The sequence below is a fragment of the Marmota monax genome, unplaced genomic scaffold (genome assembly GCF_021218885.2).
Source record: "Marmota monax isolate L192 unplaced genomic scaffold, Marmota_monax_Labrador192_F-V1.1 WCK01_AAM20220418_F8-fsc00024, whole genome shotgun sequence".
In the NCBI taxonomy this organism is placed as follows: Eukaryota; Metazoa; Chordata; class Mammalia; order Rodentia; family Sciuridae; genus Marmota; species Marmota monax.
Genome location: NW_026695224.1, coordinates 4,747,480 through 4,880,512, shown reverse-complemented (window position 1 = coordinate 4,880,512; position 133,033 = coordinate 4,747,480). Strand labels below are relative to the sequence as shown.

Sequence of the window (133,033 nt, the reverse complement as noted above, 5' to 3'; positions counted from 1 at the left end):
CCGGCCAGCTGCACCGCTCCCTCGGGCTCGGGCTGTGCCGGCTCCGAGCTTTCGCTCACTCCGTGCCCCAGTGGGTGGCAACAGGTGGAAGCTGCAGGGACGTTGGGCTCGAGCAGAACTGGCTTGAACCCCGCTCTGCCTCTGGACAGCTGCCTGTTCTTGGCCAGCTGCTGAGCCCCTCTTGACCCCAGTCTCCCTGAAAGCTCTGTGGAGAGGACCATCCACTTAGGTCCTGCCATGAGCTGGGGGCGTGGCGTGTGGTAAGCACTAAGCCGTCTGTAACGGGCACAGGGTACCCCAGGCTCCGCACTCCCGGGGTCATCCTCACCCCTCCCTCATGGACGAGGTTCGGTTCTTTGTCCCTACCGTCAAGATGAAGAAACCGAGGTTCCAAGATGAGCCAGCTACTAAACGGTGGATCAACGAGTCCAGTCCATGTCCTTGTCTACCCACTTTCCCTGGAATCCTACCTACCCCTCAATACCACCTCCCCAAGGAGGATGCTGGGACCCTGCCGTCCCTACAGGACCCTGCCTTGCCCGCTGTGATCAGCCCAGGGGACCTTCCATTCAGCTCGTATCCCCTGTGTTTGTCCTGTTTTCCCACCAGAGTGTCAGTCCTGGGGGCTCAGAGCTCCCATTTATCATGGCTGGACCTCAGCCTCTGGCCCAAGTGGTAGGCCCAAGTTTGTTTGTTGAGTGACTTACTGAAGGAGGGACAGGCGTGAGGGAAGGACACACCAGGGCAGCAGCTTTCCACTGAGCTGTCTCCAGCCCAGGGAACCCAGTGCGTCTGGGCCTCCTGGGCAGTTCTCTCCAGGGATTCTCTCCGGAATCCTGGCCCAACTCTAGCTCACCAGTGACCGGGCAGGCTGTGCTTAAGATCAGAGCTACTGTCTGAACACGAGTGTCCCCCTAAACATAGCCCTTGGAATCCTAACGCCCAGGGGGTCAGCAGCTGGGGCCCGTGGGCTGTGATTAGGCCTTGAGGATGGAGCCCCATGAGTGGGATTTCTGGCCTTGTACAAGAGCGAGCCTCACCGCCTCCCCACGTGACTTAAGATGAAGCAGGCCCCCGGCAGATACTGCATCTGGGGGTGCCTCGGTGGTGGATTTCCTGAGCCTTCAGAAGTATGAGGAAGAAATCTCTGCCTAATGTATAAGCCAGAGTCCCCAGGAGTCTGTCATAGCAGCCTGAGCAGCCAAGGCCACCAGACCCCCAGCAAAGTAACCCAGCTGCCCTGTCCCCCTCGCTGACACCTTGCTCTTCTTTCTCTCCCCCACTGCGGTTAGAATCACCTCTGTTTTCTGAACCCTTTGTTCTCACCCCAAGCTTACAAATCCCACTTCCCCAAAATGAAATGTTCCATCCACGGAATACAGTGACTTTGAAGAACCAGTTCCTCACCCTCCACCCTCCGTCATGAAGGAACTCGTGGCCAGGCCACATTGCACTGCTTTTCTAAGGAGAAGAAGGCCCCTCTTCATCGTCAGGGGAGGGGGCCCGACTTCCATCCCTCCCTGCTCTTCTCAGGGCCCTGTGCAAGGAACAGACCTTTAAAACAATACAGGGTGGCCCCAGCGTCCAGCAGGGTACTGTCAAAGTCTCCACCTGAACAAACAGGTTGCCCAAGAATGGGAGGGATTTTTCTCCTGAGAAGAAAAATTAGATTTTCTCTGCAACGTCCTCGTGAATCTCACACACATCAGACCTGGCCATTCAGAGGGGGAGCGAGGGCCAGGAGGCTCCATTGTAGTGACCGGCACTCCCCACACCTACGGAGCAGCCTGACTTACCCCACCGGGCCTCAACACCACCACAGTGGTGTCCCCCAGGTCATTCTGCCTGTGGCTGCAATGTCAAAGTCCTGCAACTTTCAGAACCTTTGAAATCTTGTTAATCACCTCTGCTCACACACCAGCTGTGGGGAACAAGACTGATGGGACCCCACGTCCTGCGTCATCTGCAAAACACTCCCCAGTTTGGATCTGCTTCACCCCACCTGAGGGGAGACGCACCTGGGGGTGATCAATTCCTGTTGAACTTTTCAAAGAAAATGTTTTGATATCATGGTCCCCCGTGTGCCCGACATCGGGAATGGCAGTGAGAGGAATTTCTAGGACTCAATTATCTGTTCAAACAGAATGCATTCCGCAGGAGGACTTGATCCGATCTCATGTTGCAGTTAGGAAAACCAAAATTCAGAGAGGGAAGCGGACGCCCAGCATCGCGCTGTGACTCTGGGCTCATCTGGAGTTCCAGCCCAGACAGCCCCTCCTCACGTTCACCCCCATGCACCCCCACCCCAACTCCTTCCAGTGCCCACAGGTGGCAGGCACTGTGCTGGGTGTTGGGTCAGAAATACGGACCCCGGTGAAGTCCCTGCCCTGATGACATTTGAGCCAGACAATCAATCAGGAAGCAAAGAAGCAAAACAATGACACGTCTTGACAGAGGCCTGCAGAGAGTGACAATAAAGCCGTCACCTAAGGATGTGAGAGTCCATCATGGAAAGAACCCCGGAAAGGGTATTTCCAGTTAGAGGAACAGGAGGAGGGTCCAGGGCGGCTCTGGGCGTGGGAGAGTGGTGGCAGGGGAGGACCCAGAGGTCAGGACCAGAACAGCTAGCGGCTCACAGAGGCCTGGGTGGGGAGCTGGCTTCATTCTGCATGTGGCGGAAGCCACCGGAGGGTCCCAGCAGGGGAGGTCCGCTCTGATCTTGAATTGCACAGAGGACATGGGACTCTGAGGGGACAGCACTTCCCCTTACTCCTCGTGCCCCTTGGTGCCCCCTCCTCACTTTCTGGCTTCAGTACTGCAATGAGGGGTGACCACTGTTGTGTCCCAACCCCAGCAGTGACAGTGGACCCTTCTCTGCTTGTCATGGACTGAGTGGGTCCCCCCAAATCCAGTTGATATCCTAACACCCCCCTGTGATGGTATTGGGAGGCAGGGCCTAGGGGAGGCCTGAGTGGAGTCCCCGAGAAGGAGACTAGTGTCCTTATGAAAAGACCCCTGTGTCAATGACAAATCTTGACAGAGATGTGCCCTCTCTCTTCCATGGAAGGGTACAATGAGAAGATGGCCAACTGTGGACAGACACGGACTCTGTGAGCACCCTGATCGTGAACCTCGCAGCCTCCAGAACGGTGAGACCCGGTAGTCATGCAAGGCCGGGGCTGCGGGACTTGGCCGGGTGCCGGGTGGCCCAAGGGAGGGCCCTTCCTGCTCCCTACTGCACACAGCGCCGTGCTGCAGAGAAAAGCGACACTAGCGGGTGGCCGGGCACGAAGCCCCAGTCACTGCACCCAGCGAGGCCCTCCTGACCCGGCCAGACACCCCTGCACGTCTGGGGTTTCCAGAGAAGGCTCCCGCCCCGTCCCCTGCAGCTGCTGACTCTGGGCCAGGAGCTGCCGGCCAAGGGAAGGGCTGAGTCGGAGCCGGCATGGCACAGCAGGCTGGGCAGAGCCGGGCCAGGCAACTGGGGAGCTGAAGGACAGAGGAGGGCGGTCCAGCCTCACCTATGACCCTCCATCGCCACAGCACAGGCCTCGGCCAGGCGACCTGAGGCGCGGCCCGGTGAGATGCCGCACCTGCGCCCAAGGGCTCCCCAGCTGGCAGCCGGAGGCCACCTGCAGGGCAGTTCCCTGGAGCGTCTCCCCAGACAGACCTTTCCACAGGCGGAGACTCAGGACACCAGGTACCGCCAGGAGGTGGGGCTGGGCGGTCACTTCAATAAACAAGGCCAGTAGGTAAACCCTGCGACCTAGAGCCCAAAGAGAAGGACACACCGAGGGCTAGAATAAGGGGCTGTGTGGCCCAGAAGAGCACTGTTGTAAGTGCTGCCCACATCTCAACTCACGCCTGGGACCAACCAGGACGATGCTGCAGAAGCCGATGAGGAAGAACTGGCCACGGCTTTGGCTGTGACAGAGAAGGCCAATAGCGCTGAAGGCTTTAAAGTTGGCCACTTCTGGTCATCCTAAAGTCCCACTAGTAAGTACCAGTGCAAACCAGAGGAGGGACAGGATGCTGAGGACACAGGCACCAAAAGAGAATACCCAACGAATACCTCCACGCCATCAAAGACAACTCAACAAAAAATGAGCAATGGGGGCTGGGATATGGCTCAAGCGGTAGCGAGGTCGCCTGGCATGCGTGTGGCCAGGGTTCGATCCTCAGCGCCACATACAAACAAAGATGTTGTGTCCACCGATAACTAAAAAATAAATATTAAGATTCTCTCTCTCTCTCTAAAAAAAAAAAAATGAGTGATGGATCTTGGTGGACACATCACGAGGAGGAGGTAGAGATGGGAAGTTAGCCCAGGAAAAAGGTGTCTGACATGGTTAGTCTTCAGAGAAATGCAGTTGTTGAAACCGTGATGAGATACCACTGAACATCCATCAGTGGGTGACAATAAAAAAAAGTGATATGACACTGTCAAGTGTGAGTGAGAATCTGGAGCCCCTGGAACTCACATCCTGTGCTGGGGTCACTGCAAAAAGGTGCAGCCGTGCTAGAGGACGATCGGGAATAGTCTCTACCGCTGCAGCTGTCCCACTCAAGACCCAGCAGTCTCACCTCCAGTAGTCACTCTGCCAGCCGCATTGATCTGATGGTCCTGTGTTAAGGTTTGGATATGAGACACCCCTGGAAAAGCTCATGTTAGGTCAACAGGAATGTTCAGGGGTAAAATGATTAAGAGAGCTGGAGTCTCATCAGTGGGTTGATACATTGATGGACTCACAATCTGAATGGACGACTGGGTGGTAACTACAGACAGGGGGTCCATAGCTGAAGGACGCAGGTCACTGGTGGAGTTGCCTTGGGGGTTGTATCTGGTCCCTGGTTTATCTCGTCCCTCTTTCTCTCTCCTCCTCCTCCTCTCTTCCCCTCCCCCGTCCCTGCTTCTCAGCTACCTGAGCCCCTGTCCTCCACCACACCCTGCTGATGTTCCTCACTTGGACCCAGAGAAATGGTGTTGGCCAACCAGGGACTGAACCTCTGGAACTGTGGGCTCAGAACTAACTTCCTCTTCTAAGTTGTTCTTGTCAGGTATTTTGGTCACAGTGACAAAAAGATGACTAACACACCATCCTCGAAACTACTCAAATGTGCACCAACAGACCCAAAGGAGGGTAAACAGCGATGCCTTAAAATAATGTAGAAATGCTACAACAGAATTTTTTTAAAAAACTCCAACTACAAACACACAAACGCACACGCACACGCAAATTGTTGAAACTTACACACGTAAATGTTGAATGAAAGAAGCAAAATGCCAAAGAACACACACAGCATAGATGGCTCAATTTATATAGAATTCAAAACTGAGAAGAAAGAAACTGGGATGTGTAAGGATCTATTCATAGGCAGTAAATTCCCAGAGCGAGGAGGTAGCCATCATCAGAATCCAGACTCTGATGGCCCCTGCTGGGACTGGGAAACCTGGTGGACTCCCAGGAGGAGGCAGCACACTTTATTTTTCTTTTTTCCTGCCCAGCCTCTTGCCCTTGAGGCACAAATACCGAGGGCCATGGATCACTTAGCTGCCCGGGATCAGTTCCCTGGTAGCTGTTGGACGTGGCTTTGCACCAGATGAAGATCTGAGGCCGTCACATTCCCATCCACATCAGGCACTGACTCTGCGTCCACCGTCTTTGTGCTCCGACCCTCAGTTTGTCCATCTGTTAATGGGGCATGATGGTTCCCATCCTGCCAAGCTCAGAGGATAGAACAATAAATACTAAAGAGTGTTGGGGTTCGAATGCCTCCCGATCTCATGTTTTGGAGGAATGATGGGGTTGGAAGGTGAGGCCTTGAAAGAGGTGATTGGGTCGAGAGGGTCCTGAGAGAAGATCGGGTCTTGGGTCAGAATGGATCAATGATGTGGGAGTGGCTAACGAGACAGAGCAGGTGCCGTCTTGTGCAAGCACTTGCTTGCCCTTTCACCTTCTGCCATGTTATGACACCAGAAGCAGAAGGCCCTTGGCAGACACGAGGACTGCCACTAAGCTGAGAAGAACTTCTTTTCTTTATAAATTTCTCAGTCTACGGTCTCCCCTCACAGCATCAGAAAAGGGCTAAAATGAAGGGCTCTGGGAGCCACTCTGGGAGTGCCAGGGACTGTGTGGGCCTCCGCGGGGAGCTGGGCTGCTGAGCAGTGAGGACAACCTAGACTCCTGCCCTGCCCCACGCTGCCCCTCCCACGGACTGCCCCCGAGACCACAGGCCGTCTGTCTGCGGGCTTCTCAGTATCACCTTTCACCAGCCAATCAGCGGGGGCGATCAGGACAGGTCACACAGCCTATTTCCTGTTTTCAAACAGGGAACTTAGCAAAGCAAAAGCCACTCAACCACTTACGGGAGCTTGGAACAGAGAAAATATGTGACCCGCTCCTGGACCCTTGGACGTACTCAGGGCCCGAAGACCTCAGGTCAGTGTTTGATCCCAAGATCAGGTGGCTTCTGAGCTCCATCCCTTCCTCCTGTGACCCCTCCATGCTTGTTGGGGAGAGGGTGGGACGGGGAAGGGTTGTGACAGCCTGTAGCACCCTGGGGCCGAGCAGGGAGCAGCCCCCCTTCCCATCACCTCGATTCCTCTTGAAATGCCAGCACTCTTCCAAGCCCTCTTGGTCCTGGGGAACCAAAAAGCAGTGCCTGGGACCCTGCGTCAGCACAGCCCTGGGGAATCGGTACAAAATACAAACCGAGGGCTCACCCCAGAACTAGATGAGACTCTGGGTGTCGAGAGCCAGGAAATCTGCTTTTGAACCAGCTCCCAGACCCCACCCCACCAGGGCATCCTGATGCACACGCATATGCGGGAGTCCCTGCCATTGGGCAGGCTTCTCAGGGAATGTCCAGGTGTCCAGTGGGGCCCACCCTCTCTCCAGTGAGGGCAGCTGTGCATCCAACGTCCCAAATTCTTCTGCCTCCTGGATAGGCCAGGGAGCTTTATTCCACTCCACCAGACTCATCCCAGATGAGAAGCCTCTGCAGCCCCCTCAGGAAGGGAGCGTGGGCTCTGCAGATGGCCCTGTGTGCCCATCAGAAGGACTGGACATGGCAGGACTCTTCAAAGCAGGGAGTGAGGGTCAGGGGACCTGGGAGTCAAGGAGGAGTAGGATGACTGTCACACACACCAAGCCAGAGGGCCAAGGGGCTGGGAGCTGATACATAGACACACAGGCTGGGTGAGTGTCCGGGCACCGTGTACCAGCTCTTGCTCTGTCCTCTGGGCCAAGCTGGCCCCCCACACTTCAGTGTTTTATAGTGAAGTTTAGAAATGTTTTCAGCAGAGGCCATGGGGAAGGGAGGGACGAGTCCTCAGAATCCCTTATGTGGCTGACCCCAAAGACCTTTAGAGTTCTTTGCTGTCCCATTTCACAGATGGAGTGACTGAGGCCTGGGCATGGATGGGAAGCTGCCTAAGACCCCATGGTGGCACCAGTGCGTGACTTTTCCCTTTCTACTCCTTTATAAATGGGTGACACCCAGCAAACCCCACAGAGGAAACCTAAGTGAGCCGGCTTTGGCTCTTCAATTTGATTTTCATTTTAAGCCCAGGTTTCGGCTTTCTCGGGTCTTTACTGCAGTTTCCAGCCAAGGCATCATTTCTGGGATCTTTTAAGTTCTTGAGAAAGCCAGGCCTTGCTTCTGACCTGGTATTAGTTGCCCAATCACGAAAGCAGAACGGGAAGGGCTGGGACCCTTGGGGCCAATCCATTCACAGTCACCCATTTTACAGATAAGCTGGCTGAGGCCCATGCAGAGGCCTGCCCACAAACCTGCGTCCCCGAGGAATCCCCGGTTACCAAGAGTCCATTAGATAGGAAAGCCTGGGACCACCGCCATCTTGCTTGATCACTTGGCATGATATAGGGGACCCATCCCCAGCAGGGCTGGGCTTGAGGCTACACTTTTCAGGTGGGGAAACAGTACCTGCCCAAGAGCCCACAGTTGGTCAGGACAGAAGCCGGGTCTCCTGACTCCTTGAGGACAGAATGAGATGGCTGAGGTGTGTGGGCTGCAGCAGGCTTGAGCTCCCATAGTCCTGGCCAGCCAGGCCCCTGCCCTGTGCCCCAATTTGCTCATCTGTGAAAGGAGAAGTCGGATCAAGGGCCCCTGGGGACAGCCACTAGACAACTGCCCAGCTGGGGACCTGGAGTATGGCCAGGGCTCGGATTCCACAGCCCCCTGAAGCCTGGCTCCAGTCCCAGCCGAGCTCACCCTCCCCAGGTCAGGCCAGATGAGAAAGGCCCTCACCCCTGGAGCAGGGACCCTAGGGAACCACCGGGGACGCTAAGGCAGCAGTGGCCTGCTTCATTCCAGGCCGTGGCCAGCCGGAGGGTCAGACCCAGGGGTTGGAACCCAACAGACCAGAGTTCAAGAACCAGCTCCCCTCACCCCCACTGCCACCATCCCACAGTGATAAAGCCTGGTAGGGGGTCACTTGCATCCTCCCAAGTTTGAATCCTTTGGCCTGAGCGGTGCCCCAGCTACTTGCTCCAAATGCTCCGCCCCTTTTTCTGATGTGCAGGGATATGGAATTCCACTCCAGCTCACACCCTGGAGTCATTGATTCCACAACTACTTCCCAAAGCATCCAGCACCTACCAGATCCTAAAAACAGGATGACTACACCGAGTATGTGTGTGTGCCCTGACTGGCTGTTTCCAGGGTCTGCCTGACAGTCCACCCACCTCGTGCAGATGGGTTGGCTGTGATGCCATGGGACTTGGCTGCACAGAGAAGCCGAGAAACTTTCCGGCTTCCAGGTCATCTCATTCACTCATCTGGGTCACTAGCAGAGTTGCTGCATCCACCGAACTCGGTTACCACCTGCCTGCCCTCCCAACTCACCTGGCTAAGACAGAGTCAGCCAGGCGGGGGTGTGTCCTGACACCAGGTACCAGCTCTTGCTCTTGGGCAATTCTAAATCCAAGTTCTTTTATCACAGAGTGAAGATAAAAGTAGTCCCTATCACCGATGGTGGTCAGATTAAGTGAGAGAGTGAGCGGATTGAATGCAGAGTGCACACCAAACAAGTTCCACTTTGCTCACTGGGCACACTCACCAGCCATGTGACCTTGGGCTAGACCTCCGTTTCCTCATCTGTTATTTACGGGAAATGATAGATTTCTGTGAGCTGTAAATTAGACAAGGAATATGAAGAACTAGGTGACTAAGAAGTGGGCCAAATAAGCTGTCAGTAAAAGTTTCCTTATAAATAGATAGATGACAGGTGATGTATAGATTATAGATAGATGGTACAGAAATAGAAAAAATAGGATAAAGGATACATGATGATGATAGATAGGTGATAGATAGGTAACTTGATAGGTAGATGATAGATGATAGATAGACAGATGATAGATAATGATAGATAACAGATGATAGACAATAGATGAATGGTAGATGATAGGTAATGATAGATGATAGACAGATTGGTAGATAGATAATAGACAGTAGATAGATGATGTTAGATGATACACACAGAGTAATCTAAAATTGAGCATTGGGGCATTTAACTGGACAAGCCATTATCTTGGCTTGAAGTCACCACATTGAAAATCAAGAGCAACTTAATAGTACAAGGATCATAATCCTAACAGAAGGTCTACGTCACCTTGGAACCATCTGTCCAGCAGAAGAGCAGACCCAGGTCTGGATCTTGCAGCTGGGTGGGCAGTGGAGGGTCAGCTGGGGGGAGTATTGTCATTCCCCTCTGTACTGAGCAGACAGTACAATATGTGTCCTAGGGACCCAGGAACCTCTGGGAGCCCCAGCATGAATGGGCACTCACTGTTCTCTCTTCTGCCCTGGCAGCCTTGGAACATGGCATGTCCTGAGCACCCTGGGAGCCCTGGCTGGACAGGACCTGTAACCCAGTGTGCTGCTAAGACCAAGCAGGAAGCACCCACCTCGGACCCAGATCTCCCAAGCCCAGGACCTAGAGAACACTCAGGTGGGCCTGCAGCTTGGGACTCCATGAGGGGGACAGGTTTAAAGACACTTGAAGTACAAACGTGGGCGCCTACAACGAATGGGTGCAGGACAGTCTGGCAGCTCTTTTACCCTGGGTCACCCTTGACCCTGGGATGAGGTTTGGTGCTAGTTGCTTATGTGGTAGGTGACCAGGAGTCAAGGGCAGGGGATCGGGAAATGAGGATGGGGAAAGTGGGGAGCCACCCAGGGTACCAGTGAGCATATGACTTGGGTAGGTGACAGGCTCACTCCCAAAGGAATCTTCTAGGAGGTCGTGTGGTGGAACGTATCTCAGAGTTGTGAGACCACAGTCCCATCCCGCCTCAGCTGAGGGAGGCCCCTGCGCTTGTCGCTATGGCCCCAGAAAGCCCTTACGCTGGGAGTCTAGTGCTTCCCTTAGAAAGTCAGTAGCATGTTCCAGGACAATGAGTGCCCAAGGCCCCAGCCAGGCACTGATATCTCCCATAGCACCACCTCCTGGAACTAATCTCTCCCGACAGTCCTTCAAGATGGACCCATTGAAAACCTGCTGTACCCAAGGCAGAGAACAAACCACTGTACTGGCCTCTGGTTCCTCAGGGAAACACCCATGCAAAACAATTAGAAGTGCCACAAAGAGCTATTGGAACAAGGTGGGAAGGACTGTAATGCCAAGGAGCAGTTGAAGTGACATGTAGGCAGGTGGACACACTAGGCCAGGGCTTCTGGGGACCACATCATTCACACACAAAAAAAAAATGCACAATTACTTGCACAATTTTAGTAGAGAAAGATTCTAAGCTTTCTCAAGATTCTCAGAGGGGCTCAGGTCTCAAGGGAGGTTTCAGAAACACAGTTGGTACCACACGCACATCAGATAGAGCACTAATCTCTAGGATATATAAAGGACTCAAAAATCTTAACATCAAAAAACAAATAACCCAATCAATAAATGGGCCAAGGAACTGAACAGATACTTCTCAGAAGATGAGATACAATCGACCAAGAAAATATGTGAAAAAATGTTCATCATCTCTAGCAATTAGAGAAATGTAAATCCAAACCACTCTAAGATTTCATCTCCCTCCAGTCAGAATGGCAGCTATGAAGAATACAAACAACAATAAGTGTTGGCGAGGATGTGGGAAAAAAGGTACCCTCATACAGTGCTGGTGGGACTATAAAATAGTGCAGCCATTCTGGAAAGCACTATGCAGATTCCTTGGAAAACTGGAAATGGAACCACCATTTGACCCAGCTATCCTACTCCTTGCTTTATACCCAAAGGAACTTAAAATCAGCATACTACAGGGACACAGCCACATCATGTTTATAGCAGCACAATTCACCATAGCTAAACTGTGGATGCCCTTCAGTAGATGAATGGATAATGAAAATGTGGCATTTATACACAAGAAATATTACTCAGCAATATGGCATTTGCAGGTAAATGGACGGAGTTGGAGAAGATAATGCTAAGTCAGTCAATCCCCTCCCCCCCCCAAAAAAAATGCCAAATGTTTTCCCTGATACAAGGAGGCTGATTCATAATGGGGGTTGGGGGCAGCCTGGGAGGAATAGATGAACTTCAGATAGGGTAAAGGGGAGGAAGAGGAAGGGAGGGGGCTTGGGGATAGGAAAGACGGTGGAGTGAGACTTACCCTAAGTGCACTTATAAAAACACGAATGGTGTGACTCTATTTTGTTACAACCAGAGACATGAAAAATTGTGCTCTATTTGTGTAATATGAATTGAATTGCATTCTGCTGTCATATACAACAAATTAGGATAAGTCAATTTTTTAAAAAGATTACTAACACCAAAAAAGGGAAAGAAACAGAGTTGGTTTCCAGATAGGGCAATGGGAGGGTTGGGTTCAAAACAGATAAGTGGCCCATGGTAGAAAAAGCAGGCCGGGTGGGCAGTGAGCGAGGGCGAGGAGGGGCGGGCCAGGCTGAGGCTGGAACCCAGCATCTTGGCAGCTCCCTCCACCGCTCTGGCATGTGCTTAGGGTCCTTGGGGCAGCCACGGACAGTCAGTGCTGCAGGCAGGGCCCAGGTAGACAAGGCAGGGTACTGTCAGCAGTACAGGGCTGCACAGTGCTGATCTGCAGGCCGGAGGGCCTCTGCAACATGCCCTCACTGCATTTCACAATCAGGAAACCAGCTGCGGCGATTGGCTATTTGAAGTCGTCAGCAGTGGGTGGGTTCTGCCAGTTTGGACGCAGGCTCCTGGCTGATGCCCTCCCCCACACTCAGTTTTATAAATGTAAGGGTGAGCAGAGGGGCATAATTACCGCTCCTCCTGAATCCTGATGCCCCCTCCAAGACAGACCCAGCCACCGCCCCAAGCCCTTGCCTCTCAAGTGCACAGCCCTGGTGCAGATCCCTAAGGAGGCTGTCCTTCCAGGTGCCCACCCCAGTCCGAGCTCCAACTCCAGCATGACCACCCGGGAGCTGCAGGAGTACTGGAAGAAGGAGAAGTGCCGCTGGAAGCACGTCAAGCTGCTCTTTGAGATCGCCTCAGCCCGCATTGAGGAGCGAAAGGTCTCCAAGTTTGTGGTAAGTTGAGATGGGGAAGTGATGGAGCCCTTTCAAATGGCCCTGGGCAAGACCTCGACCTCCCCAACCACGAAATGGGTTGATAGACTTTAACTCACAGAGTTCTTCCAGAGCAATGGCCAAAGAGCACTGTGCTAAATTCTGTGAAAATTAGAGAGGTAGGAGGAGTCAAGCTTCCTGACCCTAAGAAATAGCCCTGCTGAAGCCCAGGTGATCAGGTATTAGTCATCTTCATCCCTCTCCACTGGATTTTGTCCTAACCTTGTGTCTTTTACTGCTATTTATTTATTTTTTCTTTAGATTGGATCAATTCTTTTTTTTTTTTTTGCAGGGGGAGGGCTTACTGGGGATTGAACCCAGGGGCATTCAACCACTGAGCCACATCCCCAGCCCTGTTTCGTATTTTATTTAGAGAGGGTCTCACTGAGATGCTTAGTACCACACAGTTGCTGAGGCTGGCTTTGAATTCATGATCCTCCTGCCTCAGCCTCCCAAGCTGCTGGGATTACAGGCATCTGCCACCATAACTTGGATCCCTTCTTTAAAACACTGAATATATTTAAATGGAAAACCACAATCGCATGGCATAAAGAAAAGTACGTACAACTACAAATGTAAATAACAAATAAAACTAAATACTGTAATTCAATTGGCTGGCTACTAGGGCCTTGGACAGCTCTGTGCTTGGGGGCTGCTGTCTTAGCAAGGCTGGAATTCCAGCCTGTGTTAGGAAGATGTCAGAGCCACACTTGACCCCTCTTCTCCACTTAATTGGAACCAGGACAATAACTATAGCTACCACTGCGTGCTGACTGCATGCTAGGCACAGTTCCATGTGGTTTCAGTGCATTAACTCATTTAATCCTCATACAGTGATTGAAGTAGGTACTATTCCTATCATCAATTTATGGATAAGATACGTGAGGCTCAGAGAGGATAAATTACCTAAGACCACACAGCTAGATTGTGATGGGGCTGGAATTATAACCCAGGCCGTCTGGCTCCAGAGTCTGTACCCTTAACCAGTACTCTTCTTTTTTTGTGTATGTGTGTAATTTTTTTTAGTTGTAGATGGACGCAATGCCTTTATTTTATTCATTTATTTTTAATGTGGTGCTGAGGATCAAACCCAATGCCTCACACATGCCATGCGAGGCAAGCGCTCTGCTACTGAGCCCAGCCCCAGCCCGCCAGTACTCTCTTGAAGGAGAATTCAAACAATAATTTCCTGATGGACCATCACTACCAGTGTGTGTGCAGGATGCTCTGACCCACTTCCCAGTTCAGATCGCAGAGGCCCAGCTTTGATGAGGGAAAGCCACGAGGGTCCCCAGGCCCCCGCATGTGTCTTTTTTCCCTCTGAGCTGCCCTATGGTGCTGTAGTCGTTACTGCAGGGTTGGTGTCTGTCCTGAGCCCCTTTACAGCTCAGACGACGGCGAGGGCAATTAGAACAGAATTGCATATAAGGATGACCCATTTGCAGGGTATCCTCGTAGTTACTGTCCTTTGCCGGGGGCTCTGTCATTTTCACCTGCTCGCGCGCGTAGTCAAAGGTGTGCTCGGCCCCACCTGTCCCGCAGATGTACCAGATCGTGGTCATCCAGACGGGGAGCTTCGACAGCAACAAGGCTGTCCTGGATCGGCGCTACTCGGACTTCGAGAGGCTGCACAAGAGCCTGCTGAAGACGTTCCGGGAGGAGATGGAGGACGTGGTGTTCCCCCGGAAGCGCCTGACGGGGAACTTCTCGGAGGAGATGATCTGCGAGCGCAAGCTGGAGCTCAAGGAGTACCTGGGGCTGCTCTACGCGCTGCGCTGCGTGCGCCGCTCGCGCGAGTTCGCCGACTTCCTCACGCGGCCCGAGCTGCGCGAGGCCTTCGGCTGCCTGCGCGCCGGCCAGTACGCGCGCGCGCTCGAGCTGCTGGTGCGCGTGGTGCCGCTGCAGGAGAAGCTCACGGCCCACTGCCCCACGGCCGCCGTCCCCGCGCTCTGCGCCATGCTCGTGTGCCACCGCGACCTGGAGCGCCCCGCCGAGGCCTTCGCCGCCGGGGAGCGGGCCCTGCGGTGCCTACAGGCCCGGGAGGGCCATCGCTACTATGCGCCCCTGCTGGACGCCATGATCCGCCTGGCCTACGTGCTGGGCAAGGACTTCGTGTCCCTGCAGGGCAGGCTGGAGGAGAGCCAGCTCCGGAAGCCCACCCACCGGGGCTTCACCCTCAAGGAGCTCACGGTGCGGGAGTATCTGTCCTGAGCCAGCCGGGCACCTGGCAGGGAGACTAGGGGCCACCGTGGCTCCGGTGGGCGGCGCGGGCAGCGTTTTTCACGGGAGGACCTGTTGGGAGCTGTGAGTTGCTGGGTGACGTTCGGCAAGTCCCTCTGATCTGTATGGAACGAGGTGCTCCTGGGACCCCCTGTGTTTCTAGCTTAGGTCCCCTGATGTCGGGCTCCCTTCATCTCCAAACCACAAAACTAGCTGCAAAAAATGTTGGAGAGTGCTGTGGACCTTGCTGATGTTTTTGTGGGAAGCAGGAGGAGAGGTTTGCATCACGAATCATGGACTAAGCGCAGGTAATTTCCTGGCAGAGGGCTCTCCAGCTGCCCTGGGTCTTTTTGTGCTGCTCTTATGCTTATAAGTAGACCCACCCAGCCGGGTGTGGAGGCCCCCAAAAAAGGGCTGGGGATGTGCCTCAGTTTCCAAGTGCCCCTGGGTTCAATCTGCAAGACCAAAAAAAAAAAAAAAAGACCCACCCATTATCCTAATATTCTTGCTCTTCCCCTTAGCATGCAGACCTCACTCGGCAAATCAAAGGCTCTCCTATTGTCCCTTCAGGACAGCCTCTTCCCCTGCAGAGCCCCCAGGGTGAAGGTTGTACACCGTCTCTTTGAAGGGTGGGAGGAGGATACTGGGCCAGAAAGCTATTATATCATAAGATTCTATGACAGGCAGTTTTAGAAAGGGAAGTTCCAGAGACCTCTCTGACTAGGATGCTAGAACACATTGCCTGGAGTTGTAGTTTCACTCATATGGCCGATGTTTCCTGAATGGCATCCCCAGATATGTAGATGTAGCCCTGGAAGGAGGGGGAATAAGAACATGCAGTGGGGCCTCTGGATAGAAAACAGACTGAATTCTCAACAGCTCTCCATTTGAGGTACAGAGTTCCTGGAACCTCTCTGACAGTGTGGGGCCTACTGTCTACTGTCAGGAAAGGACTACTGAGGCCTACTATCAGGAAAGGACTCACACCATGGACACCAGAGTGGGGTGGAGAGCCAGCACCAATGACCTGAGCTAACGGTACAGGCTGAATTGGGCCAATGTGTATCTGAGCCTGGAAGCCCCTGAAGACCTAAACTAAACTATCTGGCCAAAATTTGGAAACCCTAATGTTGGGCACTACTTTGGCCAGGGTGGGATATGGCCCAGGTCAAGGTAGCAGTGGACAAGCATTCACTAAACTACACCAGAGTCTGTTCAACAGCGACACCTTGTGGCAACCACTGTGTGGCCCAATCCCGGCTCTTTCCTGAGGGTGAGAATAAAACACAGACAGCTTTGGACAAAGAAAACCCTCCTGTCTCTCTGTTTACTCCAGGAGAAGGACCCTGGAAGCAGGAATATGTTGGACTTCTTGAAAGCCAGGGCATATGGGAAACTAGAGTGTTAAATGAAAAAAATAAAAGTAGTGACTCTGCTATTATGAAGATCCTACTGAAACTACAAATTATTTCATCAACTATAAAATATTCTCAATTGTAAAATGCACCAAATATTTACTAAGAAAGAAAAAGTGCCCAAACGCTGAAGAGTTTCATAGGGGATTCCAGCAGACTGGGAGACCAAGAGTTAGGTCCCCAATATGAGAGTCAATGCAAGAGAAACCTACCGTTCTGGGTGGATTAAATTTCATGCTGCAATTTAATCCCCACTGTGAGGTATTAGGAGGGTAGAAACTTAATCTATGGTGTTTGGAGGTGGAATTTTTGGGAGGCAGTCAGGATTAGGGATGCCATTAGGGTGGGAACCCCATGATTGCATTAGTGACTTTAAAAGAGGAAGAGAGATCCAAGCTGACCCACTTGCTCTGTCTTGCCTGGTGATAGCCACCCTGCCGTGGGATTCTGGATCCTCATGAGCAGAAAGGTCCTCACTAGCTGCATCCCCTAGATGTGGGGCCTCCAGAACTCTGAGTTGAGTAAATATTCATTCTTTATAAATGTCCCATTCTGTGCTATTCAGTTATAGCAACAATAAAAGTGGATGAAGACACCTGCTGGGCAGGGAGGGACAAGAGGACATTTGCATGAATCAAGCTTGGCATGGGTAGAGGAGGGGATGTCAGAGAATTTGGACTGCAAGCTTGTGCTCACCCACGTTTGGGGGCTGAGTACAACAGTGTGGTCCAAAATAGCGCCAGAAGAGCAGTCGTGTTGAAGCAGTTTCACTTGGAGGTGTTCCTGCAACTGCTATTGCAAGCTCTCTCTAAAGGAAGTCAACGTGGATCTAGGTCAAGAAGGAGCATAAGGTGAAGACACTGTGCATCTCAAAGTCACAAATATATGATGTGTGTGTGTGTGTGTGGCGTGCACACACAGAGAAAATACCCATATGGGGTAGAAATACCTACACAGTCGTAGAGGGGTGTTCCCCATCACTACCACCTGCAGAAGGACTGGCTCCTGACTGAATTCTCAGGTAGAGGATCACTCCAGCTCCTGAATAATCAGGAGCTGCCACAAAGGGCAGCTTTGGGACCCCAGCGCATGACACTCATGCTCTTCTCCCAGTTCTCCCAACAGCTGCAGCCCGTGGGTCCAGTGGAGTTTCTGCTGGTCATGTGCACAGTGTCCTCGTCCACTGTGGGTCGTCCTGGGATGACCGTGATGGCCATCTCTTCCTGACACATGCCATTTGCTCCAGGAGTCAGAGACCCACTCATTTCTTGGGTTTGGGGAATAAGTCCTTGAATTCTCAGGCCCTGCCCCAGGGAGTTTCCCTCATGGCTCACAGTGACCCCACGGGGATACCCCACTTCCCGTTTTCCTGGGCCCTTTCCACTGTGCATTTCACTTAGACCTTGTTCCAGGGGGCTTTGGGGAGCTGGAAGGAAGCCGGGCCGAAATTCTCCTGCTTTCACAAAAGCTGGGCCCACGGGAGAGGTGGGGAGCACCTGCCCTCAAGACCTGGGTGGGGCTGGGGTCAGCATCAGCAGGCTCCCCAGGGCTTGGGAGAAACGCAGACCTTCAGTCCCGCCTCGGCCTGCTCAGCCAGAATGGCCACTTTAACGAGATCACCCCTACTCCTACCCCCACTCCCGCCCCCTGCAGGTGAGGCTTCCCTGCCAACTGACTGAGGGGGGCCTTGAGGAAAATCACCCCCAGAGCCCGGACAGGTACTTTCCTGGGCTCCTCCCCACCTGGCCTTCCCCCTGTCTCTTACAGGTGCACCAGCCCAGGTCCTGGGTGGCTCTCACTGGTGGCACCATGCCAGCCTCTCCCCGGAACGTGCTCTGGGCACGTGGTCCTGATGCCCCAAGGAGCCAGTGTCCTGGGGTCTCCCCTTGGGATGGGATTAGGCCTGCTGGTGAGACCTGCATCCAGAGATGCTGGGGGTCTCTTACTGCAGGCAGGCTTCCCCCGTGTGGGCCCTGCTCCCACCCCATGTACAGAGAAGGACACAGACACCCTGAGGGGCTAGGTGACTTACCTGGGGTCACACAGCTAACAGTTGGTAGACCAGGAAATGAAGCTCAGATGGGTTGGACCCGCGGCCCGTACTTCACTTATTGAGCCCTGTACTGGGAGAGGGGAGGGGAGGGAGGGGACGCGTCCCTGGTCCTCTCAATGTTCCTTCAAAGCCATTTAATTCATATTCTCTGTTTATAGATGGGGAAAGTGAGGCCTGCAGAGGGTCACTCAAGGTCACAGGAGACAGGGACAGTGCAAGAACCAGACGTGGGACATCCACATCAAAGTGATATGCTTTGACAGGCAAGGCAGGCCAAATAATTCCAGGTTCAAATTCCAGAAAACCCTTGGCGAGGCCACCAGGCTGGACTTGGGCTCAGGGTCAGCGTTGAGGCCTGGGTGGAAGCCTTTAGCCCGGCCTGGCTTCCTGGCCCCAGGCGGAAGCTCGGTTCAGGTTGGGCTGCAGTCCTGAGGCCAGCGTCCCTTTGCTGTCCTCAGAGCACCCGTCCCACTAGCCAAGGCTGCTTCAGAGCAGCTAAGTGACCACCAACTCTACCTGCTGGCAGGGGCCTGTGCCCGGCCGGGTGGCCTCTGGGGTTCAGAGCCAGACTTCACTGGCCACTCCCCCAGAGGCTGCCTTTCTGGCATCTTCCTGCTCCGTCATGCGCCCCTTCCTCTGGGGCCCTGTTAACAATGCCACCACCTGTTTTGTCACTGAATTGCTATTTTCCTTGTAGCTGATATCCTTTTACTTATGTAAATTTATTTGAAAAAGAAACTTCCTGTTACTACCCTGAACGGAAAATCAGAGTCACTGGCTATAATTGGAAGGCAGCTATCAAATAACCGCAGTGGAACCTGCCACCGTATCCTACCCCAGCAGGCCCCTGCCCAGGACAGGACGCCGGTGGTCCCTGGTTCAGAGGGCAAAGACCTGTTATCAGCGAACCAGGGCTTCTCTTTCACTCCCAAAGACACGGGAAAACACGGCAAGAGGAAATAAGTTCCCAGCCACGTGGTCCTGGTGATACAGCATCATGTCAGACTGCGCCTCCAAACTACAAACCCTGTGCTAGCTAGCTAGGCACTCTTTTTTTTTTCTTAATATTTATTTTTTAATTTTACATGGACACAATATCTTTATTTTATTTGTATGTGGTGCTGGGGATTGAACCCAGGACCTCGTGCATGCGAGGCAAGCACCCTACCAACTGAGCTATAGCCCCAGGCCCTGCAGTTGTGTTTTCAGATGGTACTTCCAGAATGTCCCAGACCCTGGGAAGAGCTGGGGGTACAGCAGGGACCAGGACAGACCGGGCCTTGCTTTCACAGAGGTGGCGTGTCAGAAGGCCACTCGCAGAGCAAACCCAAGCTGGGATAGAGTGCTGTCCTTCAGCCAGGTGGCCAGAGAAGACCACTCCAGGGAGGAGCGGTTTAAGGGAGACTCCAGGCTGGGAGGGGGCCCTCGACAGAGCCCAGGCGCACGGGCCAGTGGGGATCTGGGCAGAGGGGAAGCAGGAGCTCAGCCTTCACCCTGGAATCTCCTCTGACCATCAGGTTTGAGTCTTTTCCCAGAAAGGGAACATGCTCTCACCCTGGTGTGTCACCTGGCTGTGCCACCAAGAGAATGGGCTCCCAGGCCAACAGAAGAAAGCTTCTCATGATACCTCTGTCATTCCCCTGGCTAGTGAGTGGCTCGTTGCAAAGTGAAGGAGCTGGGGAGCTTGTGTCTGGGGCCATGCAGAACCATTGAGTTACCATGACAAAAAACAGAGTCAGCCTCACAAGGGAGGAATTTATTCCCTGAAGAGTCCTAGCGGAGACCAGCTTCCGGGGCCAAGTTGGAGCCAAGGACTTGAACTTTGTCATCCAGTCTCTCTCTCTCTCTCTCTCTCACTTTCACTCTCCCACTTAGTTCTGCTTTCCCCTGCTTGGCCTTCTCTCCTCGTGTTGACAAGATGGCTGCAGCAGCTCGGGGATCACATGCTTCCTTCTTGGCAACAGAGGACTCTCCTGTCCAGGATTCTTGTGAGGTCCTCACCTATAGGCTGTGTAGGAAACACACAACTGTCCTTTTCTGAGGAGCCCCATCCCCACAATGCACAAGTGCCAACGGCATGCATTTCAGGATGGCCTTGATCGGAAACGGTTCTTGAACATATTGTTTAGTCATCAGCTTTTTAAATTGCAACTACACATCCTGAACACTTCCTGTAATAGATCCTGTTCCTACAGGCTACTTTGGGTGGTTTCATTGTAGTCTAATGCATATGCCATAGTTATTGTGACCATACATTAATATGGCATTTTCCTTATTTCAGGCAACACTGCAGCAAACATCTTGATTCTCATGCCTTTTTGTGTTTGTGTTCTCTTAACAGCAGTCTCCAACAGTGGCATTTCTGAATTTCTAAATATTTCTATTAAATATCAACTAATTTGACTTGTTGTAATTTATGGTGCTGGGGATGGAATTCAGAGCCCCGATATGCAAAAGCAAGCACTCCACCATTAAGCCTCGCCTCCAGTCCTAATTTTATTTTTTAATTGACAAAGATCGTGTGTATTTATGAATCAACACTTTCAGTGGTTTTGATATTACTTTACTTCTCTCTCCCTAAAGGCTGGACTCACTCACTCCTCCACCATACAAGTGTGAGAGGGATGCCAATTCCTTCAGTTTTCCATTATCCTGGGATTTTAAACTCATTTTAGTAGTTGAATCCTTGTCCCTTTTCAGGGGACAATCAATCCGGAGGCAGGAGGGACCCAGGACTGGATCCCGCTACTCACCCGGCTGCCAGCAGGTGGCGCTGCCGCCCCGGCGGCTCCGCTGCTCCCCGAGCCTTGGGCGCGGGAGAAAAAGAGGAAGAAGGGGAATTGAGCAATTCTCCGGAAAAAAAGAAAAAAGAAACTCAACTCGGTAAAGCCGTCCGCGGGGCTGAAGAAATGCGGGAAGAAACGGCTTTCTGGGGGAAAGGCTGGGCAAGCGCCGAGGCCCCTACCCTTGCAACGCACGCTCCCTCCCGGGTCTGCAGAGGAGCCTCCCGGGAGCCTGCGCCCGGGGTTCAGGACCTCGCCTCCCCGCGCCCCGTCCTTATCCTGCACCCCAGAAGCCCCAACAGGAGGAAGGAGGCGCTGTCCCCGTCGGGGTGGCCATCAGCCTCCACCTCCCATAAGGGAAGTCCTTGCTCTCCCAAATAGGGCGCATGCAGGGTGCCTCCCCTGGGCCACCGCGAAGTGGCCGCTCCCCCGGGGCTGCGTGGACCCTCGCTGGACGTGGAAGGGGAAGCGGCCCGCGGGGAGCCTCGGGCATCCCGGAAGGAAGGTGCGACAGGCGCCTCCCCAGCCCCCTCCTCCCTCCCTTGGGGACCCGGATAGTGGCGGTGGGGGCTCCTGTCCCTCTGCCTAGTGCACTGGGGGAGGGGAGAGCACCGCAGGGGCGCACAGCTTGACGGCAGGTGTCACCCCTGTCCAGGCCCAGGGCAGAGGCTGTCCCGAAGCCTGGGTTGGATGAGTAGGTACATAGAAGGAAAGAAGAGGGAGGGAGGGATGGGACGGAGGAAAAGAAAAGAGAAATCTCATTCCAGCTGACCAGGGCGTGAATGGGTGCAGCCTCAGAAAGCTCACCCTGTCATCCCAGCCGCTCGGGAGACCGAGGCAGGAGGATCGCAAGTTCAAAGCCAGCCTCAGCACTTTAGCAAGGCCCTAAGCAATTCAGTGAGACCCTGTCTCTAAATAAAATATATTAAAAAAAAAAAAAAGCTGGGGGTGTGGCTCAGTGGTTAAGTGTCCCTGGATTCAATTTTATGAAGATCAAGGTCAAGCCAATGAGAGTGTTTAAGAATTCTTACTTAGATGGCAAAACTTCTGTCCAAGTATCAGTCAAGGTTCTCCAGAGAAACAAAATCAACAGGAGAGAGAGAGAGAGAGAGAGAGAGAGAGAGAGAGAGAGAGAGAGAGAGAGATTATAAGACATTGGTACCCATGACTACAGAACCTGAGGAATCCCAGTCTGCTGTCTGCAACTAGAGACTAGGAAGGGGGAAGGTCTGCCCACAGAGGGCAGGAGGTTGATGACCAGCTCACAGTCACTCACGGGGAGGTGAATCCAAACTCCCTCCACGTTTTTATTCTCAGGCCCTTATAAGGAGAGAAGGGCTGGGTGATGTTCACGCACATTTGGGAGGGTCCCTGTTTTGCTCCATGCACCAGTTTCAATGCCCATCTTTTCCAGAATTATCCTTATAGACACACCCAGGGGGAAAAAAAATGTTTCATCACATACCTGGGCATCCTGTAGCCCAGGCAAGTTGACATACAAAATTACCCATCACACATCTAAGGAAACAAGAAAGGCAGAAAGCGTCACAATAAAAGCCCTGATGGTGGATCTTGCTTCCAGGGGACTGAGGAGGCTTTGATGGGGGAAGGACAGCGGGGAGTCTTGGAGGTTGGGAGGTGTATTGGTCCTCAGCCGTGGGTGATGGTTACAGGGGCTTTTGCTTGCTAATAATTTGCTTAGCTGTACACCTCAATTCATGCTCTTCTCTCTGTGTGGCATATTTCAAAATAAACATATTTTAATAAAAGTACAAATGGATACAACAAATATGAATTCCATATCTATTAGGCACTGATATGGTTTAGATAGGTGTCCCCCAAAGGCATTTCTATTCAGGCTTCATCCCCAGCTCGTGGCACTATGGGAGGTGGAGAATCTTTAAGAGGCTGCGCCTAGTGGGAGTAAGTTAGGGCACTGGGGAATGCTCTGGAAGGGCAGCCCCTTCTCCCTCCTCTCTGCCAGGTCCCAGCTACGAGATGACTGGTGCTGCCATGTGCTGCTGCTCTGCTGTGCCGCCTGGCCATAGGCCCCAAAGCAGTGGGGTCAACCAACCACAAATGGGAACCTCCCAAACTGTGAGCCAAAATAAACTTTTTCTCCTCATAAGATGCTTCTCTTGGTTATTTGTTACAGTAACGGAAAGCTGACTAACACAGATAGTGTGTACCATGGCAGTCAGAGCTGGTATTTGAACTTGAGGCTTCTGCCCCCAGCTGTGCTGCCTCACAGGGCTGCGGAGGTGACGGCTGGGGCCTGAGGCCTCTCAGCCCAGGGAATGACCCCGGCCAAGGCACATCATACCTGCAGGCTGGCATCGTACTCACTGAGGTCCCCAGTTTCCCCAACCTTCAGGAACAAATCGGGAAGGACAATCAGCTGGGGAGGCACCAGTGGGTCCCCAGAGGTGCCTCCATCAACCAGCAGCGTGTGGCCCACTGCAGGGGTGGCCCCAGCTCTTCGTCCTGCCCATCTCCATGACATTTGCCTCATCGCCTGACTGTTCTTTTTTGTGAAGAGACAGGGTCAGTGTCCCATCCCCTGAGTCCAGCAGTCCAGGAGTGTGAGGCAGAAGGGATGGTGACCAGCTCCAAGCCCTGGCCTCAGGGGACCTTGTGGGCTTCACTCACCCTCATTCTGCTGTTGTCATGAGAAGAACATGCTCAGGGTGTCCTGCTGGGGACACTTGATGAGATGACACCTGGAGCCAAGCCAAGGGCAGCCTAGACAGCGGGCAGCCTGTCAACTCCAGAAATGTGGCCAAGCTCGGTCAAGATCAGCCAGGTGATTCATGAACTCCAAAGTTATTGTTGTTTTAAATCATTGAGTGTGGGGATGTTTGTTACTAAACATAGCTAACTGATACATGTTCTGTGGATAGCCTTGAGATCCAGGGACTTGTTGGAAGGGCTTCCTAAAAGGGGCTGCCTAGCTTAGAAGTGACCAGCACCAGTTGTCCCAGTGTCTCACCTTCCCCGGATTCTCTCGGAAGCTCCACGTGGCCTGTTTGTCAGCATCCCCACTGTGACTACCAGTGCCTGGTATGCAGAGAACCCTCATGCCAGGCCCTGGGTTCAGCTCCTCACAACCCACCCCACTTACCCCACAACAGCCCTGGGAGGTGGGCGCTGTTACCTCCCCTGATTTTACAGGTGAGGAAACAGGGAGGAAATCTGCTTCCCAGCTCAAGGCACATGTAATAGGAGGTAGCCTGGGAGCTGACTTCAGAGCCGGGCCTTACCCACGAGCTGTCCTACCTGCCACCCCAGCCAGCCGCCCTCAGAGTATCTCCCTGTGTCAGACACCGAGCCCGGGGCCTCTCCAGAGGGGCCCCACCCTCTGCTTGCCTCCTTGCCACCAGGCCATGATCAAGCTCAGCAGCATCGTGTCCAGAAAAGCACGATTCCCGTGGATCAGAGGCCGATTTACAGGACCCAGTGGGCACAAAGGAAGCTCGGTGACAACTTCCAAGCAGGACAAAGTGTGCTGAACAGCGTTCGTCACTCAGATGGAAAGACTCGGAACATTTGGATAGGAGGGGGACAGGCTGACCCCGTGCAAGTTCCAGTCTTTTCTCCAAATGAAATTTGATACAGGAGCCCAACACAGAAGCTCCGCCTGTGGCTCCCCGTATGAGATCCACAGCGGAGGCCAAGTCCAGTGACTTTACTGAGGGAAAAGGCTCAACCCCACAGAGGACAAGAGTGAGAGGGTTAAGACGTGAGCTCAGATCTTCTGCCTCCCACCTCTGAACTCGTTCTCCCGTTCCACGGGTGTAGGTACAAAAACCTGCATTCCAAAATGAAGACATAATTATGACTTTTTAAAAAAACATCGTTTTTGGAAATGGTGCACTTAGCATCACATAGAGTCAGTAGAATAGAACTAACCAGTCCTCATACTTCAGGGCCTCATTTACAGCCTTACCATGTTCGTCTTGGGGTCCACTGGGACTGTGGGCTCTTTTTCTTGGGGCCATCTCTCTGCACTCCTCTCCCTTCACCTCTTTGCACAGCCCTCCCGTAGCTGACCTCTGCAGAGCCCGGACCTCCTGGAACAGTTTTTCCCTGGTGGGCTCACCACCTCCTCTACCTCCTGGGGGGATGGACTTGCTGCAGGTGTCTTCAGATGTGATAATATTCTCCAGAGGATCCCCGGGTCAGTGAGGGGCCAGAGCATGAGCCTGGAGTCACGTGTTGAGTGTCTCTGGGTCTCTCCTGCCCGGCTCTTTCTGGAAATAGCACCCAGTTGTTCTCCCTGGGGGAGCTGGTCCTCTCTGGTGCCCAGCCTGTGTAGCGTGGGTGAGCTGGAGCCCAGCACTTCAAGCTACCCTGCGCTTACTGGGTCTTAGCTTCTGTGGTGGAAGGGAGCCTTCGTCTCCCAGGGCGGCTACAACAAATCACCACAAACTAGAAAGCTTACAAATTCGGGTACTAAAATTCAGGTACTGGTGGCCAAGTCCCTCTGAGATTGATTTTTTTCCCTTTGGTACCAGGGATTGAACTCAGGGACACTCGGCCACTGAGCCCATCCCAGCCCTATTTTGTATTTTATTTAGAGACAGGGTCTCACTGAGTTGCTAAATGCCTCCCTTTTGCTGAGGCTGGCTTTGAACTCACCATCCTCCTGCCTCAGCCTCCAGAGCCTCTGGGATCACAGGCCTGCTCCTGCTGCCCTCTGAGATTCTAGGTAGGAATCTGCTCCGTGTCTCTCACCCAGCTGCTGAGTTTCCCGCACCCCTCGGCCTGTAGCCGCACAGCCCCATCATCTCGGCCTCCATCCTCACGTGGCCTCCCCCTCCCACCTGGGTGTGCAGGGTCCATATTTCCCTCCTTAGAAGGAAGTCAGTCCTCAGGCCGGGACCTCACCCCGTGTGACCTCATCTTGACTCAGTGACATCTGCAAAGATCCTCTGTCCAAATAAGATCACTAACAGCCACCAGGGGCCAGGCCCCGGCCTGTATTTAGAGGGGACACATGCAGCCCCCCATATCCAGGGAGGGACTCTACTGGGTGTACGCGGTGGGACCTGGGATTTTGTGGAGTCAACGGCGTTTCCAGGACTGAACCAAATGCTAGTTGGTCCAGCCCCATCTGCAGCCGTCTCGCTCTCCACCTTCCAGGGCACCCTGGGCCCCTTGATGTCCCTCCGAGTGTCCCTCCAGCCCCAGCCCCAGCCCCGGCAGCTCTCCCTGTGATGAGGTGACCCCCTTCCTTATTGCCTCCTCCAGCCAGCCTCCACACCAGCCTCCGCACAGCGTCCGCGAGGCCTTTGGAAACCATAAAGGACCCACTCACCCCCAGCCCAGAGCTCCCGGGGTCCCCTCACTCTGACCCTACACCCAAACCCCTCCCCAGCCTCCACACCTGGCCTCACCTGCCTCCTTCCTGCCCTCTCCTCTCCGCCCCTCCCCAGCGGGGCCAGCTCTCCATCTGCCACTGGGCTCCTCCCATCTAATGGCCCGCTGTAGAGTTTCCATCTTGAATGTCCCCAAGGGTCCGTGTGTTCCAGGCTTGGTCCACAGGGGGGCGCTGCTGGGAGATGGTGAAACCTGCCCGAGGGGGGCCCTGAGGGAGGTCCTTAGGTCCCAGGGTCATGCCCTCCACAGGACAGGGGAAGCCCGCCCCTTTCCTTATTTCTTCTGCTTCCTGGCCAGGAGGGGGATTTTTCTTCCTTGCTCCTGCCCTTGCCCTCAGCTCTCCCACCAGAAGCCTGAAACAAGGAGTCTGCCCAACCGTGCTCTGCAGCCTCTGAAACCATGAGCCCAAAGGAACCTTTTTTCTTTATGAGCCAGTTACTCAGGTGTGTTGTTACAGTGGCAGAAAGCTGACTAACCGCCCATGTTCCCTGTGACATCATCTTGGGGACCCTCTGGGATCCAGATCACTGCTTCCTCTGCAGTCCCATAGGGTCTCATCCTTGGTGAGACCTTGGCTCTTTTTGTCACCACTTCAATTTTTAATGATTTATTTTTAACAAGAGTCCCACGTGATCATTGCCAAATAAGACCACGTAACAGCGGCCGGGGCCAGCTGGCCATCCTTACTTCAGTCACCTGAGCTCCCACCTTGTTTTGTATTTTATTTAAGACACAGGGTCTCCCTGAGTGGCTTACGGCCTCGCTCTGGCTGAGGCTGGCTTTGAACTCGAGATCCTCCTGCCTCAGCCTCCGGGGTTACGGGTCTTTCTCCTTTTGACGGTGCTGGAGGTGAGACCTGGGCTTCCCCTGCTGGGCAGGTGCTCGACCATGACCACGGACCACTGCCCCAGGCCTGAGGCCCCTGTTGTTGAGAGGGATCTGGTTCCCTCTGAGCCACCGCCAAGGGCCACAGTCTCCAGCTGAAATTGACCGGCCGCTGCTTCTGTTGCGCTTATTTCTATGGCTCTTTCTCGTCATGGACGGACACTGGTTTTCTTCCCCGTGTTCCTTACGCAGTGCATTTACATTTAGGAAAAAATGTCTTAAAAATAAAAGGGCGGAAATTGGGAAGGAGGTCCTGAAAGCAGGAAGTTAGGGAGATTGGGGGGTTGGGCCCTGACACAGAAGGGACACAGGGGCTCAGAGAGGGATGGGGGCTCGTCTGGAGTCCTGTAAGGTGACACTAGGTCTCTCACTGGCCTCCCTGCCCTGGACCAAAGGTGGGGCCGCAGCTTTCCTCCCAGAATCCCTTGCACCCAGGCTCCCCTCCCCCACCTCCGGGTCCCTGGGCCCATTTAGAAAATCAACCCCGGGCGACAGGGAGGCTGGGGCTCACCCCCCTTCACAGCGCTCAGACAAGCAAGTGTGGAGCTCAGAATCTTGTTTCTGCTCTGAAACTGCCAGGCGCAGCCTTTACCGCGTGTGCTCGGCAAATCTCCACGGGCCGCGTTTTAAATACTCTTTCTCCTTTTGCTGTGATCAAAGGGATTGCTTGTTCCCCTGATAGGTGACAAAAGATGTCAGAGAGACTAACGAGAGAGAAGGCGGTGGCCGCCCCTTCCTTCTGCCTGGGGGAAGGAGAGTCGCAGGGCGTCTTGGGCTGGGTGGCTTCTAGGAGCGAAGGGGTGGGTGCAGGAGCCACAGAGGAGGGGACCCTGGGCAGGCCAGTAGTGGACATCAGGTGGGTGGCCCCCAGGATGCATTCTGGCTTCTCCGTTATGCGGGTGCTGCAGGAGGGCTGGCTCCTTCCCCGGCTCTGAGGCTGCGTGTGATTCAGACCAGTCCCTAGGAATCTTGCGCACTCCTGGCCATGGAGGTCCATTCTGAGAGGGTCATGTGGCCAAACCAGGACCAAAGAGAAGCAATCCTGGGGTTCTTGTAGACCCACTTCTGACAGGGCACCTCTTTCTGAGGTATCCAAGACCAGCAGGAATGATCCTGATTGATGATGGCTGCTGCTGGATCCCGTCTTACCTGAAGGCCCTGGAGCTAGCTCTTGGATCATTCAGGAGCCAGCGGGTCCTGCCGTACAGCACCAGCCTGGAGCTGCCAGGAGGCTTGCCCAAGAGGAAATGAGAAAATGAAGCCCAAATTATGTAGTAGGAAACGGAAAGGCCCTGAGTCCTGATGATCTTAAGCTCTTAGATCAAGCCACACCTGAATGCGGATCAGCCAACGGCTTTTGGCTTGGTTGAGGCTTTTCCCTCTACTTTACTCCTCTTTTACCACTTGAGCATGTGTCTTCAGGCACTTCAGTCCCTCCTACGGTGCTCCCTTTCTTGTCCCCTAAGAACTTGGCATGGTTTCTCCATCCAGCCACATGGCTAGGCTTCATTTCAGCCGCTCCCAGGCTCAGGACACCACTCTTTGGAAGAACCGCTGTTCGAGGCCTGAGTCCAGATGGGACACGGAAGCCTGCTCAGTGGGACACACAGGGCAGGGTCCTGGGGCGGGTCACACCCTCACGGTTATGCTTGTCTGCACAAGTCCTCACACACGGACGGCCCTAGAAACACATCAACTGTGCTCCAGCCACTCAGGTCATTTCCCCTGAACCCGATAGTCCATTTCACAGGTTCCGGAGGGAGGCATGTAGGGACCAGAGACATCTGACACCCCGACTTGCACCCCCTCATCTTGACACACACTACTTCCCCTCCACCTTTCCACCAGGAGAAAGAGGGACTGAGCACCAACAACACTGATTACGGGACGCTGCTGGATCCAGCCATGCCTGAAGTTCCTGGAGCTAGCTCTTGGACCATCAGAAGCCCATAAATTCTCTTTCAGGCTTAATTCGGGTTGGGCTGGGAGTTTATCACTTGTGACCCAAAGAATCCTGATTCTATAACTGCCTTCAAATCCGAGGGACTGTGCTTCAAGACAGCAGCTATACCCAGCTGGCCCTGAAGGTTGGGAAGAAGACCTGTCATGGAGCTCCGATATTTCAGGGGCCTCCCCAGTTCCCTAGGTGGGTTAGAGTCCCCAGGAACAGTGTGGGGGGGCTGGCAGGGTGAAGACAGGAACCAGGAGGCTGAGGAGGGGTATGAATGCCAAGTCAAGCGGCCCCTGGAAGAGGGGCGGGCTCTCCCAGAACCAGGCCACCTCTACTCAGCTCCGACCTTTGGGTGAGCCTCAGCCTTCCCCTCTGTACAATGGGAATCCTTCAGATAATGGCCACAGTGAGTCGGATTCATGCAGCCTACGGTCAGCGGACAGAGTGGCCAGAACCAAAGGAGCTAGCCCCGGCTGGCCTCCATGGTGTCCCTGAAACTGCCTCCCAGTCCAGGTTGTCCCAGAAGGGCCACGGTGGCCGTCCTGCCACCCAGGACCCAGACGGCACCAACTCCAGCTCCCTCACCACCATTCTCCATACAGAGATGTGGTTACCACGGGACCAAAGGGCCACCACTGCCACCATGATCCCGAGTCGCTGATTGAATCAGCCGGGTCCATGTGCCATTTAACCGAATATGAAAGTGCACATGATAAGCGTCATCTCCGAAAGGATGTCGTTGAAGGAAAGCGGAACAGCGAGTGGCATCCTTCATCACCCAAAAGCCCCGCGCCAGGCTCTCCTGAGGGGCCGGAGCCGCATCTGGGCCTGTCTGTTAGGCAGCACGTACCAAGTCACTGTGTGTGACGCTGGCTCCCGGGCCCACCGCGCTCGACTTCTAAACATACACTGAATGCCTATTAATTATAGTTTTCAAATCAGCAAAATGACCCTTCATTAGCGTAATTGCCTACTCTGTTTTATCAGGAAATTGTCCTCTCTCTGTCTCTAATCCCTGCATCTGAGGCGGGGGCAGGGGATGCTGGGTGGACTGGTTATGGGGAGACCCGCGTCCTCCTGCCGCCTCCAAACCCCCGCCCAGTTCCACTTCTCCATAAGCTGGGACGCCACAGAGGGTCTCAGGAGTGTCCCACGGTGTGTGTGAGCAGGGAGGGGGAAAGGCAGCCGGGCTGGGCAGCGGCCGTCCACGGTACCCGGTCAGGCTGCACCTGAGCCAATGTGTCTTGGGCAACAAGGACAGGAAACCATGACCACGGCCCTCTGCACAGCTTTGGCCTGTGTACAGCCCCGTGCTCGCTGTGGGCACCCGGGGACCTCCCCTGCTCCTACTGGCCAGCGGCTCATGGCATAACTGACCCCTTGGCAGAGACGCACAAACCAAGGTTTACAAAGGGAGAATGGATCTCTCAGAACCACCGAGCAACTCGGCAGCCATGCTGGGCCTCCACGAGGCTGTCTACCTCCCCAGGGCAGGGCCTGGCCCCGAGTGGGCATGCGTGGGCGCAGCACTGTTGACCAGGGATGTCCACTCCTCACCTTCTTAGCCTGTCCGGGGCCCCTGCCTCATGGCTTGTGGGCATGGTCATGTGACTTGCTCTGGCCAATGGGACAAGAGCCAGAGTGACAGACTTGGCCATATGACTCGCTTTGGCCAATGGGGTGAGAGCCAGGGGGATGCCCTTGGCCATGTGGCTCGTTTTAACCAATGGGATCAAGTCAATGTGATGGCCTTGGCCATGTGATTCCTTTATGGCCAATAGATGGGAGTGGACACGATGGATGGCCACCGTAGACACTGCTGCTTGGGTGGTCAAGAGGTACTCAGAAAAGGGAAGGAGGAGGGAGGGCAGGGGGAGAGGGGGAGAGAGAGAGAGAGAGAGAGAGAGAGGGAGGGAGGGAGGGACGGAGGGAGAGGGAGAGAGAGAGAGAGAGAGAGAGGGAGGGAGGGAGGGAGGGAGGGAGGGGAAAGGGAGGGGTGGGGAAGGGGGAGGGGAAGGGGGAGGGGAGGAGAGGGGGAGGGGAAGGGGGAGGGGAGGAGAGGGGGAGGGGAAGGGGAAGGGGAGGAGAGGGGGAGGGGGAGGGGTCTTTGACCTGGTTGGGTAGATGCTTAGGCCACCGGCGGTCCCCCTGCCTGGCCTCCTCATCTGTGGCCGTGCCTGTGGTGAGGGCAACATGGGCACCCTCTGCCCAGGGGTGACGTTGTCGCTGGGGTTTGGGGCGAGGGTCTCTCAGAAAGCCCCGCACAAGGAAGTGCCGGCCTCCCCACCTCGTGCTGGGCCTGGCGGCCACCCAGGCACTCAACCTGCGTGGCGGTCAGTGAGTGTGCGATGCGTCGCCTGCGGCCCCCTCAGCCATCCCGGCTCCACATACCAGTTTTCAACCCTGTCCCCTCCTCCCACGGTGCCCCAAAGGCCTTCACGGCTGAGCACTGAGGACAGGGAGCGGCTGTGACATGGGACTGAGCGAAAGGCTTGGGAGGGGTCAGGAAGGGCCCAGAGGATGTGACTGGGGACATGGTGGCGTCAGCGGGTCCTCCCTTCAGCAGCGTCCACCTCAGCCCCTGCTGATCCCCAAGGCCGCCCAGCAGGAAGTGCGGGGCGCTGACACCCCAGGAGCACCCCAAGGTTAGGCCAGGACCAGGAGAAACTGCTGCAGCACTTCTTCCCCCGAGAGCACCCTGCCCTGGTCCTAGAGGGCCACTGTCCCCAGCAGTGACCTCAGCGACACACCTGCCATCTCGCTCTGGGTCCCGCGCCCCTCCCGCCAGCACCGCTCTACAAACCCCTCTGTCCCCAGCCCCGCTCAGGCGCTGCTGGGGGAACCCAGGCTGGGACCCAGCAGCGCATCCTGGGATGGGGCGCAGGCGAGCACCCACGGTGGATCAAGGACTGTCAGGGGGCAGTGCGGCAGGGGACAGAGGGGAGGGGACCGAGTGGAGGCTGGGGACGGGCCCTGGTCCTGAGGGCAGCAGGCTGGTCTGCAGCGGGACTGCCTGGTCAGCCCGAGGAGTACAAGTGCTCTCAGCCAGAGCGAGCCGCCCTCAGACCTGGGAGAGAACGGGCAGCTGGACGGAGGGGCTGGTAGAGTCGACGTCTCTTTAGGTCACGGAACCCAAGATCCTGGTCCCAGGGCTGGGGATGTCGGGAGGGAGACCAGGTGAACCTGAGCCTCTGGTTTGGGCGACTTGGTAGATCGTCGTGCCACTTGCTGAACAGGTTTTGGGGTGGATGATGGGCTTTGTGGGGCAGGTAGTTGAGTGTCCTTGACGTCAGCTTAGAGGGGCCCTGGGGCCTTGGGAGTAGATGGGACCCCAGGAGGTGAGTTCACAGACAAGATGGGGTGGGGGGCGGGCGGGGGGCAGGGACAAGATCTGAGCAAGGTCCCTGTTCTTTAGACTCTCTATTTTAAAGTAAGTATAGATTCACGGGAAGTTGCAAAGATATCACAGAGAGGTCCCTGGTACCCAGGTCTGACGCCATTACAAAAGCAGGATGAGGCAGAGCCCAGAGGCTGGAGGAAGTCTCACCACAGAAGTCAGGAAAGCAGTTTCCCCTTGGACTTGGTCTGGCAGCAAGAACGGTTCCAAGGATCCCCCCTCACAGCACAGCCTAAGAGCCCTGTCCAGGCCTGGAATAGAGGCCCTGTCCCTCCAGGTCCCCAGGGACAGGGGCTTCTTCAGCCACCTGACCCTCTCTAGGGTGCTGTCTTCTGTATCATCCTTAAAAGAAAGGGCAGAGAGACACATGTCCCTGGAAGGCCCCTTTCGTCCCCAGGAACCTGGCCAAGGCAGGGGAACGAGGAGAGCAGGCCAGGGGCAGGAATGCCCTGGTCAACCGGGAGGACGCTGACGGTCTCTCAGGTGCACTGGGAACGAGGCAAGGCAGTGCCGTAGGCAGAGGCTGCTTTTCTGCACGTACGCCAGGGCAGCTGCTTCTTGGGTGCTGCTCAGACCAGGAGCAAAGCCAGGTCGTGCAGATGGTACCACGGAGAGGGAAGTCCCACCCAGGAGCCACTTTCCAGCAAGGTTCCAGAGGCAGTGCTTGCAACAGAGGTACACCTGTTCAGCCCATCCCCACTGGACTGCCTGAGGAAGCACCTGTCCAGCCTATTGCTCCATAAACCCTATATCTCACATCCCATCTCCAGATGTCTTCCTTGGTCTCTTGGCAACCTGTCCCACTGCACTACCTAGCACAACTGGGTGGTAGTCAGTACATGTTCGTCTTCATGGTCCAAAACAGTAGCTAAGATTCCAGCCATCGCATGTGCTTCTCACACGGCAGAATGGAAGAAATAACAGGAAGAAAAGAGATCACAACTGATATAAATAGCTATCTTTAAGGAAGATTCCCAGGAGCTGCCACTTACTATTGACCAGAATTTAGATGCAAGAGTCTGAGAAGAATATTCTTTATTCTTCAAAAGTCCTGTTACACAGGGAGAAAGGGAACATAGACCGGGGGGGGGGGGGCAACTAGCAGCCTGTGCACAAGGCCAAGGACAAAGGGGGTCCTGAAAGGGAGGGCGCGGCCAGCACCATGAAAAAGAGCCTGTGAGCCAAGGAAAGTAGCCACTGAATGTCCAGCAGAGTTAGGGACGAGAAAGCCAAGGGCCACTTGGTGGGTTTTTGACAACTGTCCATTGGACCCCAGAGCCCGGGAGTCCACTTCTTCCGGGTGGGCAGGACAGAGAGCCAGAGGTGGTGGAGACTGGGCATCAGCAGAGGGTGGAGATCCAGACCACGCCTGGCACCAGAGTGGGCAGGAAGTGGAGGTGCAGAGTGGACGGCGGGCACCGAGGAGGCAGCGAGTGGGGAGGGGCCAAGAGGGCTGTGAGAGGACAGCGGGGTGGCCCCATAGAGTGAGTGGCTGTTGAGAGCCACAGCCAAAGGGGCCCTGGCAAACTTCCAGCTGCCAGCTGATTGGCTCCTCTGCTGTGATGCTCATTGGGCTGTTTCCCCGCCCTTTCAGACCACGGAGCTGCTCATTGGGGACCTCTTTTGGCTCCGCCCATGCGACCCAGCCAATCAGCCTTAAGATCGGGAGGAGTGGGGGGGTTGAGAGGCTTGTGGGAAGCCGGTGGTGGCAGTTGGGCTCTGAGGGAATTCCTGAGGAGCTGTGTGGTGTGGCGTGTGTGGTTCTAAAAATAAAGTTCATTTCTGCTTGACAAGTGGCTCGTGAATTGTGCCCGGCCAGACTGCGGCAAGTGGCCACAGAAGAAAGGAAAAGTGGGCTTATAGAAGAGGTGTCACTTTGTCACCGCACTGAGACCTGGGGGCCAGGCTGAGTGGGGCGCCCCCAGGACACGGGCAGCGCGTCAGGCAGCAGCGAAGGCCGAGCCTCCCTAGGTTCCCCCCAGTGCCTCCCACTCTGCTGCCTACAGACCTGGCACCTTCTCGGGGTCACTGAGACACCAGACCCCAGATCTCACACGGTTCCCCAGGAATTCCCGGAAACGTCCAAACGGCTCACCTTTTCCTCTGAGCGCCTCCACCATGGACTGGCCCAGCCCAGGACGCCGTTCAAGTCGCAGTGGGGTCCGCGGCTGGCTCCTGTCCCCTGTCACTGGAGCCCTGGTCCTCTTTAACTGCTGGGACCCGCCACTCTTTGCCAAAGAGCCACTGAGCGCCCTGTGCCCGGCTGTGGGGGCTGCCCCCTCCGTGGCTGGGTGGGCCAGGCTGATGTCCGTGCCATGTGGCAGCAGAGCCCTGGGGGCAGGAGGGGACAGCTGAGTGCCCAGTCGAGTCCTTCCTTCTGTCTCCCCCCGCCCCTGGGTTTCCCCTCAAAATAAAGGGCTTGTGTCCAAGTCCTCGTCTCAGGATCTGCATCTGAGAAGAGCCAAACTGCCAGGTCCCGCCCGAGTGGTGGCTCCCAGGTGTCCCGGTCTCACCGTCCACCCTGCGGTCCTCAGGCTGGTGGCAGGATGGCCGCTGCCATGAGAGCATCTTACAAGTTCCTCAGCGTCCTCCGGGGGTCTTTTAGGCTGGAACAGGGTCACATGACTTTTTCTGAACCAGTCCCAGGTGAAGGTGGTAGCTTTGCCCAGCCTGGCTGAGTCCAGTCACCTCTGGGCAGAAAGGGTCAGGAACACAAGGACGTCCTTCCCCTTCCCCGTAAGAACCTTCCACTGTGGGGGTGTAAAATCATGGGATGACAGTGGGTCCCCCTGCCCCCGTGCCAACGGGTCCTGTTTCCTCACCGGTTCTCAGTCATCCGTCATTTACTGAGCGTCTACTATGTCCCTAAGCGTGAGCCAGGGGGTGCCCTCTGGAATGCTCTGCCCCATCATGCCTGCACCCCAAAGCCGCTCTCCTCCAGGAGGCCCCTCCTGGTTTCCCCCAACCCAGAGGAGCCATCCTACCCCGGGGCCCCCTTGGGCATTCCCAGCCCTGCGCGGACGCTGCCCTGGCTGGCACTGAAGCGTCTTTGTGCCCCCATTACCAGGGCGGGCTCCCAGAGAGAGGAGGGAGGCTGTGTCTCTGGGGCAGAGCCTCAGCCGGGCCCCTCAACCGCCCCCGGCCCCCGCACCTGCCGCATCAGGCCGCCGCCTGATGTCTCTCCCATCAATTTCTTATTTCATAAAAATCAATTTCTGTCCCGTTTTCGCCGTGAACATGAAAGACTGTGGCATCAATTAGCCTTCGTTCTCACCCCCCCCCCCTCCTCCTCGTCTTTTTTGGAAACCTCTTTGTAGGGAAAATCTCGTATTTCAGCAATTTGCATTATCCACACACTCAGCTTTGAAGTTCTAAGTTATGGTAAGAAAAGGACCCACTTATCTGCCCATAAAAAATGTTCAAAGCTTATAAAGTCCCTGAAACAGATGTACATTATCATTGGATTCGCCTTCCTTTCTGCTGGAGCACGCCTAATACAGCGCTGCCGCCCGGCCCGGCCCCCGCCCCAGAGCATCTTGTCTCCGCAGAAGCCGCTCCCCACTGGGCCCGGCCGACTTCAAAGGTCCTGGGCTGTCTGTGAGGAGGCAGCTCAAAGTGGGAGCACGGGGCCTTTAAATCCCCCACGTTTAAGTCAATATCAGGCCTCCTTCCCCTCTCCCGGCAGAGGGACAGAAGTCAGCCGCTCCCCCTCTGCCTCCGCCAGGGCCAGTTCAGCAATTACCAGAGGCGAGGCCTGGCCTCTCCCTCTCCCGTCTCTGCCTTTGCCCCCACCCCCTCCCTGATTCAAGATGTTGTTCAACAGCAGGGAACGCACTGCCGATGCCAGAGGGTGACGAATAAGTGGCCCGGAACACTTGGGAGGGTAAGGATGCCACATACAACTTTTATACCCACGAGTCCTTGCAGCGTCCTAGAATGAGAGCCCCCTCTCCAAGTGGCAGTTCCCAGTCCCTTCTCCACCCAGTGGCCAGAGTGTCACATCCGGTCTCCCCCTGCTGACCCTCCAACTTTTGGATGCCTCTCTGGTGGTGAAGAGCAGACTGTCCACCTTGGGCATTTCTGTTGCCACCTGTGCTCTGCCATCCTGGCCTCCGGTTGTTCATCCAATGCCTCATCCTTCCTCTACCTCAGGGCCTTTGCACAAGCTGTCCCCTCTACATCTAATTCCTCCTCAACCTTTTGCTTCCCAGAGCGTCCCTGTCCTGCCCCTAACTCAATCACATCCCCTCTATTATTTCCTCACATATCTCCCCAGAAAGGATCACAGTGGATAACAAGGTGACTTTTGTGTGACTGCGGTCCCCGTGTCAGATTGCAAGTTCCTGGTAGATAGGAACGAGGTCTGTTTCACTTAGTGCTGAGCACATAGTAGTTGGTCACTCAATATTCAAAAACATGAATGGACAGAAGATTCTGGAGAGGATGTGGGATGGGTATGGCCCAGGGAGAGAAGCTCAGTTTGGTAGCTTCTTCCAGCCAGGGGGTGGTCACGTTCCAGAAACTGACTTGCACAGCAGTGGTGCATTTGAAGGCCAAATTCTTTCCCCCAAAGAAGGAATGAGGGAAGGAAGAGAGGGAGGGAGGGAGAGAAGGAAGGGAGGGAGGGAGGGAGGGAGGGAGGGAGGGAGGAAAGGTCACACTGAAATATTTTGGCCAGAATTTCTGAGCCAAATCACAATCAGATGCTGCTTTTTGAGGACAGAGGAAATGGAATCGACTGACCTTGGCTCAGATAGCCAGGGGCCCCTCCATCTGGAGAGGATCTGGCCAGGGGACCTGAGCCACTCCAGGCCACCCAGGCCCCTGCCCCTGGACAGTGCTGGGAGCCCACGGGCCAACACCAGTCATGTCATCCCTTTCTTCCACATCCCCAGAAGTTTCCAGGAGATTCCGGGATTTTGTCACCGCAAACACTGCTACTCCCATCTGGTGGCGTCAACATGCTGATGAGTCTGGGCACTGGGATCCCGTGAGAGGGACGTGGCGTTTCCCATTTGCGTTCATAAACCCAGGCTCCAGAAGCACTGGGTGCCCACAGAGGCCAGGTGCTGGGTCCGGCTGAGGACGGCACTGGGAGGTCAGGAGCAACTGGCTCCCGGGCACCCACCTTCACTGGGCTCCTGGGTCACAAAGTGATCTGGGGAGCAGGCTGGAGCGTTGGTGGAAACCAGGGCATCAAGAGGCGTCCACAAGTCCGCACAGAGGAGCCGGGATGGACCAAGGCTGCACTGGGGACGCACCCCCCTCCACAATGTCTCTGCGATTCCAAACTCAGTATCTGTGGGTTTTCCACGGCTGTGCGCAGGCACAGGAGAGCCCAGAAATCTCTAACAGCCTGGTGGCACGTTCCCTGCCAAGTGGGCCAGAACTTTAGTCTCATGAACAAATGTCCTTTTTGTGGCCTATGTAGTGCCGCTGTGCCTTGTGCTGGTGGTTTTGCTGCTTAAGATGGCCCCAGGCCTGGGCTGAGGTGCTGCTGGTGTCCTGAGAATGAGGAGGCTGCGCGGTGCCCTGCGGAGAAATTGTGGGTGGGAGATGCGCTCGGCAGGGAGGAGACAGAGCCCCGTGGGGGGGGACACCGGCCACGGAGCAAGGGGTCTTGAAACAGCCCACATCAAACCAGGTTATGCAGCGACTGCCTGGCGACAGTGCTGTGACCAGAGGCTGGCAGGAGCCTCGCCCTGTGTTCCCCTGGGGAGCGGTGGCTTGATGTTTGCTACTTCAGCACCCAGTGTGTGACCATAGGCACACCCACGACTGGCATCGTGCATGCAGGGCACAGTGAGAACCCAGGGCCCAGCCTGGCCAGCAGCACAGCTCACGGGCTCCCCTCTCACACCTCCCTGCGCCCGGCCGGAGCAGGACAGGGCCTGTCAATCTCTGTCAGTGCCCACTGGCTTATGAGAAAGGAGGGTCAGGAGGCTAAGACCTTGTCCCCATGGACAGGTGTCAACCTGTGTTAAACCTGAACTTGCGCCAGCGAAGGGTCCGGTGTGTTGATTGTGTCGGTAGCCGGCCTGAGGCTCCGTCTCCTGGGTGTCCTCCAAGGCTGTCCTAAGGTGTGAGATGTAGGCCAAGCATACATAGGTGGCCCTTCGTGGTGGACACTGCGGTCAGGACTCCTCAGCACTCCTGGGGCTCAGGACCTGGGCCAGGTCCTGGAGGGCAGGAGCAGTCCCAGGTGTGGTGCAGCGGGACAGTTCCAGAGGCAGCCCCCCCCCACTGCCGGGCCCTTTAAGGGCTCAGAGCTGTCACTCACACGGTCCAGCTTCACGGCCGAAGGGATCTCATTGTGCAAAAGTGGGATTTGGAGCCCAGAGAGGAAGGGGCTTGTCCGAGTCCAGCCCAAGCAAATCAGGCCTGGAAGGAACGGAGTGACCCCGTGACCCTGGAAAAGCAGAGGGCAGGTGGAGTGGCTTAAGCACATGGCAGAGGTGGCAGGCCACCACAGCTGCCCCATGGGGGCTCTGCAGCCCGTCAGGACTGCCCCCTTCCCCAAAGCCCTGTGCGGTCACAGCCCCCAACAGCAGCTGCCGTCTATGGGGGGCCCACCCCAAGCCGCACTCTGCCGACAGCCGCGTGTCCCTCCTCCTGTGAAGCAGGTCCTCACAACAGCTCAGCGAGGTGGCCACTCTGATTAGCCCCGTTGCAGAGAAGGACACCAAGGCACACAGAGGTCAGGTCCCTTGTCCAATGTCACATAGCTTGTAACTGGCAGAACTAGGATCCAGAGTCCATATGTCACCCAAGCCTGGATTCTGGATCCGTCACCTCCTCAGGCTCTAACCACTGAGCCACACGTGTAGGACGGGAGACATCAGGCCCAGGGCGTGTGGCACCACGTCCCCCTGGGTCTGCAGGGGTCATAGCCCGGGCCTGACCTGGACAGGGCAGTGCTGGGTCCCCTCGTGAGCACCCTGAGCCTCCACAGAGCAGCAGTCCCTCTGCTGCCTTCTCAAGGTGGCGGGGCGTCCGTCCACGGAGCGCCACGTGTCGGCACCTCCCCTCACATTTCTGGCCTGGATGAAACCTCCAAAGATCCTGGAGCTGAAGCCACGCAAGGCTCATTAGACCCACTCTACAGGGAAATAGCTGAGGCTCAGAGCGGGCAGCCACCGGCCACAGTGAGCAGCTCACCGAGTGGCATTGGCACAGGGACTCCAGGTGTCCTTGGTGGTACTCCTTCCCCCACCTTTGCCCGTGCAAGGAGGGCGGGGCAGGCCTCACCCAGGCGGGGACCCTGGGTGTGAGGCTCCCCAAGACGTTCCCCAAAGCCCTCCCACGAAAGTCCTCCCATGTCCCCAACACCCCCCTGGCCATTCTGTCTACAACCCTCCCCTGAACTGGCCATTTTAAATTGGTGCCACTGACCCCCAAAGGCTTAGCTGTGAGGGACCGAGGGGCCATAACCCAGAGGCCTCAGGGCCAGGCTGAGGAGGACCCAGGTGGACAGGAGGAAGGGCCAGGGAGCTGGAAGGTGGGCACCGTTCGCAGGGGTGAACGATGCTCAGCTCTTGCAGACAGTTCTCATGAACGTGACCCTGGAAATGGATCTTATTTTCTGATTTTTACAAGTAAAAACAATCTAGATTTTTAGGCAAAAACTTCGGATTTAAAAATTCATTTAAAGCTTTGGAAGCCCCGATAGGACCCATGTGACGTGTCGAGGGGCCGAGCTAGGTGTGGCCCCAGCTCCTGGGGGGGGGACAGTGGGCGGGCAGCGGGAAGGGGAGGGGTGGGCCTGAGTTCCAGACCCCATGGCTTCTTGGAAAGAGTGGCTCTGGGCAAATTGGCCCCAGCCCTGCCCCGACCCTGCCCTGACTGCTCTGCCATGCACCAAGGGACGTGGCCAACCGCTGGACCAGCAGACAGGATCCAAACAGCCTGGCTGCTGCTGGGTCCACCCATACAAGCAGGACCATCATGGCCTCTGCAGTCCTGACCAGTGACAGAGGCCCTGGAAGGCCCTGTCTGGACATCACAGGTGCCAACTCCAGATGCTTCAGCAGGTAACTGAGGCCACAGGCTAGAAAGAGACCTTAGAGTGGACCAGGCTGAGCCCAGGGACATCATCATCTGGGCCACACCCCGGCGAGGCTTAGTCACCCATCTCTACAAGAGTCATCCTGGCCCAATCCAATTCCTTGTTCAAAAGCACAATGAACCTGACCAGATTTTCACCGATTTGGGGGGTGGGAGGACACTGAACAACACAATGAGGACATTTTCTTTTTAAATAAAACTAATCAGACCTTCCTTTTTTTAATGAAGTTTTTCTCTAAACGGTAAGAGACTACAAGCCGGGCGCGGTGGTGCTCTCCTGTGGTCCCGCAGCAGGAGGATGGCGGGTTCAAAGCCAGCCTCCGCAACAGCGAGGCTAAGCAACCCAAGACCCCAGAGTCCCTGTCTCTATACAAAATAGGGCTGGGGATGGGGCTCAGGGGGTGAGTGCAATGAGTTCAATCCCCGGTACCAAAGAAAAAGTAGAGACTACACGCTGTTTTGCTTTCGTGTCCTTATTTAACAAAATTAAGAGTTGCGGTGTGGTGCTGCTTTTCCAAACTTGCATTTGAAACGTTCCTGCTCCGTGAAACCCTAGATCAAGGTCTCACAGACAGGAAGGCGTCGTGGCTCCACGATCCATTGATCCACCCAGGAGATGAACCCTCCACCCCCTCCCTCCCACCTCCTTCCCCTCCCATTCCGTCTCTTCCACTTATTAACCACCTACTGTATGCCACACCCTAAGGAAAGAGCAGCGTCCCCCAGAGGTCCTTCCTGCAGGGCTTTGCAGGCCAGGGGGAAGGTGCCCCTCAAACCAGGGCTCTGATTCCCCCTGCCCACCGCCACCCGCTGTCTGAGCACATAAGATGGCTCCCGGCCCTCGCCGCAGAGGAGAAACCGTGGAGATAGTTTTGATGAATTCACCCGGAATCTTCCCATCAGGCACATCTAGGAGAGCTGGACAGAGGCCCAGGGGGACCCAGAAGCAATCCTTTCAGTGCTGGGGGCCCTGAGGCCATGGTCCTCTTCCGCTTGTTACCCTGTGGCCTCAGAGATGGCGAGAGGTGGATGGGGGGTCCCGGTCATCCTCCCTGTGCGTGTTCCCAGGCCCTGACGGTTCCCTGAGGCTGTTTGTCCTAAGCCTCTGATGGCCTCTCCAACTGCCCCTCTCTGCTGATGGGGGCTTGGGAAGGGCTCTCTGAACGGGGTGCCAGAGGTGACCCCCAAAGCAGACCCCCAGAGTGGCAGGACAGGACCCCATAAGCCTGGGCTTGCAACGCAGCCAGGTGGGCGCTCTGGTGGCTGTGCCAAGCTTCTCCCCAGGGCTGGCCTTGGCCGGGCCCCCAAGGCCGTGAGCCATTGGGGAGGGAGGTTCGCAAGAGCTCAGTCTCATCACCCTGATTCCAGGTCTCTGTCTGAGCCAAGGGAGGGTAGGGACTGGGTGGTCCACACACCAGGGGTCACTCAGGCCACCCTAGCTGGAAGATGGTCAGCCTCACTAACTCTGGCTCCCTTGGGGTGCCTGCGGGTTTATGATAAGGGGGAGACGTGGGTTACTCAGCGGCCAGACGGCAGAGCATCTAGGGAGAGAACAGGCCAGCACGTGGAGGAGGGCCAGGGACTCGCGGCTCCCCGGCCACATTCCAGCCACGCAGTCTGAATCCCATCCTGCTTGCTTCAAGGGACAGGAGCTTGGGGTCCTGGGACTGTGGCCATGGGCCCACTGCAACACCATTTCCTGGGCACAGGGAGCTTATTAAAGCACTGTCACTGAGTCCCCACCCCCAGACCCACCTAATTTCTGGGGTGGGCTGGGTGTCTGCAATTTAATTTGCTCTCTGGGAGACTCTAACCACACGGGGAGCTAGGTGTTTTCTTAAAAGGGTGTTCTGAGGTCATCTGGGGAAAGGGCCAGGGTCTTAGCCATCAGGATGTCACCAGGAGACTGATGTGCCTCAATGCCTGGGCCTCACCTGGACTCGTGAATCAGCGCCTACAGAGGTGGGACCAGGTGCTGGTCTTTGAAAGAACTGTCCCCAGGAGATGGGGAAACACAGGATGTGAATTCCTGGTGTGAGCACCCTGCTCCGCCCTCCCCACCTACTGCCAACAGACCGCTCTATGCCAAAGTCACAGCTGGGGTCACACGTCCGGAGGGGACGCCCTCTCCTCTGCCAGGCTCGTAGACTAACTGTACCAGGATTCTTCTATCAGGTGGGAAAAGGTGGAGGGGACCCCGTCCACACGGCCAGCTGGGGGGGATAAGGCTCCTAAGCAGCCTCTGCCTCTTTGTCCTCAGCTGCTTCCCCTGGAAAGAGGGTCTCACTCACCCCCTTCTCATGCCACAGGAAGATGTGGCTGCAGGATGACCCTGTGGGCAAATTCACTCATCACCAGGAAAATCGCTGGGGGGCCTCTCCGGAGCAGTTGAGAAGGGGTGGCTTCACAGGTCTGGTGGCTGGAGAGGTGATAGACCAAAACCAGACCTTAGTCCCAACAAAGGGGGAGACAACCAAGGGAGGCGCTAATGACCCCCAACAAGGGAGGCGATAAAGCTAATGACGGGGAGTGGATGTGGCTTTTAGGACTTAGGAGCAGGTAGCTGACCCATCTGTCTGCTCTGCAAAACTCAGTGCGGAGCCTGTGAGGAGCTCTACACAGATGCCTGCGTGGCTGGGCATCTGTGCAGTGGCCACTGGGCTCCCTGACCCTCCCTGCCGGAGCCGGGAAGCCCAGGCAGGCAGGCACCAGGAGGCCGGCTGGGGAGCGGGAGCGGACAAGTGCAGGCTGCTGTGGGTCTCGTAGGATGTGTGTCCCCGGATCTGCTGTGGGGCAGGTGGTCCCAGCCTCAGCAAGGCGCTGAGGGTGCTGGGCGGGCCTCGTGGCCTGCGGGCCCTGAGCACACTTTAGGGGCTCCCTTTCAGTCCCCAGAGCACCCGCAGCCTCCCAGGTTATTAGCATGGCTTCTGTCACAACTGGTGCTGAGGTGCGGGCCTCCCGGGGCCACCTCTGTGTGCGGCTGCCCACCCCCGGCTCAGCCACGGTGCCAGCTCTGGATGCTGAGAAAGGGGCAGGGACCAGGGGGCCAAAGAAATGGCTCCAGGCTGCTTCCTTTGCCAAAAAAATAAAAAGTGGAACCACATGGCTGGGCATCTGTGTAGTGGCCACTGGGCTCCCTGACCCTCCTTGCCGGGGCCTACTTGAATGTGCCAGGTGGCCTCTGTGCCCAGTGACATGTCAGAGGAAATGGCATTTTCCTGCCAACCAGCTGTGCCATGTGCTGAGAGTTCTGTCTCCCTACAGCTGCCCCTGGCTCACATGCTCGGAACTCAGGGCCAGGGAAGCAGCAGTGTCCTCTGGACTGGGGGTAAACGTGCCCACCCAGCCTGCAGGAGGTGCTCCAAACCTGACCACAGGTCCTCGCACTTTTCCCTCTCCCTCCTACTCTCTCCCTACCTGCTCCTCCTGTTTTCTCTCTCTTTCCTTCAGTTTCTAACTAACTGGTACGACCACTTTAAGAGGTCACTTCCAATGGCATCAAAATTGAAATCACACTCGCTCCTGAGTTCAGCAGTTCCATGTCAACACCTTCTGTCACTTTCCGTCACCAGTGCTCCTCTGGGGGGAAACCGAGACAAGACACAGAAGACGCTCCATGCAGTGTGTCTGTCTTAGCCCAGGGTGAGACATGGCCCACATGCTGGCTTCCAGGAGGTGACAGCACCTCTAAGCAACACAAGGCCAAGCAGCTGTTCCAGAGAAGGGGACAGGCTCAGTGACAGAGGGCGTGGGGACTCTCCAAACACGTCAGGTCGCAGAGGAAAAGGAGAAAAGCATGAGGAGTATGCCAGACCTTGTGTAAAAATAAAAGGGTGGGGCCGGGAGGGGTTCAGCAGTCACCGAAGGGTTTTCTTTCTTAAAAATAGATCTGAAATAAAGATCACAAATCGGCAGCGTTTGCATACTCTGGAGGTGCGCTCAGTTACTGGTACCCGCTCTGTTTCAAACTTTGCATTTGCAAAATTTTAAAAATTAACAAAATTTGAATGGGGAGGTATTTTATATAAATGCATTTATTCTGGGATCGAGGGTCAGCTACCCCTTCAACAGCGCTCACAGAAGGGAAACAGAAGCCCAGCGCTTCACTTGAAGCCAGAGCTGTGAAGCCAGAGCCGACTCCACCCCAGCAGCTCAGCACCGAGTCTGCCCTCACAACCCTTCTGCGCTCACGACCCCTACGGCGCATTCAGTCCTGGAGGCTCCAGGAAGCTGCACCAGAGACTGGGTGGCTGGAATGATGGGACAGGGACTTGTCCCCACAGGGACAGTCTGCTTTTTGGTACTACTTGAATTGTTTACCATGTGCACATTGCTGTTTCTAAAATGATTTCTTAAAGTTGGGCCCATCAGAGTTACCAAGAAACAACAGAATCCTGACAGGCAGGAGGAGGCAGCAGGGGCCTCCTCTAAGAGGCCAAGGAACTGCTCCAAGACCACAGACCCCAACTCCCTGGCCAGTGTCCACTGTCCTGGCACCTCTGGGCCAGAGGGTCCTTAGTGCCCGTCTGCACAGCACTCCTCCCCTGCAGGCTTCCGGTGCTGACCAGGACCCTGCCACGGTGGACATGTGACCCCAGAGGGCCATGGGGGTTGGTTCAGGGGTGGGTACCTGATCTAAGCCCAGGCAATCAGAAAACTTTCCTTTTGGTCTTGGAACCCAGAGTGCCAATAGTTGGGACCACAGCTAGTCTCAGGGTCCGAGTCCAGAGAGGGAAGAACAAGGACACCTCTCAGGTTCAGTCACACCTGGATGCCATCACCTCAAAGCCAGCCCTGCCTCCCCCATGTCTGGTTACATTCAGCTCAGTCTGAGTTGGGTCCCAACTAAACAGAAACCCACAGCCTCAAGCAAGGAAGTCTCAGATCCCGGGGGGCTTGCCTCTCGCAGTGGGTACCCGACTCTGCGGAAGATGGCGCCCCGGCCCCGCCTCTTACTGTGTGGCCTCAAGAGAGTCACTTAACCCCTCTGAGCCCCAGATGGGGTGCCTGAGCCTCTACCACCTGCCTGTGAGGGTGGTCCTGAGCATGGTCTTCTTCCGTCCCGGGGACGCGAGTAACTAGAAGCGCTACTGAAAGGGTGACCGCAGCTGCTCCCCACCACACCGACCCCCACTGGAGGCTCTGGAGGGAGGACCCCAGCTACAGGACAAAGCAGCAGGAAGGAGGAGCTGGAGCCCGATTCACTGTCCCCTCTCCAGAATGCCCATGTGACCACATCCACAAGCTCCCTGCTCCTGGTGATCTCGGCCACGGGGGCCTCGACAGAATCCAGAGCAGCAGGAACGTGGGTCAGGATTTTCATGTCCCTGGAAGGCCCCAGCATCCCTCGGTCATGTCCCCTGCAGGTGTCCCCTCAGCCCCCCAACTCTGCCAAGGATGGCCCCTCCTCCCTCGGGCCCATGGGTGGGGTGGCCCCGGGTGCTAGCCTGGGCTTCTGCAGTCTCTCGGGATGCTTGCCCTCACTCTGTCAATAACCCCGTCACCAAACACTCTTCAAAGGGCCGAATTTGAGTATGTGATGTTTTTGGTCGGGCCCCAACTAGTGGACAGTGGTCCTTTTCCTCCTCTTCCCAGGTCCTGGCCAGCAAACTCCTCTCTGTAGAGGACAGTGCCCCAGGATCCCAACTCTGGCCCCCGTCCCTCTTCCCCTCAAGCATCTGTGCCCCAGCAGGTCTCTCCACAATCTGAAGACCCCAAATTTTGAAAAAGGACCTCCGATGAGGCAAGTGGCTCTTTGTATCTGATGGCCATCCAGCCCCACAGGAGGCACCCAGGGTCATGTCTGGTCTCAGGAAGCATCCAGAGAGGTAGACCAGATGTCCGCACACCAGCAGCAGGACCTGAGAGCACACTTATAGGAAGGTGTATGGACACAGAGAGGCGGCCTCTCCCTATGGATACGGAGGCTGTCAGAGGACCCCGCAGGTGCACAGGTGTTTGCTGCTGGTGAGACACCAGGTCCCCACGACCAACACCACACAGACTGCTCCGTCTGGGAAAACCGACTTGTTTATGTGGCTGGTTCTCTCTTTAGCGGTTTCCAAAATGAGAAGGCTGGTTTCAGGGACGGTCCTTAAATATGTGGACATCTGTCTTTCAAAAGAAGAGAGGAGAAGGGGGGAGGAGGAGGAGGAGGAGGAGGAGGGGGGGATTCTCATGTGGTGCCTGGCAGGAGACATGGGGCTTTTGGGGGTGAGGGTGTGAATCCCACTGGGAAGGCGTGAAAGAAAACTCCAGAAAGGAGCACTAAGATCTCCAGGTTGGGACATAAAAGCACAACAGGAGGGAGGTGGCGTGTCTGCAGTCCACTGAGATCCCTTGTCGCATGTCACCATCGGTTAAGGGCAAAATCGAATCAGAAGATACTAAGAGGTAGCAGCTGTTGGTCTCTCAGAGACTCGGAGGCGCTCTGAAGCTGGACCAGGGAAGGGTGTTCTCCTGGGAGAGAGGGACTGGGGTGGGGTGGAGTTTGGGCTCCCACGGCGCTGGGAAAGGTGTGGGCCGATCCTCAGGGACCCTGCAGCTCGGGAGCCCTGAGGGAGCCTGCACCGTCTGCGGGCCCCTTCCCAAACCCCGAGTCGTTTCTGGGGTGTTACGCAGTCCCCACAACATATAAATAAAAATTTCGTTCTGTGTTTCCATATATCTTCTACAGGAAGGCTAGCTGAATATTAGTGGAGTAACAATAATTATTAATAACAATAGTCATCATAATAACAATAATTAATAGAATAATGCCTCGGGGAGGGGACGGGTCCTTCATGTGGCAGCGGGCCTGGGGCCTAGGTCTGGTAGAAGTGGTGGTAGTGGTGGTGATGTTCGTGGTGGTGGTGGTGCTCGTGTCTCTGGACCTGCCCGGCCGGGCTCTCGTACACCACCACGGCGGGCAGCTCCCTCATGTGCTCCCGCCCCAGGACCGCGCCTGCGCCCAGCGGCGCCTGCAGGCCCCGGCAGCCCGGCTGGCTCTCCTTGGCTCGGTGCTTGTGCTTCTTGTGCCCGAGGGGCGCCAGGGTGGGGAGGAGGGTTGGACTGGTGGCCAGGTGGGCCGAGGGGGACACCACAGGGACAGCAGGTGCCAGAGGGGGCTTGCTCCTTGCTCCTCTGGCCACGTGGCCCGCACCCATGCTCTTGCCCTGAGCCTTGGGGGATCTCACAAAGTGCTTGCTCCCATCCTGGGCGCCCCGGAGCCGCTGCTGGAGCTCGGAGACCTTGGAGAACGGGGTGTCAAGGAGGTGGAAGGAGCCTGGGTCCGCGCCTTGGGGCTTCCGGTGTGGGACGTGGACGGCTTCTGGCTCGTGGGAGCGAGATCGAGCGGGGTTGCAGGTGCGGGGGGGCAGTTCTGACTTCAGGACCACAGACGGGGAGCCTAGAAACCAATTCCACAGACATTTCATGAGCACCTACAGTGTGCGGGGGCTACCCCTCACCCCCAGAACCCCAAGAATGGTAAAGGCCAGCTCTCTCCGTTATCAGGGCTACCCACCCCAATGCCCCTCGCTGCCTTGAAGGGAAACTCTGAATGGAACTTCCTATCTGCTAAGTGGGAAGAACTGGTTCTGTAGTAGGTCTTCAAAAATAATAATTCTTCTCTGGGAGAGAGCTGGGGGACAGAGATGGTGACAGAGACGAGATAATAAGGTTGTTGGGGCAGGAAAGAATTCCAAGCAATTACCCAGAGGAGACTGTGGAGGACTCTCACAGGGGAAGGGGAGAGGAAGCCGGAGGAGGGAAATGATGGGCGGTTGGCAGGGTAGGGAAAGAGTCACCAGAAGCCAGAGTGGCCACGGTGGCAGCAGAGCTGGGGCGGGGGTGACGGAGCAGGGAGCCATTATGTTTTATCACCTTCTAAGTCCTCAGACACTCGATTTTGTGCCAATCTGTGCATGTATCGCTTTAAATTTGACAATGTTTTTAATGTCCCCTCCTCCAAACAGAGTCTCTGATCTGTCTAGTAAAAGCCACTTTTCCCCACAAAGCCCGGGGGAAGTGACCACCACTGGACATGGCGCGTCCAACCCATCCAGCCATGGCCCTCTGCTCCCGCCCCCATGCCGATGTCCCTTACCAGGCCCAAACTGGGAGGTGTAGTTCTCTATCCCTGCGAGGTCCAGGTAGTGGTTTCTCCTCTCGATGTTCTCGTCCACGCAATGGTGGTAGCAGCCGGCCTGCTCCGGGCGGCTGTCGCCCTGGAACCTGCCGTGAGGGAAGCCTGTGAGGGACCAGGCACTGGGCTCCGGGGGGCACCCCACAGGCTGCCAGAGGCCGCAGGACAAATACTGGACCCCTGGATGGTCCCTCTGGGTCTTGGAGTGAGGGGACGGGAGGACGGGACCTCTTGCAACCTCTGCCTCCATCTCCACCCTGCCCACGAGACACAGCCACCTGCCAGCCTCCTGCGGTTGCTGGGAAGAGTGGAGAGGTTTCCCCTTGAACAGGCCCAAAGCAGACATGCAGAGTTATTGGTGAGAATTCAAGGATACTCCAAACCAGGCTCAAGCCACAGGTACCCACTGCAGCCAGGCAGCCAGTACCCGGGTTCCCCAGGGGGCAGGGGCGCAGAACCCCCAGACCTGGTGTTGAGCCTGGCAGACTCCACGGCCTGCCCAAACCCAGGGGCCTCACCAGCACATATGTGTGTGTGGGTATTAGAGTGAGTGTGTGCGAGTGAGCAAATGCATGTGTGCATTGTGTGTGAGCATGTGTTTGTGTACATGTGTGCAGCATGTGTGTGTGCTATGGGTATGTCTACAGGTGTGGGATCTGTGTGTGGGTGTGGGCTTCTGCATGTCAGTGTGTGTGAGCATGTGTATATGTGTGGGCCAATATGTGTGATTATAAGCATGTGTGCAAGTGTGGTGTCATGTGGCTTAGAGTGTGGTGTGTGCCTGTGTGTTTACATGAGTGCACATGTGATTGCATGTAAGCCTATATGTGTGTTCGTGTGCCAATGTGTGCGTGAGTGCACATATGTACATGAGTGTGTGGGTTCACACATGTCTATTAGTGTATGAGTGTGTATGTGTGCATGTTAATTACATGCCTGTGAATGTGTGTGCAACTGTGTGCATGTGAGCATAAGAGTGAATGTGTATACATGAGTCTGCATGTCTATGTATATATGCATATGTATGCGTGACTGCACGACTGAGTGTGCCTTTGTGTGAGAATGTGAATGTGCATGCACGTGACAGTGTGTTGTGGGTATGTGTATCTGAACACACTTGTGTGCGTAATGTGGTATGTGTGAGCATAGGTGCATGTGTTGGTGAGCATCTGCACATGTATATTTGTGTGTATGTGAGCGTGTGTGTGCACCAGTGTATGTGTGTGGGAATATGTGTGGCAATTGGTGTGTGGTTTGTGTCCACAAGTGTCAATGTGTTCATATATGTATGTCTGCATGTGTTTGAAAGTATCATGTCTGTGTCAGGATGGGGCAGGTGTATGGGTTTGTGTATATTTATGTGTTGGTGCATGTCTGTGCACTTGTGTGTGCACATTAGTGTGCAACTGTAGATGTGTGCATGTGTGTGCATGATACAAGTGTGTTGTGTGTGTCAATGTGCTATGCATATGTATTCATGTGTACATCCATCTGTGTGTATGGTGTGTGAGTGTGTGTGTGCTTCTGTGTTTCTCTATGTGTGTGCCTGTTGTGTGAGTAAGCTTGTGTGTGTTTGGTGTGCAGGTACATGTACATGTGTACATGTGTGTGTACATGTGTGCATGTGTGGTGTGCAAGTGTGATGGATGTTTGCATATATGTGACTATGTGTGGGCATGTGATTACATTGTGTATGTGTATCTCCATGTCTTGGGTGTTTGTGTGTATGTGTCTGTATGGGGTTGCATCTGTGAATATGTATGCTGTTGTACATGTGTGCACATGCATGTGTGTTTTCACAAGTGTGTATATGTGCTTGTATTTGTGTGCATGGCCATGTGCACAAGAGTGTTCTGTCAGTGTGCACAGGAGTGTGACAGTGGGTGTGGGTATGGTGTGTGGGTGGATGTGCACATTAGTGTGTCTACACTGTGTGTGAGTGTGCATGCATGTTTGAGTGTGTCAGTGAGTGTAAGAGTGCCAGCACAGGCCTCCTTCCTCCCCTGCAGGATGCTGGGCCACCTGCTCCTCCTTCCAGTTCCACTGTGGTCTGCCCACCTCCTGCAGGCCAGCACTCCCCCCCAGCTGGCCTGGATGCCTCTGGCCTGGCCTCTGCCCGCCACGCCCTGCTCTGTCCAGCTGCCTTCTCCCTCCTGGAGAGGACTGACCCCTCTAGGTGCTTCCATGCTGTCCACCTGCAGGTGTGACTGGCTGCACACCTGCGGCTCTGTTGTCACTCAAAGCTTGTCTTTAAACAGCCTCTCCCATCCCCTTTGCAGGTGCAGAAGTGACAAGAGGTGACATAACTGCAGCCTCGTGAGCTGTTACCACAATTTTGAACCCCCTCCCATGTCTGAATAAATATGTCCCAGGCCACCCTAGGGAGGGAGAGGTACTTGGGCCTTTGTCTACTGCATGGGAACAGGCCACCTCACCCAGCAGGGACACCACCACGCGGAGTCCCAGGAGCTGCCCCAACCCCGTCCACAGTGAGGGGAGGTACGCAGGCACCCAGCCCACGCTGCGTCCACCCCACACACTGCCACGGGGCTCGGCATCAGCAACACGGGCCCGCAGCTCCTCAGCTTTCTAAGGGTTTGATTTGTGGAGCTGTGTGCGAGATCCTCGTCCCCTGAAGAGAGCCAGACTAGAGCCTCTGCTCGGAATCTCTCAGGTGCAGGCACACAGCTGGTGCTCAATAGGAGTCAGGACACCAGGCTGCCACGGGGGCCGTGCCTACCGTACCTGAGGGGCGCTCGCTGCCTCTTCTCCCAGCTCCGCAGGTCTTCGGCCGGCTTGGTCTCTGCTCTGGGCCTGGTGCTCTGCAGGTCTGAGGCCCCCCGCAGCACAAGAAGCATCTGATGAGTGGCTGGCTCCTGGCCCTGCCCGGGGCTGCCCGGCACGCAGCCACAGAAAACTGCCCACAGCAGCTTTGCCACCACTCTGTGGAAGGGTCCCTGAGCTGACACTAAACACAGGGGTCTCGCAGCTACTTGTCCCACTTACTGCCTGCTGGGACTCCTCAGCAGGCCTTCAAGGCCAGCCCCTGCCGTCCCCAGCTCCACTTGCTGGCTGCTTGCCAGGCCCAGGCCACCTGCACACCTGTGCCAGAGCAGGGCCTCCCTTGGGGAACCCTCCCCTTCCCCACCCCCGGCCTAGCCCTTCAGGACCCACCAGACCCCCACTGGTGCAGAGTGGCTGCCTGCAGAGCCCGGGAAGCCCCTCCCTCTCCAGGCACTGCCCACTGGACATGGTCGGGCCCTCACCGGCTCGACTGAGGAGGGTGCTCCTCTTGCTCTGGCTCCCATCGGGGGCCACGGTGAGCTTCACCCGCAGCGTCTTGCTGGAGGCCGGGGAGTGGTTGACGGAAGAGTCGACCACCTCGTAGATGGTGTGCAGCAGGCTGGTGATGTCCTGTGGGGAGCAAGCGACACCCGCCGGGGGTCAGCACAGCGCCCTCACAGGCCTGCTTGGCGCTCACTGCTGGGACCCCCGGCCGCCCCAAGCAGAGACGGAGGCAGAAGCGTAGATGGGGGGCTGGATCGGGAGGCCCTAGAAGCAGGAGTGAGAGCAGCGCGGACGAAGGGAGAAAACCATACAGCAAAACTCAGAGGGCAGGTCACAGGCACAGGCCACTGGGCACTCTGAGGGACCATGTGCAATCTGTCCCCAGTAGCCTTGCTGCTGGGTGGTGGGTTTACAAACCGGCCCCAACCCTCCCACTCCCTAGAAAAGGTGCCCCATGGGTGCCACACCCTGTGCTTCTAGCCTGTCCTGCAAGGGCTGAGCTACTCCCCGCACCACAGGAAGCTCTCTGGCGGGGCACTGTCCCCAGAGCACCAGGTGGACCGAGAGGTGGACCCAGGGAATATGGAGCTGGGGCACGGGTAGCATCTGAGCAAAAAATGGAAACGCAGATGTGTCCCTACTGGGACGGACTTGGCCCTCCCCGTCCTATGCCGACTGTCCAGGGCTGGCTGTGGTTGGCCTAAGGCGGTAATTAAATTGAAGCCCAGTGAGGTCAAGGAGGTGGGCCTGAATCCTCCAGGGCTGGTGCCCCTGTAGGAGGAGGAAACGGCAGAGCCTGCTCACTCTCCGTCCCGACAGGAGGCAGCGGGAGGGTAGCCCTTGCCACCAACCGGGTCAGCTAGGGTCTCCAGCTTCGACTCCCGCCACCCGAAATCTGAAGATGCACTCCTGTTGTCAAAGCCACCCAGTCTGCGGCCCTCGGTTACGGCAGCTGAGCTGCCCAAGACAGTCCCTAGAAGACAGTCTGCAAGGACCTGACCAAATCTCCTCTCTCTGGGCCTTGGTGACCCCCTGAACCCTAACTGGGTCTCCAACAGCATCCGTGTCGCGAAGACTCTGAGAGGTGGGGAGGTCCCAGTCCCCCTGGATAGGCCTCCCTTGGTTCTGGGATCTGCTAGGGTCTTTTGTGAGGGCAGCTTCTGCTTTAAATGATATTGGAAACTTCTGGAAAAGATCTTTCCTCTCCGTCCACCAGGTCCACAGACAGTTTTCTGCTCATCAGCTCTGACAGACTCCACCTCCCTTTCCTCCTTTGGCCGAGGAGGCAGAGGAGGCAGAGGAGGGAGAGGAGGCCGAGGAGGCAGAGGAGGCCGAGGAGGCAGAGGAGGCCGAGGAGGCAGAGGAGGCTGAGGAGCCCCAGGCTGCGTGGCCGGGCGTGTGGCAGGGGGGAGCTGAGTGGTGGGGTCAGTCTGGAGCCAGTCCCACCCACGGGAGGGCAGTCACTCATCTCAGCTGACTTGCCCCTTGACTCTGCAGGCTGAGGGTCATCTCAGAGAAGCCAGAAATCCAGAACCTTCTGTAAAATCCTCGGAATCGTTGATATTGACAACTCACTTTAGTTTTTAACTAAAGCCTCGGAAGGACCAGGTCACACGTGTGGGGGTCTGACTGAACTGGGGGGGCTGCCGGCGACAGCCAGGCTCCAGGCCTCACTCGGGGTCTCCTCGACTCTCCCGGCTCTTTGGGCCAGGCCCATGGGGACCTGCCCCTCCCTTCCTTCCCTGAGCCTCTCTGCACAGCGCTCGTCACCCTCTCTCTCGCCATCTTGGGAAGCCCACGGAGGAGGGGTGACCAGGAAGGTGAAGCGATCGAAGTCCACCCCCCGCATCCCCAAAGCATCAGATGCCATAGAGGGCGCGGGCCCCGCCTTGTGGCCTCAGCAGGTCCTGGCTGGTCCAGGGTCAAGGATGAGCCTCGGCAACTCCACCGTGAGGAGCCGCCCGTGGGAGCAGAGGGCAGGCATGCAGCAGGAGGCCCTGACCCTGTGCTCTGCAGAGGTCCCCAGGACCAAGGTGGGGCCTTCCTGGAGGTCTCCAGGCCATCGGGAGTGTGTCCTCAAAGGGAACTGTGCGACTCCAGCTCTGGTCCTCTTTCTCTACTTCCTGGCCACGAGGTCAGAGGTTCTGCCCATAGAACGTGCCACCCACCACAGGCCCAAAGGCCACAGGGCCAACCAAACACGGACTGGAACCTGCAACCTGAGCCGAAATGAGCCTTTTCTCTTGACAAGCCGACCGTCTGCTGCTCTGTGACGGCCACGGACAGCGAACACCGTTGCCCGTAAGCATCGACTATAAGTGCTCCCTGACCCGGGAGGAGATAAAACAGCTGAGCCTCTCCAGGGACACTGCGGAGTCCCCCGTGCTGGACCAGGGGCAGATGGGGAGCCCAGCCATGCCGATTCCTGAAGCAAAGGGATGACACCAAGCCGCCCGCAGGCCCCTTCAGCACAGAGAATCAAACACAGTTGCCCTCCAGGACGGGCCCCGCGGACCCAGGCCCGAGCCGTGTCTCTCCTGCGAAGCAGCCGGCCTCCTTCAGCTCCCCCAGGCCTCAGGCTCGGCCTCCCCTCCCTGCCCTGCAGCCTGCAGCTGCCGCTCAGTACCCAGCCTCCCCCTCCAGGGAGCCCTCCCTGCACCCTGCAGGCTCCACTGACCACCCTGCTAATGTCCTCCACAGAACTCAGCGGCTGACGCCATCCTAAAATGGTCTTCCATGCCCACTGGCCATCAGAGCCAAGAGGTGAGGAGCCCTGCTGTCCGTCCCCGCCGTGTCCTGCAGCTGGCGTGGAGCAGGTGCCCGGCTGGCGAAGCCAACGGCATGGAGAAAGGGCGAGAGGAATCTGGGGGAGCCAGCTGTGGGAGGAGGGCTCTGAGGGGGAGAGAGGTGGCCAGGCGGAGGGGGCAGGACGAGGGAGACCGCGAGCCACGTGCCGGGCTCCGCGAGCAGGGCTGCTCATTCCTGTGACAATGGCAGGAGGGGCCGTGGGGCCTGGGGTGCCTGCCCTGCCCAAGCTCCTGAACCAAACAGCCGGGCACCGGAAGTGGCCTGGGGTGGCCAGGCCCCGCTCCTAGAGCTGGGGACGTAAAGAAGCCAGCCAGGCAGGACTCTCCTGGGACCGGTCCTTCTCCAGGGCAGTGTGGGCCTCCTGCCCCTCCCCAGCAGCACTGGCCAGGCTCAGTGCAGGGCCCGGGTGCCCTTTCCTGTCCGTCACCTCTCCCCACGCTCCTGCGGCACCAGGAGGGCCGCTGCATTTCCTGAAGCTCCTGGCGCCTCGCTCCGCACCCGCCAACCCCAGCCACTGCCAGCTGCACCTTCTCCCAGGAGCAGACTGGCCGGGCAGGGGAGTCAGCAGAGGCAGAGGGCCAGGTCCCCAGGCCCAGGGGCCTGACGGTGGCCAGGAGACCCACAGGGGCACTCACCTCGCGGGTGACCTTGCCATTGTTGTCAAAGTCATACAGGGTGAAGGTCCACTCCTGCCGGCTGTCCTCCTCCACGGACACATCACACTGTAGCTCCTGGACACAAACGGACGGACAGGGCTGGTCACCTACCACATGGACACTGGCCAAAGACTTGGGTCCAGAGGCCAGGCCATGGGGCAGCCCCCTGGCTTCCCCAGACCCTGAGGGAAAGAGGAACACAATGACCCACATGTGACCAGCGAGAGACCCACAGGGCACAGCGGTCTCTGGGTCTTCAAAGGCAAGGGAACGCCATCCGGGAGGAGGCTTCGTGGCCTCAGGGAGGCTGAGCCTGCACCAAGGGCCAGAGCCACTGGAAGGCAACTGGAAGCCAGGCAGGACCCAGGACGGGCCACCTGAGCAGCAAGGCAGCAGAGGATGGCCGGGGACAGCTGAAACTCCAGGCTCCACCAGGCCTCGCCCGGCTTGGCTCTCCACAGCTGTGGACCCTGGGGCCACCGCGTCCTCGGGTGCCTCAGTTTCCCCTCCATAAACCACGGAGAATGACAGCTTCTAGCCCATCACACTGTGGAGAAGAGGAAACTCTTCCCCGCAGCCGCAGCACGGTCCACCTCCCACCACCGGCACCTGCGTCTCCTGCTGGCGCAGCCCCGAAGACCCCAGAGGCACCCTGGACAAGGGCGGGACAGGAGCCAGGGGACAAACACCCACCTCCTCACCTCTCCATGGGACACACTGAGCGCATTCTATCTGGCTCCTCTGTCCCCAGAGGGACAGAGCCCCGGTTGCCGGTGTAGGTGACCTGTGTGTCACCCCACCCTTTATGAGCCTCTCTCCCCTGCTCCCAAGCACCCCCTCTTCCTGGGGCCCTTCCAAGACACCGTCCATCCCCATGTCCTCATCTAAGGTCCACTCTGCAGGAAGGGAATGGGGAGCACGGGTGGCACACTCTGCACTCAGCACACTGTTGGCACCCAGGAGAAGCCAGTCGATGGCGGCTGTCCTCTTTGCTCTGATGGTTAACCCAACTCCTCACTGCGACTGGCAGAATCCATGTCTAACTCCAGGGACCCGAACTGGGAAGTGGTGCGCTCCGTCACCACGGTCTGTAGGCGGAGGCCAGCTGGGATCACAGGGACAGTGCTCCAATGAGCGCCACTTGGGGAAAGAGGCCCTCAAGAGCCACCAGATCAGTACACCTGAGGACAGGTGTTCCCCGAGGGCCTCAGTCCACCTGTCCTTCCTCTGCCACATGCAGGCGCTGGCTCACAAGGCAAGACGGCGGGCTCTGCCCCCAGAGGGGGACCTGGCCTGCGTAGGCTGGCAGGAGTGTGCTCAGCCTGGCCTCCCTGCCCGGCCTCCCTGCCTGGCCTCCCTGCCCAGCCTCCCTGCCCAGAAGCCGTCTGCTCCTCTGGAGGCCCCCTGAGTTCAACGTTGGCCTTCCTGAGTGTTGACGAGCCCTTGTGCTACGCGCCAAGGCCTGCCCTGCTCTCCAAGGGTGTCACAACACATGTGCCTTCACCAACACACACCCACGCACGCCTATCCCCCACCTACCCATCCACACACCTATCCTCACACACACCCACACACGCCTAATTACCACACCGACCCCCCCACACCTCCCCACACCTATACACACACGTCCACACCCATGCCTGACCACACACCCCTACACACGTCCACACCCACACCACCCGCATACACACCTGTGCCCACACACACCCACACACATGCCTAACCACACGGAGCGTCCACCGTTTCCGAGACAGTTACACCAGGCCCTCGGAACGCGAGTGCGGCCATCACCCGGCCTCCGTGGTGCGCACACTCCTCGGCCCGCCCTACCCACCTGGGCTTTTCAGGTGAGCGCTCTCCACGGGCCACGCACGGCTCAGTCCCAAGCAGTCAGCCGCCCCCTCCAGAAAGAGCACCCTGGGGCTTCCAGCAGCCAGACGCCTGGGTCTGGACCTTCCTCCGGCTGCTGGCCTTGGCCCTCAGCTTTGCCAGGCACCCAGAAGACCCTGTGGGGACCCAGGTGGGCTCAGGACAGGGCTGAGCTCCAGGAGAAGGGGGCAGCCCTAGCCCCTCATGGACACCCTGCCTGGACCGCCCCTGGCCGGTCTCCCCCGCTGCCCCCAGGCCCACCACCCCTGGGCAGGCCCCCACAGCAGATCCCACACACCAGGCTGGGCCTTTCCAGGCCCCATGCTCCTGCTGGCCCCTGTGCCTGAAGGTCCCTACTGTCCCAAGGGCTCCCTGGCACCCTCGCCCCAAACCTACTCCTGCACGCAGAGGCGCAGCCCCACACACTGCCCCTCCGCAGGCACCGCGGTGTGAGACGGCCAAAGCATCCCCTCCTCTACCCCTGTCCCCACCTCTGCCTGCCCTGGGTGACCACCCGCCCTTCAGATCCCCATCTCATCGCTGACTGAGCGGCCACTAGTCTGGGTCCCTCTTCTGTCCCCCTGACCACACTGCTCACTCTGTAAGGGTAAGATCCATGCCCAGGTCACTGCTGGACCCCTGGCCACCAGCAGGTGCCCAACCCGCACTGGTGGGAAAGCAGGGACGTGTGGACTGTGAGGGACACCCTCTTCAGCAGCGGGTGCCCCACGGCCTCCCTGTGTGCTGAGATCACGGAGGCCGAACTGCTAAGGACTTGCCCCAGTCACAAGAGCCGCCTCCGAGCCCTGCGCTGGGGCCTTGGGTGGAGAGCACAGGGAAGGGGGAGGCAGGGAGGGCCCAGAGGGCAGGCGAGCTCCGCGCAGTGGCTGGGTCTGCTCTCACCCCTGGCCCTGGGCTCCGGGTGCAGACGGGCCTCGGGCACCGCTGGGGTCAGGCCAGGGGCAGGCCTCAGAGAGGAGCTCTGGGAGGGCACGTGCCTATGCTGACCCCACGGAAACGGAGGCCTAGTCACCCCCCACCTGAGAGCCCCACCTGTGGGCCAGGCAGCCTCCAGGGGCTGCCAGCGAGGCCAAGGAAACGAGGCCCAGAGAGGACGCAGCAGCACAGGGTCAGAGCCGGCCCTCCCTCCACCCCAGGCCCTTCCCGGGTGCTCTGCCCCTGCCCACACGGCGAGGCCAGGGACAGGCAGCACGGGGTCCCCGGGGCCGGGGCTGAGCCAAGGACACCCTGGGGTAGCAGCAGGAGTCTCTCGCAGTGGGTGGCTCCTCAGGTGAGGGCCCTCTCGTCTGCCCATCACACAGGAAGGGACGGCCCGGCGTCTCCCCCGGGCTCGGCCCCAGCAAGGGACACTCACTTCGAACTTCAGCTGCTTCTTGGAGCCCGGGCAGGATTCGCTCCCCCTCTCCAGCCTCTTCCCGTCTCCGCCACCTGGGCCTGGGCCTGGGCCGTCGGTCTTCTCGGGCGGCAGGGCCACTGCAGGGGGAGAGAGAAAGCATGAGGGGAGGGCTGGAGGGGGGGCTGCAATGGCTCTGTCCCCAGGGGCTGGAGTGGAGGACACCCTCGCCACAGTGCCCGGCGCACGCCTGCCTTGCCCGCTGGCCAGCGCTGCAGCCCTCGACTCTTGGCCCCGGGGAGGCCCGGCTGCCCGAGGGGACTCTCCATGGTGCATCCCCACCAGTCACTCAGGGTACCGCTGTGGCCTGGGCTCCCCACTCGCTGTCATTTTGCAGCTTAGGTAAAGCAGCCTGTGACTTTGGTGCCCCACAGGGACATGGCCACTCGGGGCAGGCTCAGGCCACAGAGCAGGTGGATGAGGGCACAGAGGAGCATCAGGAGCCAGAGAAGGAAACACAGGGGCTACGGCCATTTCCTGCACTGTCCTGCTGCCTCCTGTGGTGACGTCCTGGCCTTCTCAAAGATGCCACCCGCCTGGCCCAGCATATGGACATTAGTGGGCAGACAGGCTGAGTGGCAGACAGCTCAACTGGGTTGACCGACAAAGGGACAGGCGCGCCAGCGCCTCATACCAAGGGTCTCCGGGGCTGCTCGCCCTGAGCCTTGTGTGCCCACTCTGCTGGCCCAGGTCCCCCTCTGCCCGAGGGCTTGGTTCTCTGTGTGTTCTTTCAAGAGCAGAAGGAGGAGGACCTTTGAGCACCTCTTCCCTGTGGACACCTCTGAGAGATGGCAGAAGGGCAGCTCCGGGCAGCACCCTCAACCTGGACCCAGGATCCAGGCTACAAGTCCCTATCTGAACTTCAAAGGCCATCAGGACCTGCCCGGTCCCTCCTGCCCGGCCCGGCCCTGCCCGGCAGAGGAAGCCTGGATTATTGTGCCCGACACGCCCACAGCCCCTCCCTCCTTAAATCCCCTTTGCTGACCTGGGGCCGCCATTTCCTGGTCCCCCTCAGGCACCTCCCCTGGCCATCCCGACTCCGGGTGGCCAGACTGGCAGGAGGCCCTGTGAGGAGCTGAGGGGCCCTAATCAGTCAGAGGGCACGGCTGGACTTCAGAATGGCAGGAACCTGGAGACACGGGTGCCTGGCCAGGAGCGTGGTGGGCACTTTGCCCCCCCACGGGCTCGCACACCTGGCTTGGCACACGTGCCCCGTGAGCAGCTGGGGGGAAGGACGGCTGGGCTCCCTCGTGGGGCCAGGGCCACAGCCCTTCCCAGCTCCTGTCCTGAGGTGGCCGCTCTTCCCAGCAGTTCTCTTCAGTGACCCTTCCTGCCAGGCCCGGGGCCTCCATGTCTGGGCCACCATGCCCGGGCCCTGTGCACACGGCCGAGCACCCGCCGTCTCCCACCTTGGTCCCGCGGGCCCGGTGAGGCAGGTCCTCCCATTAGCTCCATTTCCCACAGGGGGGCTGGGGTGCGAAGGGTGCGGCGGGGACAGGACAGGGCTGGGACCTGGGCCACCTGCCAGGCTGCCCCGCGGGGCCCTTCATTCTGTCGCCGGCCTTTTCCACTGACCGGGGAGCGCTCTGTCTCTGCCCGGGTCCAGGTCCCCCCAGCACTGACCCTGAGTGGGTCCTGAACCTTCCCTGGGTGTCACCTCCCCAGCTGTCAAGCAGGGACGCTAACGGCTCCTTCCCAGGGGACTCGGGTGAGGACTCCATGAGCCGGACTGTGAAGGGCCAGAAGGCCGGGCCAGCACACGGTCCAGGCCCCCAGCAGGTCAGGGGACTCAGGCCCCACCGGGAGTCCTCGGGGAGTCAGGGGGCGCCTCAATCCACCCAACAGGTTGGGGGCAGGTGGGAGGGCGCCGGAGCTGGCGCAGACAGGGCGGGGTCAAGAAGGCCACCCCAGCACCCACAGCGGCCCTCCCCAGCTCCCCACAGCCCCGTCCTCGTCTCCCCCACTCCATCACAGAGCGCCTCCATCCCTCCGTCCCCTACAGCACAGTGACAGTTTCTTAAAGCCATCGGGAGCACCCGTGGGGGCCTGGGTACAGAAACTGACCAGCTCCTTTGCTGCACCTGAGTTTGTGGAGCTGCACAGACGAACCCAACTGAGCGCTGACCTAGAAGGACAGCAGCGTCCCCCTGGAGGGCCGGGCCCTGGCGCCCTGGCCCCGGGACAGAGGCTGGGGCAGGTCGCCGGCGTCACCTGTGACACAAAGCCCTCACCCCTGCTCCTCTAAAGCAACCCCCCAGGGCAGGGTGCCCCACTCCAGGGGGTCCCCAAGCCCCCGGAGGCCAAGCAGGTGACCAGCTGGGGACCCAGGGACAGTCAGCATCCAGCCTGGACCGCCTGCTGGGTCAGAGCTGCCACCTCACGGGCCCAGTCACCTCCACCAGGCCACCAAGCAGGTGGCACTCCTGCCATCCCGAGTCGGGGAGCTGGGGGTCCCCCTGTCCCAGCACTGAGTGAAGCCATTAGCCCTAGAAGCCCCCAGCCTAACCCGCAGGTGCAGCTGGGCTGGGTAGGAGTGTCCATTGAGAGGGCACATTGGAGGCCATGTCCTTCTGACTCTGCCACTGGCTGGCCTGGGCAGCCTTGGACGAGGCCCTTGATGTCTCTGGACCTCAGTCCCCTTTCTGTAAAGTGGAGACTCAGGCACCTCCCTCACAGAGCTGCTGGGAGAGGGCCACGAGGAGACTGCTCCCAGTGGCTGGCATACAGTAATCACTCAATAGATGCTGGCTTTGGAAAAGATGTGGCTGAGCCATGGTCCCAGCCGACAGCCCAGATCCACATGATGCCCTTGTTCCAAAACTGTCCCAACTGAGTAAAACCAGGAAGACAGGGTGCCCTGCAACGGCCCCCTCCACGCCCCCTCCCCGGCCGTCCTCAAAGTCACAGCTTCCACCCGGGGCCAGAGATGCTAGTGGGCAGGCTTCTCGAAACCCAAGTTCAAGTTCAAAGGGATGTGATCAGAAAGGCACCTTCAGGATCAGTGTGGCCTTTCATGGTCCACCTCCGTCCTCGTCCTCTCCTGGAGCACCCACCCGGGCCACGCCCGGGACAGCCCGCGTCCCCTCAGGTCCTCCCCTGTCCCCTTCCCTTCTCCTCACCCCGGTGGGGCCCCCCACCCTCACACGGCTTCCCCAGAGCCCAGCCTGGCCGACTGTCCTCTGCACCTCATCCCAGCCCAGCTCCAAAGACCTCGCAGCCAGGGGTCACCAGCCTGGGACAGCACACATGGGGAGAAGCACTGTGACCCAGGGTCGGGGACAAGGACAATAAAAGCATCCCTCTGTCCCCACCCCAAGCCTTTCCACCTTTTGCTGTCCCCCACCCGAGAGGCGGAGGCAGAGAACCCATCCAACGCCACCCAGGCCCCAAGCCGGGGGCAGAGAGTGGGGCTCAGGGTCCCTGAGGCTGATCCAAGAGGATCCTCGGACGTCCCCAGGGCACCCCGTGCAGAGCAGAACCCACCCCCGCGGCAGGCTCCGGGGAGGCAGCGAGGGTGCTCACGCAGGCCGTGGTCACACCAGCCGGGACAGAGGGACAGCATTTTGTTGAGATAGACTTTGGCATCTGAGCCTCCTCTACCCTCTGCCTCTGATCCAAAAAGAAGGGAGGGGAAGTAGGAAGCACTTCCTGCAACAGTGCAGAAACTGGGAAATGCAGTGCTCTTTGAATAAAGTTTTATTGGGACACAGCCACAATCACACACGTTGTCTCTGGTGACTTCTGCCCCTCAAAAGCAGACTTGAGCAATCACATCAGAGACTATATGGCCCACAGAAGCCAATGACAGGTACTATCTAGTCCTCTGCAGAAAAGTCTGGACAGTTGCTTTGTGCAAATGCAGCCCTCCACCCCAACCAGGGTGCCTGCTTGATGAACTGGATTTCACCTACAACTTTTTCTTCTTTATCTGGAAACCCTTGTGCAGTACACAACCTGCCCAACCATACACGGTGGCCATGGAAGATAGAAAATTTCCACTTTGCTTTCTTAAAACTGATTCTCAGTCCCAATGAGTCTGGGGACAGTTTGTGGAGCTCTTTCTGTTTGGAAGCTGCTTCCTATCCCTCCTTCCACCACAGCCCCAGCCACAAGGAGTCCGCTCTGTGTTTACCAAATGACAATCCTCTCCCACATTAGCTCCCAACCTGGCTGCTCTCCACCCCCAACAACTGCCAGATTAAATGCATTACTTGACCGTCTTCACCCAGCTCGCTTTGATGTTCCCTTCTCAAGCTTCAGAATACCTTTTGGAGGGAGATCAGACAGCATTAAACAGAATTACTAATTAATTAAGCAAAGTTAAATTTTAAACACTGTTTGTTGTGTTAGCCAAAAGCCTGAACAGAACAGACTTTTTTCCTCCACTGAGATCAAAGACAGTCTCTCCCCTCTCCCCTCCCCCAGTTTAAAAAAAAAAAAGGGAGGAGGAGGAGGAGGAGGAGGAAGAAAGAGAGGAGATACCTGAATGTGGCAAATCTGATCACAGTCTGGACTCCAGCCCCCGTCTCCTTGGGCCCAGTGGGAGGCACGGAGGCCCATCTGGGACTGCATGCTGGGAGAGCCTCATGGTCACTTTCTGGGGACTGTTTACCCTAGCAAATAGCCGTGACCCAGGGAGCAGGTCAGCACAGCCCACCCAGCCAGAGCTGCTGAGGACGCGCGCCCCCGGACAGCGGGGGTGGGACGAGGGCTGAGAAATGAAACAGGCCGTCCCTCGCGGCCCCACCCTCCCCAGCCACCCAGCACACCTCGGGGCTGTCTCCCTGTGGTTTGGGGTCACTTGGGGTCACTGGGAGGCAACTCTGAGGGGCAGGTAGGCACTGCGCCACCCCAGGCGGCACCGTTGACATGTCAGACACCACAGATTTGTCGGGATCGCTTGTGACATTTCTCAACAGATGGCAGGCAGGTGTCTGAGGAGGACCAGCCTCTAATAATAATTGGGACCGATGCATCTGGAGCCCGTGGGGCGTGTCTACCTCTGTGCAGCGTCACGGCCGAGGCTGCGCGGTCTTTCTGGGAGCTTCCGAGGGCTGCGCAGCCAGAGCGCACGTTTTGGGGGAGCTGGGGCCTGGCTGGCTACTGCCCTGGGGTTGCCCGCAGGTGCACGGGGCAGAGATTCTGCCACGCGGCTTGCCGGACGGCGCCAAACCCTCCGCATAGCAATGTGTGAGGCTGGCGACCCGACCAACAGGCCAGGAATTCTGCAGGGCGCGTCTGGACGTGGGGAAGGAGGCGGCCGCGTTAGGAGGAAATCCAGACTCTGGATGCTATCAGCCAACACCAGCTTATCTCAACCCCATCCGGAAAAGCCCGGCTGACGGTCAACTTTGAAAAAAAAGGGACGATCTGAACCACAGTTAGGACCAAGTGGGCCCCACTAAGGGAGGCGCAGAAATGGTCACCATGTCCAGTGCCCGGTGGGCGCCTTTCAAGGCACGGCTACCTGGCAGGACGGGCTAGCAGTGGGGACAGGCGCCCTAACGGGTCCACGGTCCTGCTGTCATACAGATTATCTGCTGCGAACATTTCCGTCTCAGGGTAGCCGGCCAGGACGTTTCTGGGTCCCCGTCCCTCCAGCTGCAGCTGTCACAGGGAGTGCACAGGGGTTTAATATTAGCCAAATATAATTAGGCGGTCGACCTGCTGTCAGTAAGAAGAGAGCCACCGCGTGTGCGCTCCGGCCAATGGCTTCCTGCGTGATCTGCACTGGGCTCTCCTGGGGTGGGGGTCGCCCTGGAGACACACAGACCTGGTTTTGATGCAGTCACACGCACGGGCAGGTGGCACCGAGCTCTGCAGGTGACTCCGTCCAACCTCATGCGGAGGGTGCTACTATTGCACTTTACGAAAGTGGAAACTAAACTTCAAGAAGCAAAACCGATGCAGCCACTTCCCGATGACAACCTGCCGGGGGCTCCCTTTGTCCTGAGAGGGGCCCCGAGGCCCCCCCCGCACGGGCTGGAACGGCTTTCTGACCGTCCCCAGCTCGTCACCATCACCATCACGGCCACCACCATCGTCGTCATCATCGTCACCAACATCAAAACGAAGCCACAGCACACAGTAGATCCAGGCTACGATCCCAGCAGGCTCCTGACTCCCTGGCCCCTGTTCTCCTGTCACACGACAGCAGTGGACACCTGTTCCCGCCTGTCCGGTGGCCTTTCTCCTTCTCCCAGTAACAGCACCTGCCTCTGCCCTGCCCTGCCCTGCCGAGCCGCCCACCCCCTGGACCCCTGCACGGGGGGAGGGCCGCCCACTCCCGGCAGGGCTGCGCCCAGCACCCACTGCCCATCCTGACAGCCCCGCGTGGCCCCAGGTCAAGGCCGGGGTGAAGCACGAAGCCGGGTCCCTCCCTTGCCCTGGCCCCGGCATGCGCCTGACTGGATGCTTTGTGACATTTCGAAATCAGCTGTTTTATCCCAGATCAGTCAGGACCCTGTTCTTCTGTTGTGACTCCGCAGGCGTCTCCTACGCAGGTGGCCTTGGGGGGACATGGCTCCTGGAAATGAGCTCAGGGAGGCCGGGCTGGGACCACTGACTTAGATTTAGCAGGATGAAGCGTGTGTGTGTGTGTGTGTGTGTGTGTGTGTGCCTGTGCGTGCGTGTGTCCACGTGACTGGGAACTGAACCCCGGTGCCCTAACCCTGAGCTGCAGCGGCGTCCTCTGCCTCTCCCGTCCTTCTTTATTTTGATCTTTTGAGACAGGGCCTCCCTAAGTTACCCAGGCTGGCCTCAAACTTGCAATCCTCCTGCCTCAGACTCCCAAGTCGCTGAGATCACGGGATTCGAACACGATACACCGCGACTCGGGAGACACCTTTTACCTAAGGCAGCCGAGCTCGCAGGACGGAGGGACCAGAGCTGGGGGCCACAGTGGCCACATCCTGTGTCACAGCCAACCCTGGGGCCTCTGGAGGTGCTGCAGGCCAGTGGAGCAGGTCAAGGCCCCTCCACACAGGACAGGCTCTGAACTCAGTAGGAGGAGCCGGGGGGGGGGGGGGGGACCGACCTGCCCCTGGAGCGGGGGACAGTCCCTGCTGCCCCCTCACATCTCCAGGGAAGTCCCCAGCCAGCCCTGCAGGTGGACAGCTAAGGGGAGGGCAGAGGGAGGAATGGCAGGGACAGGAGTGAGCACAGGTGGCACATACGTGTGCGTGCCTGTGCTCACGTGTGTCAGCGATGCGGTCTGAGCCCCTGGGCCCAGCCAGGCCGTCCTGCCCCAGAGCGGCCCCCGAGGACCCCACTTGATGAGCCAAAGCTGACGCAGGCTGGGCTGAGTTCCCAGGGACCCCTGACCTGACCACCGTCCCCTGGAGCCGCCGCTGCCTCCTGGGTGAGACGGACGGAGGCCAGGAACCGCGGCTGCCCCACGGACCCTCCAGGGTGGTTTCCGGCCTTTGGCACCAGCAGATATCTGTCTGTCCCTTCCTGCCACCCGGAGAGGCCCCACCCCCGGGGCCCTGCGCTTCTCCACGACGCTGCCTGAGGAACAGTGTCACTGGACGGGGACACGGACGCAGGGGGAGAGACGCTGCCCAGCAAAGAGGACTCTGGCTGTCTGTCTCCTGGGGAGGCTCGTCCCCTCTGGACCCACAGTCATCTGCTCCAGAGGGAGGGGCGGGCGGGAGGGGCCTCTTAGGGCTAAACATGTCTTGTCCCCCGCTGCCCGCCCGCCAGGACGTGTGCAGAGACCCCACTTCGACCATCTCCCCGAGCTGCTGGCAACCCCGGGCCCTCCCAGGTCTGCGGAGTCAGACTTTCCACCGTCCACGCCGCGTTTTTATGGAGAACAGGAACGGCCGGCCACAAAGTCCGCTTGTTCTCTGCGTCGACTTCTGGGGGGACGGCAGGGCTGCTGACCCTCCCACAGGATGGGCTCCGACCCAGAGGAGGGAGGGAGGCCAGAGGGGGGCCGTCTGCACCCCAGGGAGGACCCCTCCCCAGAAGGGGCCTGCGGCCAGCCCCAGGGGCTGGTGGAAGGGCCTGCGGCCACTTCCTTAGAGAAACCCCCTCTCCTACAACCCCTGCTGGGACCTCATCCCTACCCAGACGGCGCCCAGGCCTCGGGACCCAGCCGTCTAAACAGAGGTCACCTCCACAGTCACCTCCACCCCTTAGATCCTTTCTTCTCTTTTTTGGCCCTGGGATGGAAGCCAGGGTGCTCCGCCACTGAGCCACGTCCCCAGGAGCTTGCTAAGTCACTGACGCTGGCTTTGAACCCGCGATCCTCCTGCCTAGGCCTCCAGAGCCCTTAGTTTCTTAAGCACAGTAGAAGGCGTGTCTGCGGCCCCTGCCCTTCCCTCACCCCCCACAGGACCCCCCACCACGCTCAGTGCCTCAGGGCCGCAGGGCCTGACTCCTTACACTGGCTGCTGCCCCCCACATCGCCCACGTCTGGCTCCTACTGGCCTCTGCATCTCAGCTGCCTCCACCCTCCACCAGGCAGAGCAACACTGTTGGAAACTCACCTGCGCTCTCTCACGCCCACCTCCCTCCCAGGTCTGCCTGGCCCAGGGGCTACTTACCGTGCTCACAGCAGAGCCCCGCAATGACAGCAGGTGCTCAGGAAACACTAAATGAGGACGGGTTCAGTCTGCTGTGTGATCTTGAACAGGTTACTTCCCCTCTCTGGGCCTCCATTCTTCAATTACTTTTGTCCCTAAGTGAAAGGGACTAAGGATCTCTGCAGGGCTCCTCCGCTCGGTCACTAGTTGACCCCTCACACCTGGGAGACTGCACGGACTGGCACAGGACCAGAGAGGAAGTCCCCTGATGGCAGTGCTTCCTGGTGCTGACTTGCGCTCTTCCATTATTTATTGAGCACTTACGTAGTGCGCCAAGTTTCATGCCACATACTGGGAGCACAAGGAGGCATTCAGGGATCCTAATGGGATTAAAGGAGCTTTGAAAGCAGGCCTTCTTTGATCTGGACGAGGTAAATGGTCATAAACACGGACTGGCCGCTCTTCAAGAAAACCGGACCCATGAGACGAGAACCACGACAGCCCGTGTAGACTGGCACTTACCCCGTCCCAGGACTGCTCTCAGGGCTTACGTAAGTCACCTGTCTTCACAACAACCCGAAGCAGAAGTGCTACGGGGGGAACCCCACAAAGAATCCGAAGCACAGAGAAGTTCAGTGACTTGCCCAAGATCACGCAGCAAGGTGTGGCAAAGCCAGTTCCTAGAAAGTTGGAATAAAGGCAAGAGGCGCCCCTCCTAGATGAACAAGGAGCCGCGTCCGGGCCAGTCCTGAGCTAGGGAAGGGTCCTCAGCCCCCAGGGCTCAGCCAAGTCCCCTGCCCTATCCTACTGGGCAGAAGCAGCTCCTCGGGATCTTGGCCCTCGGCCAGAGGAGACCCTCCCACAGCTGCCATGTCCACACTCAGGCCTGGGCCAGTGGGGCAGCAGGGGGCCCAGGACAGGCCTGCTGGGGGGCAGCCTGGGGCCTGGAGGGCTGTGGGGGGTCCAGCAGGGAGGCCACGTTCTCCAGGGCCAGCAGGAATGGACACTCGGGTGGGGTGGGACACCAGTGACCCCCAGCAGAGAGGGGACCGGGAAGAGGGAGACAGCATTCATGGTCTCTCCCTTCCGGCGGGTACCTTGGCGAGAGCCTGCCCCTGCAGCAGGAGGACCTCCGGGGACAGAGTCCCGCAGGCCACACCGGGGTGACGTGGGTCTGCAGAAGGCCGCCCGAGTTCCACCTTGGGGCACGAGCCACGGGCTGCCACCACCTGGCTGCTGCCCAGCTGCGGGGCCCTGGGGGGGGAAGGAGTCACCCCTGCCCCGTCCTGGGACCCAGCGGGTCAGCCAGGAGGGCTCCCTCCCGGGCCCTGCAGCCTCCCTCACCCCCGGCCCCGCAGCCAGAGCCGGGGACTTTTGATGTTGACTCTGTTCAGTCCCCGAGTTCAAAAGGAGCTTGGCAGCGCTGGGCTGGCCCTGATCTCCTCTCAGCTCCCAGCTGGCCGCTTGAGGCGGCTGAGACCCGGGATTAGGCGGCTTTACAGAACCGCGCCCTCCCGGGACGGCCCGAGGCTTCTTTTCATCTTCACGCCTCAGATGGCCCTTCTCTCCCCTAAACAGCTCTCCAGCCGCCAAGAGGCAGTGAACTTGGCCGAGAGGAAGACAAAGGAGACTTTCAGGGCTCAGCGGGTTCTCCCTGGGCCAGCGAGGGGCACAGAGGGACCGACCGCCAGAGGACTCCTGCAGCCCCAGGTGATGGCCAGGTGATGGCCACGCAGGGGCCTGCGGTCCTCGGCCACCTCCCCATCCCCGGCCACTGCACCAAGGGTGGCCGGAGAACCAGAGATGGTCACCGCGCCCGGGTCCTTCCCAAGGGCCTTGGGGACCCAGTGGCGGGTCAGGTCCAGGTGACCACCTGCTGGAAGCACAGCAGCCACTGGTCCCAGCTTCACTGCTGGCCGTGTCACTTTAAGTCCTGCTGAAGCCGGAATGAGACGGCGGTGGCACAGAGAGGTAAAGCAGGTCGGGTCGGACCCAGGAGGCCGACTTGGAGTGAGGACTGAAATGCGAACTCCCTCGGAGCCACCCTTATCACCAACCTGCCCCTGCGCCAACCTGTCACCATGGTGACCTGTCCCAGGACCGGTCCCTCGACAGGGAGCCACAGGGCTGTTAATTAATTGTCCTGGGCTGCTCCATCCTGCCCTTCCCCTTGGCCACCTGTCTGCCACCTGTGGGCCACCCCCCAGCATCCCTGGGCCTGTCACATAAGCAGGAAGGAGAGAGAGAAGGGGAAGGAGCCTGGGACACAGAAAAGGGCCGGACACCTCGCTTTTGGGGACACCCAGGCCCCAGCCAGGGCCCCGCTCCCTCCTGGCAGAGGTCTGTGTCCCCCTTTTCAATAAACCCCGCTGTACGTGCCTGCTGCCCCGATCTCACCCGGGGGGAAGCAGGACGGTCCCTATCACCCCATCACCCCGTCACCCAGCGGCCAGCGGTCCTGATTTCGGGAGGATCGCGTGACTGCCCCAGATGACAGCGCGGCTCGCTCTGCCCCCTGCCAACTCGGTTCCTCCCGTGGCCAGCGGCTGTCCTCAGCAGCACCTGCACCAGGCGACAGGGAGGTCCCGGCTCCCTCTGTTCAGGCAGCGACGTCAGCCGTGGGCCTCGGCAGCCTGTGGAGCCGGTGCCGCTGGGTCCCCGCGAGCTTTTGTTGAAGAAAGAGGCTGAGAAGCTACAGCCCCACCAACCGCGCCCCGCCCCTAACTGGGAACCTGAGGCTGGCAGGTGACACAGTGCTAAGCCTGGATGTCACCAATGGCTGGAAAGGCCCCAGGCTGCTACCGAGCCCGATGAGCAACTGGTGTGCCTCGGGTCGGAGAGAGGGCTGCCCACCCACCACGGTCCCCTGGCAGAACCAGGCCCCTCAGGCCCCCAGGCCCCGCACGTTTCCCCCACCTGCCAATCAATGTCTGTCAGCAGCATCCCCAGAACAGTGGTGGGCGCCCATCGAGTCCAGCTCCCCGTATTCACCACCACGCCACAGAGGACAACAGGGAGGACGGAGAGGGAGGGACCTGCCCAGAGGTCAAGGCCAGCTCGGAGGGAGCCGGCCCACGGCTCACTTCATTTCGTCTGCTGGCAGGTGGACAGCCCTTTGGAAATCAGTCTCACGTGACTTCAGATAGCACCTCGACCCCAAAAAGTCCCAGGAGTGGCCTCTAACCAGGATTTCAAATACCAAGGAAGACCAGGCCCGGTGCGCCCCCCTGTGATCCCAGCAGCTCTGGAGGCTGAGGCAGGAGGATCGGGAGTTCAAGGCCAGCCTCAGCAACTTAGTGAAACTGTCTCGAAATGAAATAGAAGAAAAGGGCCGGGATGTGGCTCAGGGGTTAAGCACCCTGGGTTCCGTGCCTGGTACCCAAAACGAACCACAAAATAACCCTCATGGACAGTGCAAAGACGGACGAGAGAGGACGGGCCACAAAGGAAGGTGTCTGAAGGATGGATGCCCACAGACGGTGCGGACCATGGCGGTGGCCGTTAGATGGATGGACAGGGTGGGGTGATGGGTGAGCAGCAGATGGACGGGGGGCAGAGTGCTGGCTGGTGGGCCCTGGACCGGTGGGTGACCAGTGGGGGACTGGGTGGGGAGTGCGCAGGTGGCAGGGGCAGCTGAGGGGGAGGACGCGCACAGGGGCCGTGAGATGGCACACGGGGGGTGACCGAGCAGACCAAGGAACGAGACCTGACCCTGTAACCAGGGCCAGGGGCGCCTCGATCCCAGGGCCAGCCGTCTGCAGCCCTCACCTGACTCCCCGGCCGTCCGGCGGGCACCTGATCCCAGCCTCTCTCCACAGAGCCCCAGGGCCACGGCGGCTTCGGGGACCCAGGGAAAGACGAGGGTGGAAGCCCCCGGGCCCGAGCGCCAGAGCCAGGACACAGACAACCGCCCAGGCACAGGCCGCAGCCTGGACAGGGCTTTTGGTCCCTGGCGCCCTGCGCTCCCCCGGGGGCTGCTCGCAGAGGAGCGAGGTGTGCAGACCCCTGATCCCCAGCCTGCTCCAGCTTGGGACAGTGTCACCTGGTGACTCCTGAAGTCGTTCTTGACACAGCAAACCCAGGGAGCTGGGTCTCCACCTGCCACAGCCCTCAGGCCAGACGGGGCCTGACCCCCGCGCAGCCCGGGGAACCCCAGAGAGCTTTATGACTCGCGGCTCCCTACCCGAAGCCCTCCAGACCCCAAGGCAAATCCTTGGGGACCTCCTGGGGACTCCTGCACCCAGCACCCAGCTCTGCAGCCGGCCGGCTGCCCACCTTGGCCCCAGCTGGGGTCCTTGGACGCCCCACATCGGCAACTCTCTTCTCTGAATAAAAAATGGAACTCGGTCCCACTCAGCAAGCGCTCTCAGCTCAGGAAGTCGGCGATGACCATGCTGGGACAAGGCCCTAGTTCCCACCATGAACGTGGAGACAGAAGCCAGGAAGGTGATGTGTTTGCCAAAGTGGAATCTGTGTGTCAGTGGCCAGGGACCCACACTCTGGTGCCCCCCCGTCTCCCCACAGTACATCACTTCTCTTGAAGAAAGGGACAGTGTGGGGCTGGGGGCCGGGGTGCACGCCGGTAATCGCAGCAGCTGGGGAGGCTGAGACAGGAGGAGCGTGAGTTCCAAGCCAGCCTCAGCAAAAAGCGAGGCGGGAGGAGAGGGGAGAGGACGGCTGCGCGTGTGCGTGTGCGTGTGAGTGCGTGTGTGACACATTCCAGGTGCACAGCGGTGGTGCACAGGAAGAACTGGGCAAAGTGACCAGCTGTGTGCGCCTCTGACCACGTCCTGCTTCAGCCTGCCAAGTCCCACACGGCCAGGCCTTGCTACTGACACCTCATCAAGGGCCTGGGGTTGATGGGCGCAGGCCAGACGGGCTCTGCCAGCTGGGCCTCCCCCTGGGCTTGGACCCCTGGAGGGCTGCGCGCCCCCATTCCCCGGCCCTCCAGGGTCGGAGGCGGCAGCTGGCCCCTGCCCACCTCACCGGCAGGAGCCACACACAGATGCCAAGTACCTTCTAGACGGAAGTCCTCCTCCTCCTCCTCCTCGCTGAGCGCGTCTCTGAGCATTTCGCCCACCAGCTCCTGGGGAGACAAAGGCCGGGGCGTTAGGGAGGTGGGGGGTCGGCAGGAGCCCCCGGGGCTGGTCTGGTCTCTGACGGGACTGAGGAGGAAGCCAGGAGACCCTACCCAGGACCCTCAGAAGGGAAGTCCCCTCCCCAGCTGCAACGGCCAGGCAAGTGTCCCCCACCCTCCCACCAAGCCGGCCTCCCCCGCGGGCCACAGGATGAGACCTCACTCTGGATCCTTCCTCCGCAACGGTGAAGGCCTCGGTGGGTCTGAACAGCCCCTGGGCCTGGAGTGCTCTACGGGGGACCCCTGCCCCCCTCCCCCATCCTGCACCCAAAGCCCTCAGCTGATATCCGGGACCCAGGTTGCAGCAGCCCTCGATGGCCCCCAGGTACCACCGACCCACATCTTCCCATTGCCGGCCTGGCCCGGGCACCACCGGGTCTGGTGTGGTGCCCACATGGCAGAGCTCCTCCCGGCCAGCGTCACCGGGCGGCCACTCAGGTGTTATCAGGCTGGCCAGGGGGGTTTCTCTGGTTCACAGGCTGGGGAATGTCGGGGATGTCAGCAGACTCAGGCCCTGTCCATCTATCTGCCCACCACAGCAGGATGACTGGAGATATGGAGAAGTCAGACCAGCGCTGGCCAAACTGGCCTCTGTATCTACTGGCCTTCTGCCATCAAAGCAGAATGCGTCAGACAGAGCTCCGCGAGGCCCCTTGCTGCAGGACTTATCAGAGCCTTGGCTGTGCTTCTCCCACTGGGAGCCTCCGTGTGCAGGTGTGTACTGCTGGCTCCCAGCCCGGGCAGACCGCGAGGTTTTGCCTTTCAAAAGCATCCTATGAGCCAGACAGGCGCACGCCTGTCATCCCAGCGACTCAGGGGGCTGAGGCAGGAGGATCGTGAGTTCAAAGCCAGCCTCAGCAATGGTGAGGTGCAAAGCCACTCAGGGAGACCCTGTCTCTAAATGAAGTACAAAACAGGCTGGGGACGTGGCTCAGTGGTCGGGTGTCCCTGAGTTCCATCCCCAGTACCCCACTCCCAAAAAAGCGTCCTATGAGAGTCATATACACCCAGGAATGCACTGTGGGGAACACTCCTCTCGGGGGACAGACGGTGCTGGAGGTGTCCTGCCACCTCTCTCCCGTCCCCAGCGATGCCCTGGCAGGGCTTCCTGAACCCACAAAATGACGAGCAATAAAAAGGCCAAGGCAGCGGCTGTCACCAGCTTCTCTTTGTAAAAAGAAAAAAGAGAAAGGAAGAAACCCTCTCCTTGGGGGGGACCCGCACCTCTGAGGCCCAGGGGAAGCTTCGTGCCCGCCTCACGAACAGGGACGCAGCGCCGTGCCTGCCGGGCCACAGCTGGCCGCCAGATGCTCGCTTCCCGCCGCTTTGTTTCCAAGACCAACAGCTCCCATTTGGTGGCGGGGGACATCTTCTCCGCCCGTTCTCCTTTCCAACATTCCAGGGCATCCCTCGCCCCTCAAGGGCTGCTCCATGTGGCCACTCGGGCTCCGGTGCCCCGTGGACTTCAGAACCAGGCGACTTCCTTCCCCAAGTCCTGGCCGGCCCCCTCTCCTCCTCGGCCGTCACGACACCCCCGGCCTCTCCCGGGCTTGCAGACGGGGCTGGGTTAACAGCCAGCGCTGACGGGGGGCTGCGGGCCAGTGACAGGACAGGGCGCACACCGCGGGGCCCCGTCAGATGGCCGGGACACCCCAGCAGCCAGCCAACGCCTGCCTTTCACACTGCCGCCTCCCCAGGGGGCCCGCGGGCAGCGCCTCTTACAGGGCAGGTGACCATCCTCAAGGGCAAGCACAGACCCGTCACGCTGAGGTCCTCTGCAGACAGGGGCTCAGCGCTGACCTCACACTGCCCACCCACAGCACGGCAGAGCCGCCAGCGCCATGGGCCTTGACTGGCCCCCTCCGAGGGCCACCCCAAGCAAGGCACCCGCGGGGCCCCTGTGCCGACCCCTGCCCGCAGGCTGCACAGCAGCACGTCCCTGTGGCCGGGCCTCCGCGCTCTCCGTGGAGAATCAGAGCAAGTCTGGAGGCCACCCTTACCCCTGAACCGCACCGGACTCTGCAGGACACCGCGAATGCCCCCTGGCAGGTGCACAGAGCCCACAAGCAGCAGGAAGCCCTCTCCGCTGCTGAGACGCGGGACGAGCCGGGGTCTGTGGCATGCAGTGTCCGTGGTCCACCAGACCCAGAGGCCACCTGGGCTGCAGAGCCAGCGCCGGACCCTCAGGATCCTGGGGCCCCACGGCCTCCTGTGCACCTGGGCCTCAGTCTACTGGTCTTTGAAATGGGCACCCGAGAAAAGTCACACCACATCCAAACAGCCGGTGCTCACTGCGCATCTCCGTGCTGAGCACCTGCTGTACTCTATGGGCTCCTCTGGCCACCGCCGCAGCCCACTCTTCCTACCTCCCAGAGCGAGTGACTGGCGGGTTGTAAAACGAGAGCTGTGAGCATTACCAGGGCCAGGAGGCCAGACGAGGCTCCGACGACATTCACGCTGCCCGACTAGGTGGGGCACGGGGACAGACGGGGCACGGGGACAGATGGGGCACGGGAACGGAACCGGCTCAGGCCCTCACGGATGGCCAGAGAAAAGCACTCCGACTACCCCGGGCCTGAGGAGGGGAGACCCTCTGGGCCATCAGCAGGTGCCGCGGGAGCTGGCCTCGGACCCTCAGCAGCCCATGCAGAGGGCACACGGCAGGAGCCGGCCAGACCCCGTGTAAACGCCAGCTCTGTCCCCCGTAAGCCAGGCCACCCAGTGAAGGAACACTACCCCCTTCCCACTCCTGGGTCTTGGGGTGGCAGTAAGAAGTCAGGAGGTCCCACAGGCACGCGCTCAGCCAGCGCCTATGCCGTGGGTGGGACAGAGCCACTGTTAGGGTCACCTCCTCTTCTACTGCTGTTACCCAATGACTGAGCAAAGCTGAGAGACTCACAGGTGCCCAGGCAGCTCACGGTGCCCTCCTGCCTGACACGCTGCTTGCTGTGCTTTGTATTTAACACTCATGGCAATCACTGAGGCCTTCCGAAGGACTGCCATTATCATGCTCACTTTATAGAGATAAAACAGAAGCACAGAGAGGTTAAGTGACTTTCCCAAGGTCCCACAGCTAGCAATACCCTTCACTGCTGCGTTCATGTACAAGAAGCCTGGATGGGACCCTCACCGTGCCATGACTGCCCCTCACTGATTTACCCACTCACTGTCACTCGGGCCCCCAGGCCACAGGCCTCCTTCTCTCGGGTCTCTGGGACTGTCAGCCTCAGCCTCTGCTCCAGGTTCTGATTAAAAGCCTCCCTGGATGCCCAGGATTCCTGCCCAGGGGCCTGGCTTGGTGGCCTCTCAGGCCACACAGTGTGGACACGCCTCCCCTCTGAGTCCCAGCACTGTCCCTTCTGCTGGCCCCCGGAGCCCAAGCTCTGCCCGACGCTGGGCCCCAGGAAGAGAGGCCAGCTCCTCTGGGCACTGGGTGTGCGGCCAGCACCAGCCCAAGCCCGGAATCGCAGGCACCATGCCTTATAAGGCTCCGGGGACAGGAAACCACATCAAAGCGGGGCCTGGGAGGGCTGGGGTTGGTGGGGCTTCTGCTTTGTCTCCGAGGCCTCCTTCTCGGCCCTCGGTCCCCCACCCCTGCCCCAGCAGGCCCGCGTCAATCTTCCTGCTCCCTAAGCGCTAACAGATGTCGGTGCCCGGGGAACACGGCAGGGCGGGGACCCACCGGCAGGATGGAGGCCGCTCCCGGGACCCTCAGGTCCAAGTGGCCTGCCCCGGGGCCATCCAGGAGATGCCCGCAAGCCCTCCCCCCAGCGCGCCCTCCCCCCAGCACAGGTGGGAGCAGCCGGCCAGGCCTTCCCCGACTCCAGTGGGAGCAGGTGAGGCCCTCCTCCTGCCCACCCCAGGACTAGGCGGGCAGGACAGGCCGCTCCCCAGCATTGGGTGGGCTCGGCTCGGGCCCCGCCACCCGCAGCAGCTGAGGGGCAGCCCTTGACCTCTCTTCCCTGGCCCCCACTGTCCTCTTCCGTAAGATGGACATAGAGCTGTCACGAGGAATCAATGAGGCGACGGGGACACCCAGGTGGGCAGCTGCCACGGGCTCCTCCCATTCTCCGGAACATTCTCCCAGCTTATCCCCACACCCCGCCACTCAACCAGCTCCACGCACTGTGTCGGGAGCCACGTTCAAGTTCAGTGACATCTAGGACCACGCGGTTCCTGTGAACCAGCGGTCACAGCCACCCGAGGGCCATCAAAGCACCACTCTGTGGTCAGAAGAACGAGGCCGACCTGTCCATCCCCATCCCGCTACACAGACGGTGCCCCACACAGGAGGGGGGACAGAGTGGACGCGGGAAGACGCAGAGGCCGGAGCTGCCTGGACGTCTAGGAAACCCAGTGGGCAGAGACGTGGGAAGAGACCACCAGGGCCGTCCCCCTGGGGGGACGCGGGGGAGAAGCAGGGGGTGGAGGGGCGAGACACAGGCCTGATCACAGCTGCTCCGACCCTGAACAGATGCCCACTGCGGTCTCTTGGTGTCCATGAAGGCCTGGGGCTGGGACCTCTGGGTCATCCCCAAGGTAAATGCTGTTGAGCAGCCGAGGTTCTGTGTTGTCAGGGAATGGCGAGGGGATGAGAGTCTGCGTGGGGTCGACAAAGACAAAGTCCCCACCCACTGTGGACTGGGTCTGCGAACCTGGAACCCAGGGACCCGGGGCCACCTGCATGTCTGTGGGGTTGCTGGTCGTGAAAACGTGACCTGACAGAAGCCCAGACGATGACCCACTTGACAAGAGAAGGAGCCGACACTCGGCGGGTTACAGCGTTGGGTCGCAGGCCTCCCGAGAAAAAGGGGCAGAGGAGGTGAGAATCCCCTGGGCCTCGGGCACGGCGTCTCTGGAACGGGCAGCAGTCAAGATGACACTCGGGTCCCCTCTGAGGTGGGCGTCTGGGGGTCCCAGCCCCCACCCCCTCAGTGGGGCAGGTTTCTCTTCTACCAAGGAAGCAAAAGGGAGGGAGGCCAGCCAGGCTGCCCACTCTGGCCAGGTTTCCGTCTCACATGCACCTGGGACCTGTGGCCCTGTTCCCTCTGCCAGCCTCCCGGACCTCGCAGGGCTTCTCTAGCCACCAGAGCCCACTTGGCTCCTGGGCACAGCAGGCCACAGGCGCTGGGGACGACCCACCCCTGCCCAGCCATGGGCAGCACCCAGGCGAGGTGCCGATCACCAACATGGGGCCAGGAGCCTCGCTGGAGAGTCCTGGGGTCCTGGCTCAGTGGTGGGCAGCGGGGGACGGCCTCCCCTCGGGGAGGGAAGAAACCCAGCTCCCGCCCCGACACCATCCGAACCTAGACCTCCCGGGCTGTCTCCAAAGAGCAACGCCCCCCCTCTCAGGAGCAAAGGCCTGAGCCACTCCCCAGGACAGCACGAGTGTGTGGCCACAGGTCACCAGTGGTGGCCCTTGGTTCCATCTGCCCAGCACTTGTCCCCACGGCAGCCAGGCCAGCAGGGTCCCCCCCAGCATCGTCCTCGCAGAAGCTGGTGGGAGGCACCCTCTCCGGTGCCAGGACGGCGTCTCCTCCCTCCTCCAGCTTCCGGAGTTGGCTCCCTCGAAGAGGAAGCCCCCGGCGACAGGGGAGAGCAGGCAGAGGCCAGCGCTGGACAGGGACAGCCTCAGGACGCCCTCCCTGCGGGCTCTGGCACGGTGCCCGCTGCATGAGAGGTGCTCAGAGCATCTGCTGGAGGGGCCCAGGGCCAGGGCCCCCTGCGGCCTGTCCTGAAATGAAAGTCACAGGAGCCACGGAACCAACTGCCCCGTCCTTCCAGCAACTCGTGGGGAGCGACCATGACTTGAACCCCAGGCCCTGGCCCCACCGCCCCCAGAACCCAGCCACAGACTCCCAAAGCCAGAGCCCACCATTCCCCGCCACACCCAGGGCCGTGGGGACAAATGTCTGCCCTCCCCAGCACGGCGCTGTGTCCCCCACCCTCCCGCCAGCCCCTCACTTTGGCCTTCGGGGAGCGCGACTTCCAGCCCCCAAAGACACAGAGCCATTAAAATTCCTCACATTTCTTCCTGACTATTTTTATCTGCCTGAGATGCGACCGATCTGCGCCTCCCTGCCCATCCCCAGCCGCGGGCTCCCTCCACCCAGGGACCCAGCACAAGCTTGCTTCCCGGCCCCAGGGGCTGCTGGTGGGAAGGCGGGTGTCCAGCAAGGTGGGTCAGCAGAACTCAGCAGGGTGGACTCCAGACCCCCAGGCCTGAGACCCCCTGAGGGCAAAGTCCCTAGGGATGGGTTTGCACGCTTTGGGGACAAGCCAGCCAGAGGCAGCAAAGGGACCATCAGGTCCACTCCCTGGGCCATCAACCCAGCCAGCTGTGGGCATCTACACAGCACTGTCCATCTTCCACCTGGGCCACCATGAGCACGCGCTCCTCCTCTACACTGGCTTTGCTCTCTTACTCTCCCTCCATCTCTCTTTTTATCCAATCCTCCTGTAAGCAGTAAGACCAGTACGGTCCTGGATAGGAGTCCTAGTTGAGCTTGTTTTTTTAAATATGATTCATATTAAACAATCCCTGAGACAGAAGATGGCACCCCTCACCACCTCCAGTCCACATGCATGGACCAAACTTCGGGAGCTATATGATTTATTTTTTAATTATTTTTTGGTACCAGGGATTGAACCCAGGGGCACTTATCCACTGAGCCACACCCCAGCCCTCTTAATGTTTTATTTAGACACAGGGTCTCACTGAGTTGCTTAGGGCCTCACTAAGTGGCTGAGGCTGGCTCTGAACTCCCGATCTCCGGCCTCAGCCTCCTGAGCAGCTGGGATTCAGACGTGTACCGCGGTGCCCGGTGGGAACTGTGTCATTTAAAGAGCCTGATGATGAAGTCCTGTGCCCCCCTCGTGGTCAGGCTGGTTCCAACTGGAAGGAGGGCAGGCCCGGGCAAGGCCAGCACAGGGGAGGCCCGGCTCTCTGCCCACTGGCCATGGGCCCCCTCAAGGCTCGTGTTGAGGAATGTGACTCCCAAGTCTGGAGGAACACGGTGGCCGGGGTGGGGAGCCAGAGCCAACACAGAATGGTCAGTCTCGGCACTGCCCAGAGTGCTCTCGTCTCAAACTGGGGGCATCCAGAGCTCTCCGGAGGTGGCCCAGTGCAGGGGCGTGTCCAGGCAGGCCAGGGCACGGACACTGCTGCTGGCCTGGCTGGGATTCTCCCACAGGCAGCGTTTAAAGGCCTCCTACGGCGGGAACCAGAAGCCCCGGGTCTGCCGAGGGGTCAGTGTAACTGAGGCCATGAGCCTAGGACGACCTCGGTGACGAGTGGCCAGCAGTTACTGGTCAGGTCCTCTGCAGGGCACTGGAAGTGCATCACTAATGGCACCAACAGCCCTGAGCGGGGCCCTGGCCTCACCCTCACTGGCCGGAGGACACGCAGGCCGGGGACAGCAGGCCACTCAACCCGGAGTGACTTTGTACAGAAGACTCCCCTGTTTGCGTCTCAGTGACCTCAGCTGAAGATGGAAGTGACAGGACCACCTGGGAGGTGGCTGTGCAGGGGACAGGAGCATGTGCACAGCACCCAGCCTGTGAAACCTGCCCAGGAGCCACGCCCCTCCCCGCCCGGGCCCCCCTCTCCTGTCCCCATCATCCTCAGGACCAGGTGGCTGGGCAAAGCCAGACAGCCGCAGCCATCCCAAGGGCCTCCCACGTCCCCATCTCGGGCCAGCGGCCTGCACTCTGCACTCAGTGGGTCTCCGCCCTCCCCGTGGCCCCTCTTGCTGGCCCTGCCACGCCAGTGTCCATCATGCCACTGACCTGCCTGGCGCTGGCCCGCCACACTGTAGCACCAGGGACCCATGCCACAGAGGACCCATGCCACAGAGGACCCATGCCACAGAGGACCCATGCCACAGAAGACCCATAACACAGAGGACCCATGCCACAGAGGACCCATGCCACAGAGGACCCATAACACAGAGGACCCATGCCACAGAGGACCCATAACACAGAGGACCCATGCCACAGAGGACCCATGCCACAGAGGACCCATGCCACAGAAGACCCATAACACAGAGGACCCATGCCACAGAGGCAAAGGGGCCGAGGAGCTGCTTCTGCCAGCAGCTTCTGGCTCGGGGACAGGCCCAGGTCGGCTGCCAGGGTCCAGGCCCCGTGGCCTACAGAGCAAGGTGGCTGTGAGTCAGGCCGCTGGAACACACAGCACTGTCACCACCACACGGTGCCCCCACAGCCCAGGGGCCCCTCCCTGGGGAAGGGGTGTGCACAGGCCCAGGGTGGGGCCAGCCCAGCTGCCAACCTCCCAGGGGCCTGGACACCAGGGGACGCCTGGAACCCTCACGCGGCCTCGGGGTGGGGGTGGTGGGGTTTGGGCTTCCTGCCCTCAACGGCCCAGTTCCTAGATGCAATAAGGTCCTTCCCTGCCCGCATCTCGTGGGTCCGCATTTCCTGGAGAGGACAAGAGACCAAGGACCTGGGCCAGCCCCAGGGACCGTCCTGCTACATACACACCCCCAGAGCCCTCCAGTGCTCAGGAGGGACCTCTCTATCGCAGATCCCGGCCCCCTCCGTCCCCTGCCCCACTGAGAGTTCCCGCAGCCTCCTACAGGTGAGGCCACCAGCGTGGACCTCAGACCCTGGCCGGTGCTGCGCGCTCCCTGGAGAGCCCTCACCCTCACAGGTGGACTCTCCCCTCCTGCAGCAGGTGGACCCCAGCTCCTGTCCACTCCGCCACCCAACCCAGGTTGAGTCAAGGGTCACAACTCCAAATTTCTCTCTCTCTCTCTCTCTCTCTCTCTCTTCCACCAATAGTTTTACATTTTAAAAAATCCGTTTTTAAACAGTGGTTTTCCATTAAGAAGAATGGCGGGCCGGGCGCGGCGGTGCTCGCCTGTCATCCCAGCAGCTCGGGAGGCTGAGGCAGGAGGATGGCGAGTTCAAAACCAGCCTCAGCGATAGGGAGGCGCTCAGCAACTCAGGGAGACCCTGTCTCTAAATAAACACAAAACAGGGCTGGGATGGGGCCCAGTGGCCCAGTGTCCCTAAGTCCAGTCCCCGGGATTCACCCCCACACCAAAAATTAAGAATGGCGAGGCCCCACTGCAGGCCAGACGTCAGTCCCCAAGATCCAGCTTCATGTGTCCCAACTGACTCCGGCACCACACAGGACTGTCACCTCTGTGCTCAGATGGCAGCTCCCCCTCCCTGGCCCCTGGTCAGACCCCTGGAGTCACCTGATGCTTCTCTTCCAAACCTTGAGCCCCCACCCCGGCACAGCTGCCCTCCGGCTGCCCCCTCAGCCCCCACAGCTGCCCTGGGTTCAGGCCACGCCAGGATGACGACCCTCACTTTCTCTTCTCCCCATCACTGTGACCCACCTCATGGGGGAAGGGCGTACTTTGGCTCCTGGTGCCAGGGATCTCTGTCTATGGTGGCTCAGCCCAGTCTCTTGGTGGCACGTCATGGTGTGTGGCAGGAGGGGCTGCTCACCTCATGGTGGCCTGGGCTCAGAGCCCCAGTCTCCGTCCAGGGCACACCCCCGTCACCTACCTGCTGCCCTCTGGGCCCCGCCTCCTCAAGGTCCCGCCACTGCCCGGTGGACCAAAGTCCAGAGAAAATCCTTTGGTCATGAGCCTTTGGTGGACTTTCAAGATCCAAACTCTAGCACTGCCCTTGCCCTACCCGCTCCATGGCCAATTCTCCAGAGTCCTACCGATGTCCCACAAGGCCCCATCACCTCCCTGGCCTCCTCCCTGACTCCTGCCACACCTACCCTGCTGAAGCCACCTGGCCCTCCTTGTTGCTTCTCATGTTTGGCCCACTCCTACCTCAGGGCCTTTGCACTTCCCGGTCCCTCTGCATGGAACACTGTCTCTCCCGACAGTCCCTCCCTCCTTTCAGTTTTTGCTCACTGTCACCTGGTTACCTTCTCATCTTGTCGCCTTCTCCCGAACCTCTGTATTTAAAGTTGGAGTCTCCTCCTGCCACACTCCCTCAGCCCTGCTCAGCCTCATTTTTCTCTGGGGAGCTCACTGCCATCTGACATAGCATGTATCAAAGCCCCAAGAGAGGGCGGCCAGGGAGTACGCGCTGGGCAAACATCACGCTCTGTATTGACTGACTCTGATCCAGCTGGGAGGGGAGGAGAGGCCCCAGGCCACCTGGGCCCCTGCTCTGCCACAGCCACCGGGGCACACAGGGCCCCACAGGCCCTGCCCGACCTGCCTGCCCGCGCCCTTGGCGCCACACACAGGAAGCTGGGGGGCTGCGAGACCCTTTTTGTGGTCATGCTCGGCAGACAGGGCTTTGCTGGCCGAGGGGGCACTGCGGGCTGCGGGTCATCCATCCCCATCCCGGCCACCACTGGTCACCAAGGAAGAAAGCAGTGGGATTCGGAAAGCAGCTGCCTCCTCCGTGGGTCTGGGCAGAAACCCACGTCAGGGGCCACATCATCGAGAGAGGCCCCCGGGGAGGCACGTGGAGCTTGGCAGGAGGCTCTGGGGCCAGCGTGGAGGCCCGAGGCCGCTCATGGGCCTGAAGATGAGAAGACACCTGTGGCAGTGACTGTACCCTCCGTCCCCGAATCTGCCCCCCAGAGGCCAACAGCTGAGCTGTCCCCCTTCACAGATGGCGAGACAGAGGGTCTAAAAGGGGACACATGAGGAGGGAGGGGGGTGCTGTGTCCTGCGAGAGGGTCAGGCTCTCGGGAGACCAGGGCATGTGGAGAGGTCCTCGGAAGGGTCCTCCCGCTGCAGGTCCATCGGCAAAGCCAAAGGGCAGCTGCGGGGCCACAGTCAGGATCCAGAGGACCCCAGCAGGCGGCAGAAGACCAGCGAAGGCTCAGCCCGAGCCTCCAGCCCCACCAGCAGCCTGGCCTGCAGAGGAGCTGCCCACGCAGGGCCCTGTGTCCAGGAAGCTTGGCCCATGACCTTGGGGGACCGCGGGGCAGGGCTTCCCGCACCGTCAGTGACCAGCACCCACCTGGCGCATGTTCCCTGGGTGTCGAGGTCTGGGACTGCGGCCCACCTCCCAGATGTGCCCCCTCGGCCCTCTTCCCTGTGCGCCTTCCTCAGAGGCCTGCCCCAGGGCCTTGCCTGCAGGTTCAGAGAACTGCTAGTGCCCCCTCCCCTACACACACAGGTGGCCCATGCAGGAGGCTGAAGCCCATTCACTGAATCCATACAAACCCCAGGCATCCTTTATACCGAGCTGAGCTCCCCGCAGGGCCAGGGCAGAGCCAAGGCGTGGCCTAAGTGGCACCTGGGCTTAGCCTCCCCATCCTGTGTCCTGCTCCGGCCTGCCCTGGGACTGTTCCTAATGAATCATCTGCACATGACCCCCACCTCAGGCTCTGCTTCTGGGGTGCCTGACCTCGGACAGGTTCCCACTGAAGCACCCCGGGAGTCGGGAGGAACCCTGACCCACCTGGGGACTTCACAGGGAGCAGACGGGCCAGTGGAGGGCCAGCAGCTCACTCTCAGACAGACCCAGGGGACCGTGGTCCAGCCTGTTAACAGTCACATGGGGCCAGCCTGACCTAGTGAGGGCCAAGGGCCTAATGCTAAAGGCTCAGCACGGCAGGTGGATGGACAGACATTCTCTCCCACCCCACGCCCCCTGACACCCCTGCAGGAATCCCCCTCCCCACCACAGGGTGAGGCCCTCGGAGCACCTCCCCACCCAGGAACACCCACGGCTCTGAGGGAACCTCACAGACTGCACCTTTATGGACCCAAGACTGAGAGCTCTTTGTCCTTCCCTTTGCTCCTGGACATCCGAGACTCGGAAGCCCCCTACCCTCCCCCTGTCCTTCTGGGAATACTTCCATTTACCTTGGAGAGCCACGCTCACCCATAAGATGCAGGACACTCAGCGAAATGTGAATTTTGGACAAGCTCATCCCACACTCAAATAGGAGCACAGGGTTTGAGATGATCGATTCATAACAAAAACATTCTGTGTTAACTTACCCCTCCTTACTCTCAACCCCGGGGTACAGGCAGGAGGACGGGCGGGCACGTGACCCGGTCCTGACCCGTAAGGACTCTGCCCAGCCCCAGGCCCAGGAATTGGTCAGGGTATATGATTAAAGCCAGGTTAAAAAGATACAGTCCCAGGACATCTGCTCTTGTAAGTAGGAATGTCACATTGTGAGGCATTTCACCTCTTCACAGGAAGATCCTCGCTAAGAAATAAGCCAACACAGAGGAGAAAGAGTTAAGAAGTAGCCAGGCGCAGTGGCGCACACACCTGGGATCCCAGAAGCTTGGGAGGCTGAGGCAGTAGATTGCAAGTTCAAAGCCAGTCTCAGCAATGGCGATACACTAAGCAACTCAGTGAGACCCTGTCTCTAAATAAAATGCAAAATATAGCACTGAGGATGTGGCTCAGTGGCCGAGTGCCCCAAGTTCAATCCCTGGTACACCCCGCCCCCCAAAAAATAGACTTAAGAAGTGAAGCAAGAGAAAATAGATCCTGATGACATCACTTGAGACCCTAGATCAAACCATGCCTGAAGCTAGTACCTCTAGACTTTTCAATAATGGGAAACCACTAAATCTTCCCTTTTGGCTTATGCCAGTTTGAGCCTGGTTGCTGCCATGGGCCACTGAATGAGTTCTGCTCATTCTATGCCCACCCACCCTGCCCACCCCTAGCCTAATGCTGGACACGAAGTCCAGGCTCAGTCCCTTGAGGCAGGTAGCATGGGGTTATGGGAAACCCTAGGCTTTCCGGTCAGACAGGCTCAGTTCCCATTCCCACTCTGCCCATCCCCCTTCCAGAGCTCTGCACAACCAACTCAAGTCTCCGTGAGCCTGGTTTCCCGATCTGGAAAACACAGATACCTTCCTATGTTTGGGCTTTTGGGTCAGTCAGTTTTCCGTCACTGTAACACATGCCCGAGGCAATCAACATATTAAGAAAAAAGGGTTATTTTGGCTCATATTTGAGAGGCTCAAGTACAAGATCAGGCAGACTCATGGCTTTGGGCCTCTGGAGGGGTTTCCGGGGGGGCCTTGGTGGGGACATATGGTGGAGCAATACTACGTCCATCATTGCCAGGGAGGGGGTCCCTTGGAGGGCACATTCCCCATGACCCAAAGGCCCTCCAACTCTGCCCACTTCTGCAAACTTCCATCATCTCCCAAAGGGCCACCGGGGACTGGGCCTTAGCACTGAACCCCGACACTTATCCAAACCACAGCAGGCACCCCCATAACTTCCACCCAGAAACGCTGAGAGAAAGTGGGTGCTGCTAATCAGCCAGGACAAGGGGGGTGACCGGAACAGTCACGGTACATGGACGGCAGAAGTACTGCCCACCACCCGTCCACAAGCCGTCTCCACCCCCAAAGCCCCGTGACCAGGCTCTCCCTCCCCTCCACCCTCCCTGACCTCCACTGCCCTGGCCCTGCGAGCTCTCCCTCCCCCTGTGGCCACCTCCTAAGTCAGTGTCAGCTTTAGTGTCCCCTCTCAGAGAAGCCATTCCAGTCTCACTGAGGTCCCCATTGGGTTCCCTGCTGTGGCCCCCAGCACCCTGTGGGTCTCTGGTCTCCTGATGCAGCTGAGCCCGGTGACCACAGGACCCCTACATCTCCTCCCGTGACTGAGAGTCCTTCTAACCTGGCACATGCCACCGGGCAGACAGACTGATGGCAACCCCCTTGTCCCTCAGCTCTGTCCCTTCTCCACGGGCCAAGCAAACCATCCCGGGTGAGAGGTCAAGCAGGGACGGGGACACGGGGACACGGGGACGGGTGGGACGACCACAGAGCGGGGAAGGAAAGGGCAGCGGAGGGGGGCCCAGGACATGCTGAAATGTTCTCAGAGCCACTGGCTCCAGGGACAGTGGCCTGGGGAGGCCCCGCCCACCCAGCAGCCCCCGGGCAGTGGTGGCAGCAGCTTGCTGGCTGCAGGACAGCTCCCACTGATCTGAGGCCAGTGTGGCTGGACCAGCGCCTTGTCCCGCCCTGGCTCCTGCTCCAAACCCAGGCCCGGTGCCTCCCGCAGCCCCTGCCAGCGCCGTCCTCGGCAGCAGCCAAGTCACTGCCCAGAATGCAAATTGGGCAGGTGCAAAGGGACCCACCACGCTGAGCCCCGGGCCATCCCGTCCCGCCCACGTCCCAGGCCATTCCACCCACCGTGCGGACAGCGTCCCCTGGAGTGGCCTGGCCCTCCCACGCAGTCCCCCTGCCTACACCAGGGCAGCCTCCCCCCTGAGCGCTTGGTCCAGCCAGGCCTGAGGTCAGCGCCCTGGCCGTCACTGCAGGCCAGATGGCACGGTCCCTCTCTAGTTCCACAGGATCCCTCCTGCTCCTCAGCCCTCCGGGCTGCCTCCTCCAGCCAGCCCAAACCCTCTGAAGTCCTGCCCGGCCCTCCCAGGCCCACCCACCCGCAGGGAGAAGAGCCTGGGTGGGGGAAGGCTGCCTGAGGGCTGGGGGGTCCGCCTCAGTCACCCCCCTGAGGAGGAAATGGAGGGCGGGGACTGACGGCTTCCCTGCACCAGGCTCAGCCGTGCAGACCCCGCCCTCCCAGGAACCCCGCCCTCCCAGGAACCCCGCCCTCCCAGGAACCCCGCCCTCCCAGGAACCCCGCCCTCCCAGGAACCCCGCCCTCCCAGGAACCCCGCCCTCCCAGGAACCCCGCCCTCCCAGGAACCCCGCCCTCCCAGGAACCCCGCCCTCCCAGGAACCCCGCCCTCCCAGGAACCCCGCCCTCCCAGGAACCCCGCCCTCCCAGGAACCCCGCCCTCCCAGGAACCCCGCACCAGGAGCTGCCGGCAGAAAAGCTCAGATGCAGACTAGGGACAGCGATGGGTGCAGGTGAGCATCCCTTGTCCAAATGTCCGGGGCCACACGCCTGGATCTGGATTTCAGATTCTGCCCAGGATGAGGTCATCTTGGCAACAGGACCCAAGTCCAAACACGAAACCTGTTTGTGTTTCATAGACTCCTGTGACCTAGAGCCCGATGTTCGTTTCTTACGATATTTTTAAATAATTCTGTGCACAGAGCCGAGTTTCATGCAGGGGGTTTTCCACATGTGGCACCCGGGCAGCGCTCAGGAAGTTCTGGACCTTGGAGCATCTCAGATTCAGATTAGGTGAGCTCAACCTGTCCCTGCTGGGACAGACGGCCAGCTCCCCTGCACGTCGCCCAGGAGAAACCTTCCCAGCCTCCACCTGACAATCTGCCCTTCAAAAACCAACAATGACCAGGTCAGTTTTAAAGTGGGTAGGACCCTAATGGCCACGAGACCATGGAACACAGCCCTGCCAGGGGCGATGGGGCCTCCAGCTGCCCCCGACCCCCTAGGGGCTGCAGGCTGGCTGTCCTTTCCCATCTGCACGGAGCTGGGCAGATTCTTGGACTTCCTGGGGTCCCAGCTTCCTCCTCCATATCAGGAATGTGACATCTACCTTATGGAGCTGTCGGGACATTTGGAAAGTACTTTGAACACAGAGTGGCCGGCAGATGTACCCGCGATGCGAGAGAAGGATGATCCCCAGAAAAAGGACGACCATTTCAAAAGGTCCTCGGTCTGTGTTGGTCATGAACCCAGGACGTGGGTATTTCTGTCCCCCCGCTGGGAATGTGCCGTTGCACAGGGAGGACCCGTGCATTCGGTCTTCTCTGTACCAGCAGAAAAGGATCCATGCAAGGAGATAAAAGTCGGGCCTCTCCCCAAAACGGGAGGGCTGGACCGGCAGGAGAGGTCACCTATAATCCCAAGGTCAAAAGAGCATTTGACACCAGGCAGGCTCCTCGTGATCGAGGGGCCGGATGCCTTTAGAGGGGAGCATTAGCCACCCAGATTCAGCCCTCAAAGTGGCCCCCCTAATTACAGCAAGGCGCAGCCCTGCCTGGGCAGTGGCCCTGACCAGCAAATGGAGCCCACTGCAAGTGGCAGGGCACAGGGTTTCACTGTGTGGCCCCTCGGGGCACGGTGGACGGCAGAGCAGCCAAGCCAAAGAATCCACAGGAGTGCGAGGGCTACAATGCATTGCCTTTGACAATGTCCTCAGAGCCACTGGCTCCAGGGACAGTGGCCTAGGGAGGCCCCGCGGAGAGAACGATGAAGTTCAGCTTGAAAGTCAGGAAGTCTACGGTAGCTGTACCTCGGCGGCGGGGACAAGAAGACTCGTCTCTGTGTTGTAGTTCTGCGTGTGTCTGAATTTTTTTTTCCTTTTAATAATAAATAGGAAAGAAAGGAAGGTGGGGAGACGGGGAGGGAAGGAAGCTTAGCGAGGAGACAGCCGGGAACTTGAACTTGAACCCGCAGGGTCCCGGGATGCCGGGTTGGAGCAGGCCGGACTTCTAGGCACAGTGAGTGAGGTCCCAGCAAATCAGAAAGAGACAGAACCACCTGCCACACCGACCCCGGGCCAGACACCAGCCTAAGTATTCTGTGCTCACCAACTCATTCACTGTCACAGTGACCACGAGGTGGACACTGCTACTGCCCCACTTCACTGAGGAGGAAATTGAGGCACAGAGCAGCTAAGAAACTTGACCAAGTGCCTTACAAGTGGCAGCCCCGGGATCCAAACCGAGGCCACCTGGGTGCAGGAGGCTGTGCCCTCTCGCCAGTGTGCTGCAGTGGGACCAGTGGCATCAGACAGAGAGACAACAAGGAGAGACACAAGTGGCCAACAGTCCATGAAAACACGTCCAACACTGTCGGCGAGCAGGGAGATGCTGACCACAGCCTCACTGAGGCTCCGTCTCACTACCGTCAGAATGACAGTCATCAAGAACACGGGCGATCATAAATGCTGGCGAGGACGTAGAGAAAAAGGGACATTTTTACACTGTTAGCGGGACTGGAAATTAGTCCAACCACTAGGGAAATCAGTATGGAGCCTCCCCCAAAGGCTAAGCACAGAACCACCATATGACCCAGCTGTACCACGCCTCGGTATTTAAGAATTAAGGTCATCGTACTACAGTGACACATGCATACCCATGTTTACAGCAGCACAGTTCTCAATAGCCAAACTACGGAACCAGCCCAGGTGTCCATCAGTGGATGAACGGATAGAGAACGTGGGGGTATATACACAATGGAGTTCTATACAGTCATGAAGAAAAATGAAGTTAGGTCCTTTTCAGGAAAATGGATGGAACTTGAAAACATTATGTTAAATAAAATAAACCAAACTCACAAGGTCAAGGGTTGTATGTTTTCTCTCATTTGTGGATGCTAGAGAGGAAAACGGAAAAGAAAGGTGGGGGATCTCATGAAAATCAAAGGGAGGTCAATAGAATAGAGGAAAGGGAGGTGGGGGAGGGAAGCGGGAAGTGAAGGGAAATATTGGAATAATATTGGCCAAATCAGATGGCTACACTGTCCATGTACAAATGCGTCACAACAAATCCCACCATTATGCACAACTATAACGCACAAATAAAAAATACACAGAAAAAACGCGAAACAACTAAGAAACAGCCAGTCAGGGCCCCTGGCCCACACCTCAGCTCTGGAACAGGTCTAACTGTAAGGTTATGAGAAGCTGAGAGCTATAATATCTGCAGTTAAATCATCATTTTAAACTTTTATTCTAAGCCATATCTAAGGTATGGATGTGCCCTTTTTATAAAGAAACTAAGACTCAGAGAGGCTAAGCAACTTACTCCAGGGCACACAGTTTGGTGGCAGAGCGGGTAGTATTACAGTGAAGGAGAGGGAACTTTATTAGGATCTGCTAAGAACCTAGGTGACCTGAGAGAGAGGGTGGGAGCAGCCAGGTCCCTGCCTTCCCAGGGGAAGAAGAACCCCTCAGTGGAAGGAGAAGGCCATGCTGGGTGCCCCTGGGAGCAGGACCAACAGCAGGAAGGTCCAAATTTTCTATTGCAGGAGTGCAGCCACCCACTCAAGCAGTGAGCTCCCCGTCACAGGAGGCATTCAACCAAAGCCTGGGAGACCTTCCTTATACGATGCACTGGAGCAGACTCCTAGGTCACCGGGAAAGCAGCCTAATGGGGTGGACTTTCCCCTCTGATCCCAAGTCCAGGAAGAAGTTTTGTTGTTTTGGTACCAGGAACTGAACCCAGGGGTGCTCAACCACTGAGCCACTATTTTGTATTTTATTTAGAGTCGGGGTCTCACTGAGTTGCTTAGCGCCTCACTAAGTTGCTGAGGCTGGCTTTGAACTCGTGATCCTCCTGCCCTGGCCTCCTGAGCCACCGGGATTACAGCTGCCACTCCTGGCCACGAAGACGTTTTCTCCACCCACTGGAGGACGTCAAGGTGGGTGTGTTCCCCTCTCCACCCTGCACAAGCTGTTGGGGACAGCTATGGCCCAGGAAGCCTCTGAGGCCCTAACAGTCTGAGCGGACCATGGGACCTACTTCTAACCCTCCAGCCCGACCCACCCTTATCCTGGTCACTGATGCAGGGCACAGCTCCGTCCTCAGGCAGCAGCAGAGCTAGCTGACCCCTGGCTGGGGATGGTAGGGTGGCCTCTGGGACCCGATTTTTCTCAAGCTGAGAGGGCCTGGAGGAAGTGCCCCGCACGCTCCACGGGGGGCCAAGGCCTTGGCTAACTGGACCCCACTTGGCAGCGACTTCAAGGAACTGCAATTTTCCTCTTCCCAGAGAAGCACAAGGTAAAACATGGGAAACCCTGACAGGAACCTGGCTTCTCAAATGTCGGACACCAGGGAAATAAGGGCCAGCCCGGAGGCAGCAGGGCAGAGGGCAGTGCCTGACCCCCAGAGTTCAACACCCGGTGCCCCGGGGGGGCACCCGCCACGCTGGGCCTCCGACTCTTGTCTGGATCGTGAAGACACAGCCACACTCTCTGAACAGCGCCTCGCGCCACGCCAGCCCCACACAAAGTCCTGAACTCGAAGGACCAACTGGACTAAGGCCACAGCCACAGCTCAGTGAGAGGGGGAGCTGGCGCTGGGCGTCGGGGACCCTTGGGAGTTCCTTGTTGACGGGCAGCTGTTGTCACTCCTGCTCTCCTGACATTGTGTTCCCCACCATTAACTGGACGGGGGATGACCTCCGTGTCCAGCTCCAGGGCCTGGGTACAGGGGGCGGTGAGGCTCTGAGCGCAGGCTGGGGAGGGGGGAGGCCCTGCTGGGATAAACGCTTGGCGGCTGGATCTGGAGGCCACCAGGCTCCAGAGAGCCAGCTCCGAGGCCTCAGAAGTCAGGCCAGCTTTTGATTCCTGGCATTCCAGCCCGAGTCCTCGTCGGGCCTGCTGCCCAGGGTGCTTGGATTCTTCCAGGGCCCGGGATGTGCTTCCAAAGCAGCCTCCTCTCAGACTGAGGCCAGAATTCCTTGGCAGGCAGGGACCCTGTCTCCAGGATCCTGACAGAGTCCAGCTGTGGGGTACCATCTCCTCTGCTCCCACCAAGGCCCGGGCCAGCTCCTGAGCACACAGACCTGGAACCGCAAGCGTTCCCGGCCCCTACTCCTGCTAAACATGTAATACAGACTTCAGTAACCCTTCTCCATCCCTCAGCGTCAGAATGGCGGTAGACATGGGGTGGTCGCAATTTGAATCTGATGATGCTTCCCCACAGCCCCCCAGGACCTTCTCCAAGGATTGAAGTGAAGGGACTTGAAGGAACAAATTCTGAGTTCATCTGTGCACCTAGATCTACATCTGGAAGCCGAGGTTGGGCACCTGGGACGTGTGACCACTGACACACGGAAGTGCAGAGCCCTCAGATCCACAGGTACAAGAGGGTGTCCAGGGAAGGGCTATTGGGGGGCCCCTGCTGTCCACAGTCACAGAGAACGGGCTCATCAGGGGCCACCTCAAATGGCACAGACCCTTGTTTTATCCATGAAGGTTTAAGAAACCAAAGCCCCGGTAGCCAGCTACCAATAACCCTGTGCCTGTCGTTGTGGTGCGAACTGTTAAGACACCATCAATAAGAATGGGGGCTGGGCTGGGGCTCAGTGGTGGAGTAATGGCCTAGCAGGCGTGAGGCACTGGGTTCGATCCTCAGCACCCCATAAACATAAATAAGTAAAATAAAGGCATTCTGCCCATCTACAACTACAAAAAAATTTAAAGAAAAAAATGTAAGCTATAGGTTATAGATTAGTAAAAAATATAGATTATAGGTATAAATTTTGATAAGTGAGATAAGACAATTATAAAGCAAGGACTGTCATAGACAGGCCTAAGACTCCGTTTTGCTGCCTTCTATATAAAAAAGAAAAATGTTACAAGAGCTGTTTCTGAGAAACTGAAATGAAAGCTGTTTTCTTATAATATATTGTTCTCTGTACTTTGTACCCCACAGAATACTCTCAGCCCAGGATGTGGTGGTCTTGGTGACCCAAGGCTTTGAAGTAGATTCTCATTCCCGCTAACCACCTGCTCAGGACACGGTTGTCTACCACCTGCCCAAACCCAACTTGTGACTGTGAGGTGCTGAGCTCGTTGCTGCCTTAGCTCCTGTGACTGGGTGGCTTGCGTGACGCTAAGGAAAACCCCTGAGTTGTGGTTTTCGTCTTTAAGTTCCCAGGTTACAGGCCAGGAAACTGCTCTTCTCCCACAGAGCCTCAGTCTCTACGGGCGGGTGACAGTCCCCGGCCAGGTAAATAAAGCTCTCGTTGATTGGAATTCAGATGTAGAGTGTCTTTTGAAGCGGCTCCCCATCACACCTGTGACCAAGGGTCACCTGTAAGATGGCTGACATTTTAAAATTTGGAACATTATCAAGCGTTTACTCTGTGCCAAACTCTGTGTGCCACATGCTTTCTATTTATCCTCTTTTTAATTCCTTGTGACATTCCTTTGATTAGCGATAATGCCCATTTTATAAATAAGTCGAGACACAGGATGAACACTGCCCAGAGTTACACATTAGAAAAGTGGCTGTCTCCACAGGAGTCCGCCTGACTACTGCTCCACCCCCTGGTGGCTCCAATTTGTCCACGCCTCCCTGAAACCCACATCCTTTGGTGGTGTTCTCCCCACACTGAGTCTGGGCTTAGCTGCTTGGACCTGCTCTGGCCAAGGGACAGTGGTACCCGTGATGCAGCACTATCACAGCACTCGGGATTACCACTTCCACTCTGAGGCCTGTCACTGTGACGAGAGACGCCCAGGCTTGGGCTGCCTGTGGGACACAGGTGAAATCCTCATGAAGAGCAGACAACTCATCCAGGCTGACTCTGTTCTAAACCAGCCAACCTGTCAACTGTCCCCAGAAGCATGAGCAAGCCCAACCTAATCATTCTAGATCTATCCAGATCAGCCTAGATTGGCTTAGCCAAATGCACATCAACTGAGCCCAGGGGACCCACAGATCAGCTGAGACCAACCCTGATCAACTCAGTCTAACCCTGCTCAGCTCAACCCAACCCAGCTCAGCCGAGCCCAACCCAGTTCAGCTCAGCCCAATCCTGATCTGCTCAGCCCTACTCAGACCAGTCTAGTTTGATGATATGGTGCAAACCAATCCAATGACCAGGAGGGATAACAAACATTTGTTTGAAGTCACTAAGTCTTGGGGTGGTTTGTTACACAGCAAGTTAACACACCCACTATCCTGCTGTTCTCTTTTGACATTGGAAAAGACTTCCTGAGCATTCACAGGGTAAGTCCTTACCACAGGGTGAGTCCTCCCTAGCCAAAATGGGACAGAAATGTTTCAGACTTTCACCTTTTCCAGTTTGGAATATTTGACATACATGTTAAGAGACCTGGGGAAAGGGGACTCAAATCTAAACACAAAGTTCACTTATGTTTCATACACACTTTTATGCACATAGCCTGAAAGTAGTTTTATGCAATATTTTTAGTGCCCATGTTTTAATGGCCACCTGTCACATGAAGTCAGATGTGAAATTTTTCACTTCTGGCATCAGGTTTGGGTTAAAAAAATTTCATATTTTGGTGCATTTTGGAGTTCAGATTTTTGGATTAAACCCATTTCTCATTTGAAGGGGAAACACACGTGAGTGAGGGATGGTGGAGGAGTTCTCGTGTTTGGGTTTGAATCCTAGAACCTTCTCCACCACAAAGGGATCGAGTCACAACTGCAGCCACAGACCTGCCCCACCACACCTGCACACCGTGTGCCTTAGGTGAAACTCCCTATCGCTCCTGCCCTGCTATCTTACACACTTAGGAGGCAGTGCTGCACCATGTGCCAAGGACACACAGCCTTTCTTCTGTGCCACCTGACATTAAGCTACACCTCTCTCTCAATTGTCCGTTGTCATGTAACTAATCACCCCCAAACTCAGAGGCTTAAAACCACACTTTATTATCTCTCATGATGCTGTTCGGTGGCTGGGCTCAAGCGGACAGCTCTGAGGTCACATCTGAGTCATGCATGGGAGCAGGCAGATGAAGGCTGGGCACCATCATCAGGAGCTCCCCTGGGCTGGAATACCAAATGGCACCTTGGTGGAGACGGCTGGCAGGCCGGGATGATGGGGTCTCTCTCTTGCTCCATTCTGTCTCTGAGCCCCCCACCCCGCCCCATGTGCCCTCTCTGTTTCACCAGCAAAGGTGGCTAGACTTCTACAGCAGCCTAAGGGTCTTGACAGCACAGAAGCAGCTGCCTGGACTTCTTAGGTGCCCCTTCCACTGCCCGCTACTGGTTGGAGCAGTTCTGGGACCCAGTCAGATTCAAGGTCAGAGAATAAACACTGCTTCCTCTCATTGAGGGTGACAAAGAAGTGACCTCCCTCAGGCAGCCCACTCAGCCTAACACCCAAGTCAGTAGCCGCACGAATCCTGAAGGGGAGCGACAGAGCACTTACGGCCCAATCCGCACCTGGCAGCTGGCCGGCCTCGGGTCTGCAGCCTGCTGCATCCAGGAAGCAAGTGGCCTTCCCACCGCATCAGGCACCTTTCCCTACGTTACGCAGCAGCATTTGGACCCAGGATACCCATCAAAGTCTCTTTCCAGAATGTGTGTGAGGACCACTGAAAGGCAACCGGCCCCAGCTGCTCACACCCAGGGGCGTCTGGCACATGTAAGGCAGTCACGACTTTGTGAAGACCTCGGTCTGGAAATGGGCACCTGCAAGATCCAAACTCCCTTGCTCCCTGGGGGGCCGTTCTTCCCCAGGACACTGGCGAATCTCGAATCTTGTCTTGGCTGGGGCTCTAGGCACAGGCCTGAGGGACGGCTGTAGGGAGAGCAGCCCTGGGAGAGCCCCCCAATCGTTTAACTAAAATCACATTCAAGGCATAATTAGCAGACAGCTCCAAATGCATGATGTGAGGCCCATCGGCGCTAATGGGCTAATTAGTTCAGACATCCTTGGGCGGGCAATACACTCTGGCCTTCTCAGAAATAGCCCAGGGAGCTCAGGAGATCAAGGCTGGCAGCTGGTCCAGGAACTGCCTTCCTATGACTGGGCAAAGAGACAAACGCATTTCCTAGGCAAGAAGGACACCGTACCGTGTGCCCAGCTTAGAGAGAGCAACAAGCATCTCCCTACTGACCCCCCAAGAACCAATCCTTGCAACACTCGAGTTGTGGAAACAATTCCCCACTCTTGCCAGTCAGAGGCATGCCCCCTGCCTCCTGAACTACCCAGCTCCTTCCAAATTTAAACTAATAGCGACAAAGGGCATGAACCCAGGGTATGTGTGCACACCTACACATGCGGTTCTGCTCTCCCCAGGTACCTCTTCTCTTGCTCTGTAAGCTCACAGCAACTAAGAGTCGCTGCAAAATGGCTCATCATCCTGGAGCAGAGGAATGAATTACAGCACCGGGGAAGCCCCCCAAATACCCACAGCCACAAACCAACCCCAGATCGCAGGCCCTTGCTGCGTTGCCAGCTTTCTCAATCCAAGCTGCTTCTGAGCAAGTGGCCAGGGTCCCATACAGTGCAGAGGACTCAAATCTCAATGAAAAGTTGGCAGAAGCAAAGTCCACATCTCTGGGGGGCCCCCAGTGCATCTGGGATGGCAGCAGGTGCAGCCAGGGAACAGAATCCCAAATCTGAATGCAGTGGCCAGCACCCAGAAGTCGAGGGTGCTCCAAACCACAGCACAGTCTCCCAGAGGGCTCCCTGGCCGGAGAAGTTGGGAAACTGCTCGATAAATGGGGTGTGGGGGGGGGGGACACTGAGTTACACTGAAGCCACATATTTGAGATTCACAATTTTATATCCACACAATAAAGGCTCTGAAGAGCCCTGTAGTACAGAGACCTTGGTTACTGGATTCATTGTTTCCAAACTTAGTTTTGCATAGGTTCTTTCCCCCTAGAATCTAGTGGGACAACAGACGTGGGAAATACTGTCTTTAAGAAAGACTACATCTGGGCAAGGTAGATGTCACAAACTGCCATCCCATGAGAGCTGTTCCTTGGATGGGAGTGGGTCGGGGCTAGGGTCTGCACAGGAGGTGCACAGAAACACCCTCTCGTTTTCCTGCAAGAACCATCTTGGCTCATTTTCCCCATAACCCATCTTTGGTAGCAATTTGTTTTTTCTATGAGAGAAATAGAAATGTTTACTTAAAAGAAATATCTCTGTAAGAAGAATGATGAAAAGCAAGAGAAGCAGACACAGGGCTGGTGGGCACCAGGCAGCTCGAGGGGACACAGGCCGCGCCCACAGGCACAGGCACAGGGCCCCGGCCAAGAAATTGAGGCCGGGATACCAGATTTGCCACTTTTAAACAGAAGTCTGGAATCTGGACTTCTCTATGAAAACCCCAAGTTTTATTAACACCGGCTCAACATTTTTAAAAATTTGAAGGTCCAATGAGACCTTTGTGAGGGCAAGAGTCAGCCCACCAGGCTGCAATCTCGGCCAAATGGGGTGGCCTAAGCACGGAGGAACTAGTGCCGTCACCCTCACCCTGAGCATCGGTGGCCAAGATGCTCTGGGAGAACTGGTACCGTGTGGCTGGAGAGCTGTCACGGGGGCTCTCCCTGCACACCTGCTGCGATGCCCAACGCACTGAGGGCCTCCCAAAGACGCAGGCTTTGCCACTTAACCACGCACCACCCCGGGGCCAGGCTGGCTCCCAGGCTGCCCGGGAAACCACAGGCCTGTGGAGGCTCCGGGGCACTTTCAGAATCATGAGGGGGGTGGGCTCCCCAGTTGTGTTTCTCAGAATCTCAAGGAGTGCAAGGCACGTGGTGAGAAGCTGGGCCTGAGTCTCCCGGCCAAGCACCCGCAGCCCCCAGCAGCAGGGCCACTCCAGACGGTAAGAGAGGTAGAAGCTTCCAGAACGTGGAGCTAGACTCGGCCAGCCGAGGAAGCAGAAGTGGGCTGGGAAGGAGGCTCAGGCACCGGCGCATCTGCAGAGGGAGCCGGGCCCTGAGCCAGGGCTGCGGCCGAGGCGGCTGCTGGCCCCTCGACATCCCTGCTCTCCCTTCCTATGACTGGGTGTCCCTGGAAGGTGGCTTCCCACATGGGACATTTCCCAGCACCCCTTGCCTCAAAGGAGAACAGGCCGCTCGTCTCACCCATGAACACGTGAGCAGGAGCCCGTGTGCCTCGCAGCCGGGGAGCTCAGGGGGGGAAGTGTTCCCCTCCGCCATCCCCTTCCACCTGCTGGAAGGAGGACGCTCAGCAGGCCCTTCGCACCACGGAGCCACAAGACAGAAGGCACCTGGGCCTCGCCAACCACCTTCACCTTCCCCGTCAGATTCCCGTCCTGGACCGGTGCGTGATAAGTACAAATCCCAGTGTGTTGGGCCACTACAGTGACACTCACATCCCGCGCTCACACACGGCCACTGGTGCTGGAGGATGATGGACATCCCTGTGGCCTTGATGGTGGCTTTCACAGGTGTATACTAACCCCAGACTCAGGGAGTTGTAAGCACTAACTAAGTACAGCTTTTCCACTGTCAATCAAATATCTATGAAGCAGCTTTTAAAATCTAAATGAATTCTGTAAAAATAATTTGGGCGGGGGGGAATCTATTTACCAAACCTACTCTGCCACACACCCTGCCACATGACGGGCTGGGAAGGCATCATTCTATCCCCACGGACCGGGAGAGCTCTGAGGTCAAGAGGCCAGGGGGCTTGTCCAGGGCCAAGACACCGCAGAGCCCAGGTTTCACACAACCCCCTGATGCCTCCGACAGTCCCTCCTGCTCGTCCCACAGTCCTTTCAGCCTGTCCAGGCCACACAAGTGGCCTCCCCACTACCCTGGGAACCACCTGAAGGTGACGCTCCGGCTATCAGTGTGGCCTCCCAGCATGCAGAGGGGACAGGGGTCCCTCATTACTCTCTCTGGGGAGGCACATGCCCACCTGCAGCCCTCTTGGGCCAGAGGTGGTGTCCCTCGAACACCCTGGCTCACGGCCCCAGGCCAGCTCTCTAAGCCAGCTCTCTCCACACGGGACGGTCAGAAACGTCACGGCGGGCAGGCCTGCTGATACCTGAGCACCACTCGGTCACACTGAGGATCTTCTTAGTCCCTAGTCACCAACACTTAACCAGGAATCCCTGGGGTTTGCATCTTCTCTGGTGCCCAGGGTGGGGGGTGACCAAATGTCCTCCTGTCATTGGACTTGGGGGTGCAGATGGCTGCCCCTCCCTGCTCTGATCTGCTGCAGCAATATGCACCTGGGGTGGCCACCAGGCGTCCATCAATGCAAGACTGGCTCAAGGCCTGGGCAGGACCCTGGGGGAAGTGAGGGCAAATTAGCACACAGTTCCAGCTTCCAACAGAAGGCCAGGGTAGGCCGAGAAGCCAGCAGTCACTCCCAGGAACACAGAATCTTCTAGAATATTCTGAAGAGGTGGACTGGTCACCAACTGGAGCCACAGGCTCCCTTCCTCATAGCAGGGTCTCTCAACCTCAGCAGTGGACAGTGGGGGTGGGTGATTCACCATTGCGGAGGGCTGTCCTGTCCACTGCGGGATGTTTGGGAGTCCCCTTGGAGGCTACCTACTAGGTGCCAGGGGTACCTCCCACTCAGTCACCAGATGTCACCGAATGTCCCACGCTCCACCGAGAACCCCTGCTCAGAGGGCGAAATGGTGTCTTCTCGGATCTAGGTTTCTACAGGCCAAATGTCTGTTTCTAAGTTTTGACTCGTGCCTAAGTTCTTTTATGCCCCGAGGGCCTCAAAACGTGAGTGCAGGTCACTGGCCACCACCTCCCTGAGCCCTGTGTCAGGTACAGATGGCAGAACGATAAAAGACCTAACCCACTTCTTAATGTGTGTGGCCTCGAGTTCCCCAAAGACCAAAAGGACTCCAGGCCCGGGGAAAGGGTCCTGTCAAGTCAGGAGGGCCACCAGGGTGGGGACGGAGAGGAAAACCGCACGTCCCCTCACCTGTCCAGGGGCGCTTCCTTCCCACCCCGCCCCCAGAGGCCGAGACCCGAGTCCCTTTCCAGGTGCCATCAAAGCGCTCCTCTTTCTCCCCCAAACACACGCAACTGCTCTCTGGGTGACGTTCCCAGCTCCTGTCCTGAGCCGGTCCTGGTCTAGGAAGCAAAACCTCCAAGAACCCCCCTCCCTCCTGGGTGCCAGGGGCTCTCCTGGTGACAACATGCCCCCTTCAGAAACAGCCCTCCTCGCTCCTGGCACCTGGCTTCAGAGCGTGTTCTGAGCCAATTTCCTTTCCTTTCCTTGGAGCGAGAATCTGGGTTACTAGGGGGAGGGCAGAGGAGAATCTAATAAATCTTGGAATATACTTCTTGGCAAAAGGAGAAGGGAAAAAAAAATAAAAACCACACACACCTACTTACTGGTGTCATGAAACGGCGCGGCGCGGAGCGGTTCAGAAGTCCTATTGTGTGCAAGCTGAATTCAATCAAGCTGGGAGCAGCAGCGGGGTCAGGCTTTCCAGAACGCCCTGAGCCAAGGCTGATGTTTAAAGGGAAAAGTTTGCAAGGCCTCCATAAATTCCAACGAGAGGAAGTTTCAGACCTGGGTGTTCACAGGGCTGGCCCCACATGGAAACAGCTTGGTTTCATGTATTTGGTTTTACTGTTCAAACTTTAGGGTCTTTTAACTTCTTATTTTTACAGGGCTCAGAAGAAAGGGGAGCCGGAGCCGTGTGCTCAGGCAGAGCCAAAGAAAACCCCAGGGCTCCCTCCGAGGGCCCCCGCCCGCGACGGCAGCGGGGCAGGGACGTGGGGAGGGACCCCCTGGCTCCTGGCAGGGCCCGCACAGCTCCTCCTGCCCGCTGGAGGCCAGGTCTGCAAGGCCAGCTGCTGACTCCCTCCGAGGAGACCCACTGGGGCAGCGTTGCGCAAGCGGAGGCCAGAAGAGCTCCAACTGTCACCCGGCTGCCACGGGGCTCCCGCCATCAGCAGCAGCAGAACAAAGTGGAGACTTTCCAAAAACAAGACGAGGCCCAGCTAGGACCCCAGGAACCCTAACTTTAGCCCCCAGGGAAGGACAGCCAGGCACCAAGGCATCCTCGGAAATGTCAACTGAGCCCACAAGCCCTCCCGGCCACGTAACCCCCAGCCCCCACCTTGAGCAGACCGTCCTCGGCTGCAAGCCTGATCCTGCGCCCCAGTTTCCAGTCGCAGGTCCACCCTCCAAGTCCACCCACTGGACAGGAGAAGCCACCGGGTCCCCAAAGCAACAGCATCAAGGCAGCATGTGCAGGGGGTCCTGAATTTGGACCTGATATCGACGTCTATCCCTGGATACCCACATGACCTGGAAGAGGGCACCTGGTCAACTTAGTTAGGCCCTACGCAATTCAGTGAGACCCTGTCTTAAAATAAAATAAAAAGGTACTTTTTATCAGTTTGTTTTACCATCTACAAGATGGAGGGACAAGTGCCTGTTGAAGACACCCATAGAACTCTTGAAGTCCCCGTGGGTACAGGTGTGTGCACGTGTTGAAGAGCCTCTGGCACCTCCCTGGCACGTCCAGGACCAGCTCAGCACCACCCCTACCAGGTGGTGACTCCAGACGTCCCCTTGGGTGGCCACCTCTCCCACTCCCACCCCGTGGCTCAGGAGGCCTGACCTGTTTCCATAAGCCTTCTCAGACACCTTCCGACTCAGAGTCACCGGGGTGCAGCCAGCCTGTCCCCAGGCACAGGACACAGTCACCAGAAAAGCTCCAGGGGCCAGGGGCTGGGCTAAGAGGCACTGACCACCCGACCCCACCAAGGCACCAGGAAGCTGCGCATCTACAGGGCCTCAGGTTCCACAGGACGTCAGGATAGGACCCTCTCCCCGACCTGGGGGCACAGAGCAGGGCACAGAGCAGGCAGAGCTCCAACCCCACCCCACAAAGCCCCGGGCTCTTCTCCCAGAGCACCTGGCTCCAAGCTGCCGGGCAGATCAGGGGCAGGAACAGCCCAGAGGGGGCCAGCGGGGAAGGTCCACCTGCCCCAGGGCAGCCCAGCATAGAGAGGTTTCCATGGCAACCCTCCAGCTGGAGACACGTAGAGTCACCTGGAGACCAGACAGCGGCAGTGGGCTCCCCGAAGGACAGGGATGGGGCGGGGCGAGGGTTTCCAGCTAAGAAGGAAACACAGAGCCCAGGAGCCTCTTCCTCATGGGCAGCTTCACGCCAGGCCGTGGGGTCCACACATCCAGGGAGGGTCGATGGCAGGCCCGTCTCACCCAGGAGAGGCTGGGCCCCAAGAGCTGCCCAAGGCTCGGGCCTGGTGGGCAGCAGGCCCAAGGTCCACACCCACTGACCCCAGAGCCCGCTCTCCTGCCTCCTCCACATGGGAAGCCAGCAGAGACCTGGGTCCGTCCCTGTCTCAGATGTGCCGAGCCACGAGGCTGTGCCCGTCTAAGCTGGTTAAGAACAACTGCGGGAGTGGTAAGCACCCACTTTTAGGATGGGCTGGTGGGTGCCTAGAGGATTCCTGCTTCCCAGAATTCCACAGCCCATTCCCTAAGTCCCCACCCAGCAAGGGTACAAAGGACAAGGTATGGTAAACAACCCCACCCCATTCAGCCAGCCAGCCAGCCCCAAGTAACATCTACTCCACAAAAATCCAAGATGGAAGCCACTCAGAAATGCCTTAATGGAACGCCCCCCCCCCCATCCCTGTTTAACAGACAGGAAAATGGAAGCCCAGAGAGGGAAAGGTACTTGTCCAAAGCACACAGCAAAGCAATTTCATTCTCTATGTGTGAACGGATGCCACTATGTGTCGGGCACCGTGCTGGACTACGGAGCTCCGGGAGTTAGTGGCGATAACCTACCCCCCTAGCACCATGGAGTTGATGTTCCTGTGGGAGATGGGCAATAACTGGACTGCCACATGAGTAGTTGTTAGTAGTTGTTAGCGGTGTGACCATCCAAGGAAGAGCAAGACACAGGGCATGATGACAAGGACTGTGGCAAAGAGTTCCAAAGCCAGTTCTGAGCGAGACTTCACCATGGGGTGAATGGGGACAACACAATAGAAAGAGTAGCAGCAAGCATCTCAGAGGGCACATGTGCAAAGGTCCTGGGGTGGAAACATGACAGCATGCTCCAAAAAGAACTAGAGTACCTGGGACAGAGGGACTGCGGGGCAGGAAAGGGGGTGGGGGTGCTGTGAAAAGGAATTCAGATGTCCCTGAAAACACTGTGGGAAGTCGCAGGAGATTCTAGTGATCTCACCGCCGGCTGTAACAGCAGCCTGGCTGAAGTCCTGGAGATAATTTCAGAGGCCGGTTGGAGTCATCTAGGTCAAACAGGATGGTGGCTGAACACCAGCCTGGGACCAGAGTGGGGAATGACAAATTTGGGCTTCTCAAAGTCACAGAGTTAACAAAGGACGTCCCCCTGTTGGCTCTTCAGCTGGAGGAACGAGGAATGGCCCCCAGGTTCCTGGTCTGGGCAGTAGGTGCACTGAGGGCCTCCACTGGGAGGGGCAGGCCTGGCCGGACGGGCTGAGGTAGAGGAGGAGGTGTCCCCGACGGGCCATCAGGTGGTGGCAGGCAGTGGGCACCCAGGTCTTCAGACCACATGAGGCTCCCAGGGTCCCCCAGCCCCAAAGCCACCACTTGCACACACAGCCCGGCTGGCCGGCCACCCTCCTGGCACACCCTCTCCTCTCTCCCAGGTGACAGAGCCCCGCCCCGGGTCTCCCACACAGGGACCGCAGAATCGGGAGACTGGGTTTGACAGTGAAGGGCTGTGCCTGAGGTCCCGGGGCCAGCTCCAAGTCACTGAAGATTTCTGAGTCTTGAAATGGACCTTTGACCCGACTGTCCACGTGGGGTGGTGGGTGGGCAGCCTGTCCCCACCCACTGCACCCAGGCCTCCCTGGGGAGGTAGCCTCAGGGACGAGATGCCCAGCACGGCTCAGCCCTGACTGATGGCTGGACACCGACACAGACAGGAGTCTGCTGGGAGCCCGCTGAAGGCCCCGCTGGCCGGCCCTGGGGCAGAACCCCCCCTCCCCCAAGGCCAGGTCGGTGCTGCTGAGGTTCGAGGAGGGGGCTGTCTGGCTCTTCACCCTCCTGCCACATTCCACCCTCAGCAGGAAGTGCTGCAAAGATGTCACAGCCCGCCGGGGACACACTTCCCAGGTGGGAGACGAGGCCGACAGACCTTGCCCTTGCGGTCACTGCAAATTCTAGAAGCGGACTCCTTCTCTGAACTTCCTTCAAAAGCCAAGCGTGTTACCTCTAGAGCCACCAACTGTCCCCCTCATGGACTGCTTTCTGGGCCACAGGTACTGAGCTAGGGGTTTCTGGGGCATGCTCACTGGCTCCCACTTTTCAGATGAGGAAACAGAGGCACAGAGAGGTCGATGCACTTGTCCAGACGTCACACAGCTCGTGACTGGCACAGGCAGCACCTGCATCGGGCCTGGCTGTCTCTGAGCCAGAGCAGCGTGCCTCCCGTCGTCTATCACCCCTCCCCCACACAGAGCCTCTGTAGACATCCACTTTTCCAAATCACCCACCAAGAAATTTTAATGCCACCAACATTCCATGTGTCTGATTAAGATTTTAAAGTGTCACTCCCCTGGGGATGGTGTCATCCTCACCCAAAGTACTGAAATCCCCAAACATTATTATTATATGTACAAAGCCACAAAAAAGAAAATGACAAATAAGAACTTGTGCCTTCTTTTTCCCCCACACTAAAGCTTTCAAATTCCCGTGCCTTTGCAAGCCAGACTGGCCATATGTCACAGCTCACCACCTCCCAAGGACAGAGGCCACCCTGGCAGACACTCTGCTAAAGCAGCACCGTTGATCTCCCTCGAGCTCTTGACAGACAAGCTCCCAGGGACCCTCCCCACACAAGAACCCCCAGAATCTCTACCACTCCTCGGCAGCAGGGAAGGGTTCTCAGGACCTAGTGGGTCAGGAAGGGCTCGGGGCTGCCTCTGCCCTCCCCCAGCTTAGGATCCAAGTCGGGGGAGCAGAATCCAGCAGGCCTCGGCACCTGACAACTGGGGATCGGAAATACCGGGGGCGGGGGCCGGGGAATGTACCTGTGTTGGATACGTAGACTATTTTTGTTTTTATCGTTACAATAAAGCCCAACACCCCCTCACGCAGCACTGACATTGTACTGGGTTCCCTAGTGAAATGGTTTTCGGGACGTCCAGGGGGTGCACAGGCTGAATGCAGACAATACGCCATTTTACGTAAGGAACTCGAGCACCGTGAGTCTGGGCATCTGCGGGGGCTTCCTGGAAACAACTCCCTGCCATACCGAGGGACAGGCGTCCCTGCCACAGCCTCCTGCACACCAGGCCCTGGGCTTCCCCCCACAATGGCCGCCTTTCAGCCTCTTACTGAGTCTAGGATGTGGGTTCTTTTATGACTGGTCCATTTCATGGATGAGGAAACTGAGGCTTGGGAGAGCCTGGATCTTGCCCAGGGCCCTCCTGGGTGTCTTGCCAGATCCAAAGGAGAAAAAAGAAGGTGCCCGCAGACCAAGGTGTGGGCTCTTGGGAACAGCGGGAGCCACCGCAGGGAAGGAGGCTTCAGGAGCTGGTGCCCACGAGGCGGCGGGAGACGGAAGGAGGTTCCCAGGTCAAGGCCGGGGTGCGGGCGTGGGCGGGCAGCACGGGGCCCTGGGTGTGTTCCCAGGGGACAGGGGGGCACTGGGAATCCTTGCAGCCGGGGGCAGAAGAGGGAGTCCTGGGCCCTGAGATGGCCCCGCAGGCACCGTAGGAGAGGAGCCCACGCCCCGTCACCCCTGCCCACCCCAGGGGCCATGATGCCAACGGAATCCAACTTCCCCAAATATTTACCAGAAGGCTCTGGGCACCAGGCTCCGCTCTGTAAACTTGGATGCCATTCCAGAGCCCGCACCATAGATCTCCCAGAGAACAAGATAAACTCTCCCTCACACTCTAAATAATGAGAGGGAGGTGGGGGGAATAAATCAACCTCCCCCACCGCCCAACTTAAAAGGGATGGAGTGAGCCCGAGCAGCGCTGCCGAGTCCTTATCAGGCACGGGCCGCTCCAGACACAAACAAAAGTCCTGGCAGGCATCCTCCTTCCGCATCAGGGAGGGGCGCGGCCTTCACCCCCGGAGGCCAGACCCATCCTCCTGAGCACAATCCGGCTGACATCCTTCCCCAGGCCCCCGGGAGACAGTCCCCTCCGTGATGGAAGCACTAATGAACGGGGACTCGAGGAACGAGGCCCATGCGTTGCTAGGGTGGCCCAGATCTCCAATCTCCCACGGCATGGGACCCCCCGCACCCCCCCACACACACAAGCAAAGGAAGTTTCCGGATGGACTGAGGCCGGGTCCTGCCTCCCGACCGCTCTGGCCTTCTGGTAGAACAGACCGAACGAGGAGAAAGTGCGTGACGTGGAGGGTCACCATTGGCCCTCAGGATTCACGAGGCAGGTGTGCTGTGGTCCCCAAGTGACAAACAGCAAAAGGCAGATTTACGTAGCGGATGGACAAACTGCCTGGCTCTCCTGCTGGAGGGCTCCCCACTGCTGCCCTTGCCCCCCAGTTTCTTGCTCTCTCCTCGATGCCTCCCCAGATGAGAGCCCCGCTCTGATCACCCCCCTCCCCCACTCAATACCCCAGGCTTCCTGCTGCCTGCAAAGTAAGCCCCAAGTTCCCGGGGAGAGGTAACCAAGGGTGGGTGCCTGCTCAGGGCCCCCCGGGGACTCCTGGAGCCCTCCAATGGCACCCACTCCTGACTCCAGAAATGCAGCCCAACTTCTCAAATGACCCCTCCAAGAAGCAGGCTTTCTAGCATAATATTTTCCTCCCACAGAACACGAGAATAAAGGGTTCTTTGCTCGTCTCCTGAAATAACTGGCTCTTACCAAAAAGCAATCTTCTGCCCAGGAAAAATATTTCTGTAAAACTTGGTAACTCTATCTGCGGTTCCTTTTCTGAAAGTCAAAAATCTTGGAGAGTGAAATACGGCAGGGGCAGACGTTATGACAAGCTCATGAAGTCATGTCTACCCGGGACGGTCCCTCCTTACCGCGGTGATTAATTTGCTGTTAACCACAAGGACTTTGTGTCTTAATGCACTGAAAGCAAAGCCCGGGTTCACGTTTCCACCAGAACAATCCCACCGCTCTGGCCTTGGGGTCCCGCCAGGCAGAGCGGCCGAGGGGCCAGGAAGGACTCAGCTGAGATCAAGGGGCTCCTGCGAGTGGTCACCGTGCACAGGTGCGCCATCTCCGTGATCAGAGCACAGAAGTGCCCGCAACTAAAGCAAACCCACTCAAGACACCCGGGGGGGGGGGGGGGGACAGTGAACCAGCCTCAGCCACTCTATGTCCACAGGCGAGATGTCCCCTCTGAACTTCTTCCCCTTCAAACAGCAATGGAGCCCCTGGCCGACGTGTCTTAGGCCCCACGGGGATGGGGTTTACTGGGACCTTCCAGGGCTCCCGGTGTGTTTGCTGAGCGCCTTCGGCAGCTAAGCCTCAAATGGCCAAGTGCATTATTTCATTTAATCCTGGAAACAACCCCAAGGGGTGGATCTAGCTCCTCATTTTACAGGTGAGGAAACCAAAGATCCGACTCTAACACAGTTCAGTGTCAACCAGACCTGAAGCCCACGGCCAAAGCTCTGTACCCCTTAAATTGGGAGAAGATTCCCTTGGATCCACACACAACAGCAGGAGTCTTACCTGGGAGCTCAAGGTGTGCAGCAGTGATCTCAGGAAAACACCATCAAGTCCAGTGAGCTCCCAGGTCTCACTCCCAGGCCCCTGTTGGGTAAGAACGACCCACCAATAATCATCCCCGGGAGCCCGGGAGCTTGAAAGCAAGGCTGCAACCCCGTGGGCCACCTGGAGGAGGAGGCAGACCACCGGCTCTTCCCAGATCTCATGGCAAGACCTGGCTCCTCCCAGCCACTCTACCTGGCGTCGGTCCCACACACTTCCAGCCGCACTGGCTGGAGCCTCCCTCATGAGCCTCACCCCCAGGGCCAGGCACACGCAGCTGTGGCCTCCCTTCTCCCGGTGGGCATTCCACAGCCTTCTCCCCAAGAGGCGTTTCTCTTTACAGAGATTCAAGGGAGCAAGCATGTGACCTGCGACTTTCAGGGACACGGGGATTGGTTCTAGAGTAAGAACGTGACCTTCTTCAAAACAACAGAAGCCTGGTTTTGAGTTTTTGTTGGAAAGCTCTCTTCCAACTGAAGATAGAAGGCTGAACCTCTATGAGCCAAACTGCCACGACCCAGGCAGACTCTGCCCAAGAATGAGGCTGATCCAAGAGAAACCAGAGTTGAAGACTCAGATCACCGTGCTGGGGCATGGCTGGATCCAGCTGTACCTGAAGCCAACGCTGTGGCTCATGAGCCAATCACTTGCCTGTCATGACACAGCTGAGATGGCTTGAAAGCAAAGTCCACACAGAGAAGCAGAGAAACTCCAGCTTTGGCAGAAAAGTAGCAGATCCACACCTGGAAATGACAGGAGGTGTGCAGAATGGGTCAGGGGCACAGGGAAGGCTGGCCCCACTACAGAAACACATGCCACGGACCTAAAGCCAAATAAAGGCCGCCCAAATGCCCAAGAGGAGGGGGATCGGTGTAATAAATTAGGGTCCATCCTTATAAGGGGAAGCTCAATAGCCACGGAGGACATAAAGATGACCTGTCCTGACATGGAATCCTTTCCAAGACGCACTGGTAAGCTAGAAAAGCAAGGTGCAGGACAGACGCACGGCACGCAGCTTAAGTTACAAGAAGATGTTCCAGGTCTGTACTAGTGTCTTGGACTCTCCACCTGTATAATGGGCAATTTGAACTGTCCACTTGATTGGATTAAGAGATGTTGAGGATTAAGGGTTCATGGGTGTGTCTAGGAATGATTGGCATGTGGGCTAGCCAACAGAAATGGAGACCTCCCTAAGAGTGGGCAGCACCCACCTGGGATCGTGGGAGGATATCGGACTCTCGCTTCTTCCCTCTTCCAGAGCAGACTCTGCCAGTGATTCCCCAGAAGCCTTGGGTCTCAGACTAGGGTGGCACCATTGGTCCCTCCTGTTCTGGGCTTCAGCCTCTTGGACTGTGCAGCTGCTGGTTCCCCCAGCTCTCCAGCCTGCAGACGGCCACTGGGGACTAGTTATAACTAGTCCCTTCTTATAACTATACTCCCTGTGGATTCTGTCCCTCTAGAGAACCCGTATACACCACCTGAGTGAATTTTTCAGTTAACCTACAAACACCAGTGCTTCAGTGGCCAAGAGGGCTGCCTGCCACCATCTGCACAGGGACAAGTGGGTACACACAGCAAGGCCAGAGGAACCCAAGGAGCCATCTCAGCAGGTGCCGCTAAAGAGCCACAGGAGGGGGAGGGAGGGAGGCTCCTGGGCACGGTGCACCCTTCACGAGGAGCTGGGTTTTCTTCCTTTTCATTTATTATGATTATTTGAACCATGTGTGTGACTTAACCTACCACAAGGGAACACGTGAGGAGGCCCTTTCTGCAGAGCAGAGGGGAACCAGCAGAAGCTCTCTTCAAAGGCACACAGCCGTGCAGCCCCATGGGACAATGCGGGGACTGCAGGGACATAACCTGAACCCTGTCCCCTCTAAGCCTCATCCTCCTGGTAAATGTCCTTTGAGCTTGTCGAGTGCTGAGCAGTGCAAAGGGCCTGAGGTTCCAAGGGTGAGTCGCAGAGAACCTGCCCACCCCGTGGATCCTGAGCCTGGCCTCCGTTTCAGGGTCGGATCACTGATTCTGGCCAGGTGGCTGCGGGGAGGAAGCTTTGCAAATCCCAAATCCCTGGATAAACACTGGCAGGACAAAGGCTGATCCCCCTCAGGGCTGTGGCCTCGGGCCCAGCAGGGGCTTTGCCTTCTGGCACCCAGACCAGAGCCCAGGGGATGAGTCGTCACCCAGGAATCCCACAAGCAGGCTCTGCAGGGTTAAGGAGGCCCCACTTTGTGACATCAGGGGAAAGTGCTCCAGGCCACCCACCTAGGAGTGATGGCGGTGGCGGAGATGGGCACTGGCTGCCTCCCTCCTAGGCACAGGCGTCAAGTGGTCTCAAGAAAGGGCCAAACCCGTGCCTCCCCAGGAGGGGACGGGGAGCACCCTTCCCACCACTGTCTGCTGCAAAGACTCCTCTGAGACCCCCCGCCCGCATCAGGGGTCACCGGTCCACAGCTGTCTGTTGGATGCAGCAGCCACCAACTTCAGCTGACTATTCAAATCGACTCTGAAAATTCATTCAAATAAAACACTCTTAGAACCCAGTTCATCAGCCACAGTGGTCACACCTCCAGGGCTCAGTGGCAGGCAGCTAACGGCTCCCGGAGAGGACGGGACGGACCAGACGGACCAGGAGCACTTCCATCACCAGAGGTCTCCGGGCCACACAGTCTTTCTGTTCTTCGCAGATCCCCTTCGTGCCCCCAGATCTCAAAGGAGGGGCCTGGTGGCCCGTTACAGAGATGGCTCTCCATATTGTCAGGCAGCTATCAATAACTGGCAGGGAGGGTCAAGCACCCACGAGGCTTAGGCAGACACTGCCAGGGCACGGGAAGGCAGAAGGACAACTGAGCTTCTCCCTAGGCCACCCGCTGGGTCCCTGAGATTCTGACCAGGGTGCCAAGACTTCCCCAGCCTCCCAGCCTCCGCAACCCTCCGCCGGCTCTCCCTCGGGGTCCAGTTCCCAAGGCTGAGCCCCGACAAGGAGGTCTGGATCCAGAAGGTGGCAAGACGGGAGACGGGGTCTCCACCTCTGAAACCACACCCAGGAGGGTCAGAACAGGTGGTCCTTGGGACACAGCCTGAGTCCGTCCCCACAGGCCCCACGGCCCCCTCAGCCTCTGTCTTCTCTCCCACCCCCCAGTGAACCGCCCCACACGCTGCCCGCACCTGTGGCTCTCTCCCCAGCTCTCGCTCTCACTGTGAATAGAACGGCTTTGAAAAACACAAAAAGTAGTACCTACTCCTTTCTTCAAAAGTCAAACAATGTGGAAATGGAGAATATGAAAAAGGAAATTCTGCACTCCTCAGTCTTTGACAGATCTTTCTCCACGCACCTGCAAACACCCAGACACAGACCTGCCGAGACGTCCCTCGGCTCCAGAACCCCCCCAGGGTGCCCAAACTCACCAATGCCCAAGACCCTTAAATAAAATGACACTGTATTTGCATGTAACCTGGTGCCTTTTGAATCATCTCTACACATAATGCCTCGCACACGCAAACTGTCACTGCACTGTATTGTTTAGGGAGTGACGACAAGATCAAAACGTCTGTAGGGGTTCCTTTTTTGTTTTTTTTTTGTACCAGGGATTGAACGCAGGGGTGCTTAAGCAGTGAGCGCATCCCCATTTATTTATTTGGAGACAGGGTCTTGCTGAGTTGCTTAGGGCCTTGCTAAACTGCTGAGGCTGGCTTTGAACTTGCAATCCTCCTGCCTCAGCCTCCCTCGCTGCTGGGATTATAGGTGTGCGACACCACACTGGGCCTATGGTTTATTGATTTATTTTAGATTAGTTGGTCGGCCTCACAGATGCAGAGGCCGCAGGTACAGAGAGTGGACACACTGCGACACGTGGACCTCGGTACGCAGGCTTCTGCACTCGCTCTGCTCGTCTGCAGGTGCCCCGGCCTCCCTGCCACATGCCCACAAGACCCCGGCGCCCTGCTCTGACCCCTTGCAGAGATCCATAAAATGGCCATGCCCCCACGCATCCCCTCATGGAGATTTTAGCTGTCACCCATTTTTCATTCTTCAAAATACTACCGCCACCAGCGCTCCTGAAACTCTGTGCTGCTGTTCCCGTGCCAGTGTTTCTTGGTCCCTTCACACCCACTGTAGTCGCACCTCTGCTGTCACTCACCAGGACCGCTCCTGTTGAACCCACTGGGACCACCACCAAACCCACTGGCCACCTCTCCTTCCGGTCCTTCCTCCAACAACACCCCCTCTGACAGACCACAACGGTGCCCCAAGTGAACCCCCATTCCCAGCACCCCTGCGTGGTCCCTTCCCCTGATCTGGGCTGGACTTGGGTCTTGCTCTGCCTGAGAGGACTTGGTGGAGTCAATCCCGGGCCAATCCTTTAGCAGCCTGCCGGCTCCACTCCTGCTCTCTGGGGGAAGCTGTGGCCACCATGAAAGTCTGACCACCAGAGACCACGGTGCTCCGAGGAAGCCCACGGGCCGTGAGGTGAGGCCGTGCAGGCCCTGAGGGAGGCCAGGCTGCAGACACATCGCCCAAGTGCAGCTGTGGGGGCCGACCACCTCGACCAGGCCCTGGAGCCGCAGGCCAGCTACCAGCCGAGTTCTACCCAGGGGCATCATCTTAAGAAAATCATAAAATGGTTCAGTCGCTCCATTTCAGACTTTTTTCCATGGAAACAGAAAGCACGCCCCTGTTCTCTAGCCTGGATCTGAGAGAAGAAACCAAAGGCCAGGGGAGGCCCTGACAGCTAAGCTAGGCCACCCAGGCCCCAAAGATTCAGCCACATCTTCCTCCTGGGACGGTGCTGCCACTGTTTAGGCTCTGACAATAGCTTCTCAGGTGTGAGGCCAGGAGGGCCACCAAGGGCCTCCTCACTCTCTTCACCCCAAAGCAAAAGGGTAGGTCAGCAAGAACTAACCCACAGCAGTCTACTCTGACCCTCCCCCAAAATAGCCCAAAGGCCCTGAAGCCAAGAAAGAAAATGGAGGCTCAGAGAGGTCAGGAAACTTGTTCAAGGTCACACAGCAAGTGAGAAGTAAAGTTAAGGCTTGAAATGAGGCATTCGGGCTCAGAGCCTGCACCAGTGACCAAACACCAGTGTTTTCCTAACACTGTGAGCATGACCTACAGTAAGAATTACGTTTTATAATGGGCTTTCGTATATGGTTTGACGTCTAAATGTATATGTATTCAAACCAACATAAAAAAATAACACGAAACAATATTTATTCTCACCAACACAGCTCCCCATTCTACCAGTCCCTGCCAACAAGTGGTAGCAGACAGCGGAGTGCGTGGGTTGGAGCGTGGGCAGCAAGCACGGCCCCGTGGAATGTGCCACCCAGGCGAGCTAGGCCTGGGCGGCCAGGGCCTGGGCACGGTATGGACGCCTGCTGCAGAAGCCCACTCTACGCAACCCCATCCAACAGGCCTCGACCTCCTGCTTCCTGACCTGTGGCAAGAAAACGGAAGTGGGGCAGACCTGAATGAAAGCCTGGACTGAAGCACTGACCAATCATAGTGTCAGTATGTTTCCAAACCCTAATTAGCATAAATTTGGACCAATAGCATTGCTACTTTTTTCAAAGTACCTAATTGGCCTAAGTTTGGACCAATATCAATGAGCCAAGTGCCATGTAAGCCCCTGGAGCAGCACACTCTCGGGAGAAACCCTGTTGTCCTGTTCCCTCTTGTGCTAGAAGCTTCTTCTCCTGTTTCTATTCTTCAGTAAATCCCACTCTAGCACTCACTCCTCCTGGTTTGTGGACTTTGCTCTTTGAATTCACAAGAACCGAGAAAGAGGAAGAAATTGGTGGTGAGCCGCTGGGCTCTGCGACACCCTGGAGGACGAGGCCCACCACTCTGAGCTGCAACCTTCTCAGCTTGCACAGAGCCACCCGCACAAGCAGTGAATCGCATTTCGTCTCAGAGCCCCGGTTCCATGACTATGGGTGCAGACTGCTCATTTTGTATTGTTTTCCATTTTATTTTCCATCACTCGGCTGATTTCCTGAGCCATAACGGGGTGATGGCATGAAGATCGAAAAGCGAATCGACACTAACGTCAGATGGCTCTAAAATCGATGGAGTGGAATTTGGATCTTGCTGGAGCAAGATTTCACTTCCAAGTCGAGTGACCTTGGGCAAGGTAGTGGACTTCCTCAAGCCTCAGTGTCCCTGTGGGCAAGATGGTAACACCTCACAAGGGCGCTGTGAAGCTGGCCACGGGGCTCAGGGCCACACAGGGGCAGAGACTCCACAAACAAACAAATGGCCACCTTGTGACCACCTGCATCTTGGGGACGGTTCTACACGGGGCTGTGCGCACAGGCAACGGTTAATAAACCCAGGAGCTGTAGCCACAGAGCACCCAGAAAGGAGGCGCATGCCCAGAGCCCAGCGGGCCGGTGAGCTTCTTTGGACTTCCCAGGGCAAAGAGCAAGAAAAAAAAAAGCCCCAAGAAAAAGAAGGCCCCAGCGCCCACTGAGACAGCAACTTTGTCCCTGGCTTATTATTGTTCTCTTAAATCATCTCTTTGCTTTCGCAGTCTGTCTAGATCACTGGGGAGAGAAAGGTAAAACAACAAATTCAAGGTCAAAAACCACCTCTAACAAGTCACCCCCTGGAAGCCAGGTGTGGAGTGACCAATGTAGCCCTAACCCACACCCCTAAACCCCCACCGCGGAGGCTCTGAGGGAGGCCCAGCAGCCCACGAAGCCACTTTAGAAAACTGTCCTGGGCTGGAGCCCATCTGGGAGGCTCTGGCCTTGCCCAGGTGTAGACAGGATCATTCTCTCACCGGTCCTTCATGCTCTGCCCCACTGTCACCAAGAGACCAGATCCATATTCAGGGTAAGGAGGCTTCAGAGCCCACAGGAGGCCCACCAACTAGCTCCAAGGTGCCACTAGTTCTTCTGACCAAGAGGCCCTCACCTTGCCTCCCAACCCATCCAGAAAGGGGAGCATCTGGAGTCTTGGGGGGCAGGCGGCCAGTAGGGCTCCAGTAGCCTTCAGGGCCAACAGGTGCCACCTACCCTGAGCTAGAGCCCAGATTCCTGCCCTGACTTCTCGGAGGTGACAGACACCAAGCGTGGGCTGGACGCTTTCTCGGCAGCCCTGGAGCGGTCCTGTCTCCGTACCTCCACGTCCTTTACCTAGAAGGCCTTCACCGAACCTGTCACCGCCGGGCTCTCCCCTATTTATTCCTGGGTCTCCACAACTTCACTGTCACTCCCCAATCCAAAGTGGAATCCGCCCTTCCCCTCCGTCCACACTGTCCTCCCCTGCATCTCGCTGGCCCACAGGTCATGCACTGAGCACCCTTGGGGGTGACCCCTAGCAGATCTTACCAGAAAGCTGCCAGAGGGTTGAATCTGCTTTGTTTTCCAAGCTGCGGCAGAGAACTCACGTTCATTGACTCACTATCCTCCACCCGCTCCACGATGCCCAGGGCCTCAGTCCACTTGGCCCATGTCCACCCCACAGGAAGACATGCACCTGGAGCCTGGCCCAGGAAGTCTGAAGCTGCAAGCGGTAAGCCCCCTCTGGCCCTTCTCTGTGCACACGCTGCTCCTCAGCAGAAAGCAGCTCAAACCACCCTTCACTGTTCCCACCCCCAGCCCCTGGCCCCCATCTTGCTCTCCTCCACACCGAAACCCACTGTCCATTTCCCAGCTCCGAGCCTCTGCCGAGGCTGAACCCTTGGTTCGGCTGCAGCCTGAATCCTGCTCTCCCTGGCTGGCCCAGTGGCTGGCCCTCAGCGAGCCCGTCTCCTCATCAACACACCACAGGCGTCATCCACAGGAGCCCCCGGGGAGAGCGTGACACCCCCACCATCACCCCATCACAACCTTCCAGGTCCAGACCAGCGACCACAAGCCAGGGCACCACGGGTCAAAGCCAGCTTCTGGATCTCCCATTGTCTAAAAAATTAATGAGTTGACAACTTTTTAAATTAGCAAGGTTCAACATAAAAATCCAGATAGATGGATTCCCTTGATGATCAGAGAGGGTCGCAATGCCAGGGCCACATCCTCACCTGACAGCCGCTGGGTGGGGTTAAGTAGCACTGCCCCCTTGAGGCAGGGCGGGTGTTCCCAGGGCACCCCACTCCTCACTCCTCCCAGATGTCCCCCCTCCCAGCCTGCTGCATTCATTCACAGGACCTCTCTGGTCCCTGTAGGTCCCTAATCTGCCTTATCATCCTTCAAAGCCCTATCCACATGTCACTTCTTTCAAAAGTCCTCCCAAATGAAAAACAGAAAAAAAGGTCCTCTCAAATCATCACAGCCCCGGGTATGTCTTGTGGCTTTACAACTTTAATAGCTAACGGGTACTGAGCGCTGACTGTGTGCCAGGTCACTTCACAGCGGGAGACCTCACGGCCACCATAGGAAGCAAGTGATACCACCACCCCACTCTCCAGATGCAGTCACTGAGGCCCAGAGGTGATGCTTCTATTGCCACTGCACCCCACCATTCCCTCCCCTTCTCCGCACAGCTCTGGGCCCCAGGAAGCCGATCCCTGGGCACCCATTTCCTGTGGCTTTCTTGCCTGGTAGTGTCTGGATTCCGCGCACGGGAAGCCCTGGCAAGAACACGGAGGTGGGGAGAGGAGAAGCTGGGGTATCTCTTGCCCACCCTGTCACCACCTCTGCACGTGGCTCTGGCTCCAGTTCCTCCTCCATGCCTCTGACCTCTGCCCAGCCCCCCGTCGCCTGGGCCGCCGCAGCAGCTCCTACAAGGACCAGTCACAGCCCCCACCCCGGCTCTTCCTGATCCAGGACCAGTAACCACCTCTCACTGTTGCTCGGGCCTTGCTGCATCCACACCCCCTGAGGGCTCCCAGTCCCTGCTCACACCTCTGGGAGCAGAGTGGCCACTCCCACCAGCACCCGAGCTGACACTGAGGTCTGGCACCATGCCAGCACCGGGCCCCGGAGGCCGGCTCCCAGCCCCTGCTCTCTAACCCAGGGGTCTCTGCTGATTCTTCTGGCCCTCCACCTGCCTGTCTGGCTCTTCCTCTGGGGTCCCCTGATGGCCTCCAGAGAGCCAGTGTGGTGCCAGCCCAAAACAGACATTCTGGAATCTCGCTGAGCCCACAGAAGACAGTCTGTCACTTGATTCCTCTTTATCCTCCCAAGTATTTTTACAACTGAGAACCCATCTCCACATTCCTCCTCCCCCAAACAGCAGCAGGGCTCACCTCGACCCCCTGGCCTCGCCCTCAGAGCCTGCTGCATACCTCGCTCCCTTCTAGACAAAGACCAAGGCCCCATGTTGCTGGGGAGGCCTCCAGGCCCACCCATGACCCCTCTTCAGCCAACAGACCCGCAGTCAGCCCCGCAGTCTGCCCTCCTTGCTACAGGGCTGCCCACACATGGCGCCCACTCCACCTGCCAAACACAGACAGTGCCCCTCCCCCACCTCTGGATCTCAGCTTCACCATCTCCTCCAAGACCACCTCGGACCCTAGGGTTAGACTCTGCCTGTTCTAGACCCAGAGCCTTGTGACCCTAGGCTTCCCTCAACGTCTCTTTCATCACTCAGTATCCCTCTTCCCAAACCATGAGCCAACTGAATATCCACACCCAGACCCAAAGCAAAATTCCTGGGTAACAAACATTTAAAAAGAGTACAGTCGTCCCTTGGTATCCACAGGACGGTTCCAGGAGCCCCGTGGAGACCAAAATCCACAGATGCTCAAGGACCTTATAGAACAAGGTGTAGTGTTTGCATAAAACTTACTTTCCTTCTGTGTGCTTTAAATCCTGTCTACCTTACATATAATCCCTGATACAATGTAAATGCTGTGTGAATAATCGAGTTATATTGTTTGGGGAATAATGGCAAGGAAAAAAGTCTGTCCATGTTCAGTACGGATGCAATGTTTTTTTTCAAACATCTTCCGTCTTGGGTTGGTTGAGTCCATGGACATATGGATATGGATGCAGCCCACGCCACAGTCCGTCATGGAATCTCTCATGACAAAGAGGGGTTCAGTTCAGAAGGGCGAAAACGTTGGACACTAGGAAATCCAGCAATGGGAACCAGGCATATGAATCCTACGTCATAATGGCAAAGAATGACCTGCTCCATCAATGTCCCAACAGTTCTTGATAAAAGACAATGATTACTCCTGAATCTACATATCTTTGCAAGCCAGCAGCGGAAGAATGTTTTCTTGACTATATAAACAACAAACACCGTACTTAATGGTTATTGAACAGCACTGGAGACTCTAACCCATGCAATAGGAGAAGAAAAAGAGATTAGAGGCAATGATAAGAGTTTAGTTCCACTAAAACTAAGTTCTGCGAGGCAGAAATTACGTCCTATTCCTTATAATTCCCCCAACATCCTGTGCACAGCACTTGGCAAACAGAAGGCAAACGTCTATTTGTGAAATGAATAACCACGCCCCAGATGAGGTCTGGCCCCTCGAAAAGCACCCACTACTTTTTTGAGACACAGATCACCACTTCAATTGTATGATTTGTTCTTTAATATTTCTCTTTTCCTACTAGATTCTAAGTCCCATGAAAACAAGGCCTGCCCTCTGTTGACAGGGCAGGGGTATACCTGGCCTAACGGGGGACGTGGACATCTATCACACTGCATGAGTGACTGATTGTTCTTGCTCCTCAGCTGAAGAATCCAAGGCCCAGGGGGAAAGGGGCCCTTCAGCTGATGTCACACCACTGTGAAGCCACCTGGTACCCTGAGGCCCTCTGAAAGGCATCAGCCACACACAAGACCACCCATACGCGCCATGGCCAATGTGGCTCACCAAGCAAGGAAAGCAAAGCCCAGACGAATTCCTCAGAGGCCTCAGACAAACACGCCAGGGATCCGCCCTGGTAGGCAGAGTGGGCTGGCTGGCCAGAGCTCGTGCATGCCCCAGCTCTGGGGCTAAGGATGACTTCAGTGGCCGGACTGGAGGCTTTCCTCCCTGAGCCTCGTGACTGGTGCCCACACGGATAAACAGCCCCTTCTGCTTGCCCAGTGAGCTATCAAAGAATCACTTATGCCTCTAGAAGTGCGTGTTTAGAGAAGGCTCCCCGCCCCACCTGGGCTTGGCAGGGGCTGCAGCGACCGTCTCTGGGCTGCCCTTTGGGGAGTGAGCGGGCCTCTCCTCCAGGCCCCTGGGCCATTCTTCCTGCGGAGAGTCTAAAGCCATAAAGAAGCAGGCAGCTTCCCAGGATAAACGGAGCAGGGTGACATCAAAGCCCTCCTTCCAGATTCAACAAGTGAGGCCTTCAGCTCCCGCTGGCAAATCTTCCAGGGTATTCTGGGCTCCTGCCTCAGTTCTCCCTCGGAGAGAGGGAGAGAGGAGAAGAGAGGAGAAGGGAGGGGGAGCCAGGGCAAGAGGAAGAGGAAGACTGTCTGGGAGAGGCAGGAGCTACAAAAAGACGAGAGAGAGAGAGAGAGAGAGAGAGAGAGAGAGAGAGAGAGAGAGAGAGAGAAGTCGGGGGGCAGCCGCCGAAAGCGCCTATTTTGGAATCCAACTAGAGACCTAAAAATTCCAAAAAGTTTCTAAACCAAAACACAGCAGGGATCCATCCACAGCCTGTCAGTGAGCTGCAGGGCCGTGAGCTGGAAGGTTCTGGGCTCCCTGGCTCATCACTACACAGGCCCTTGTGCCTCGAGGTCACTTTGCCCACCCCTCAACTGGACGGCTCTGCTGACCCAGGCAAGGGAGCCTCTTCCCCCAGCTCACCGCAGCTCTGGGCAAGTTAGGGCTCCCTCTGGGGTTGGCTGTCACTGTCTGTTGTCCCTTGTGCCTTGAAGTACCTCTCTGTGCCTTTCAGCAGCCAATCTCAGCCCTCAGTCCCCCGAGCCCACCAAAGCTGAGCTTCTTGGCCCCAGAGCTGACTTCCTCCTCCAACAGGGCTCCAGGGGCCACCCACCCATTCAAACAGCTGGGTCACGTCCCTGGTCCCCCTACATGATGCTACCCATGAATCAACTTCAAGGAGTGCGCCGGCAGCTGGAGGTGCACTGGCCCACCCTCCTCTACCCCACACACCTGTCTGGAGGTCAAGGCCTTCCAGAAAGAATAAGGACCAGGAAAGACTCCCCGGTCCCCAAGGGCTGCACAGACAAGTCCCTGCACAATCATGCAGTCCCAGCGACCCAGCCAGCCCACCTTCCAAAGACAATAGTGGGCGGGGGTCTCCAGCAGCCCTTCCCAGGAGGAACACATCCCCTCCCCCAACACTTCTTCCCTCGATGACCTTTGGGCCACCTCGTAGTCACACCTGTCTACTTGCTGCTTCTTGGTCTCCTGGAAGATTGGAAGCCACAGGAGGACAAGGGGCTCCTTGTCTCTTTTACTCTGCACTGTATCTCCAGTGCCTGCCACAGTTGATTATCATCAGTAATGAATTGTCACTCATTTTTTAAATTTGCAATTCCCGCATTCATCAACTAAGCTCAGCACCTGAAAGAAAAGCTTGGTTCTTCTCTTCCATCCCAGATAGGACGAACTTGGAACAAAGAGGAGACGCTGGCTGGGAAGGGGGCAGCGAGGGCACCGATCATCTGATTTCATCCCGCCCATCCGTCTGTGGGCCTACTCTGTGCTGGCGCAGGGATACCGTGGGGAGGAGATTTCATTCAGTGACTCCTCTTGGTGCTGCCAGATTCGTCTTGGTGTTTGAATCAGGCAAGGGGACAGTGTGGTCCCGGAGAGTGTGTCTGAGCTTTTCAGCACAAACAGGAACACTCCTGACCACCCCACCTTCTCTCCTCATTCTGACGACTCCACTGGGTGAGCGGAAGGAAAACACCCCCCAAGTCCTAGGTCCTGGCAGGTCACGCAGTGGGTGCCTCTTGGATTTGATTTTCTCTGCGTTTCCTCCAAAATGTGAATGCAGAGGGGCATTCCTGACTTCTAGGAAATGGAATGCGCACGTGCCCAGGCTCAGGGGGACCCAGCCTCCTTCTCAAAGAAGAAAAGTCTCGGAGGAGGACAAGACACTCCTTGGAGTCCCTACCAGAGACCACATCACAGAGATGCAGGAGAGCCTCCAGAAGGGGACACCCCTGCCCACCATTCAGACGCTCTGACGGGCCCAGGCCTATAGGAAACCAAAGCCCCACCTGGCTCTTCCTCCAGCTGGGGTCTTCCCAGACTCTCCTCTCCATTCCCCAGGGGACAGGGGACAGACATCATCCAGGCTGGGCTGTGAAGTCGGCCCTCGGTGCCCATGGGCAGAGGAGACCCTCCCTGGGGGAACTCAAAGATGCCAGCGAGTGGGGCTCAAACGGCTGTGCCCTGAGTCCTCCACAAGCCTTGGAGCAGATCATCTTTTAATTCTGAAACACCAAATATTTAATTTATGCTCTACCTCAAATGTCAAGTCCACCTCCCGGCACATAGCTTTGAAACCACGTAAGGAGGACTAACACTTTCCATATGGTGAGGACTTGGGACCTTTTAATTGTGCCAACTGGTATCATTCAAGGGTAATTCCCCTGGAATCCAGCATTCGGGCAGCAGCTGGGCCAGCCTCCAATCTCATCACCCAGCCCCACACGTCCCCCGGGGCTCCAACCAGGCCTGCACCCTCCTAATCTTCCCCAAATATCAAAATGCACTAGGTACCCCCTAATCAAATTACCAAACCGCCTGGCAGCCGCCTTTGATCTAGAGGAGGGCCCGCCTGCCCCACAGCTCTCGGCCTATTTCTCCAGGCAGCTCTGCTATAAAAGAACAAAAGGGTCAAGCTGGTGGGGGGGTGTGTTTTAAATCTGGCTGTGCACATTCACATATGCACGTGTGTACACGCCACGTGAGCAGCAGAGAGGCACCAAAGTTGTTTCTCCAAGTTGGCCTCCTACCTGCGTCCGCCCTGCTAGTCCATCCACCTGTGAAGCTCTGCTGTCCACCCACTGCAGGTCCCACACCCAGGGTTTCTGATTGGTTTCTTCTGTAACTGCCTGCTGCTACTTCGTGTTCCAAAGCACTCCGTTACCTCCTGGAGATGATTCTACTTCTTCTGCTTTCTCATTCTGCTTAGCCCAGGGTCCTCTGGCATGTACATGGCTCGGTCTATTGTTCTTCTTTCAGAGCCTTTACATGCCTCCCATTTCTCATTATTTTTCTCCTAGGAGCTCATATTCCCTTGGACCTCATCATGTGCCCATGCAAAGGGCAGAACCCAGGCCTTAATCTGTTTCCCTGCAACTGAGCCTGTTGTGGAAGAACAGGAAGGCGGGGGAACAGAACTTTGGTTCCAGAATCCCTATTTGTGGGCTCCCATCTCCCCTCTACAGAAACAGATAACTTTTGAAGGAGTTATCTGCCCTGACTCTGCCAGGGAAGAGAATATCATTGCACCCATTTTGCAGATGAGCTAATTAAGGAATCCAAAGGCGAAATGGCTTGCACAAGGTGACAAGCTCTTGTGGCACAGCGGGGCCTCATTATTTCTGTACTTAGGAAGGAAGGCTAAGTTTAGTGCCAAAGTGGTCACCCCCTCACACAGCGGGACCCTGTATGTAACTTGGACCCACCCCAAACATTGGCCAAGCTCCTCAGACCCCATCAGGGAGGAGGAAGCAGGACGAGGGCCCCTTCTGCTTCTGCAAGCCCCTCCACCAGCTCGGCTCAGCTCACGGTGCCTGGCAGCTGGCAGGTGAGCCCCCCTCCGAGGACTGAGTCAAATGAGCGCCCTTGCAGTGGATGCTCTGTACGGGGCTTCACCACACATGACTTCCTTTCTCCTAGAAAGTACAGCAGAAGAGAGGGCACACCAGCTGGCTGGGAACTCCAGAGGGTTACAGGAGATTAAGATAATGTAAGCAAAGCTTGACACACACACAGGCACTTAATAAATAGTAGCTATCATTGCAATAATAAGAATGCTAGTTGGATAAGCCACTAATGTGTCCCCAGCCACTTTGGTGACATGCCAGATGAAGGAGTGCAGACAGAAGTCATCCCCAAGACAGACCTGGGGCAGGCTGAGGACCGCTGCCAGGCCTGGAAGCCAGCAGACTTTGGAGCACACACCCTCCTACATCCTGGTGATATCACAGAGGAACCTGCCAGCCACCCCTTCCGCGCTGGTGGGGACAGAGAAATGAAGCAGGACTGAGGTGCCCCCGGGTGCCCTGTGCAGAATCTCAGCATTCCCCAAACTTTGGGCATCCCATCCTCACATTCATAATTTTGACCACTTGCACTCAGTATTTCTCTCTGAATCAACTTTAAGTTAGACTACCGCTTTTAACTTGGCTTCATCCCAAGCAATAATAATACCCTGTGATATCACGGTTCGATGGCCTAGCTATCTTTTCTGATTTAAAAAAATAAGGGGGGGAGTAACTATTAAGACTAAAAACATGCCCTCAGGTGCCACCTGAAATTATGTCAGACACCTCACACACACATACACACACACACACACACACACACACGGCTGCTCCACACCTTGGACTGTGCCCTGACCATCTCCCACAGGGACTCACCAACCCCACCTCTGCAGATTCAGAAGCTGGGCCATCTTGGACCAAGGCAGGTGAGAACCCAGAAATCCAAATCCCAGTCACTAAGAACAACTCCCAGGGAGTCTGCGCCCCCCCTTAACATCTCCAGCGGCTGAGCCCACCCGCCACATGTCCCACTGATGGCTCTATGCCGCACATCTTTAAAAGCACTTTGAACAAATATTAATGACCCCACAGCATTTCTCTGAGATGGGGGGTGAGGGACGAAGGGAGGGGAGCAAGCAGCATCCCCTACTGTCCTCAGCTGGGGGGGAAGAAACCAGGCAACAAAATTCCGTGACTTCACCAAAGCCACAAACTTAAGCTGGGGCCCCCTCCCGGCCCTCCCTCATTTCCCCCAATGGCAACTTTACTGGCTTGCATTCCTCTTGCTGGGAACACTACTATTTAATTAAAAACGACAGACTTTTGTTTTCCTCTCCTTCTTTCCTCCTCCCTCTCATCCTCCCGGACTGGATGCCAAGGAGACCCACCAAAAACATGCGGGTAACATTTGTTATGGCTTTGAAGATAAAAGTCAATTGAAGTAAGCCCTCGCTGTATTTCAAGTTTCCCCTCTAGCATGGAGCAAGAGCTGCCTGGCAGTTAAGAAGGGGAAAAAAAAAGGGACTGCAAATAAATGTCATTCTGCAGGAATAGTTTGTAAAAATAAACAGGCTGAAAAAAAAAAAAAAAACCCAAAACTTGATTAATGGAAATCCACTCAGTTGGCCTCTGTCTTAGGCTGCAAATACATTTGTTCATATGGCTCAACTGGATCGTTTTCATTGGCCTTTAAATTTAAAAAGTAGATCAAACACTAGAAATGGTGGGAGAAAAAGCAGTTTGTAGTTGTGTTGTTCAAGGGCCCGACTGCAGTGCCCCCCACCCACCAAGTTTTGACCTCTGCTAGGGGCTAGCAGCTCCAATTCCAACCCAGTCAACAGATGAGGAGAAACGGAGGAGAGAAAGCCCCCAGCTAAGCAGCAGGGAGGGGGGAGAACTCCTCCACCAGCAGAGGCTACTTCATGCATGCACAGCCCCCCCCCCCCAACATCAGCCCCTGCAATCTAACTGCCAGGTCCCACCACCCAAATGCACACGCATCTGAAGACTCCACCAGCCTCTCCCCAGCCATGGGCAAGACCAAAGAACTAACCAGACCCGAGACTCAGTCTGTTCCCCTCCAAGTTTTAAAAAAAAAAAAAAATTAAATGTCACATCAAAAAGTTGATTCATCCTTTGATCCTCTGCTTGCGAGAGTTCCACGCAGACCATCTGAAAGCCCCGTGCAGAGTTCTGGAGCTCACACGACATCTGTGAACACCAGTCCCAGGCCAGGAGCTGTGGCTGTACTCACTCATTCCCCTGTCACAATCACTGCTCCTCCAGGAACAACTCAGACCTCCTGGACCCACCGGGGGCAGGCACGGGGGCGTGCCAGGCTACAGCAGAGTGAGTGAGGCCTTTCCCGCCCTGTGAGCCTCACTAAGGGTGACGCTGGGTCCCACTGGTCCCCAAGCTCTCCACTCAGATGGCAGATGGCACTAATGAATGCCACAGACACTAAGACACATTCGGAAGTGGCCATAAGACCCTGGGCCAGCACAGCCCTGCCCTCCAGCCAGAGAGTCCCAATGCCTCCCCTCCCCCTAGGCCCACTTGCAACGCCCCTGTGAATGCTGGTCACAGAAACCAGGTAGAAGTCAAAGCAGGCCCCCAAACCCCACTAGCACAGACCAGCTTTCCAATCCACTAGACCTATACCACCTCCTCACCCAGGACCTGCCTCCTGGCAGCCCTCTGCCCCCAACTGGGCAGGAGACTGGCCCATCAGACCTCTCAGGTTCCCCATAGCATGGGGCACAGGGCTGTGCTGCTGGGGCAGGGGACTGCAGAGACAGGATTTTCAGACCTGGACACTGTGCCAGGAGGGTGCTAAAAGTGGGGATGGGTGAAGACCCATCTCTGAGGCTGAAAGGGGTGAGGGGATAGGACAGGGTGGGGACCGTACCCGGGTGCCTCGACCAACGGTGCCCGCCAACCGCAGCTGTCGGGGTCCTGAGACACCACCTGGGCAGCGCTGCCTCCCGATCCACTCCTCGATGCCCTTCCGAGCCCAGGCAGCGCTCACGGCGAAGCTGTCACCTGGGACAGGGATGACACGAAGCCTCTGAGTCTGGGCCCCCCCACCGGCCGGAAAGTTCCCCGAGAGTAGGAGAAGGAGTGGGCGCGGCAGAGAGTAAAGGTACCGAGGGGTCCGCTGGGGGTTCAAGAGCTTGGGCAAGATCCAAGAAACACGCAGGGGATCAGGAGAACCAGGTTCAGCAAAACCCCAAGAGCAAGGATCCAAACCGGGGCAAGGGAAGGCAGAACCCGGGGAAGAGGGGGTTGGGGATCAGGAGGCCAGGACAGCAGTGGGCTGAGGGTCAGGAGAGCGGGAGCAGTGGACGCAGAAGCCAAGATCTCGGGCGGGGAAAGGGGCTGGGGGCCAGAAAGAGGGCGACAGGACCTTGGGCTAGAGCACTTGGGGGTCTGAAGAAGGGGCGCTGTGAGCCCAGAGGGCGGGGACGCAGGAGGGGTGGGGCTTTAGGGTCAGAAGTGGGAGAGCAGGACCGCAGGGAGGGAGTAGGCGGGACAGAGGTGGGGGCCCGAAGACGGCTCTAGGAGCGGTTTGGGGGGACTGGTCGCTGGCGTTGGGGGTTGGGGTGGCCCTGGTAATGAAATCCAGCGGGCTGGGCCATTTGGCAGCCGTCCGCGGTGCTTCCCCCTTCCATCCCCCGGGTCGGTGCCCCGCGCGCCCCTACCTTCCGGGCTCTCCCTGCGCTTGCACACGGCGGCTGCAGGCACATCGCGCGCGGCGGCGGCGGCGGCGGCGGCGGCGGCGGCGGGAGCCGGAAAGAAAGGAGAGGGAGAGAGTTAGCAACCGCGGCGGTGAGGACGCCGGGGCCAGGGGGCCGGCGCGCGGGCGGGGACACTGACCCGGCTTGGAGTGAAGTTTCCCCATGCTGGGGGCGCGGCAGGCGGGGGCGTCCCTAAGCCATGCGCGCGGCCCGCGGGCCCTGCGCCTCGCCTCGCTCCCCTTCTCCCGGAGCAGCCCCAGAGCCGATCGCAGCCCGAGGCGGCGCCGGGACGCGCTCCTGCCGCCGTCGCCGCGGCCCGACTGACGCCCGGGCGCGCCGAGCCCCCAGCCCGCCGCCGCGGCCCCGCGCCTCCCCGCGCGCCCATTGGCCAGGCGCGGCGCATCAAAGGCGAGGCGGGCCGCGGCGGGGGCGGGGCCGGCGGGCCGGGGGCGGGGCGCGGCGCGGGCGGGAGGGGCCCAGCGAGCCCTGGTGGCCCCGGCGATCTTCAGCCAGGGTCTCGGGGCTGGGGACCCGTGCGGAGACTGTGATCGGGAGGCGTTTGGGGACCGACACCCTTTTGGGGTGCTGCCCTCAGTAGAACATTCTCTCCCCCCGCTAACGGTACCGTGTCTTTCCTCCCCTCGGTATTTCCTCTAAGCGATCAGGGAGGGGGGCTCCGATTTGCAGGTGGGGAAACTGAGGTCAGGCGTGGAGACCTCAGCTGCTCTGGTGCCAGCGTCCCCTGCGCTCCTGCTGCGCGGCCTCTTCCCACCATCTGCCTTCTGTAGCAGACGTTGGTGCGTTTCCCTCCCAAGTCCCTCCTCCGACTCCTGAGTTGTTTCAGTCGGGAGTCTAGGAGAGGCCCCCACTGCGCCCTGAGGTGGGTATCCAGCTGACGCTTAGCGGCGACAAGTGTACAGAAGCCCCGAGCTGTCAGCCAGCCCCTCGAATCTCCTGGTCCAGGGCCCGTGGGTGCCCGCCGGGGTTCGGGGCGCGCTGCCAAGCTACGCCGCCCGGAAGGGGGTAAACCGCTGGGTCTTTGATCTTTCCTGGTTTCCGCTCCCCGCTGCAGTTCGTCAGACCCAAAGGCTTATTTGTTTTGTCTGGGGAGGTCTCTGCGGAGGTGAGGGCGACATCAAGGGGTTCCACCCCACCTTTGTGGCGCTCAGAACGCCTGTTCTGCTAAGGACACCGTGGATCTGTGTTAAGCTCTCCCCCTGATGTCAGGCAACCTGGGCGTGGGAAAAGACTCCTCCAACCCAGTCCTGCCTGACTTCTCTGTGAGAGCCTCAGTTTTATGGTCTGTAAAATGGAGACTCAATTCTGTTCTTTTGCCTCCATCCCACAGAAATGTAACGTGCACATTGGTACTTTCCAATTTCCTAGCAGTTTTTAAAAAGTTAAAAGACACAGATGAAATTAATGTTTTATATGACCCAATATATCCAAAATATAATTTCAACATAATAAGACGTTTCATTCTTGATTTTGCACCATCTTTAAAATTCAGTGTTTAGGTGACACTCAAAACACAGCTCAACCCAGACTGGCCACGTTGCAGGTGATCCTTGGCATGTGGGGAGTGGCTACTGTCTTGGGCAGCACAGCTCTGAGCATTTGTGTCTCAAAAGGACATTGGGAACTTCATGTCCTCCAGAGTCGTAAACCTCTTCAAACAGCAATATTGTCTTCCTTTTATGCACACCGTTTGCACAAAATGAAGCCTTATCTTATAAGCAAGTACATTAATGCTGTTGGCAGAGTGTTTTCATTTGAGGAGTGCTGGGATGACCCAAACATTCCTATTGTCACATATTGCAGTTCTTTATCCTGTACTTCCTATATGCCACTTTCCTATGCCACATATAGCACAGTCACTCTGATACAGACTTATAGGAAGGAGGGAGCCTAATAGGCTCAGAGGTGTGATGTTACTTGCCCAAGGTCACACAGCTAATCAATGACCCAGTTAGGAACTCAACCCAAGTCTGTTGATTTCCATTAATCATGCTCATTTCACTCTATCAGGTTGTCCCAACAACATTTCAAACCTAGTGGCTCACCATTAGAGAGAGAGTTCTCCATCTGGAAAGAAATATTAAGCACCAGCTAGCTCTGTGGCAAGCATAGCTTTAGGCACTTCAAAGACATATTAGTGAATAAAATGGACAATTGCCCTCTGCTGGGTGGAAGGGAGGTAGTAAATGGGTCCATAGTGAGGTGAGTTGGAAGGCAGTTTGCCCCACCCCACCCCCACTGGGGCATTTGGCAATGTGCGTGGGCATCTGGTGGGTAGAGGGCCAGGGTGCTGCTGAACATCCCGAGTGCCCAGCACAACGCCACCACAAGGACTCGTCTGGCCCCAGAAGTCAGAAATGGGCAAGCGAGAACCCAGGAGCCGCAGGGAAATGAAGGAACAGAGGTCAGTAAGACAGTAGGCAGGGCAGGGGCTTGGGGGTACCGGCCGAGAGTGGGTGCTTCCTGCAGACGCCCCCTGAAGGAAAGGGAGTTCACTTGGGGTGGCTGTCTCCTGCAGCCCCACCCCCACGGGTACGGGGCGCCTCAGAATCTAAGCAAAGCTCTGAGCACCGTCTCACCGCAATCGGAAAGTTGGTTACTTCCTTAAACCGGTCATGGCTTTCTTCTTTCATGAGCAAACAGTATCCCTCTTCCCCTTGGGAATGTCTTTTCACAGTTCAAAAAGAGATAAGAGCGAGAACTAAAACTGCAGTTACCAGCTTGAGTCTTAGGGGAAGTAGATCCCAAATGTCCAGCCCAGACAGAGAGGCCCCTCCACCTGGGGTCTGGCTTCCCAGCCGAGCAGACACCGGGGACTTGGCTGTTGGAACTGTGACGCCCCCTAGGCCTGGCCCTGGGGTAACAAAGCCAGCGTCAGGGTACACGTCAGCCTGTGCAGGACTCCGAGGAGGGACTCCCCGAGGCCCTCAGCTCACCGTCCAACTGGGGTGGCTATTGGTCCTCTAGGGCCTCCCGCCCCCCGCCACTCACTCTTTTTATGTGTTTTAATAATTTATCTGGCCCATTTCTTGGGCTGTAGACTTACAGTGACACATCTTTTTCTTTGAAGATTTCCCATCCTTTGGGGGAGGAGAATGGGAGAGGAAGCCAGGAAGAGATAAGAGAGAGAGATTATAACAAACGGCTGCGTGGGGCTGCAGACGAGGCCAGCTTAGGTGAGAGTTGTCAGATATAGAGTGGGAGGGGTTTTTTTTTGGGGGGGTGGTTTGTTTTTTGTTTCAAAACCACATTACCCTGGTTGGACGCTTCCACCCCATGCCCAGCCACCAGGTCAGGCTCCTTCAGACACGGCTTCCAGCCTGAAGGACTCTTCCGGGCTCTGGACAGTGAGCTCTCCCTCTCCAGCACCTATTGGCCTCCTCTTTCCAAAATGAGGAGGCCAGGCCTCCCTCCGGGAGACCCGCTTGAGGCAAGGGGCTTGCGTGACTAGCATCGCTGGCTGCAGGGCCCAACCCGTGGTGGGTTCTCTATTGGGAAGGAGAGGAACCTGCTGTGACCGCCTCAGCCCCAAGGTGTCAGTAAGACAGTAGGAGAGCGGCCAAGGAGGGCAATGGGCATGGGCATCTGGTGGGTAGAGGCCAGGAGGATGCTGAGCATCCCAGACCCAAATCTGTGACTGGAAAAAAACAAATTCCCCAACCTGAGTTGGTTGCTCCCAGGTCCCTGGAGGTGCCCATTTCATGGTTTTCTGGGAGCCTGGGCATCCTTAAGGGGCCTGGGAGCCTGTTTGGGGTGAGGAGAAGAAAGTTAAATGGCTCTGCGTGACAGAGGTTGCAGGGATTTGGGGGATGGCAGCCAGGGAAAGGAAGAGGGAGTTCTCAAGGCCCCCAGGAGTGTGGGGGGAGAGTGACAGACCAGGGCCCGAGAAGGGGTGCATCCGGGGAGGTGGAGAGAGCCCAGGCACCCGCAGGGCAGCGGGGTCTCTCGTGCCCTTGGCTCAGCTCTGTGCAGTAATCTGCCCCCATTACTCCACCCCCAGCAAAGTCCTGACCACGTCCCTGGCTTTAGTGGCACAGGACAGAATGAAGAAATCAGAAAGATGGCCCCACGTAGGCCATCGACGGAGGCTAGGGCCACAAGCCATCTTCAGAGGGCAGCTGGTCAGTGAGAGGAAGGGTAGGTGGCAGGGGGCAGCTGGGGTGACACTGGCCCACATCTGTCCTTGGAGATGGGGGCGAGGAGGTTGGGCTTCCCCAGGCAAGGCGCCGGGGATCCCCAAGCCGTGCCATTGGAGCATTCCAGGCGGGGGGCAGAAGAGAGCCGCTCGCCCTTCCTCCAGATGTTGGTGGAGTGGGACTGGATATTTATGGCACCAGCCCTTCCCTCGGGGAGACCGTTGTTAACAGGCTCAGAGCTCAGCCTTCCTGGGCTCAGCGAGGAAACCCTTCCAGCCGTGGTACCCATCTTTGTGTATTTCCAGACTTCTTTTACAAAAAGGAAAAGAAAAAAAAAACGTATCTTTTTAAGCCTTTATTTTCCCGTTATGTGCACCTGACCTCAGCCTGATCGCTACACCTATGTCGCCGTCCAAATATCAAATGAAGGGTCCGGCAGATCGGCATTTCCTGGTGCCGTGATGTGCCGTGATGTGAAAGAAGCGCTGGGCGCCCCTGGCTTAGCCAAAGGGAGCCACGCTCTTCTCCTGAAGGACCTGTCAGAGCCTTCGCTGACCCACCAAGCATCCTAGCAGGGTTTCTTCAACTCACCACACGAGGAGACCCTCTGGGGGACGTTCCAGTGATGACAGCATTTCGTGGAATTGCTTTAGGACGGGCTGGACCCCGGTGGCTTACTTCTAAGATTCCTTCCAAGGGCGAGTCCAGGAGCTGGACCGAGAGCCCGGAAGGAAGGAGAGCAGTGAGGACAACAGCCTGGAGAGTCCCCCTGAAGGTGGACACCCCTGTGGGCCTACTGGACACGTCTGAGGGCACAGGTGTCCACTCCCAGGCCTCTGAGCATCTGGACACTGCCTCTGGGTTAGTCCCTGGAGCTGGGAAGCACTCTGCGATCGCAGACGGCCTTCACCCCACGGCCGCATCTGGAGGGATCCCTTGCTCGGGAGTCTGAATGGTCAGAATCTCTTTGCAGAATTTTAATAGGCCTAGGGCCTGGGGCAGTCCCAGGGGCTACAGCCACTTGGGGTCCCGCAAGGGCTAATGAACAAACAGAAGGAAGCAGGGGTGGGGACGGAAATGGCAAGCCATGTGGAGAGACAGACAGACAGACCGTCTTGGTCCCTGATAGACCCTTAGTCCTCCTGTCTTGGGCTGGTCGTCCAGTAGCCTAGTCCAGGGCTCCTTGGAACTGAACGTGCACGTGAGGTCACGGGGGCCGATTAAAATGGGACATGCGCAGGGCCTGAGAGGCTGCATTCCTGACCAGACTCAGGGGAGACTGATCCCGTGCCTCCCGGGGCTCTGGAAAGGTCAGCCTTCTTTCGGTAGCTACCGAGGTCATGGAGTTGACTCTACGCTGCTGTGTCCATGGCAGCACTGGGCAGGTGAGGGTGGACTCGCACTTGGCTTTAGCTTTACCCGAGTGAGAGGGTTGGGACCTGGAGCCACAGGACGGGTGCATTGAAAACAGAATGTGGATAGAGGGGTGATGGTAGGAGGCCAGGCCTGGGATGATGATGATTTAGACCAGGGTGACGACCTCGAAGGGGCTGGAAGGAGTAGGTGCTGAATGTGCCTTGAAGTTGGAGGCTACAGGATGAGCCAATACATGGGACCTGGGGTGGGAGAGAGAAGAGTCAAGGACAGTGCCCAGGTTGGAGACTGAGCAACCAGTCTCCAAAGGGCGGAGTTGCCATTAACTGGACAGAAGAAGCCTGCGGGGGAGCCATTTGCAAGGCAGGACAGTTGAAGAGCTCCACCATGTTGGACCAGAGCCCCCCAGAGCACTGGTGAGCAGCGGGCAGCAGGGTCTGCAGCTGCTCAGGAGCCCTCTGCCGGCAGGTGTCATGAGCTATAGGTGGAATTTACGTCCAGACCCCAGAAGTGGTCCCTGGAGAGTGGGAACAGAGCCCTAGGGGCCTGCAAGGCTGGAGATGTCGCCCGTCCATTCAGCCACGCTGCCCATCTCCTCTGCAGCTCAGCACGACAGTGGCCTCCTACCCAGCATTCCGTTGCCGTGGGGTCCTCTCCTGGAGAACCCCTTTTGCCATACCTGCAGGCCACCCCTCTCCTCCCACAGCCCCCGGGCAGGCGGCTTCCTGGCCTCCCATCTGAACTCTCAGCGCTGGAGAGAGGAACGATGTGTGTGTGGAACCCAGGGCGCCCCACGGGGGCTGGGGTGCCAGCTCTCTCTGACGGAGGTCACAGCGCAGCATCCCGCCCTGCACTGTGGGCCTGACCCCAGGTCCCTCCCCTCGGTGCCCACCTTGCCAAGCACACAGCAGCGGGGTTTGGAAAGGTCGCTGTAGCTCTGAGTGGTCCAACCCACAGGCTTGGCCAGAGGTGACACCATGGCCTGTGACATCTTTGGGCTTCCCCCAAGCACCTGTGCCAACACACACACACACACACACACACACACACACACACGCAGCCCACTCCAAGCTGCCTGTGCCTGAGTCGCATGCACCACCCTGGCTAGGGCAGGAGGGCAGACAGAGGCCGCTCCTCCGGCCGCCGGCCCATGTCATCTGTTTCCTCTGAAACCAAGAGGGACAGGGTTTTCTTCTCTGCAGAACCAGGAATTCTCCACTCGCACCTCCCAGCAGGGAGCCCGGGTGCATCCTCCACCTGAAGCCTCTTTAACCTCATCTTCTGCGACTTCTCCGGGTGACAAGTATCTTTGTGCGGCGCCCCCTCCCTCTCTCCCTGGATTCTAACTCTCTCGCAGGCTTCCGTCTGCACAAAGGGACCATTGAGAGGCGGGCTGTGGGGCGCTGGCTTTGATCTGGGCTTCTAATAACGTGTGTGTTTGTGTCAAGGCAGCAGCCTGGCGGGCCCACGGAGGCGGGCGCGGGAGAGAGAGTCGGTAGGTGGCACCCCCGAGGCTTGGTCGGGAGCATGGGCACGTGTGGAGGGCATCCCCCAGGATTCTCCCTGGTGGGGGACCCCGTTCTCCAGGTGAAGACCCGGGCACCCTCATGACTTGCCGAGCGGAGACCCA

At 57.7% G+C, this 133,033-nt stretch overlaps 2 protein-coding genes across 5 annotated transcripts; one reads left to right on the top strand and one right to left on the bottom strand.

Annotated features, from left to right (window-relative positions):
- Nucleotides 1-6,305: 6,305 nt before the first annotated feature.
- Nucleotides 6,306-16,238, top strand: Snx20 (sorting nexin 20). Of its 2 annotated transcripts, XM_058575895.1 has the most exons (5): nt 6,311-6,440; nt 8,966-9,670; nt 9,835-9,973; nt 12,383-12,534; nt 14,116-16,238. In XM_058575895.1, the coding sequence occupies exons 3-5, from the start codon at nt 9,844-9,846 to the stop codon at nt 14,782-14,784; spliced, it is 951 nt and encodes a 316-aa protein (XP_058431878.1). In that variant the 5' UTR covers nt 6,311-6,440; nt 8,966-9,670; nt 9,835-9,843; the 3' UTR covers nt 14,785-16,238. The 2 variants fall into 2 exon arrangements, with proteins under 2 accessions (XP_046290933.1, XP_058431878.1); XM_046434977.2 differs by lacking the exon at nt 8,966-9,670 and having other exon boundaries at nt 6,306-6,440.
- Nucleotides 16,239-46,732: 30,494 nt separating this feature from the next.
- Nucleotides 46,733-126,181, bottom strand: Nkd1 (NKD inhibitor of WNT signaling pathway 1). Of its 3 annotated transcripts, XM_046435093.1 has the most exons (10): nt 126,015-126,181; nt 125,840-125,872; nt 125,047-125,180; nt 72,428-72,497; nt 58,842-58,960; nt 55,577-55,672; nt 52,112-52,259; nt 51,591-51,675; nt 48,807-48,934; nt 46,733-48,107 (listed from the first exon to the last, which is right to left on the bottom strand). In XM_046435093.1, the coding sequence occupies exons 1-10, from the start codon at nt 126,037-126,039 to the stop codon at nt 47,524-47,526; spliced, it is 1,422 nt and encodes a 473-aa protein (XP_046291049.1). In that variant the 5' UTR covers nt 126,040-126,181; the 3' UTR covers nt 46,733-47,523. The 3 variants fall into 3 exon arrangements, with proteins under 3 accessions (XP_046291049.1, XP_046291050.1, XP_046291051.1); XM_046435094.2 differs by lacking the exons at nt 125,047-125,180; nt 125,840-125,872; nt 126,015-126,181 and adding an exon at nt 100,205-100,855; XM_046435095.2 differs by lacking the exons at nt 125,047-125,180; nt 125,840-125,872; nt 126,015-126,181 and adding an exon at nt 100,197-100,854.
- Between the last annotated feature and the right edge of the window lie 6,852 nt (nt 126,182-133,033).

Excerpts from the sequence above, each read along its gene's own strand:
- Snx20 (XM_046434977.2), top strand. The coding sequence starts at position 9,844 with ATGGCATGTCCTGAGCACCCTGGGAGCCCTGGCTGGACAGGACCTGTA. Across the intron at positions 9,974-12,382 it reads AGGACCTAGAGAACACTCAG|GTGCCCACCCCAGTCCGAGC; the intron begins GTGGGCCTGCAG and ends CTGTCCTTCCAG. Across the intron at positions 12,535-14,115 it reads GAAAGGTCTCCAAGTTTGTG|ATGTACCAGATCGTGGTCAT; the intron begins GTAAGTTGAGAT and ends CCTGTCCCGCAG.
- Nkd1 (XM_046435093.1), bottom strand. The coding sequence starts at position 126,039 with ATGGGGAAACTTCACTCCAAGCCGG. Across the intron at positions 125,873-126,014 it reads GAAACTTCACTCCAAGCCGG|CCGCCGTGTGCAAGCGCAGG; the intron begins GTCAGTGTCCCC and ends ATGTGCCTGCAG. Across the intron at positions 58,961-72,427 it reads GGAGGACTTCCGTCTAGAAG|TGGCCCTGCCGCCCGAGAAG; the intron begins GTACTTGGCATC and ends CTCCCCCTGCAG.